Source organism: Pseudorasbora parva, chromosome 3 (genome assembly GCF_024679245.1).
Source record: "Pseudorasbora parva isolate DD20220531a chromosome 3, ASM2467924v1, whole genome shotgun sequence".
Classification (NCBI taxonomy): domain Eukaryota; kingdom Metazoa; phylum Chordata; class Actinopteri; order Cypriniformes; family Gobionidae; genus Pseudorasbora; species Pseudorasbora parva.
Window position 1 is genome coordinate 25534456 of NC_090174.1, and position 121896 is coordinate 25656351.

Sequence of the window (121896 nt, forward strand, 5' to 3'; positions counted from 1 at the left end):
AAGCTTTTCAATTTGAGTAGGCCAAATCCAGGCGGAAATCCCAAAAAATGGCAAGGAGTGTAAGAGGCTAATCAAAACATGTTCAGGTCAAAATGTATAAGGTCCCTTATTTTTATAAACTGTACTCTTAGTCCACTGTATGAATAATGTTTGGGTATAATATGTCACAGTTTTATACTATAGTGTTTTGCACTGGTTTCTACACATGTTGCATTCAGATAGAATTAATTCAACCTTGGCCGCAAGTTTTGTTCGACAAAGCAGTCAGGAGGGTAGATTGTGGACTTGAACTTGAAAAACGGTGTGTACTCACGTCTTTCCGCAGTTGAAACAACATGTTCATTCATGTTAATTGATGCTTTTCAATGAACTAGAATGAAGAGATGATAGGGTTACGGGCAGCTTTAACTGATGCGCTACTGCGATCACAACACATTAAAGTGCCACAAAACGCTATTTATTGTTTAAATTGCCTAAAAATTTTAAAATTTTGAAAGTTGAGACTTTGTTTCATATCAAAAGTAACTTGCTCTATCTTGTCTGTCGGCATGTTGTTAGTGTCTTCTTTGCTCCGCAATGTATTTTCTCAACCTGAGAACGTGCGTGGTGTGAGAGCACAATGGCTTGTCGGACATAGCAACAGTAACTAAAGGGGCGGGTCTTTGCGAACAGTCGATTGGTTATCTTACTAATTGTATCTTTAAATATCATCACGTTTTATATATAAAAGACCACTTTAAAAGTATTTGCATTTATTAGTTTATCCAAAAAGTTATTTGCTTTGGTTTGTCGGGCTTTAAAAGACTTGAATATTGTTCACAATTCATGTGAAGCATGTTTATGATATTTCTGCGTCCATTTTGAAGCTTGAAAGCCTAAGTCCTCATGCATTGCATGTGCATAAAAAATCTCTAAATTTCAAGTCTTCAAAACAGTTTCTCAGAAAAAAAAGTCAATTTTGGAGAAAAGTGAGAAATGCTAGATATTTATAGACATTTGTGGGTGAACTAACATGAAAAGTTTTGATTTCATTGACCTACATTTTAACAAGAAAAAACTAATTCAAATGGGAACTTTAATATAAGAAAATTAGTTATATTTACTAATCACCTAATGTCATGATTGTTCAGCGATACAGGAAAACGGAAAAAGGATTAAAGTCTATCTCCCTCAGCGTGGGCTACAGACTTCATCAGGTGCAACAACTGATCAAGAAAACTCACGTATCAGCCAGCCATGGAGCACAGTCCAAATGCTTCAACATTAATCAAACATAATTGGTGCTTAAAGACTTAAATTATTTATTATTGTGAGATCTGACAGTGCTGCTCAGAAGCAAATTGGGATCATCTTCCATGACCACTAAGGATTTGGAGATTAAGCCAGAACTAAGTTTATTTCCTCCATACGGCTTTTATCCCCGCAAACGAACCGTTTAAACGGATCACCCGCGACAGATAACCACGTTACTGTAAACGAGAAATGAGGCTGTTCCTCTTAAGATCCTCTTCTCTACCCCCACCCCCCTTCACCCTGGTCTAATTGTGCCGTGGATCCCCGTGGGTTTAGATGTTTGACACTGCGAAATGCTCTTAAATCCTCCTCGCTTCTCTCTTCCTTGCGCTGCGCTCCCTATCTAGAGCCAAAAGGATGTATGTCGAATTCGTAAATTTATCACTTTGCAAAACGGTGCATTAAATGAGTACGGACACGCTCTGATTTGAAATGCTGACTTAAGAAAAGAAGTTCTGATGTTTCAAAATGAGTTTGGATCATGGCGCCAACCCTCCCCCCCTCGGGCCTCCCCTCACACCCTCCTCTGCTTCTATTCGTCCTCTCTTTTCGTCTTCCGGCAGTCTCTCTCTCTCTCTCTCTCTCTCTCTCTCTCTCTCTCTCTCTCTCTCTCTCTCTCTCTCTCTCTCTCTCTCTCTCTCTAGTCAATCTAAAAAGTCCACTGCTTTCACAATCTCCGCCACTCCTATACATGCAAACGACATCCTATCTAATTCTTAGTGTTTATATGCAGCTGGATAAACTGAAAATTAAGTAGATTAATTAATTAATCTGATGCTTTGATGTTATTCTGATGTAAAGAATCCATCTTATTATTGTAGACTCAAATATGGTATTACAAAGACACCAATGTTCACAGTTTTACTTTGTATTTAGATCACTAACGTAAGACGTAATCCGTCTTAATCCATCAAAACTGCTATGATAACTAGTACAAAACATGCAGTGTTAGCTTTTTTTCATAGTGTAATCCTCTTGGTCTTATTCCGTTGAGACAAAATGAACCAAATGGCTTGTTTCGGTGTTCTCCAAAAAGTCCAGTGACCTGCGGACACAGATAAAAATTTTTAATGCCTATTGGTATTTTTTAACCAAATTTACTCTACACTGAACAACATTTTAAGCGCAACACTTTTTTGTTTTTGCCCGTATTTTTCATGAGCTGAACTCAAAGATCTAAGACTTTTTCTATGTACACAAAAGGCCTATTCAGTCTAAATCAGTTTAAATCAGTCTAAATCTGTGTTAGTGAGCACTTCTCTTTTAACAAGATAATTCATCCACTTCACAGGGGAAAGGGGGACTGGCAGGAACTGGAACATCCTGTCGTATACAACAATCCAGAGCATCCCAAACATGCTCAATGGGTCAGGTGAGTATGCAGGCCATGCAAGAACTGGGACATTTTCAGCTTCCAGGAAATTGTGTACAGATCCTTGCAACATTGGGGCCGTGCATTATCATGCTGCAACACGAGGTGATGTTTGTGAATGAATGGCACAACAATGGGCATCAGGATCTCATCATACTATCTCTGTGCATTCCAAATGCAGTCAATAAAATGCAACTGTATGCGCTGTCCATAACATACGCACACCCATGCCATAACCCCACAGCCACCATGGGCCACTTGATCCACAACATTGACATCAGCAACCTGCTCTTCCACACAATTCCATACACACTGTCTGCTATCTGCCCTGTACAGAGAAAGTCGGGATTCATTTATAAAGAGAACACCTCTCCAAAGTGCCAGATGCCATTGAATGTGAGCATTTGCCCACTCAAGTCGGTTACAATGATGAACTGCAGTCAGCTCAAACCCTGATGAGGATGACAAGCATGTAGATGAGCTTTCCTGAGATGGTTTCTGACAGTTTGTGCAGAAGTTATTTGGTTATGCAAACTGATTGTTGCAGCAGCTGTCCGGGTGGCTGGTCTCAGATCATGGAGGTGAAGATGCTGGATGTGAAGGTCCTGGGCTGGTGTGGTTACTCGTGGTCTGTGGTTGAGGCCGGTTGGATGTACTGCCAAATTCTCTGAAACACCTTTAGAGACGGCTTAAGGTAGAGAAATTAACATTAAATTCAGGCAACTCTGGTGGACATTCCTGCAGTCAGCATTCCCTTTACACGCGCCCTCAAAAAAGTGTTTTTTTTTTTTTTTAAACGACATCTGTGGCATTGTCATGTGTGAAAAATCTGCACATTTAAGAGTGACCTTTTATTGTGGTCAGCCTAATGCACACCTGTGCAATAATCATGCATAATCTAATCATCATCTTGATATGTCACACCTGTGAGGTGGATGGATTATCTTGGCAAAGGAGAAGTGCTCACTAACACAGATTTAGACTGAAAAAAAATTGTTCAGTGTACTTCACTTTTTTACTGTTTTACATAGTGTATGTTTTCACTTAAACAAATATGAATTTATTCCAGTTCTGTTAACTTAATGTGTCAATAAGGAACTCTTAGTCAATGCAAGGCCAACGGAGATCAGATGAAGCACATATCATTATATGTTATTTGTGAAAAAAATATATATATATTCATTCTGTTCGACTACTAATTGTTTTTTTTTCTTAGTGAATGTAAGCACAGACCAACTCTCAAGATTCCAAAATCATTTAAAAAAAATCCTAATTCATTACTTTCGGTTGAATATTGTAAAATTAGAACAGTTATGTAAGTTTTTATTTATTTTTTGTTCCCAATAATGGATGTAGCAGTGGCAGTAACGTCACAGTTAACACACTGAGCCAGTTCTGCAAAGCTCACATAAGAAAAGCTATTTGCTTTCTTTGGCGATATGTGCACTTTCCCTCTGATATGTTCTTTCTTGGATTGCAGATAAAGTTGCAGTATAAATCATGCTTTCTGAACCTCTCAAGTCCCAACCCAGTGAAAAGAAATCTGTATAAAGTGTGAGTGAACTTCTGCCATAGATTCAGCATCCCCAAGAGACATTCATACAAGACTGTGAAAGGCTTTGATGACAACCAAGACCAAAAGCCCCCTTTTCCTGGCCCGATTTACACTGAGCACTGTTTCTCTTTCTGAATCTTTGGTCAGCCCTGCATTCTTTTATCTCTCTGTTCCATCTATTTGTTTGGACAGTGTATGAGACCTGCTACAGGGCCTAGTCTAGACCCTTAGCCTTGATTGCTTTGTGTGCAAGGTCATGTTGGACACATAATATAGCTTGTCAAGCAAAGCAAGGTCAGAACCAATGGTCTGTATAATAACATAGTGTCTAATACACATCATAGTCCCATTAAATCCATACCCTAAACTGAAACACCCGCTTAGGACGTGTTGAAATGATGTGCTGAGATGCTGTGGCGGAGCATTTCCTCTTTCCACAAGTAAACAAGCCAAAATTAATTGTACAGTGTGTAAATTTAGCTCAGAGGCACGGAGGCCATCTAAACCATCACCACAAGGAAAGGTCTTGGCAAATAGCCACACAATATTTTTATTTTGACCTTTTCTTGTAGGGCCCATCAACTGGGTTTTCTGTGTAATGTCTATAAATCCAGACTTTTTTCTGTCATTTAAGGTAATGATGTTGCAGTGTCACCAATGTGTTGATTCAATATAAAGCATGAGTAACATAACAAGACTTTGAATCACATGATGGCCACGGCAGTGACACAAGTGAGAACGTTGTCATAGATAACTCTGGCAATGTTTACAGTATGCACTCTCAATATAGATGGTGTCAAAGGGTATTATGGGGGAGCTTTTTCAATCTACATGCCGAGACATGCTTATACATGCATTCATCCACTTTCTCTCTGCATGTCTGATTTTGAAGCTATCAGTGTTGAGAGTATCGCATTACAAGTAACGTAACGTAAGTTATATAATCAGATTACTTTTTTCAAGTAATGAGTAAAGTACATTACTTTTAAATTTACTACAAAATACACTATATTGACAAAAGTTTTGGGATGCTTGCCTTTACATGCATATGAACTTTAATGACACCCTATTCTTAATCCATAGGGTTTAATATGGAGTTGGCCCACTCTTTGCAGCTATAACAGCTTCAACTGTTCCGGGAAAGCTTTTCACAAGGTTTAGGAGTGTGTTTATGGGATTTTTTTAAACCAATTTTTTAGAAGCACATTTGTGAGGTCAGGCACTGATGTTGGACAAGAAGGCCTGGTTTGCTGTCTCCACTCTAATTCATCCTAAAGGTGTTCTATGGGGTTCTATCAGCAGGACAGTCAAGTTCCTCCACACCAAACTCGCTCATCCTTGCCTCTATGGACCTTGCTTTGTGCACTGGTGCGCAGTTTTGTTGGAATAGGAAGGGGCCATCTCCAAACTGTTGCCACAAAATTAGGAGCATGAAATTGTCCAAAATGTCTTGGTATGCTGAAGCATTCAGAGTTAATTTCACTAGAACTAAAGGGTCATGCCCAAGCCCTGAAAAAAAAACGCACACACCATAAACCCCACTCCACCAAAAGTTATACTTGGCACAGTGCAGTCAGGCAAGTAACAGTACTCCTAGCAACCACCAAACCCAGACTTGTCCATCAGATTGCCAGACATAAAAGTGTTATTTGTCACTCCAGAGAACACGACTCCACTTCTCTAGCGTCCAGTGTCAGCGTGCTTTACACCACTGCATCTGACACTTTGCATTGCACTTGGTGATGTAAGGCTTGGATGCAGCTGCTCAGCCTTGGAAACCCATTCCATGAGGCTCTCTACGCAATGTTCTTGAGCTAATCTGAAGGCCACACAAAGTTAGGAGGTCTGTAGCTATTCACTCTGCAGAAAGTTGGCGACCCACGAGCTGTGATTTTATGTGGCCTACCACTTCGTGACTGAGTTGCTTTTCCCCATTGTTTACACTTTAATACCACTTTCGCTTATCGCTTTGTTTTAATACCACTATTTAGTGGACTATTTAGTAGTGAGGAAATTTCACGAGTGGACTTATTGCACAGGTGGCAACCTATCACAGTATCATGCTTTAATTCACTGAGCTCCTGAGAGCGACATGTTCTTTCACAAATGTTTGTAGAAGTAGACTGCATGCCTAGGTGCTTGATTTTATGCACAGCAATACAATATTTTATGTATTGCGGCGGTGATTGGGACACCTGAATTCAATGATTTGGAGGGGTGTCCCAATATTTTTGGCTTGTTCCCATGTTGTGAGAAATTAGAAGAAAGGTGCAGAGTTGTGTGCTGTGGAAACATTCTTATTAATTTATGAATCATGCCTTTACATTTGGCAAAAACAGAACTCTTTTTTGTTTTGAAAACAAGCAAGCCGAGCCCAGACGAGAAAAACTAATGCAAATGTAACGTAACACATTACTTTCCATAAAACTTTGTAACGTGATTAGTTACTTTGTGGGAGTAACGCATTAATGTAATACAATGCATTACTTTTAAAAGTAACTTTCCATAGTGGTAGCCATGCACCAGTTAGAAAATACTTTAATCACGTATCAGCGTTAGTATTGATTGAATACATATAGGAAAATAATATTTCTCTTACACATGGACATATACATGACATAAAAAAGTTGTTTTTGATAACATGGCCTCCAAACATACATTTTTTGACAGAAACATTTCTTTTACAGAATTAGGAGAATCAAACGTTAATGTATTTAACAATACAATTATTTCTGCTATATCTTTGTGTCTTTTTTCTAGCAAAATAACAAGCTTTTGACATTGACAACATAAGACGTTGATTGTCTCTACTGAGGTGATGTCAGATGTTGTTCACAAGCTGTTTTGTGTAATTACATGACACATGATATATTTCATTAAATTGTACTGCATCTTTTAACATGTTGTTTTTGTGTGCTATAACAAGTAGGAAAGAGGAATGTATGACAGAATGAACAGTTCACACATACTTCTTCTGCTGTTTGAGCTATTGCGATATGTCCAGCTATATTAAAGAGACATTTTTATTGTGTTGAATTTCATAATAAATTCATGAAATTTAAAATATGAAACCATCAAAAAGAGCAAAACACAGAACAGTCAAAATTCAAACATATAATTGCTGTTTTTCACAGATGGCTAATTGTGACTTTTGACACAATATGATGAATTGCATTGTAGATTATGCATTGCACACGTGCAGTTTAAATAAACTCTTTGCTATGTACTTTCTCGTAGCTGCATGTCCTATATATTTCAAATTTAGCGAAAAGTAGTGCAGTGTAAAAGTAGTTAAAGCAAGCGAGACCATGTCCTCAAAAACTTGATCAGGTCATCCGGCCTCAGTTCGGCCCTAAATCAGTACAAATGAACTGATTATTTAAGCGTAAAATACAGTCTGTGCCAGGTGCGTGCTCTCAAAGGTGCGTTAGATGGAGCAAGTCAAGGCGTTAACATAAGGCCGAAGCGTGGATGTAGCAGCGGGGTCTTTGAACCCTCCAGGTGCAGCTGTATGTTGACTGATGGAAACAGGCTTCGGCCAGCGATCGCAATGCCTCGGATGCACCAAACAGGCTCCAAAAGGAAGAATCGTTACACTTTGACTTGTTTATCAAAGAATAAGTTACTGAACAATGCATTTTTTTCCAGGAGATAGCTGAGGTCGAGGGTTTGTGTTTCTGTGTGTCTGAGACACTCCAGTGGGGTCTTATTTGGCAGTGGGAGAACACAAATGCATCTTTTGTGAACATCCGCAGGCAAGTTCAGTGTTTTCCTCTGTGTGTAGTTGCAAAAACCCTATTTCTTTGAGCAAAGAGTGTGTGTCAGTAGGTTTACACACATGTGCGAATCCCACTGGGCCTATAGTCTACGTCAAGCTCCATTTTATCCCCTGTTGTTTTGCTATTCAAAAGCTGCTGTCCTTGTCTCCATCTATGTGCCCACATACTCATTAAAAACAAATATGTCCTCATTAGCAGCAAGGCATAGATTACACGTGTACACATCAGTCTGCCGAGCGCATTCGCGCAAACATAACAGCCCTCCTGTCATGGATCTCAAAGATGTTTTTCATTTTACTTGTTTTATATCTCATACGGCAGCGTGATGAACGCATAAGCAAGTAGTTATAGAAACGCTATATCTCTCATCATTTTCACCTTGTTTCCTTTCAGTGGCAGAAAATAAAATCAGTGCAGGCTGTAGAACTCAAGTGGAATCGTCGAAATGGCAGCATAGCTAGAGGGTTCTGCCGGGTCAGCCGGGATGGGGAAGAGTGTAAGGCAAAGGAGGTGAGTGAAAAACAGAAGTAAAGCGAGTCTCCTCAGCTTTCGCCCTCTCTTTACACTTTCCCTCCTCCAGATCCATCCGTACCCCGCAGCACTCCGCTTCTCTTTCTGGGGGGGAATTGAGGAGAGCAAGTGTTCCGTGCGCTCTGCACGCATTGCCTTGGGCCATGATGAGATTTCCTCCTCAACCTCTGTGAAGCTTCCAGCGTCTCTTCCTGCAGATGTCCAGGAACATCTAAGCTCAGAGCGCAATAAGCTTTCGAGTTCCTTGCGTGGCATGGGATACGATAGCGACGCATGAAGGTAAGCTCGACACAGAGATAAAATGAGGAGAGTGGTGGAAGAAGGAGCAGTTGATTGGAGGGTCACCACGCTGTGCAAAGGACACAGGTTGAGATCAAGGCATGGGCTGTAATTAGTGAGGCGAAGCTCTGAATACGAGCCCTACTGTGCAGTGTGGGGAAGCAACATGTTAATTGCTACCTTTATCAACGCACAGAAATACAGCAGGAAGTGTTCACTCAATGAACAGAGAAGGAAAAACTTTGACAGGAAGACAATACTGGACAAACTGTCTTTAGGTGATGTTGTTGTCAAGCTTTGAATGGATGGCAAGGGAGATTAAACAATTGCCACATTTCCAGATAAAATACTGTATAATGCATTTTGAGATAATTAATTAGCTCATTTGATCTGAACTCTTAAAGGTGGAGTGAAACACTCAGTTTCAGTCAATTTCATGTCAAACTTGAGTACCTATAGAGTAGTTTTGCATCCTTCATATCTCTGAAAAGTCTTTAGTTTTATTATATTTATAAAAGAAATATAGGCTGTACCGAGTCTTTCCGGAAAAAAACGAGCGTCTGGAGGCGTATCGTGTGGGCGGAGCTAAAGAATGACGAGCGCGCACAAAGCGGTGACGTCCTCAAGCGTGGAGAAATCCATGGCTATCGATCGGATTCAGCTAATACATATATGATCCAGAATCAGATCCGGAGGCTGAAATAAATTGAACAGGAGAAACAGCAACAGCAGGACGTCCGTCTCTGTGGTATGTACTGTATTTAGTGGCCTGTCAACATTTGTGTGGCTTTACTCGCAGTTTATGAGGACATGATTCGGTTTATGGACTATTGTATGTGACTAAACATTAGCAGTAGCAAGCAAAACGGTTTTGCATGTCAGACTAGTGTAACGTTATACATAGAACAACAATGGAGTAACCGTTAGCGCATTTGAATGACGAAGCACGCGATCGTGTCGTTTACTGATGTTTACTCACGTGACGGTAGCCAACAGCACAGACATTTGAAGCAGTTTTACTCACCGGCCAAAGCACGACCGAACCTTTATCGCTGGGACCGCTCCGTCAAAAACACACTTCTTTGGTATGATTTGGTGAAGTCCTGTGACAGCAGTGACGGTGGAGATCCGCGATGTTGTGAAGCTTCCCGTCATTTCTGCGTTCAAATCGGTTCAAATGCAGCGTTGCCTTCCCGAAATGCTGTGCAGAAGCGCTGAAGTCGCTTGATGTCACCCATAGGAATAAAGTGGAGCGCGGCACGGACTAACAACATAAGTGTTCACGGAAGACTGGATTTGCAGCTGAGAGCATTGTTGATGGGGCATGTATTTCCTCTCTCGTTCTAGTCACGCGCGCACCCTACCAGAAGAAGAGCCCGTACGGCCCATACAAGGACCTTCCACTCTATCGACGTCAAGCCGACCCATACTCGAAAAAAACTCTCCGAAACTTGTGAGAAACCAGAAGGAGTATTTTTAACAAAGAAGTACTCCATCAAACGTACAACATTAGTTTTTGAAACTTTGTCTATGTTTAGGATGGGAATCCAAGTCTTTAACAGTGTAAAAAGCTCAGTATGCATAAAACAGCATTTCACCCCCCCCTTAATAAACTTAATGAACCCATAAATATTAACTTTAGATGAAAATTGAAACTTTTGTATTGTAAATGTATTCCATTTGGAATCTATTAAATTTGTTTATTTTCCAGTGATATATATATATATATATATATATACAGCAAAATCTACAGTACACAAGTTTGGGGCCAGTGATAGATATATATATATATATCACTGGCCCCAAACTTGTGTACTGTGGATTTTGCTGTTTGAACAAATGTGCATGCCCTGAAAAGTATTATAAAGTATCAGCTGACTCCCCTTCATGTATTGTTGACTTCGGGCGTCCAATGTCCTGCTTTGCAAGCACAAGATATAAACTTGCTTGTGACTGTGTGACAAGCGTGACTGTGTCATACTGATGTACTCGTTTTGTCAGCGTTTCATTGGCATTTTAACAAAGGTCTCTCATGGGCCTTCCTGACTTGAAATACTTGGTCATGGCCAATGGCATGCCTTCGAGCGACATGCTACACTCACTCAACCCCAAGGCTGGTGAAACCCTCTGCAGAGATGTCAGTCATTGATCCTTCTAGCGTGGACATGGTCAGGGGACAGGAATATCATGTCTGGGCTGATTCTGACTTGCCCCTGGAGACTCCAGGCTGGTTGTTTTGTCTTGGGAAGCGGCACTCACTGCTATGATGGAAGCCAGTTGGTTTGTTGACATGGCGGTATGGAATGTTACACCTTGTCACGTTGCTCCAGTAGAAGAAATGTCTTTCAGTGACTGTGTAAAGAGATGCCTCAGGATTTTCTTTGTCAAAGATACATCAGAGAAGGTTGTACAAAAGACGTTTTTAGAGCTCTCTAGAGAAAGGTTTCCTAGGGTCTGTTCTGGTCGTCGCGTGCTTAATAAAGGCAGAGTACAGCATAGGCATGTAGCACTTGTCTAAACTGCTGCGGTTTTTAATTCAGCAAACTTTCCAAACATGATAACAAGCTGGCGAAAATGGTAAACAGCCCACTTAACATTAGGTAATTGAAAAGAAAAAAAAAATAGACTCAGTTTCCCTCTGTGCCACCCTCTCTCCCTTTTTTGACATTTATCTTTAGTTAGAAAAGGCGAGCATGTAAATTGCCAGAGACAAGTGTTTGCAGGATTATCTTTACATACTCTGAGATTAGTGGAGGATGTTACGCCATGGTTGTCGGAAGAAATTAAAATTAATAAAACAAAGGGCTAATGAGAGTATGGTGGGTATCTTAAATACCTTCTGCACCTAGGTTAACTGGGTTTGAAGTCCTTTTGAATTTTGTTTTGCTCTACTTAAGATCTCAGCCGGCTTTGAACTGGCTTAGAGGGACAACATCTGAACAACTTCAAATATAATATCATATCATATATAGTTATCAACCAGAACATATAATTACACAGGCAATTTTTATCACCATTTAATACCTACATTCCAATATATTGTAGATGAATAAAACAGCTTAATTTCTATCCTCCAGGAAAACACACAAAACAAAATTACTTGCTTGACTCAAGACAAATAAATTCTATGTAGTTTATTGAGCGCTAATACAATGTATGTTTTGAATAATAATAATAATACTTGTTTTTATACAGTTCCTCAATTGAATTATATATACATCATTAAAAGCAACACATTTGCAGTTTAATATTAGTGCTCTGTTTAATTCACTGTGGAGTCTTTTATAATTAATTTGAATCAATAACTACACTCCGGCTAATCTGTGGCAAATGACTGCCAAATGCTTTTTGTATTCATGTCAGTTGTTTTAGTATAATTGCACCTTGTGATGGTATTTATTTGTGTATGAGTAATGGACCCTCAACGGTTAGACAATATTTCATTTGTTAGTTTTTTTAAGAGCTATTATCTGATGCACATTTTAAAAACAATTCAGATACATTTCAATCAAATAAAAAGATCAATTAAAAACAGTGAATTTCAGCTATAGAGAACTACTACAGAATAGCTGCGCAAGAGCGTAAACTAGATTGATTTGGAAACTCTTAAAATAACTCTTGTGACCAGAATATCTCCCTCTGAGTCTTGCAGACACAGTGAGGAATCTGATGAGGTAGTGTTGCATTTTTGTTTGTGGCTCTGTCGCAAGTGCCGTTCTGGAAATCTCCCGGCACCAATATGCCTTAATATCCTGAAGGATTTTCTTCTTTAGTCTAAAATGAACTATTATTAATTTTACATGCAAAAATAACCTGTCAGTGTAAAGTATTTTGTTTGTATGCATATGGCCTTCTCCTCACAGCAACAGCCAATTGACTGATTTGTTGAAAGGTGTCCATGAGCACGACATACTCTGCCGTGCTTGATAATGCTGTTCATTATCAAGTGAGGAACACTTCATTATTGCGTCGTGCCGCTATGCGAGCCAACCGCAATAAACAAGTCAGGTTCTCCCGAATGATGCCATTAAATAATACTTTTTAACATGCATGCGGAGTTTTGAATGTGCATTTTTAATAAGAGCCTCAAGTTATTTGTCATTTGCAAATTTGTCTGACAACCTGCCATTGTTTAATGAATCTCAAGAGCAGATTCCAAACAGGTGGCGTAAAACATACCACACCGCTAATATTTTAAACCCAAAAAGTCGGGGACTGAGATGAACATCGGTACGGATCTCGGCACTATTTATTACCCCATTATAAGTGTGCCCTGGAAGAGTGACGTTAAGTATAACACAAAGTGTTGGCTTAAAGGATGTCTAACAGATGGCTTACAAAACCCAGGATGTTTTTGAAGGGAAAGACCTCAGCTTACATTATTAAGCTGTCACATCTGCACATAGCAAATATGCTGGCAGGGATAAAATCAAATGAACAGAGTGGTAGCAGGAAAGGAGAGGTACGGAATAAGGAAAAAAAAGACCCGGACAAATCTCTCTCCTGCTAAGTTAATACGGAGGTCAGCGCTGCGCTTGCCAGAAGCCAAACGATATGAACTTTGCATGCGTGGAGTTCATCCCTCGTTCCTTACCCATCAATGTAGCAGCTCATTTAAGCCTTCATTAGACCCGCGGAGAAGCGACCTCAGCCGATGTCATCAAACTCGGGTTCATCTCGCATGGCCCCGCAGCCTATCGTGCACAGAGCCGATGGCTTGGAACAGGTATTTGGGACGAAACCGAAAGCAGATGTTTCGCTTTAAGACCTCTCTTAGATGTCTAATGAATCCGAAAGTTAAGGCCCGTTGATCCAGAGCTGTTTGATTTGCCAGTGGAAATGGGGCATCACATTCATAACGAGCGGCATTACCTAATCACAGCAAGGCAGCGTGGGCTGTGGGGGAGTGGTGGACTGGGGGGGAGTTGGGCTAGGAAATGAGTGCTTCTAATGCCTCCTGAATGTTGGGAATGAATCATTGGTGCTGAGTACACGCTGCAGAGTCCAATTGATGTCTCATTTCCTTTATCCTACCGGGATGCGGAGAGCACTTCAACCTTGCAATCAGGGAGACCTTAGAGAAAATCACTGAGACCTACGCAGACCTTTAAACGGTCATGTAACTGAGTGTGCGTTATGCAAGATTTGTGCGACAGAAAAAATGCATACAATGTGTGTTTGTATGTACTGGGAGTCGGATACATTTTGACAATATTACATGTTTTCAAATTTGCATCTACGTAAATGGCATTACATTTCAGTTTTAGATACTTTACTGTGTGGCATAGTTATTTGCATTATTGAATTATTTATGCATGCCACAATGCATGATGGGAACTGGAGTTGTTAAATAAAACAAAATTAAAACTTGAATAAATAAATATTAGAAAAGTTCAACCAAAAAATGAAAGTTAAACAAAAAAAATAGATGTTTAAAAACAGATGTTTACTAAAAGTCTAAGATGAGATACTAAAATTACTAAAAGTATAAATAAACTACATTAACAAATAATAATAAAAAATTACAAATAATTAAAGCTAAATACACTGTAAAAAAATTATTTAGAAAAAAAGTTACCTGGTTGCCTTAATTTTGAGTTCATTGAAATTAAAATTTTGAGTTAATACAATGAACATTTTTGAGATACGACAACCTTTATTAAAATATTATTAAAATATTCAGTAACCATATTGGGTAATTGTGTGTGTTTTATTTCTGATGACGCAGTGAAACATGCCAAATAGTGCAATTTTCATGATTTATCAATTTTTTATGTGGTTCAGATACAATAATATTTTGAGTTTCTATTTATTAAAGAAATATCCTTCATTGTATCGACTCAAATTTTTAATTTCAATAAACTCACATTTTAAGGCAACCAGGTAGCTTACTTTTTTAAAACCTTTTAAACCAACAAAAAACAATTTTTACAGTGTAGAAATAAAACAAGCTAATAAAAAATTGAAAAAGGCATGTATATGTCATAATAATAATAATAATAATAATAATAATAATAATCATAATCATAATAATCATAATAATAATAATAATAATAATAATAATAATAATAATAATAATAATAATAATAATAATAATAATAATAAAATTACTAAAACTTTATTATTGATTTCATGTCCAATCATTTTATTGGATGGTCAATACATGCAGTCATAACAGCAAACACTGTGTGATGAGAAGAAAATTATTGCGGGCCATCTTTGGTCGCCGTCTTTGAACCTCTTGTTTAACCACCGTTTAGGAGTCAAGGTCACAGAAATTGCCATGATTGTTTCACAATGGCAGTCTTTTGTCTGGGACAGCCAAAAATTGTGCAGTGTGTCCTGGACTTTTTTTTTATTTTTATTATTAGTATGGTTGAATTAGATTATCGAAGGTCAGCAACAAAGACAGTGGTTAATAAAGTGAGATTAAATCCATTAAGTGTATATGTTTGTTTTTTTCTTAATTAATACTGGTTTGTGTAATATTCTAAGCTTAAATTCAAATATTTGTATTCATTTTGAGGAATAATGCATCTGTTTTTGTGTAAGTGAGATGAGTAAGTGCATGCTGGCATTTAGTCTAGAACTACAATAACCGTCATTACCAAGCACACACAAATCTGCACATCACTTCCGATTTCTCTCAACATGGAGACTAGAGAGCCATACAGTGAATTAAGTCATTTGCATTACTTATTTGAAAAAGTAACTATAGTAAAGTTATTTTAATGTAAACTTAAATGTAATGCATTACTTATACTTGTTAATTGAAAAAAGTAATCTGATTATCTAACTTGCATTACTTGTAATACGTTACTCCACCACTAACATTCACAAATTTGAGAATAGACACACTTTTTCAACTTTGCCCCCTCACTGTCTGGAAAATTCTATCCTTGTCAAATTTGAGTATATATGGCCTTTAGCGTCCTTCTTAGCATGCATGCCTCCCATGCCGGAGACCCCAGTCCGAATCCTGCTCAGAGCAGTGAGAGTAGAACTGGCGGGGTGAACATCTTTTTCCAACATTTTGTTCAGGTCAAAAGGTCTTTGTGGCAAGGGGGGCGTGGTTCAGCGAGGTCTGCAGCGGGAGAGAGGGCCACGGGACGAGCGGTAAGTGAGTGGGTTGGACGCAGATTAATAACACCTGTCTCTTGTTCTAGTAATGAGCGCGGAGACGGGATAAAACACCAGCGGAACCGGAGACCGAGGAGAGAGAGAGTCGGACTGTTGGTGCGAGACACTGAGTTTACCGGAAGCCGGAAGTGCGTGACCCGGAAGTGATACAGAGACTGAGCGATATATGAGAAAACAGACACACGAAGAAGTGTGCACGTTTGTGTTTGAGTTGAGAATAAAGAGCATCAACAGTCCTGCCGACCCCCGTGTCCTCTTCCTTCCTTACCTGATCGAACTTGTTACACTGGTGCCGAAACCCGGGAAGGAAGCAGGACAGAGCCGCCGCCATGACAACGCCCTCCGCCTCGCCATTTGCGGAGATCATCACCTCCCTCGCGGTCCTCCACCAGGAACATCATAAGGCGTTGCTGGACCTTCGGACTGAACAGGAGACCCGCTTCGCGGCCATAGTCCAAGGCCAGCAAGAGGACCGCGAGCAGTTCCGGAGCTGGATGGACCGGGAGGTTCGCGCCGAGGCCGCTGGGCGGGCCAGCGCACCGGTGCACGTGCCCCTACAGAAGATGGGGCCGGAAGACGACCCCGAGGCCTTCGTGGATCTCTTCCAAAAAGCCGCGGAGGCCTGCGGGTGGCCCCGGGCACAGTGGCCGGTGCGCCTCATCCCTCTTCTATCAGGCGAAGCCCAGGCGGCCGCGCAACATCTACCGGTTGCGAACCTCCTGGACTACGACGACCTGAAGCGGGCCATACTTCAGCGGGTCGGCCGGACCCCAGAACAACACCGCCAGCGTTTCCGCTCCCTGGAGTGGGGCGAGTCCGGTCGACCCTTCGCATTGGCCCAACAGCTCCGGGACGAGTGCCGCAGATGGCTGCTGGCCGGCGGCAGCGACGTGGACCATGTCGTCGATCTGGTGGTGCTGGAGCAGTTTATCACTCGGCTCCCCAGGAAGACCGCCGAGTGGGTCCAGTGCCACCGGCCCACGTCGCTGGAGACGGCCATCAATTTGGCGGAGGACCACCTGGTGGCGTGCCCGGGGGTCGGCGCACCCCCACTAACTTCTCCCTCTCTCTCTCCCCCTTCTCTCTCTCTCTCTCGACCTGTCCCTCTCCCCAGGTCCCGCCCTCCAGGCCCTCCTCGCGTTCCCCCCAGAGGCCGGGGTGGGATGGGCCTTGGACCGTCTGGGAGTTCGCGGGTCCCGCCCAGGGGGGCGGGGCCGCTGGGGACGGGTAGTGACTATGGATCCGGTTCCGCCCCCTATCCGCGCTCAGCCTCCAACCCACTCCCCGCCGCCGGGGCGGCGGGTAGGCCTGGGCTGGCCTGCTGGCGGTGCGGTGATCCGGATCATTTTGTGGACCGATGTCCGATGATGGACATCGGAACAATGATCCGGATCCCGGACGTCCAGCGGACCACCCCCGATCAAGCAGGAGAGTACCAAATTCCTGTAAGTATCAAGGGGGGTACATATCAGGCCTTGGTGGATTCAGGATGTAACCAAACCTCGATCCATCAAAGCCTGATTCAGCCTGGGGCGTTGGATACAAGCCGCGTGGTTAAGGTGCGGTGTGTGCACGGGGATGTGGTGGAATATCCGGTTGTCCCAGTCACGATACAGTTTAGGGGGAAAAAGCATAGTGTTGAGGTGGCGGTTAGTCCCCACCTCCGGCATCCGCTAATTCTGGGAACGAATTGGCCCGCCTTTTCGGCGTTATTGGGGTCGTTGTGCGCGGATGCCGCTTGGGGAAACAAGGCTAGGAACGGGGCGGTGCGAGTGCAGGTTGGCGAGGCTGATACGGGGCCCTTGAGAACGGCTTCAGAGGAACCGAGCGGGGTTGAGAGACTGATTCTCTCGGACCGCGATGACTTCCCTCTGGAGCAGTCTCAAGACGAGACGCTAAAACATGCGTTTCAACAGGTCCGCACTATCGACGGTCAGTCCCTCCAACCCGCATTGCCCGTCACGTATCCTTATTTTGCCATAATTAAAGATAGGTTGTATCGAGTGACCCAAGACGCTCAGACAAAAATGGATACAACCCAATTGTTAGTACCAAAGAGCCGCCGGGAAATGCTTTTCCAGGCGGCTCATTCTAACCCAATGGCGGGCCACCTGGGACAGGCGGCCACGCTGAATCGTTTAATGACCCGATTCTTTTGGCCAGGCATTCATGACAATGTGCGCAGGTGGTGCGCGTCTTGTCCTGAATGTCAGTTGGTGAACCCACTGGCCGCCCCAAAAGCGCCATTGCGCCCTCTTCCATTAATGCAGGTCCCCTTCGAGAGAATTGCGATGGACCTCATCGGACCATTAGAACGATCCGCACGCGGGCATCGTTTTGCGCTAGTTGTCGTGGACTACGCAACACGATACCCGGAAGCAGTGGCTCTCCGCAACATCTCGGCGAAGAGTGTTGCGGACGCACTGTTTCGTTTAATCTCCCGGGTGGGGATTCCGAAAGAAATCCTCACTGATCAAGGCACGGCGTTTATGTCGCGCACGTTAAGCGAATTGTACGGATTATTGGGCATTAAATCCATTCGAACCAGCGTCTATCACCCACAAACAGACGGTTTGGTCGAACGATTTAATCGCACTCTTAAATCCATGATCCGTAAATTCGTACAAGAAGACGCCAAAAATTGGGATCGGTGGTTAGAACCCCTCTTATTTGCTGTGCGCGAGGTCCCGCAAGCCTCCACGGGGTTTTCCCCCTTCGAGCTTCTCTACGGGCGTCAGCCACGGGGGGTGCTGGACGTCCTACGAGAAACTTGGGAGGAGGGGCCGTCGTTGGCCAAAAACGAAATTCAGTACGTCATGGACTTGCGAACAAAACTCCACACATTGGGGCGGCTATCTAGGGAGAATTTGTTGCAAGCCCAGGACCGCCAGAGCCGGTCATATAACAGGGGTACTAAACTGCGCAAATTCACACCGGGAGAGAAAGTGCTCGTTCTACTCCCAACCTCGAGCTCAAAATTAATGTCGAAGTGGCAGGGGCCGTTTGAGGTCGCACGACAGATAGGAGAGCTCGATTATGAAGTGATACGATCCGATAGGAACGGGGCACGTCAAATATACCACCTCAATCTGCTGAAAAAATGGAATGAGGTGGAATCGGTGTTGTTGGCAACGGTGATCGGGGGAGAGGATGATCTCGGGCCAGAGGCGAGCATTAAAGCGCAATCAGTCGCGCTGGCCCCTGGGGGAGACCACCTCTCACCGTTACAACTCGCTGATTTATCGAAGTTGCAAGCGGAGTTCGCTGACGTGTTCTCGCCCCTACCGGGACGTACCGACTTGATTCAGCACCATATCGAGACCGAGCCGGGCGTGGTAGTTCGCAGCCGGCCGTATCGCTTGCCTGAACACAAAAAAAAAGTAGTTCAGGACGAATTAGGCGCAATGCTCGACATGGGAGTAATCGAGGAGTCCAACAGTGACTGGGCGAGCCCGATAGTTTTGGTCCCCAAAACGGACGGCTCGGTCAGGTTCTGTGTGGACTACCGCAAGGTGAACGCTGTGTCGAAGTTCGACGCGTATCCAATGCCACGGGTTGACGAATTGCTTGATCGGTTAGGCTCGGCTCGATTTTATTCGACACTGGACTTAACAAAGGGCTATTGGCAGATCCCCTTGTCTCCATTGTCCAAAGAAAAAACAGCTTTCACCACGCCGTTCAGATTACACCAATTTGTCACGCTTCCTTTCGGCTTGTTCGGGGCGCCCGCAACCTTCCAGCGACTCATGGATAGGATTTTGCGTCCCCATGCTGCATATGCTGCTGCGTACCTAGATGACATAGTGATTTATAGTCACGACTGGCAGCGGCATATGCAGCATGTGAGGGCGGTCCTGAGGTCGCTGAGGAGAGCGGGGCTCACGGCCAATCCGAAGAAGTGTGCGATTGGGCGGGTGGAAGTAAGGTATCTGGGCTTCCACTTGGGTCATGGGCAGGAGGGGGGAGAGCGGCCGGTGCTGTACATTAGCCGTAAGCTCTCCAAGAGAGAAGCTAAGTACAGCACCATAGAAAAGGAGTGTTTGGCCATCAGATGGGCCGTTCTCACCCTCCGCTATTACCTCCTGGGGCGGGAGTTCACTCTCTGTTCGGACCACGCTCCTCTCCAATGGCTCCACCGCATGAAGGATACCAACGCGCGGATCACCCGTTGGTATCTGGCTCTTCAGCCGTTTAAGTTCAAGGTGGTCCACAGGCCGGGTGCTCAGATGGCTGTGGCCGATTTCCTCTCCAGAAATGGGGGGGGGGGGGGGCTGCAGGCCGGACGGCTCCCCGGCCTGAGTCGGGCGGTGGGGGTATGTGGCAAGGGGGGCGTGGTTCAGCGAGGTCTGCAGCGGGAGAGAGGGCCACGGGACGAGCGGTAAGTGAGTGGGTTGGACGCAGATTAATAACACCTGTCTCTTGTTCTAGTAATGAGCGCGGAGACGGGATAAAACACCAGCGGAACCGGAGACCGAGGAGAGAGAGAGTCGGACTGTTGGTGCGAGACACTGAGTTTACCGGAAGCCGGAAGTGCGTGACCCGGAAGTGATACAGAGACTGAGCGATATATGAGAAAACAGACACACGAAGAAGTGTGCACGTTTGTGTTTGAGTTGAGAATAAAGAGCATCAACAGTCCTGCCGACCCCCGTGTCCTCTTCCTTCCTTACCTGATCGAACTTGTTACAGTCTTCATTATTAATTTGCATTAGAAACGAACTGCTTAGCATTCACTATGCAAAAAGTCTTAAACAGCTGTATGGCACAATATAACTGGATATTGTTTGGGCTGTGTCTACACCGAAAAATAACTTTACCCATTTCCTAATTCTCTTTGCTGTATTGTCACTAAATAATATGTTTGCTGAAGCCTTTCAGGCAGAAAATATAATCTATCACTCTTTGGTGTTCAAAGTGTGTCATGAACTTCACTCGAAACATGTTCCCTAAGCCTTTCAGGTCATTGTCCCGTCATATTCTCAGAACAGTAGGCAACCCTCGAAACATGAGTTTGTAGCTATTTGTGCTCTTTTTGGTAGCGAAGAGGTGGACACTTTAACCTAATAGACCTTAATGCTTATGGCTCTCAGAGGCTATAATTGCACCCCATATCTGTCTGCCCTGACCTCTTTCACCACTGCTGTGCTTTGACAAGAGTGGCTCTTTCAGCTAAGCAAGCGGACTTATTGCTACCAGAATGGAGACGTGATAATGCCTTTTGCAGTGTTTTAACATTTTCCTTTATTTTTTTCAAATGTTCTATTTTATATGATTGATGTCTTGGAGAGGATTTTTAAAGTTAAAAAGGTGATTAAACATGTCTTTAACAAATTTCTTTTCAAACTTGAATTTAACAAATTGTGACAGTTTAACTTTTTAATTTGTTTTCTTGAGTCCAATGTCATTTTCTATTTGTCATTTTTTAATCTAAAGAAAACAGACTGGTATTTTCTTTTATAACCATGGCAACATGAAAGCATAACATTTATAAGAAAGAAACTGTAATTTCAACATGTGCATAGTTATAATAAACAGACACATAATCATCGTTATTATTCATCAGTTTAGGCGATTTAAAGGGGCAGCCACAAAGCCATGACCTCTGACATGCCTTACACCTCTGAGCTTTCATCCTGACGGCTTCATTTGTCACGCTGCACTACCACTAAAACAGCGTCACGCCGGCTATGGTGAGATTAGAAAATTACACAAATGGAAGGGTGGAAAGGTATAATTGAAAATGGCAAATGGTTGAATGGGGAAGACATTTAAAATGAGTGCTCTGTGCTGTTAGGCTGGCAGGATGTTTGGAAGCCTTGGAGGGGCATGCTAAAGAATCATTACACTTTGTGACAGGGCTCCAGGACAGCGCCCGTCGGAGAAAGCTGGCACGTCGCGCCCAGACAAACAAGGGTAGAGTTTAATCACGGAGATTACTGCGGTGCCGCTGCTGCCATGACAGGGACTAATTGAGGAAATACAAGACACCTTCTAATGAACATCTAATTAAAGCCACACAATGTTCCAAGAAGCATCTTGAGGAACGTACTAGGGAAAATAAGACATGGCATGGTGCCTTCCAGAGCGTAAGTGGTACTTAAGCCGCTTTGTCTTTGTGGCTTGTTTCCCGAAAGCATTGTTATGCTGTACTTAAATACATTTGAGGTTTGAGAAAGAGTGATGACTGTCAGCCAGCAGCACCTCCCATTTAAGTGCGCACATTATTATCATGAGCGGTAGCGATACAAAATATGAAGTTTAGCCCGATTTGTGTTTTTAGCCTTCAAGTCAAAAAAAATATCCGATGTCAGTATTCCATAATGAATTGTGTCATTTGTAAGGGCAATTACGTCTTATGTATGTATATAAAAGAATTAAATATACTGTATAATATAACCACATGTTGTTTTTGCAAAAGAGTGACCAGCATTCGATGCTTAAATCCCCTGATTACTAAGCCGGCCTCCTCTTTAACATTATCATTTGACATGCATTCAATTTAACCACTGTGACAAGTCGGATGCCTAGAATGTGACCTTAAATGGTACCATAATTTGGACCACTGCTGGTCCCATTATATTTAGATTCGCAGAAGTCTTGGAGTTGCATCAGAAAATGACCCTTAGCAACCAAGGCATGTAACAACATTATTATCTGCATTCTAACAAGCCCGAGACTTTTTGGAGTGCCTTATGACATTGCCATTCAATTCTGTCGTGTATAGGCGACATAACGAAGCCCACTCTGAGGACGTATGCCAAGGATGAGACACATTTTCGAGCTGTCACTTTGCTGGTCATTTCACCCTAATTGGGACATCACCGACCCGCTTTCCCTGAAAATATGTCATGGTTTGCCCTTGTAATTATGCTGTACCTGTCAAAGGCTGTAATATCACACCAAACAACTCAACTTTTCCTTATTTTACCAGCATAAAGCAGAATTTCTATGATATGTGACCTCGGAAATAGTGCTCATAACATAACACCATCTGAAACCATTTCTTTGTTTTATTGTTTCTTTGCAAACATTTAGTCCTTGGAACAGGAGTCTTCAAAGCCATTTAGTCTAAATCTTTCTAAACATTCCATTTTAAAGCATGAGTTGCTGCTCAAAATTGCGTAATTTTTATTCATGGCCACACAAATGGACTCAAGTTACTGAATACCACTAAATGTTGGGCTTTCCTTTTTACTTTCCTGAAATGCTGTCCAAGAAAGTTGGGGTTATTGGAATGTCTTTCATTTAGAAGTATCACCAGAGAAGGCAAAAATCAGTAATCTAATTCTATGTGACGGTAATTATACACCGTATGTCATTTTCTTGTTTGCGAATGTTCTTTATTGTGCCTATCTGATGTCTGGGAAAACATTATAGCATGGCAATCCTCTGGTTTTTGTTGTTGTATCATGTCTTGAATGCTATATAAGTTTATTCGCTCACTTGTACAGCTTTAATATGAAGAACGCCATTGAGGTTGTCTGAATTTGGAGCCAAATTGGCAAATTGCTTATCCAAACTTTAAAATATGCTAATTGTTTCGTCTACATGGTTAAACTAAATTTGTGCAATAGAAGAGATCTGGACTTATCTTTGTATAGGTTTTCCTTGGCTTTCACCCCAAACAATCTGCCACCAAGACTTAGTCAGGGACAGAGACACGGCAATTGAAACATCCCTCAGGTTAAAACACGAATGTTTTAAGTGGCAATCGTTGAAATTCAAAGCATGGCATTAATTGATGAACTCTTTAAAAAATTCAGCCCAATTTACCCACAGGAGCTTTAGCGAACGGGATTCATGTTATCAAACTGTTTGCCAATTTTACTCTTTACTTAGCTGCTAATATGTTTGACAAGTCCTTTAAATCAGTGATACTGAGAAGGCTGTTTGATTGGACTAGTTGTCACTTTAAAAAAGGATGCCTGAGGCTGGTGATTGACTCACTCTAGATGGAATGAGAGAGCTTTGTGAGGGATGCTGCTCTGGAAGTGTCCGTTGGATTAGGAGCTATTATGGGAACATCTATTATGACACCTAAATCATCAGCTGCAAGGCGCAGCCAAATGCACCATGAAACGGACCCGAGAAGACCTCGCTCCTCACACTCCATCTGTGCTGCTTGTCACATGCTTTTCAGCGAGTGGAGACGGAGCTGCTAAGAAACAGCGGGCTGGAGGGAAACAGAGGGATGTACATATGCAAGCGCTCAATCTGTATATCGCCATCCGACGTAGGGTAAATTAAAGGGTATCATTGAGCTGCTCGCCTTGGGTTATATGTGTTTGCTTCCTCTAAACACACTTGGGGTCTTTCCATCACCCTCCTGAAAAAAAGGTAGTCTATTCTTTGTTCTGTTTTGTCGCAGTTCATTTTGTTATGAAAATTGAGATGTTCTTCATTTGATTAGAACAAACTATGTCGAATAAAGTCCCATTATTGGAGCTGGCTAATTAAATTTAGTCTTTAGAATAAATCCTGGATTATGAAACAGATATACAGTACAGAGATAACTTGGATGAAAGGGCCGTGCAGGGTCTTGCCCCACTTGCTCTTACCTTGAGGTGAGTTCCTTCCATCTAATTAGAAGATAAAAGCTGCCACTTTCACAGTGCTCAGGGCATGCTCGGAGAAACTCGGAGAGTGAGTGAAGGAGACAGAGAATGAGTGGGGTTGAGTGCGCTCTCAGGTTGCCATGGACACCTGCCAGAGCGTTCAGGTTCGAGGTCTGTAAGCACTGAGGAAATTGAGATGTGAAGATCTATGGCATTTTCAAAGGAATGAATTGAAAACAGACTATATGTCCATGTGCTTCTTTAAAATCAGATAGTGAAAGTGTGTAGATGTTCATTTCATTCATTATAAAAAAATAAATCAAAATAATCAACATAAATGTCATAGTAAGTTGAATAAAAAGGCATAAACAATACATACAGCAATTGAAACAATAGAGTATGCTTTTGTATTGTAGACCCAATGTTATTTTGTTTTTGTTTTTTCATGGCACAGTTTTGATTAGTAAAAAAATCCCATGGCACACCACTATATAAAAATTGCACATTTCTCCAATTGACATATTAAAGCTAATTATATAAAAAGTAGTGTTCACATTTAATCTGAAACTTGAACTTAAGTCAGGAAGGAACACAATATGGTCATAGAATGATGTTTGTTGTTGGTGATGATAAAACAACACATTTACATATAATCGCTGTCAGACGGAAAAGTCATATTTAATTAAACACTCTTGTCGAAGTTGGGATTGTGGCTTTATATAGCCATGGTCAGACACTTGCATATGTCGAAAAAAAATGTGTTACAAGTTTTTTGACCATGAGGCAGTAAGTGCATTTTTGTTTTCATCAGTGTGCAGGATATGAAGTGTATCTATACTGGTGCTCAGTTTTCTTGTTGCTAAAATCTCATGATCAAAATCTCACGATACAAAAGATAAAGCATTATGCACAGGGTATTTAAAACAATATATTTTCTTCAACTATGGCAGACTATTCTCCACTCTTCAGATACAAAAAAAACACAAAAAAAACAATCAAACAAACAAAACACGTTAGCCATTTTGACATTTTAGTATTTCTTGAGTAAAGAGAATGTTGCACTTACTCAAACATCAGTTCTCTCGCAAGTTATTTGCATCGCAAACAATCGAAGATCTCCAAACTGTGCGTGGCACATTCTAAATGGAGGCGGGGTGGAGTTATGAGGTTTGACTGATGGATTGAGGAGCCAATGGAGTTACGAGGTTTAGTCGCAACCACTTTTAAATGTTTTTTTTGTTTTTTTACGGGTTAAACATTTGTAAACTCACATACAGACGTAAAAGATAACCAATAGCATTCATTTTTCAAAACAGAAATAAAAAAAAACTGACAGCGCAATGATATATTTTTATTTTTACTTATTTTTTGGAATGTGGAACTTAACTGCCAACCTGTCACCAGTGTGCGGCGGTGCCTACTGGTGTGGACGCTTATGTGGTCTAATGAGTTCAAGCAGCCACAAAAGACCGCCTACTCTCCATCTACTGACATAACATTAAACAGTATGAGAAGCGCGCTAGCCAGACGGGGTTAAAACCTTGTCGGCTGAAGACCTAAAATTTGGTTTGAAGATGGAAAAAAACGTAAGAAGGTCTTGGGGCTGTCAGAGCACAAATGAAAGCTGCTGTTCTCCGTGTGCTTTTCTGTCATCTTCGGTGCGTTCATATGTAAATTACGTGAGCCTATTAAATAAAACTTCATACATTTACCTGTCCATAGACCATCCCCTCGAGAAAAAAAAAATCACAACAGAAGTGGTCGAAAATGGACAAAAGAGACGGATTAAAACCCCAGTTGTAAAAAGGATGGTGTCTCCCTCGTCTACTTGTGATCCGATCAACCAAAACGCGTATTAATACCAGGTTTAAACCGGGCCTAAAACCAGTTTAACTGATAACAAAGAACCAGCAGCTGCCAAAACACATTTTACCTTCTATTGTTTTTAATGCATTTGCAATTGTTGTTTAACATATTTATAATGTGAAGCTGAAAAAGAACTATAATTGTCCAATTAATTCTAATTATTAAGAGCAACACATTCGAGCACCATTTCGTTGTTATATAAATGTAACCCATTGAAGTAAAATGGTTCTTGAATACTTTTCCATGTATCCAAAGTATTCTATTTGAAAGCATACTCAGATAACCCATTGTTCCCCTTGGTAGATTGGAGAGCTGTTAATGCAGCAGCAGGGTGGTTGTCATCATAGAGGGTCTCCATGCAAGCTAGTGGCTGTGTCTGTGGCAACCAGAGTGGTAATAGAGGAAAAATAAGTTGAGGCACCAGCCGTAATCCTGTGTTCAGAAGATCCAGATGGCTAACCTTTCAGTCAAAATATTGTTTTTGGAAAGAGGTGTGCAGACTCCTACCTCTCTCTCTCTCTCCCTCTCTCTGTCTAGAGCTCTCGCCTTCTACAACCCCCCCCTTTCTTTCTCTGTACTTCATCAGATCTATTCAGGCTCAGAGTTCATCAGAACGTTCTAGAATGGAACATGAAATCATGTGATGTTCTTAGCGTGCTTACCTTGCACGTGTGTGCGTGTGTGTGTTTAGACGAATGGATGGATATGCGTGTTAAACGCGGGCTCCCCTCAGTCTCCTGGGCAGGACACACACAGAGCGACCTTGTGTTAAGGAGAGGGCTGACTCGAACCTGCCCACGCCACTCAGTCCCGTTGATATAGGGACCACCGGTGGAATTTTCAACACAAAACGCAGTTGCTGTGAGTTAGCGGAGAAGTACGCAACATATGTTATGGCATATTTTGATTGGGATAATCAAAATATATAAATGGCCTAAAGTTTTTAAGTAGTTAGCCCAGAGAGCACAGAGCAAATCCAGCTGGAAACAGTTGGAAGTTACAAACTTTTTAAAGAATTAAATATTATTTTAAATTTGCATTGTTCTTAGTATTTGTATCAAAGACAAAAAAAAAAGCATAAAAAACATAAAAATCAACCTCATGTTTTTCTGAGGACTTTATATTTTCTGCAGAACACATTAGATATTTTGAATATTGTTGGTAATAAAACAGCTCTGGATAGAATGAATAGAAAGGAAAAAGAAAAACATTGTTCAAAATTTCATCTTCCAGAGAGTCATACAGAGTTAGAAAATCATGAGGATGCTGTCAGTGCTGAAATTATTATTCATATTTTATTATATCTTTTAAACATATAAAACATGTATTTTTTATAATTAACATTTTGAATATTGATTTTGAAATGTAATTTTTTTTTGTATAGTCATTTTTATTGCAGTTTTTTATATATATGTTGTTGCTATTTTGTTGCTCTGAAGTACTTTCGTTAACTGTCCTACTATAAAAACAAATCACATAAACATAAATCTTTCTGTAGATCCATCAAGATAATAATTCTTAATGTGCTGTCAATGACAACTAAAATTGTAAGCGCACTGAAGACGAAAAGAAAAACACGGCACGCTGCCTCAGGAAAGATGCCATTTTGGGCTTCCTGTTAGTCCACTGTCACCTTTAAGATAACTGAACACACGGTGCAAAGTATAGGCATACTTCCCACACTAAAATATACTTATAAAAAAGTTGAACAAATCCTACTCTTATTCTCTGTCTCTTTCTCCCTCACACACACACTTGGGTCCAGTCAGCGTGCCTCATGGGGGGAGCCGGGCTGGCTCCTGTGGTTGATGGTTGGGGCGTCTCTGCTGCTGTGCATTGCCACACTGGTCCTCTTTCCCTTAGAGCCGCGCAGACAACCAGACTCCTGCATGCTGCTGCTGCTGCTGTTGCTGCCACTGGAACACACAGCTTGTGTCCGGCACGGAGCGCTATAACATGGCCAGAAAAGACAGAGACATTCCAGCTTGTTAGACATTCCCATTAGTTTATTAAATATAGGGAATAACTGCCTGTGAGTCATTTAGTGGAGAGAAGAGAGACAGCAAAGAAGGAGAAAGCGAGAAAGGTGTGCTGACTCAGAAATGCGGTTTTCCAGGTTGTCGCTCTGGATGCTGAATGAAGCCTGGAATTGTAACTAAGTTAAGATAAGTGCGGAGGGCCAATAATAAATGCAATTACTAACAAATTATGCTTTTGTTACTGAGTGCTCTGTACAGTAAGGGATAATTATGTATGTTTCCCCCTTAACAGTTTCCTCCTCCCTTGTGACTGACCTCGTCTACATCCTGTTGCAGTGTTTTTACAGTAAGCAAACTCTTTAACTGCTTTTTGTCGTATTTTTGTGCCACATTCCAATGAAATCCCCATTATGCTGTTGTAACACTAGATATGTATGATGAACTCATTCCTTCTTACCAAAACCCATTCCCATTAAATGTCAGATATCCCCAGGATATTGTAAACAGGGTCAATACAAATGTGATGTCACTGAGAGAATGGAATACCGTGAACCCGAGGGAAAAGACTTTTGAAGCGGTAAATGCTCGTCTTCCCTTTACTTGCGCTATTCCAGGTTAAAATATCATTCATAATTGGATTGGTATAAATATGTCTTGAAAGTTCACATTGTGTCACTGTCAGTATAATGTGTTATCATGTGAATTTAAACAGCAAAGAAATAATGGCAATCAATGACAGTAATCACGGTTTGTATTTCACATTCTCATAATGTTTTTATTAGTGCTGGGCAATTGATTAATCACATCAAAAATAAAAGTTTGTTTACACATAATATATATGAATAATTATTACGTATACATAAATACACACTCCTTCAAGTATGTATCTAATACATATTTGCATGCAGATAATGTATATATATATATATATATATATATATATATATATATATATATATATATATATATATATATATATATATATATATATATATATATATATATATATATATATATATATATATATATATATATATATATATATATATATAACAATTTCTCAGTAATGCAATTATATAATCATCCAATCACATGGCAGTTGCTTCAATGCATTTGGGGGTGTGGTCCTAGTCAAGATAATCTCCTGAACTCCAAACATAATGTCAGAATGGGAAAGAAAGGTGATTTAAGCAGTTTTGAGCGTGGCATGGTTGTTGGTGCCAGACGGGCCGGTCTGAGTATTTCACAATCTGCTCAGTTACTGGGATTTTCATGCACAACCATTTCTAGGGTTTACAAAGAATGGTGTGAAAAGGGAAAAACATCCAGTATGCAGCAGTCCTGTGGGAAAAAATGCCTTGTTGATGCTAGAGGTCAGAGGAGAATGGGCCGACTGGTCTGATGGTCTGATGGTCTGAAAAATGTTGCCTGGTCTGATGAGTCTCAACTTCTGTTGAGATATTCAGATGGTAGAGTCAGAATTTGGCGTAAACAGAATGAGAACATGGATCCATCATGCCTTGTTACCACTATGCAGGCTGCTGGTGGTAGTGGTGTAATGGTGTGGGGGATATTTTCTTGGCACACTTTAAGCCCCTTAGTGCCAATTGGGCATCGTTTAAATGCCACGGCCTACCTGAGCATTGTTTCTGACCATGTCCATCCCTTTAAGACCACCATGTACCATCCTCTGATGGCTACTTCCAGCAGGATAATGCACCATGTCGCTAAGCTCAAATCAAACAAATTGGTTTCTTGAAGATGACAATGAGTTCACTGTAAATGGCCTAAAATGGCCTAAAAAATCTAAAATGGCCCCCACAGTCACCAGATCTCAACCCAATAGAGCATCTGTGGGATGCTTCGTGCCCTGGATTTGCACCCCACAAATCTCCATCAACTGTAAGATGTTATCCTATCAATATGGGTCAACATTTCTAAAGAATGCTTTCAGCACCTTGTTGAATCAATGCCACGTAGAATTAAGGCAGTTCTGAAGGCGAAAGGGGGTCAAACACAGTATTAGTATGGTGTTCCTAATAATCCTTTAGGTGAGTGTACATTATACTAATACACAGTACACACACATATATTATGTGTAAGCAAACTATAATTTTGGATGGGATTGATAGGATGGGATGGGTTGGGATAGGATAGGATAGGATAGGATAGGATAGGATAGGATAGGATAGGATAGGATAGGATAGGATAGGATAGGATAGGATAGGATAGGATAGGATAGGATAGGATAGGATAGGATAGGATAGGATAGGATAGAACGGACAGACAGACAGACAGACAGACAGACAGACAGACAGACAGACAGGCAGACAGACAATCAGACAAACAGACATACAAGGCATGTCCCATTTTGTTTGATTTTCTTGATGACAGTTGCGACAGAAATTCCAGCAATGACAAAGGTCTGAGTGTCACTGATATCTCAAGCCTAAATTTACCTCTGAGCCTGGAGAGACAGGAACAGGTGGAGATCAGGCACTGCCAAATACTTGTGCCACAAATCTTATGGGTCACTTTTTCATAGGGGCGTGTGTTTAGTGAACAAGTGTCTCATTTCTGTGTACATGCATAGCACCCTTTTCAGATCCAAGAGAGTTTGCGGCGCAACACAACCCACATCGGGTTTTCTTTTCAAAGCCAGCTGGTCTGGCTTTATTAATGCAGGGCATTTCTTTTGTGTTCAGTCCTTTTATTGTTATTAATATTTTTTATTTTTTTTACCGTTTGATTAACCTGGCCCACAGCTGGAGCTGCAGGGTGTGACTTCCTGGGGAAGCACAAGATCGGCACCGGTGAGTTTTCCCTCTCCAAGCTCTTCCCTTCCTCCTTCCCCTCGTGTGATGAGCTGAACCATTTTGTCTGTGGAAAAATCGAGAACTGCACAGTGGTCGCGCATATTATGTTGTAGGGAGGTTTTTCTATTTGTCCTTCTGTGAGGGGATTTCAGTTCAAACAGTGAGAGCTGTGATGTTTGAGGGTCTAAAACATCGCAGGTTAAACAAGTTACTAATAATCTACATAACAATTTGTATTTATTTCTATAATTAATCTACAACTGAAATTATCACAGACACGAGGACTCTCTAATCCCAAGATTATTTGGTGCTTTTATGTTGTTCTAATTCCTCAACGTCGGACTAAATTATTACTTCTGTTCAAAGTAATTGAATCCAACAACTATTTGCTTGGTTTGAATTGAAGCATGGGGGAAACCTCCTAGTCTCAGAACACTGTTGATTCTTGTCACTTGTGAGCTAGCTGCCACATAAGAATCAATATCAATTTGTATCACTCTGGCCTTAGTACAAGTTTGACATTGCTAGTTTAAGTTTTAAATAGCTGGGGAATTGGTAAGCTTACATTAGCAGAAGCGATCTGAACAGTTTGACAAGTTTCCTCATGAGAATCTTTGGGAAGTGCTTAAAATTTAAGAAAACAGATAAATATTTCATAATTCTGAGACATACATACAAATTAAAATTCAACCATAAGGTATAATAAAGATGAATGTCATTATTATTTTGAAAACTGCAGTATATGTTGCAAAGACGATAAGATGTAATGGATGTATTTGTTTTAAATAATATTATTTGTTAATATATACATTTACAGTTTTAGACAACAATATAAGTAGCCTGACGTGGTCATACTCAATTCTAGTCAGAATATGAGTCTGAAAGTACTCCATTGGGCTGTGATTATGGGGCGTGTTTCAACCGAACCAGGAAAGACATCAATTGGATAGACCTACAACCAATCAGAGCAACGATTGTCAACATAGTTCAAATGCACTGTGTTGCCAAGTCCGTGTTTTTTCCCCGCCGGTTGTTTTCTATGTCCGAAGTTGAAGCGACTATATTATGTGATATAGACCCATGAGTGCGAATTTTAGCAGGCAACCTTGACAAAATAACACACATTTTACCCCCCAAACACCATTTTTCCCCCGGAGAACCCCCCGAGAAGCTATTGTTTAGGGCTAGTAGTTGGCGGGTTTTGTTGTAAAAACTTGGCAACCCTGTCTGCACGCGCGCTGAAATCAGGCTGGAATACACGATCTTTCCCGGTGTTGTAAAAAAATTTAAAATGTTATGATATACAGAGTACTTACCCAACATGATCATCATTTCTGAGAGAAATTGTGAAGATGAATGCATATACAAATAAGCTCTGTTTAGGATTTCAACAAATATAATCCTTTTATAAGTCATTTTGATGACGCGCATGATTACCTTACTGTTGATCATCTGTCCATCATCGTCTGAAGCCTGCCCTGATGATTTCATTGGTCCGAACAGTTTCTGTTCGGGGATAATTACTCCTCTATGGAGCAGGGCCAGACCGAACTGCCCGACCTAAAAATGTTGTGGGCGGAGCTAAGTTCGGCTGGCATCCAGGCTACAATATAAGCTTAGTTTTGTTTTATTTATGACAGTACATATTTACACAAGCTACAATTTTATTTTTATTTTTTTAATGCAGAAGGTTTTCCAAGACGGATAGGTTTAGGGGTTAATGTACTGTAGGGGTATAGAATATACAATTTGTACAGTATAAAATGTCTATGGAGAGTCCCCACAACGATAGTAAATCAGACTATACACACATAAAATGTATGTTTATTGTTGAAAAAGCAGTATATGTTTACACTTTATGTATGTATATGCTATATATAAGACTCAACAATATATGCTTAGTTTTGACATCAGCTTGTTCCTTTGAGAATAAAATCGGTATTCAATCTGCCTCCTCCTCTATAGTTTATTTGCATTCTGAGAACAATATTTCTGAGGCAGCATATTTTTAAGAAAGCATCACTTACAAGCTTTCTGCCATCTAATCCCTCTCTTCCTGGGTGTTCAGGGTGTGACATTCTGCACCCCCCACCAGCCCACCCCATGGAGACACAGGCAAGGCAGCTCTGACCCAGTTTACCAAAGCTCCCATGTTTGTCATTTGAAAAACTTTCTCGCTACCAAAATAAATAAATAAATAAAAATCTTTGATCTGAATTGTGGTTGGAAAAGAGCGTTGTTTTCTCGCAGCAAAGGTGGTGCACTTTGTAGAGGAGGCACCCTTTTCTTTTTGAACCCTTCTCTGTCTATTCGCCAGTGGCTATGTCAGGATTCGGTTTGTCTGCCTGTTTGAGTGTGTGTGTGTGTGTGTGTGTGTGTGTGTGTGTGTGTGTGTGTGTGTGTGTGTGTGTGTGTGTGTGTGTGTGTGTGTGTGTGTGTGTGTGTGTGTGTGTGTGTGTGTGTGTGTGTGTGTGTGTTTCGTGCACTAGTCCTCTTCTCCCAGCTCCTGCAGGCTCCCGTGTTAAATCTATAATATCCCCAAATTAACCGGAAATTACACATAAATATGGCAATCAGCCTTGTTTGCTTTTTTCTCTTATTTATCAGAGCATTTAAAAGCATAAGTGATCTGACTTTAGCAAAGAAACGAAGCCACTCACCGTTAAGGGTGCGACAAAGATGGACCTGTTTGTGCATTAACTACGAAACATATACAGTGCTGAGAAATGAACCCCCCACAGTTATTTATATTAATCACAGTTGGCACGCAGGCGTCGCAGTAGTTACCATCCTTATGTTGCATATTGCAGATCCAGATGCCATGTTCTTAGGTTACATGCTTCCATATTACTGTCTATTGGATCTGTATTTCATATTTAAAATAAGCGGACAAATTAAACACATGGAAACAGTTTCATCGCATAGCGTTGAAAAAAAAATGGAGAATAATCTTTGTCCTACTATAAACGCTCGCAGTGATGGCTTACTTTTTCTTTCTTCTCTCTCTTTTTCATAATCTAATTCCAATATTTCACACTGGAGCTGTAGTCTTGGCCCTCTGACGTTGCTCCTTTCTTTATTCTCGTTCTCTCTCTTTGCTCATCCACTCCTCTGCCCCTTGGAGAGGGTGGCATCGGCGCAACGCTCCGCTCAGCTCCTCCGTGGGTCTTACATGTCGGATGGGGCCCGTCTGAATCTACAAAACACGAGTGCTTCACCGCCTTTTGATCTCAGGCTAATCTCTGTTGCCTGCCTCCAGTCTCATCTTGTTTGAATAAGAATGAGTCTGGGGTGCTATTGCAGGCACAAAGAGGTTTAGGCGGCATCCGTTCAGCAGAGCAACGCCGCGCCGGTATGTGTACAGCCAGAATCACTCCTCAAGACTCAGCGCTGCTTCTATATTCTCCAGGGTGAAGCTTCTGCGAGCGTGTGTGCGTGAGGCCGGTTTTCTGACTTGTTAAAAACCTCTGACATCTCATTTAGTCTGAGTAGTAAATTAGGGAATTTGAGATCCACATGACGCATCTAAAGTCTCACACTGATGAAACCATACTGTAACCATGTCTTGAACTTTGGGGGACCAAAGATTTTGTGTGCGTGTTGGAGGGGGGAGATGTTATTGGTCTTTCTATTTAAATGAAGTATATTAAAGGATTAGGGAGGGATTTAAGGTAATAAAGAATAGGACATTTTAGAAAGTACAAAGATATGTAGTTAACAAGTAAACAATTGACACTATTTGCAAATAATATTTGATTTTAAAATAGAGGATATGCATGTGACATCACCGTCGGATTCATTGCGGTTACACCCACCGAGTGGCAAAAAGATTGAGTGGCATCATTGTTTTTTCAGCGTGAATGCTGCAAAAAACACACGAAACACATCTAAAAAGGGAAAGAGCTTTGAGATTGATTGTACAAACGGATTTGACAAGAAATCGGAGGTATAATTTTACAGACTACCAAAAGAGAAAATAGAAGCAAATGGGTCGATGCAATTCACTGCAACAACTGGACTCCAGGCAGCGAAACATGGATTTGCAGTTATCATTTTGTGTCAATATGTTGAATTTTAGGGTAAAATCATACCTCTGACAACTCATCAATTAAATATTTACCATCTTATATACATAATTGGATGTTTTTCCCAGACAAAAGCTTTACACATTTTAGGGCTGGACGATATGAAACTAACATTGAAAAGAGCATTTATATAAAGTTTCACAGACAAATTTGCTTTACGTATTTTCCCCAGCATCGAACTCACGCTCACGTAAATGTAAGAAAACACAATTCCTGGCTGCATGTCAATATCAATGGATCTTTAGTAAGTTGTAAGGAACACTATATATTGAGTCCAACATTTTAAAACTGATAATCATTTGCTTTACTCTGGGGTGTGCAGTTCCCCTCTAAAGTCATAGTTCACCAAAAATATTTTTTTTTTTATCATTATTTGCAATATGTCGAAATTGAGCTATCCACAGAATTAGTTCATTAAGCCCTCGTCTAGCGATCCCAAATCTCAATTAAAGATTCCCTTTTCTCTGCTCGCTTCTCGATGCCTGGTGTTTCCCTTCAGCAAAAGTTTGATGTCTGAACCAATGAAATTTGATTTTCAAACGCCTCAGACAGCATGCGATCCAGATATACACATACACCGAATTACAGTATTTCAAAATGTCTGTCATTGAGAGTATTCACGGAAACATTATGGTATGTCTTATGTGAACATTTGGTTAACTTTTGGGGGAAACACATGATGTGTAACATTTTATTAGACCCATGTGATACAGTAGGTCAAAATAGGCTGTCTGTTTCATTAATGTTAATCCAAAAATTGTGGTATTATGGAAAAAAGTTGAATATAAATGTTTCCTATATGTTTTGACTTATCAAATGTGGTGATATTACCAGGGATTTTAAGGTAAAGTTGCTAGGTGATTTTGCTTTGAAACCTTTGGAATTTTCTCAAAATTGACTTTGCTGAATCTATCGACTTCAAACAGGTGTAGTCAAGATTTTGTCTTATCATACAAAATTTTGAAGGTTTAATACAGAATGTGAAAATGTATTTAAATTTTTCAGTAAATTTTTTTAACACTTTATTTTACAGTATATCTTTGTTTTTTGTTTATATATATATATATATATATATATATATATATATATATATATATATATATATATATATATATATATTTTTTTTTATATATATATTTTTATATATATATATATATATATATATATATATATATATATATATATATATATATATATATACCATTATATTACCTGTAGTAACTATAGTATAATTATAGTAAATTATGCATCATTTCATGCAACTAACCCTAAACATAACCCTAATTCTAACCCTATAGTAAGTACATAGTTGATTAATATTAAATAAATAATTAGTATTAATTAATATTAAACCGTTTCTTAAAGAAAGAAATGGTTATTTGGAATTGTAATAATATTATTATTATATATTATTTTACTCTATTTTTTGAATCACATATATGCAGCCTTGGTGAGCTTTTGGTAAACATTAAAAATTCTTATCAACCACAACATTCTAGTGAATGTAAATTTTTGTGTTCTGACATGAAATAATGAGTTTTCATTTGCAAATGAACGTATCCTTGTTGTAAATGCACTGTAAAAAAATATATATTGTTGGTTTAACTTAAAAAAGTAAGTAACCTGGTTGGAGTTTATTGAAATTAAAAATTTGAGTTGATACAATGAAGGAAAATGGTTTAATAAATAGAAACTCAAAATATAATGGTATCTGAACCACATTAAAAAATGATAAATCATCAAAACAGCACAATTTGGCATGTTTCACTGCGTCATCACAAATAAAACACACAAATACCCAATTTGCATACAAAATCCTTTAATAATATTTAAATAAAGGTTGTCGATTCTCAAAAATGTTCATTGTATTAACTCAATTTTTTTTATTTCAATGAACTCAAAATTTTAAGGCAACCAGGTAACTTATTTTTAAATCATTTTTTAAAAAAAATTATTCAGTGTGTGTAAGGCTATAATAACACAACCATTCCATTGTGGTGTAAACCTAGGTCCAGTTTATTCTGTAGTTTATGTGGCATATAGAGAGGGGCTTCTCAGTTCATGTCTTAGGTCAAGAGGACAGTGGTTCTGTTTTCTTCTTCTTCTTCTTCTTCTTCTTCTTCTTCTTCTTCTTCTTCTTCTTCTTCTTCTTCTTCTTCTTCTTCTTCTTCTTTATACTACAGTATGAGAAGAGAAAGCAAGAAAGTTAAAAAAGAGGGTTTGATTTCTTTACCACCTGAAGTGTGCACGAGTGCAACTGGGCTGCAGTTTCAAAAGTGCTGGAAAGAGAATAAATGAGAGAACAACACAGACAAAAAGTGAAGGGATGAAAGAGTAACAAAAAAAAGAAAAAAATCACACACATCAGACATACTTCTACTTGTGTGTAACCACCCCCTGCACAGATAATCTACAGTGTCTGGTATAGTAACTATTATATGACCAGTTTGGAATATACATAAGAAAATACAGGTAGAATTTCCATTGCCTGTCCATAATGCCCACCATCTGTTAGGACCCGACTTCTGCACAAGCTCAGGAAACACCGGTTGGCATTCTAAGTCTGGAGACAGAAAAATGTGATGCTGGCATCTTTTTTAGTGTCGCCGTTGTGGGGAGAGAGAGAAAAAAGCATGTGTAACAATGAAATAACTGTGCGAGTTTTGCAGAGAGTGAATTAGTTTCCACCATTCAAAGGAGGAAAAATCATTAGAGTATGAATTTTTGTATTTTTTTATTTTTTACATTAGATAAACAAAGGGAATTTTGAGCTAAAATGGTAAAATATACAAGGACGTAAAAGTGATCCAATCAACCGCGTAATTTAGGAAGCAGCAAAATTCAGAAATGTAATGTAAAATGAGACAGAGAGTATGCCAGTGCTTATATTGAGAGATTTACGCCCTCATTTTGATTTAATAGATGCATGTTACTGTGAGTCATGCTGCTTAGCATATGCTTGTTGCTGCATCCATTCGACTTACAGTTAAACTATTGTATTAGTTGTGATGGAGAGGGTTGGGAAGCCTTAGTGCGCCCCTGTTGGCAGAGGTATGTATTGCAGTTACACATTTCCCTCACAAGGCAAAGAGCTGTTCCAAGAAACTGCCCTTTATGTGCTTTAACATGTTTGGAGCTGAAGTAAATATAGTTTTCAACTTTTACTGTCATTTGACACTAACTCCTATTTAGGCCTCCATTAGCAAGTGGGACAGCGTACAGGTGTATTGACAGGGGAGATAAAGACTTCAGTAGAGTGCAGGGTAACTGGAACTGGGGTGGCTTTTTCCAGCACACAGCTTTAATACTGAAACCAGAGCAGCAGCATCCTGCACAAAGGCTTAACCGTGTTGTGCTGCTTGTGGTTCATTTATAATGAATCAAAGGTGTAGCGTTCACGCGCTGTTTGCCCAACAGAACATGCAAATTACCAAATTTGTCCCCACACGAGTCAACACTTCACTACCGGTTTTCTTCCAACCACAATATGTGTTAGCGTGCTCAGGTGCTATTGAAATGAAATGTGGAGAGGACTCAAACCGTGATGATTTCATCAGCTATGCGCTTTCAGAAGTTTCTATGCTTGGAAAGTTAAAGTTGCACTTTTTTTATTACTTTGAGATGAAGCTATATGGGAAACGGTTTGCTGTGGATGAAGACATTGAAGGGTCAGAGGAGCTAATGCGAGATGACATCTCAGCTTCCCTTTGAGAACTACTGCTGAACTCGATTGCTTAATATCTGCTTGCCACCAAATTGCAACAACAACAAAAAAAAAAACATGACAAAATGGTGCACTGATTTATAGAGAGCAGGATGTTTATGAATAAATGAATCTGTATGATTAAAGGTAACATGGATGTTCAGTGCATGTTAGTTTTGTATAATGTACATGTTTAAGTTTCAACAATTAAGATTATCTGACTGTTATACACACTCCTGAAGTATCAGTATTATTAGAATCAACAGACTGTCCCCATGAAGGCCTCCTTCCCTTCCCCTCTGTACAAATAAAAACACATATGTCTACACATCTATCTATCTATCTATCTATCTATCTATCTATCTATCTATCTATCTATCTATCTATCTATCTATCTATCTATCTATCTATCTGTCTGTCTGTCTGTCTGTCTGTCTGTCTGTCTGTCTGTCTGTCTGTCTGTCTGTCTGTCTGTCTGTCTGTCTGTCTGTCTGTCCGTCCGTCCGTCCGTCCGTCCGTCCGTCCGTCCGTCCATCCATCCATCCATCCATCCATCCATCCATCCATCCATCCATCCATCCATCCATCCATCCATCCATCCATCCATCCATCTATCTATCTATCTATCTATCTATCTATCTATCTATCTATCTATCTATCTATCTATCTGTCTGTCTGTCTGCCTGTCTAACTGTTGTCTATCTATCTGTCTGTCTGTCTGTCTGTCTGTCTGCCTGTCTGTCTGTCTATTTTTTGTCTGTCTATCTATCTATTATCGGTCTATCATCTGTCTGTCTGTTTGTCTATCTGTCTGTGTATCTATTGTCTGTCTGTCTGTCAGTCTGTCTGTCTGTCTGTCTGTCTGTCTGTCTGTCTATCTGTCTGTCTGTCTGTCTGTCTATTTTTTGTCTGTCTATCGTCTGTCTGTCTGTCTGTCTGCCTGTCTATCTGCCTTTCTATCTATTGTCTATCTGTCTGCCTGTCTGCCTGTCTGTCTATCTATATATCATCTATCTGTCTGTCTGTCTGTCTGTCTGTCTGTCTGTCTGTCTGTCTGTCTGTCTGTCTATCTATCTGGCTGACTGACTTGCTTGCCTACTTTTACTTATGTATCTGGGATCCCAAACGTAAAAAAAAAAAAAAAAACATATGAGGGTTGAAAAGAGAACACATTTAGATATAAATGCTTACTGAACTGAGGCAGAAACAAAAGTGCCTTTTCGTAGCCCTCTTAAGCCATTTCTAAACTTTTTTGGAGACTATTACATAACTTTGTGCTGCATAAATACCCCAATTAGTAAGTGTGTTTTTCCTCTCTATGTCTGTCTGCAAGTCTATCTGTCTGCCTATCTAAAACTTCAAAGTTAAGGAGAGAAACGAGGGCAAGACACGGGAAATGGGTGAAATTAAGGGTGGCAGAGAAAGGGAGCGGGAGAGGGAGAGGAGGAGAGAGAGAGAGGCAGAGGGGAGGAGTGAGATAAACTGAGAAAACGCAGAGGGAAAAGAAAAATCTATGATCTGGCCAGACCTGGGAGACCGGCTCATCCCCGGCGCTCTCCTGCACTGTGAATGCTCGGCGCTGGTGTTTGAGCACTTGACAGCGTTATCAGCACTGACAGCCAGATTGTGTTTTCACATGAGTGTGATCATCAACAGATTACACACGTATACTCACACACTCATACACTAACACAGCCTTGCTTGTTCCTGTTTGCCAAAGAAAATGTGTTGATGTTTTTTGGGCTCTTGAAATAAAGCGAAATAGAGGCCTTGTCCCTCTATCCTCCATGAACGCTACTTATGTCTGACTGAAGATAATAAGACACACGTGGGTAACTACAGGGCTCCCGAAAAGAAAACAATGTAGGCGGGATTATTGTCACCAACTAACATTGTGTATTTATCTTCCATCTCCTTACATCTGCTCGTTACAAACATGAACAGATGAGGCTGAAACCTCAAAATTACCTTTCTCTGAAAAGCCTCTTGTATGTGTATACGAAATGACATAACTACTACTGGACACTTTCCTTGTGGCTTTGAACTTACTGGAAATCGGATTGTTGATCCTGAGTGATGGCAAGCAGGTTCAGTTTGGACCGACAGTCTGGTAGCGATTGACAGCCAAGGAAAACAAGAGGGAGAATAATTCATTTGTGTATACACATGTATACAGTATGTGTCTGTCTGTTTGTAAATTAGGTCAGGAAATCTAACTTACAATGTTTTATGTTTCCATTGACATAAATACCCTTTTGAGATATTACAGTAAAGTGCTTTTGGGGAACATTTAACAGGCAAATTTAGAAATTGTAACAAACTCTTTAGTCAGCTCTACTGCACAATGTTTAGCAGACTGAACTATAGTGAAAATGACCAATCCAAATAAAACCAAATATTCAACATATCTAATATTTAAATATGTTTTTATATATTTATTTCATCGTTTTTTTTTTCTTAAGGTGTATTATAATATAATATAATATAATATAATATGATATAATATAATATAATATAATATAATATAATATAATATAATATAATATAATATAATATAATATAATATAATATAATATAATATAATATAATATAATATAATATAAGATAATTAGTGCTGTCAAACAATTAATCGCGATTAATCACATCCAAAAAAGTTTTCGATTTCAATATAGTAGCTACACACATACATATGTAAACAATGTTTTATTGTGGATGTGATTGTTTCATTAATAATAATAATAATAATAATAATAATAATAATAATAATAATAATAATAATAATTGCGATTATTTTTAGTGTTTTGATATTTGACAACATTTTCTGGGGAGACCTATTTAAAAGAGAGAGAAAAAAATCATCCATTAAACAGCTTTCTGTATAAAACTCCACTTAGTAATAGTTAAACTGTGTAAATAATAGGCTGAACTGTAAAATAGGGAGTAAGAAAAAGAATGGCAGGAAATGACAGGAACAAAACGTAAATATTTACTCGCAAATGTGTAATAATAGCTTTGTGCATATCAGAAAAGAAAAGTGATTTCTAAGATAAATGATTATTCTCATACAGATCAACATCAATGGTATACGGTATAGTCGCTGTAGTTACTGTTGTTTCTGTTCCTCTTCCTGTTCTTTATCTAGTTTACCTACCACATGAATATGCAAGAGGCAACTCAATAACGGTGTTTATATATTTATTTATTCCTTTTGTAGTTCCCCCAGCCATGCAGTGTATCTTGAACGCTGTGCCTAAGATATAGCTATTAACACAGAAAGAATTTCTCTCTCCCTTTGTGTCTCTTCACCAGGTGCCAACTAAACAAACAAAACCACACACTGAAACCTTAGAGGGTCTTCCTGCTAAGACTGTGCGCTGGAGCTGGAAGGGCTGAAGGAATTGTGTTGAAACACGGTGGGTATAACATGATATAAATGCTTTTCCAATGGACATAACAATTAATACAAATCTGATCTTGATGCTAAAGATATTTCCACTGATATAGTGTGAGGAACTGTCCATGTAAATATATGGTGAATCAGAGAATCTGATGAAACTCGCTATCATATAGCTGGTGGAACCGAAGCGGTATTGATCTAGATATTGAAATTACCAATAAAAATGCAATTCAAGATTACAGTGTCTTGTGACCCAGAAGTGGGATCCCACGGAAGCTGATACCCCTGGGTCCTGTTACAGTCTGTCAGGCAGATTAGCAGGTTTTATTAATTCATTAACTGATTTCATGTTTTACCTCTACCTCTGGTTTGTCTGTCGGTGACTCAAGTGGGGCTTAAGGTTAATTCTAATGCAATCGTTTCGTGGAACAATGAACTACTGGCATGAAGCAATTCGGATGACCGCTTTAAGATGGAAGAGGAACTGAAAACCCCCCGATATATGATAGTTTCTATTCTTTTATAAAAACCCTTAAACGTGGATTCAACTATAACAGTATTTCTGAACTTTCACATTATGGCATGCATGGAGAGCTTTGGTGATAGTAACCAAGGTTTTGCTAATTTTGATTCCTCTTTAGATGTGTAAAGCCTGTCATGTTGGTACAGATCTGTCTGTGATTTATTCATGTTTAGCATGTGTTAAAGTACTTATATCCAGTGATAAGGAACCTCATTTGAATATATGGTGGGAAGATTGTATTGCTGGGCTGTGAGAGGGCACTAATCTATGCAGGCTTATATGAATATGAGGCATTTTCACTCTATAGGTTTCTCGGGTTAGCTCAAGTCCTTTATGTTATTTTGTAGATTCTTCAGATCTGGGTTCATTAGCACACTGCTTCATAGATGGTTTTCTAAAGAACTTGAGAATAAAATGTTCTGTGTCACGAGTTTGTTTGCCCATGTATTCTTAGCGCAAGTGGTAAACAGGTTTGACTTTAAAGGGGCGAGGTTGTCCGCAAGCTCCCATTGCCCCCCTATAACATAGGAAGAAAAATACAAATTAATAAATAATAAAATATACAAAAGGAGGAGGAGAGGGGGAGGGATGCCAAAAGACCTAACAACAAGAAGTGCAAAGGTTGTTTTTTATACCTTGGTATCAAATAGAAGATTAGATGGGCGTACTCCTCCAAAAATTATTTTTAATAACTTCACATATCGAGGTCGCCTACACTATAAAAATGTTTTTTATCATATTTTCAGATAATAATAAAAATGCACTGCATCAATGTAGCTCATTTCTGTCAATTCTCAATTTTTCTAAATTACATTTTAACCTGATTGTCACTCATTTAATTTAAAGTGGCTGAAAACAAGTAATGAACGTACATTATAAGGTTGTCACTTTGATTATTCTCAAAAAAAAAAAAAAAAAAAAAAAAAAACGTTTTAGAAGAGGCTATAAAACTTTGGATCTAATTAAAACACACACACACACACACACACACACACACACACACACACACACACACACACACACACACACACACACACACACACACACACACACACACACACACACATACACACACACTTGGATTTTCATGTTTTATGGGCACATTTATAGCCTAGGTGTAATGGTTTTATATAGTCCCATTCTATCCACTAATATATACTATAGTAAAATATACAGTTCAAGAAAAAATTATTAAAAATCTACTTATCTGCTAAAATCACACTGTTGAAAAATAATCTCTAGGTACAAATGAAATTAAAAGTCACAAAGCTAAAAGTGCCATTGTGTCTATGCGCACTATGATTAGCTATACACGGTGTGATTTGACTTGATCGGGTAGGAGATAAAAACGCATTAGTGTTGCGCTTCTTTCATTAAAACACTGGAGTGATGTAAGCCCGTCCCCCTTCAAGAATAAACCCGATTATTTGCCCTGCGTAGAGAGAGAGAGAGAGAGAGAGAGAGAGAGAGAGAGAGAGAGAGAGAGAGAGAGAGAGAGAGGCTGAGGCGCGGAGCTCAACATCATCAGTCGCAATAACGGCTTAATCATTCCTCAGCGTGGACGACGGACACCAACCTCAGCATCTGAAACGCTTTATTAGACACGAGAAAACAAACACGCATTTAGAAAACGACACTTTTTCCCGGTGGTGTTGGTGATTTTTGCTGGATTTTAAGTGTGAAGCGGTGAAGTCCACCCGGCGGCTCAACACCTTCCGTCACACCGCAGGACAAACTTCACCGGACACACTTCAGACGCGCCATGAAGTAAGTGACACCGATACCGGACACCGGTGCGTGTTTGTTCGTTGATACATTGTGTGACATTGCTGTTAAGTAAACAATGATGCGATGAGTAAATATCTCCGTTATTTCGTCAGATCACAAGAGAGAGTTAAAGTAGCTCCGTTAAGAAAGTTGACATGAGAGCACACGTTATCGCTGACTTCTGACAGGAGAATCACAAGTGTTCCTTTATGTAGACTTTTATTAGCATTTTAAACAGGCGCGTGCTTTTGTTTGGGTCTTCTTAAGTGCTTCACCAGCTCGCAGAATAAACCAACACACTTTACAGGGGTCATGCATGCGTTTACTCTTACTGCCGTTGTGAATATAGTCAAAGAGGTGTGCGGGGTTGTGTGAAGGTCCGAGGGTCATGAGACGATAAATGCAGAATTGAATTAACAGGCGTTCAAATATGATCAACTTTCATTCGTGTGGCACTTTTCATTTCTGCTGTCTATTATATGGAGGTAGGTCTTGCGCTTCAAATTCACACAAATAAACTAAAAGCTCACCAGGAGAGAAAAAAAAAAAAAAATCACAGCATCCTGATTCTGATGAAGAATAGCAATATTTGTAAGTCACTAAATATACGCCTAACTCAATCTGAGAGACCATCCGTTTATTATACTTCCAAAAGTCCACAAGTGTTGTTTTATAAGGGTTCATTTGTTATTTTCCTAAGTAGTCTTAAATTAAGAGTGTATTTGCTTAAAGAAGATTATATACAAATGTTTATATATATATATATATATATATATATATATATATATATATATATATATATATATATATATATATATATATATATATATATATATATATACACACACAATTAAATCTAGAGCACATTTAGGTTCATTTCAAGCTACCATAATACATTAAAGTGTTTTTCAAGGCAAAGAAGTGCAAATTAGTTTTTATGTGTGTGTGCATGCGTGTGCGAGCAACATTTTTTATATCAGATTTTTAGAAGTTATTGTAAGAAGCTGTTATAATCTAATTACATTTAAAGTAACTAATTAAACTGCTAGCTGCTAAAATATGACAATCTGCACACTTTTACAAGTAAAGGTGAAGACAGATAAAGATGTAAATGAATGAATGTGATTGTTTAATTAACAATCTTTTTGCCACTTTTTTTGTCCTAACAGATTTTTTTTGTGTGGCATTCCTGTGCCTAACCATGAAAAAAATATAATATGTAGTTAATTTAATAGTATATTTTTTTAAACAATTTTTACTAGAGGTACAATTTCTCTAAAAGGGCGTTGCGTATTGTATTTCTGTCACTTCTACCACAAGTGCACTCTTTTTTCGGACTATACTGCCGGACAGGCGAACATAATCAATGAAGCTCCTATGTGTGTGTATGTACGTGTGTGTGAGTGTCTCACCTGTTGCTCTCCTGGGATTTAGTGTTTGCTTAATCTGCCCAAGAGGAAAATGAACACACTCGCATGTGGACTCATATGATTACACTCAGAGGGTCCTCTCATAGCCGTGCACATATACGCACAGGCACGCGCACACAAACACGAGCGGTTCTCCTCAGACCTGTCGTCTCTAGGAAATCACCGGGGATTAGGCTTCTGTCGATTCACAAAACCAACAGTGACAACATGGCCTTACACTTCTCTCAAAGAGGGATCAGCTCTCCACGTGTCTCTCTGATTGGCTGAGCTACTTGAGCCGATTGTCAGGGGCATTTACAGGCACACTTTGTGCCCCTCCGAAGCACACATGTATTGTCTTAGGTTTGACCTGATAGACACATGGAAAATGTTTTTATTTGTGGTTTTAAGGTCAGTTTTGCTCTCAGTTAAATAAAGCATGCGCAGTCAGTGATTATTGATATTTTAAGCGAAGGCTGAAAATTCTGTAGCAATTAATTGTAAGTAATAGTCATTCATTTAAAAGTGTTCTATGCCCCCCCCCCCCCCCCAAAAAAATGTCATTATGTGTGTTTAAACTATCTCCAATAAGTTTCATGTGCTCAAAAAGACAGACAGAGTCTTTATTTTTTATTGTAACTCTTCAGAAATAATAATAAAAAGTAATATCAGCCAGGTTTATTACATAGCAGCGTGTTAATTTTGAGTCAATGAAGTCAAACATTTTCTCATTTCGTTTTTTTTTTCCATACTCTCTTCCAGCTTCATTTACTAGGCTAAAAATTTGTTTAATAAAGCAAATAAACCAGCTTCAGATAAGTCATTTTTACCCTCAAAGAGGTTATGATATTTGGCATTAGATGAACGCACCCCAGCGCGTACGAGTCTGTCCTGGTTTGTGCATAATGAATTTAACTTTGCTTCTGTCTTTATTTTGTAATTAGCAGTGACGCTTGGCAACTTTCTTTCTCGCTGTAAAGTGGAAGGTGGTGTATGGAGTTGATTCACCAGAGTGCTGCTCAATCACAGAGGAATAGTCCTGCCTTTGATGTTTAATTATATTGTGAAAAGAATATTTCTGCATAAAATTGAATTTTTCAGTTGAACGTTCTCTGTTCTAAAGATCTGCTGTGGGCTTACGTGGTATGTACCGAACACACAGTAATTATTATGTATGCCGGAGAAGTCTGCGTGTATGTGGCTGGAAATAGTTCTGAGAGTTGTGTATGTGCATTTGCATGATGTGAGAAAAAACGATATTTTACTGTGTATTTGTACACGAGCAGATGATAGAAAGCTGTGAAGGATGGTAGAGGCTGCCACGAGGAGGCTGCGATGACAGACAAGTCAGTGTGTGTGTGTGTACACCGAATGAATGTGTGCAGCATATCACGCTGTGAACATGAAAGAGCCCCCCCCCCCCCCCCCCCCCCCAAAAAAAAAAAAAAAAATCGGATGGGTAAAGGTGACTCCTGTTTCATAAACTCCTCTTCAGATTTGGGTGGTCTAGCAGTGAACCTTTTCTATCCTTCCTCTTATTAAGCATCGAAACGCTTCCACTTTGGTCAGTATCTTTTGGAAATAGAGCCCATATTATACTAGATAAGAGTGCACAGAACAGTAGAAACAGTTTAGGAAAGAGTCCATCCCTTCATTTTATCTAGTCACGCATATTTGATGCAATCCAGCATGTTATATACAGAACGTTGATCTGTTTTATTGGCTGTTCCACTTGTGTTAGAGTTGGCGATATGTGGTTTAAAACTGGTTCAGATATTTCCCACATTCTCCGAACGCACAAAATAGTATATGTCGATGAAAATCACAGGGTCGTGACACTTTGAAAGTGTCAAAAAGACCTTGGAGTAAATTGCTAAAAATATACCCCTTGCAGAAAAAAAAAATCCTCATGCATTTGGTTTACTTGCAATCCAGTAAAACTTTTCTTTAACCATCCCGATCTGTGCTTAAAGACTGGGGAAGGAGGGTGCGCTCCGTGATAAAGCACAGTGTGTGCGCCTTGCTTCACGGCAGAGGGACCCATGGCACACTGGTGGACGAGGGCCAAAAAAGCGACGAAAAACTTCAAGAAAATAAAAAATGGGAGACGAGTCGAGAGGTTAGGGGAGGGGAAAAAATGCTGAAATATTTTCCAGCAAATGTAATTTATCTTTGTCAGTGGGGCAGCATAGCCCAGTCATTCTGTAAGGCTCTCCGGTGAGAGGGGGGACAGAGGGGCCTCTATGCCCCAGCTTCACATAGCATTCATAACCCCGACGTCTCTGTCGCCGAAGCTGCCCGTAGCACAGTGCCGTATATTTTTAGCAATTTACTCGAAGGTCTTCTTGACACTCTCAAAGTGTCACGATCCTGCGATTCTCATCATCATATACAGTTTGGCGTGTTATTTTTTGAGCTCGTTCTGTAGTAAACACTGGCCACTCCACCTGACAGCTGACAGACGTGATTTAGATGCGTCTGAACATAAAACGTTGGGAGGAAATAAGAGTTTCTTTTCATTAGTGTGAGGTTGAGGTGTTTCATTCAGCCGAGCATGCAAAGACAGCCTCTCAGGCTTTTGCAAGAGCAGCTCTCACGAGCGGTGTCCTGCCAAGCTGCACACGTGTGTCTTTCTGCAGTCATCTGTGCCGTTCCCAACAGCGGCCTGTCAGCATCGGAGGCTGAAACTTCGGAAAAAGCATGCCGCGCTGGACACTCGAGATTCGAGGAAGAGAAAGAAAAAGAAAAGTCGTGAAAACAGAAGGGGAGATGTGTCTGTGAGCCTGGCATTGTGACACTTAATGCCTTTATGTTTGTGGTGGCGTTTACGCAGGGTCCTTCAGCAGGCTGTCACCCGCCTCCAAAATAACCAATCAGACGAGCCAGTTTCAGCCAATGGCTGTCTTCTCTGTCTTAAGTTGGTTTTATATTCCACCATAAATGTCGGGTGCAATTAATTTTATACTGTGACTGTATATATATATATATATATATATATATATATATATATATATATATATATATATATATATATATATATATATATATATTATTCTTCACAATCTAAAATTAATTGCACCCGACATTTTATATATATATATATATATATATATATGCGTGTGTGTGTGTGTGGGTGTGTGTGTGTGTGTGTGTGTGTGTGTGCGTGGGCTGGTAATCCCTACGTTATTGGGACAAGATGTCCCCACAAAGATGGCAATATCCGAAATCCTTTTTTGGTCCCCATGAGGAAAACATCTTATAAATCATACAGAAGGAAAAAGTAAAAATGCAGAATGTTTCCTGTGATGGGTAGGTTTAGGGGCAGGGGCAGTGTAAGGGGATAGAAAATACGGTTTGTACAGTATAAAAACCATTACGCCTATGTGTGATTGTGGTTGTGTGTGTGTGTGCGTGTTTGTGTGTGATTGTGTGTGACACTGGACCACAAAACCAGTCAGGGTTGTTTTTTTTTTGTTTTTTTTATTTTATTGAGAATTATACATAATTCTGAAAGCTGAATATATAAGCTTTCCATTGATATGGTTTGTTTGGATAGGGCAATTTTTGGCTACTCTTTTTAGGACAATATTATATTTGAAAATCTGGAATCTGAGGGTATATATATGATATATATGATATATATATATTAGGCATACCAAAAATATAAGTTTGACCCATACAATATATTTTGTGGTTCAGGGTCACCCATTCTTCACAGTCTAAACATTTGTCTGTGTAGTATCTTGTAAATGATTAGAAACGACTTCAAATAAAAATGAAAATATACATAAAAAATGCATTTTCAAATGCAAGTGGTTTTTATCATCACTGCACAGACAAATTTGATATATTTTCATTATCTTTCTTTGTTTAACATCTAACAGGCTAGGAAAGATATCCGTTTTTTTATAATACTTATTTTCCCCCTTTCTCTACAGTACACTGTTTACTTTGATGTATGACTTTTCTTCCAGTAGTTACTCCGAAGTACAGCCAATGATGTCATTAATTTTATTACAGATGCTCCATCTGGAAAAGAAGAGAATAAAAGAGAGAGATGGAGAGAAAAAGAGTGAGAGAGAAAGAAGGGAAGGAAATGTGCGGCACTGACTTGTATGCATAATTAATAAGACCAGCACTTCATTTGAAACTTCAGGGTTTGCTGGCCAGTGCAGGACGGGACATGGAGTGCTCAGTTTTGTATGGTGAAGTGTGGAGGTGGCTCCTTTCACCTGCAGCTGCTCTGTTACAGCCCCTCTGGAAAAACAAATAACCCTGTGTGCGTGTGTGCGTACGTGCGTGTGTGTATGTGTGTGTGTGTGTGAGAGAGCCTGTTTATGTGGTTTATACTAAATGTATACTTGTATACTAAATTTGTACTGGTATTACACTATAAATGTGGTTTATGAGAACATTTCAAATGTCCTACTATTTCAAATAGCTTTAAAAACATACTAAATGATGTTTTTTTGAGAAAGTAAAAATGCAGAATGTTTCCTGTGATGGGTAGGTTTAGGGGCAGGGGCAAGTGTAAGGGGATAGAAAATATGGTTTGTACGGTATAAAAAACCATTACGCCTATGGAGAGTCCCTGTAAACCACATAGACCAACATGTGTGTGTGTGTGCCCGCGTTCAACCCCTGACAATGGCGGGAGCTCCTGTGACATGAGACCATGTGACGCAGGCGTGTCATTAAACTGCTTGCTGGCCCGTGGCCCACACTTCCTAAATGTTGCTGTCCCGCCAGAAATAGCTCAGCCATGAGATTGACTTTTTTTTCCGCCTGTGTTTGTCTGCCTGTGTGTGCATATATGTGCGCCAGGGACTACGATTGTGAGCCTGCAGTATTGTTCAGGTTAAAATTGGTCACTGTCTTATTTTTGGATCAGAGCGGCTCACAGGTTATAAATAGACAGGGAAAGGAAGGGAGATACCTGCCGAGACTCTGGCGAGCTCTGTTGTCCCCCCACCGCCTAATGTTCGCGTCGTATCCTTTCTATATCAACTTTCCTTAAAACAGACTTTGATATGTGGGGATTTTAACAGGAACTTATTAATTGGAAAATAGTCATATGACTATACGTTGCGACAGAGCTCTTAGACTGGTTTATGGTCTTCACGGTTGGCAAAGAGAAGGTAGTGTGCAAAGAGAATAGAGAAGAAAATGTGCGTAGGCATGGAGTGTAATCTAATAGGGCGATGTCCACATCTTAGAATATTTTTAGATGTGAAGTGCTAATTTTATTTCTTCATTACAAACTTGAGCTGTTTATGAACATTAAAGTATTTTCCCACCTCCAGGAGAAGTACCACATACAATGTAACGCCGCTAAGTGAAAATATTTTCACTAAATAGATAATTGGGCCACACTTTAAATTAGGTGTCCCTTAACTACTATATACTTACATTAAGTACAATGTATTTATTGTGTGTATGTTATATTGCAAAACTCTTTTGCTGGTATTGGGAAATGGGTAAGGTTAGGGACAGGTTTGGTGATATAGTTAGGTTTAAGGCTGGGTTAAGGGGTAAGGGAAGGGTCAACAGTTTTTATATAGATTAATTACAGATGTAATTCAGGTATTATAAGTTCAATGTAAAAACATGTATGTAGTAGTTTAAGGCACCTAATATAAAGTGGGGACCAATAATTGAGAAAAAAAATTAAGTTTGTCATGAATTTAAAAAGTGTTTCATAATAATGTGCTTCTAAATTAACTGTATGTAACTGTATATATATATATATATATATATATATATATATATATATATATATATATTATATATATATATATATATATATATATATATATAATTCTTAAAAATATATTATTTATTATGACTGAGAATCTGAGAACATTAGATTACACAAAATAGTATTTTAATGGTTTTTTTCCACTATGCATAGTTCCTTAAATTTACATTCATTTAAATAATTTTGCTGACAATAAATTGCATAATTCCAGTGTAATGTTTTACTTTCAGTCTGTGTGTAAAAAAATCCGTGAATGAAAATTTCAAGGAACTTAGCTAAGAAAACCAATAAAGTATAGTTTACATAATATTTCATTTGTTTTTAAATATCTGCAGTAGGCTACTGTTTAAAAAGTTTGAAGTGAGAAATTCATACTTTTCTTTCAGCAAGGATGCATAAAATTCATCAAAAGACACAGTAAATACATTTATAATGTTGCAAAATATTTCTGGCATAATGTCTGCTGAAAAAAAAAAACAGCCTTGGATATATTACAGGAATAAATTACATTTTAAAATATATTAGCATATAAAACATTAATTTTAAAATTAAAACATTTAATTAAGAAATGATTAATTAAACATTTTAATTATACAATGATAACATTTAATTGGCACAATATTACTTTTTACTATATTTTTGATCAAATAAATGCTGCCCTGCTGAGTAAGATCATTTTAAAAGAGAAACATTTAGAAATCTTAAAGATCCTAAACTTTTGAGCACTAGTGTATATTTGATTTAAACAAACCTCAGTGTGAACAGCTCTGCACTTAGCACATTACAACGTCCCCAGCCCTGTTGCTAACTGTTAAGATTGTGAATTAATGATGTGGCATGATTGAATTTGACTCGGCAAACATTCCTGCTAGCTCGCCCCAGTTTCCCGCTGGTGTTTCTCTAGAGGGGTTGTGTATTGGACCTCTGGACTCTACGTTAGCACCTGTAGACCGCAGAGAGGCCTGAACATAGGCCTGACACCTTGGATAGATTAGAACTACTTTAGAGTCTGAAAAGTTTGACAAGAGAGGAAAAGAGGCGTATTACTTACATCTGCGTTATAAATGACATGAATGATCTCGAAAACACGCACTCAACCAATTATTCTCATTCCCAACCCCCCATTGCAATTTACTCTTTCAACGATATTGGATTGGTCCCACCAGAGTAGAGGACACACAATGGACATAATTTCATTATATTGACATGGTGGCTTTTATCCTCAGGTTATTGTTTCCCAGGTCAGATTAAAAGCGCTGTGCTCTGCAGGCCTGTTAACGTAGGAGGTGTAATCTTATTAGATTCATCATCATCTTTCGTGAGAAAGAGGAACTGCTCTTGTCAAGCTTCAGTGCGCAGGTGGAGAAACCTCATGTTAATAAAGCCGCAGTTAGCCTCTTTCCTTCTCTCCCCGAATGGGCATGTGCCGTTATATTAATGTGTTTATGACAGCTTAATTGGATAAGCAGGCCGCTCGTAAAAAGTCTACAACTGTTTTCGCCAAGGAAAGCGCAGACCTTTTTTTCCCCCCCAATTTCTTCAAAATGCTGCTAGGCAGCCCGTCCATGACCCACTTCTGAGATGGTCGAGAAAACAAGGAAGAGCCGAGCTCAATTTGTGGAGAATGACGGAGAGAGGGCACAAAAAAAGGTTAATTTTGTTAGGAAGTCGATTTGAAATCCTTTTTCACTTTTTCCTCCCTCTCTTCCTTATCCTGAACGCAGCCCCCTTTTTTCTCCATGCTTCCCTCCAGCAGAATCGGAAAAGACAGGGACTGGGAATGCTGGTGTGGATTAGCTTCCGATGCTTGGCTAGCCCCCTCGGTTAATTACATGTGTAATGAGTTGTTTATTTGGGATAATGCGCAGCAGGAACGTCTGCCTAACGCCGGAGCTGGGAGCAGACCCAGGGAGAGTCAAGGATAGGACAGGAGGATGGAGGAAAGAGGAGACAGGAGAAAGACAGTCCCCACTGCCGGCGCCAGAACGAGGAAAGGGAGGCTCGGTGGAGGAGGGGGTGGGCATTCACATCCCATCTCGGGGTCAAACAGCAATAGGATTTTTCTCATGGGTGGGGGGAAAAGAAACCTGCAAAAAAACATACAATGCTGAAAAAGAAAAACAAGGGGGGTTAGGGCGATGTGTGCCCAGCAGTGCAGAAGGGAGTGGAAAAGTCCATGGGTGCGAGCGCAAAGGAGGGAGGGAGAGACAAGTCGTGCTATCATAAGCCGAGGGGGACAGCTGGGGTTATGTGAACGCTGCAGCTGGATCGGGAGCCGAGGGAGATCGCTTGGCCGATCCCTGTGCTGCCGAGTGGCTGGAGCCTTGAGAAAAAGCTTCCCTCCCTTCGCAACCTTCTGCAGGCTGCACTTTCCCAAACCCCCCCCTAAAATCAAGATGGTGTAGATAAGCCTCTGGAAAACACACACACACAGACCTGATTTATACAACACCGGCTGTAAGCACTTGCTTTCACTTGTTTTCTTTTCCGCTCTTATCGAGTCGAATCGAGAAGCGGTCATTATTTAGCTAGAGTGAGCGATTACCATCAGAATAACAGCAATTAGAAGAGTGATTATTTTTTTATATAAATGCCTGAAAAAACAACACGCGATACGCATCTCTCATTTTTTTATTCTTCCTCTGAGCAGAGATTTTTCTTCTCCTTTTTTTTTGGGGGGGGGGGGGGGGTTATTTGACTAGCGCTTTTTTTTTTCCTCCTCCGTCGAGATGACTGAAAAGTGTGAAGCAGAAAAGTGAAGCCGTTTAATCCGGCGTGCGGCATCGGAAAACTTTCGCTGTCACTGTTTTCTGATCACATATAAAAAAACAGGCCCGTCACAGCTGCAAGACACAAGAAACGCACGGTAAAGGAAGCTATGCAAATGCGTGCAACACTGACACGCTACTGAACAACAAGGTAAAGCCTGAACAAATAAATAAATAAATAGTGCAATACACGCGCACACATCACACGCTACACATGGATACTCCTGTATGGAGGATTTGTTAGGAGAATAAAAAAAAAAAAGGTACAAGTTGTGGAACAATTTTTTTCATGCTCACAGGGGAGAGACTGAGATTAATTGCAGTGATGCATGGCAGGACATCTTGAATGTCACTATGAGGCATGGAAAAAATGAAATAATTACCCTTAAAAGGAAACTTAGCGCTATATATATATATATATATATATATATATATATATATATATATATATATATATATATATTACAACTAAAATACATATCTTAGTCAACTAAAAATAGCTGACACAACAAAGTGGGAGGAGCTTGGCATGAAGGGTCACCTTTGTGTAATCCGGAAGCTTGTTGCTAAGTCTGTCCATTTCGCACGTGTGTGCGTACTACCAGTAAAAGTCATGAAAATCTAATATTAACTCCCTTTCTCGTTCCTTCTTCCTCCTCGAGGGTTAACCAGCAGCGCTTTATCTGATCACACTAGCTCTGCGCTCTAAACCTCCCGTCCATGTTTGAGGTTTTTCTTTGAAAGTCCGGACCGTTTTGATTCACCGCAGCTGCGCTGACTCTTTAATCAAATGCTATCTTTTCACTGCTTTGCCCCATCTACCCTTCCCTCTCCCCTCCCCTCCCCTCCCTCATCCCTTAACGCATCTTAATTGGTTGCTTTCTGTGACAAATTACGAGCGCGTGCTTTGATGAGGTCAGGCCGAGCCGGTACTGGAGTAACTTGTGCCAGCCCCTGGTGGTTCCCCTCACCACTACAAACGGGGGGGTGGGGGGTATGCGTCGGCTTGCTGAAACCGTAATGAAAGACTGGGCCCGGGGCTGCCTGGTCCCCCACTACAAGCTGTGAAGTGTGAAGACTAAAGGGGGGTTTGCAGGTATCTTACATTTTTAGCGGTTATACTTTTATTAGCATGCTTAGAGCGTGCTATAGTCTCATGGTTACACAATTTGCATGGTAAAAAGTTATCTAAAAGGAATTTCCTTTAAAGCATCGTTACGTGCTTTAACATGTTCAGATGGGCATACTATTAGGTTTAAACACATTTCGAGATGTTTTTGAGCTTCCCGCCATGAGGTTTTTTTTTTTTTTAAGATGACCGAGTTAAAAATAACTCTACTTTTAAATATGTGTCTCTAAACCCCGGTGTGCGTCAAGCTGTTTTTGAACACATCTTATGTAAAGGCCCCCTAAGAAATATGTCTGGTTTGGTGCACCTGAAAACAACCTAATTAAACAAGACTCCTTAAACCGACAAGTCTTTCAAGCAACCCTCCAACTAGTTGTAGCCCACTAGTCCTGCATAAAAAGAAGTTAGACCAAGAAATAGAAGGAATGAGTCAAGAAGGAACCGTTAGATGAGGAAAGAGAGATAGGCCTCACCCAGTCATATTGGCACTCATGTTTAGACAAACGCTAACTGCAACAATCACAGTTTAATGATCCACAATGTCAACAGCGCAGCAATGCTTCCAACAATCAAGCGGATCGGCTTAAACCAAACTGTTACATGCTTTGGGAAACCAGGGAGGGGGAGGACGGAATAATGGCATAACATTTTGCAGCAGGAGATTTGAGATATTGTCTAGGCTCGCGTAATCTTCATCTCCTCTTCCGCGGCTCTCTTCCTCCCGATCTGGGTTACTCGGTTTCCTCGCAGAGCTTTGGGACCGGTGAGAGAGAAATGTGGGGGGAAAAAAAAAGAGAGAGTCAGGTCAGCATTTTGAAGGACATCCTTGTTGAATGGCTTCACATGATGTTTTCCCTGAAAGGTATTAATGTGTTTTCTGATCAGTTTAGATGTCTTCAGGTCACCTCAAGGGGTTGTCAGAAATGCCACGTGCGATGTTGCGGTGGGAGCTGATTCATTTCTCTGGACTGTGTAGGTACGCGAAACAGACATTTGGACATATTGCTTTGTCAGTTTGAAACCGTGGCCCTGTGGTTTTCAGCGTTATATCATTTGCTTGCAAGAGCAGGTCACAGATCAGTCAGAAGTATGTATTTGCATTTCTGAGTTTCCAACCATAAAAGCCAATTCACACCACACCGACAGAAACCGACCAATGGCAACAATCACTAGATTACAGTATGTCACTTCTCAGACATTCCAAGACCTGACAAAAAAATGTTCAATGACGACAAAACCGTTGGTCAGCGTCTGTCAGAGCAGTGTGAATTGGCCTTAATGGAGAAACTGAAAGTGATATATTGCAAAATATTACATTGATGCTACACATATAAAAATGACACTTGAGATGACACATTTTGCCATATAGGTCTGACCTTTTTTGCTTGCTTTTGAGTACGGTGAAAGTGAAAGTAACATCTGGCCGCTGACGGTTTCACCATCATTACTGAAAAATCACTCATAAAAAGAACTTTCGTGCAATCACTGGCGATTGATCAGAGAGGAGAGGTTGCTCAACTTCCCTTTTCCACCTTATCCCCTTTACCACAGCCCCCCCCCCCCCCCCCCCCACAGCATATTGTAAGGCCGCTGCAAGAAGGAACCAAAAAAATCACATAAACAATCTTTAAATCATTGCTGCGAGATTTTGTACATGAATTAAAGAAGGATCCAAAGAAAAGGAGAGAGAGCGATGATAAAGTGGCAAAGGAAGTATCTTGGCCTTCGCTCTTGCCTGGTGAGCCACGTTAGCCTCTGGGCTTAATTGAAGCCAGGAGGGAGCGTTTAATAATTGCTGTCAGAAGATCAAATTTAATTCTCTTTTCACAGGACCGCTGTAGGGTAGAGTGAAACAAATTGTCATCGGAGATTTCCAAATGAACAAAGCTTTTAATTAGTCTGATTAGAATGCCGTGGTACAGAGGGAGGAGAGGGGATGAAAAAAAACGTGCGATGAAATAATCAGAGGATCATCCGAGCATGCTGTCTGGTGTTGCGGTCACATGACTTTGTCTTCCTTCCTAACTACCCCCCCCCCCCCCCCCACACACACACACACACACACACACACACACACACAAAACATGGTTAACATTACAGGACGTTGTCGTTCTCTGCTCACAATATTTTGGGGTGAAGATGTCAGACCCTGTCTGTTTGCATTGACAAATTTTTTCCCATTTTATTTCATTTTCTGTGGAATTATCAAGTTTTGAGAATAAATACCTAATTGTACAGAGTAGTTGCTGTGTCTGGGCTAGTTTCGTAGTGCGATAAACTGTACAACTCTTCATAGCTGATGAATACTCCTGTGATTTCATTTTCAGCATGCCTGTTCACACACAATTCAGTTTTGAACGAGAGTGGCACTGCTTTCTATAAATGATCTGGCTTTTACATGACATACAAGAACTAGATAATAAAATGTGAAACCCACATTTGTAACTTCATGGTGTTGATAAGACACCATGCTTGCCATTTAGTTTAGTCACTGTCAGTACTCTTACAGACATATTCCCGATTGAAAGGGACTTGACTTGAGTTATTAATTTCTACAGACTTTAATCACTCCACTTCTGTAAGATATGAAGAGAACCATTTGAAATTCACTCCTGCTAGTTAATACGGCTGTATGAACTTAGTCTCAGAGTTTTACTGACATCGATTTTTTTCTTCTCTTTGACATGCTAGCATAGTTGAACATTATCTCAGTTCTCCTTTCTTTAACTCTGTTCCACAGTACTAAGAACTCCCCCAGAAGTCTGAGAGATTCTTTGAGGTAATGTCTTCGGCATACTGACCGATGAAATCACCCATAGCAACCCACGCAACCTCTGTTTTGTGCCCACTACAGGGCCGTCGCCCATTTCGCGAGAAGACTGAGCCACAGTAAGAGCTGTTATTTTTGCCATATTTCTTTACTAACAGCTGGCCAACCAGAACAGTACGGTGATCAGACACCATTCACTCAGTATGTGTCTGTCAGCTGAGCAGCTGGTTTCAGCGTACCTCTTTCAGTTGAGTTGACATAGTATGTTGAGCCATGCTTTCCTTGGGCCTGTAACCAGTCGCTAATTGAAAGACAGCTCTCACCTTCCCTGGGTCTGGCTTTAGTGGGCCACACTTCTCTGTTTACTGACTTCATGAAGGATGCAACTGCTGTTAACACCCTTTCATTCTATTTTCCACTGTTGCACTTGGTCATGTGCCGCCATATGAAACACTATGGCGCTTTTTCATCAGGGCTTGCACCCAATAACCATAATTCCTTGTCACAAAATATTAAAAAAGCGAATTAGTATAAGACAAAAACGATAGAACAAAGATAGAAAATTGTGATAAAAGAAAATTTAGCTATATTTAATATACATATTTGAATGTAGTACTACATCCGCCATGTTGTTCCTGTCACATGACCTGCCAGCATCAGTTGCGTCTCCTCACTGCCATTCATAAATCTTCTCCCGTGGCCTCATGGGATAGTAAAGTGTCCAATGAATGTGCATTTCAATATCTCCCCGGAAGCAGTAGGTCATCCGGGGACCTTTTGCCTACTGTTTTTTTTTTTTTTTTCGAATAGTAAACAATGAGCGCCGCCATGATGGATTCTAACTTTAGCTTTTTTATGCTGTCCTGTTCTGGTCTAGCCTAGAAATCTAGACGCATCCTAGTGGCAGCAAATCAAATTCGCCTTGAGTATAGTCTGGCAACTCTCCATAGACTTCTGAGCTGGAAAAAAACTAACTTTGGTCAGTCAGGTCAATCACATTGTTTATAGAGTCAGTGGGCAGGCCTAACATAATGACGGCAGAGTTGCGTGCTACTTGTAAACAAAGAAGCTGGCGAAAGGCGGTCTTTCGAATCGGCTTTGGCCACGACTCTGGAAGACTTGGAGTTAAGCTTTTCTTTGAGATCATTCTTAAAAAGGGAAGATGTGTTTGGAGTTTTGCCGACTGGATACAGCGAATGTTTAATCTGTCAGCTAGCTCTGCTTCACGTTGCTGTGGTTGGTTGTAGCGCTTTCCTATCGCGTGCAGAGGGAGTCTGAAAGACAACCGTTTACCCCGCCGTTCGGATTGAGCCCTGTCAATGGTGAGTTCCCAGACCAAACATCTTGATGTGGGTCTGGCTTGTCATGCTAGTTCTGGTCTACGGGAACCAATTGTTAAAATGGGGTAAAAAGGGCAACAAAATTAATTCAAGAGATTTTTTTTGAATATTACTAAAAATGTAACCCTGAGTGCAGGGTTAAGCTGTGCTGTTGTTGGCTGCCACAACAACATAAGCTCAGAAAATACTCTAATTTGACTAGAAACACTGTTTCTAATTCAAAACAAAACATTTTAAAAGATAGTTCGATTTTTTATATCTCACAATTGTGAGTTTACATTTCGCAATTCTGACTTCAGAATTGCGCAACATAAAGTCGCAATTGAGAGCTATTAAGTTAGAATTGTATGATATGAAGTCAGAAGATATAAACTCGTAATTCTGACTCTTTTTTTCTTTTATATCTTCCAATGCTGAATTCATATCATGCCATTCTGACTTTATAATTCTCAGTTGTGACTTTATGCCACGCAATTCTGAGGCAAAAAAGCCAGAACTGTGAAATTTACATGTTACTGGAAATTGGTAAACTGTAGAGAACTCAATGACTTTACGTAGTAGAAAATGGTAATGATGATTTAAATCAGGATTCAAACCAAATAATTCTGCATGCAATGTAAACCCACAAATCTGACAAGAGCATGTCATATTTATGTCTTATATGATTCCACGCCAAGGTTTTTAGCTGTTTTGACAAAGAGGTGAACTTTGGGGAAGTCAGAGGGGCCGGTGTGTTATTTTAAGGTACATGTAGAACTATTTAAGTAATTAGCTGTTGATTCCTGTAGAGACAGAAGGAAGGTATTGCAGCAGAGCGCCCTGAAAGAGCGCCCTGTATCACATAAATAAATCCCTCCACCCAATGCCCTAATCTAGCAAAGGACCTGAAAAGAGCTATTCACTAATCACTGCAAAAACAGAAAGCAGTTCATCTATAATTTTACACGTTTGCTAATAAAACCTCACATTTTAAAATGTCTCTCTTCATCTCTGCTCTTTTTCCTTTGGGTTGAAATGAGTTTATGAAGAAAAACAAATAACTTGCATGGTTTGGAAAATAAGAATGGCTGTTCAAATCAGTTTTACCATCACAGAACGAGCTTGTTGTGTGTGACGAAATCTAATAATGTGGACGCAGAGATTTTTCAACCATATCTGCTGTGAGTATGTTTGTTAAGCCTCGTCATTAAAATTTTAGACCATCACTAAGTGCTTAAAAAGTACAAACCACAAGCCTTTTTTTTTTTTTTTTGTCTGATGTTGCGTCAGTGGAGGCCGTTTGTTTACAGTCAGCTGTGGCTCAAGCCCTCAACTCTTTTTCTCTCTATTCTTCTCTTCTTTTTTTTCTTCTCTGGCCTGGAGAAGGAAGCACAGGAGTTTTGGTTCCCATTTTGTGTACACTGGAACAGTTTAGGAAAGGAAGCACCTTTACACCTTTGATTGTCTGTGGCTGCTGATGTCATATCCTTCCACCATTATGTGTGTGTGCTTGTATGTTTCCTGTCTCTATCAAGTCATACAGTATAGGGGTCTTGGGTGTGTAGATGACCATAGAAGAACCCAGTTAGACACTGATGCTCCCTTACAATAATGAGAACGTGTGTCTTACAGTAGATTTAGGGTGTTTTAATAGCGTACAGTCAGTGGAAATTAGGGGGATTCCAAATCAGATGTGTTGCGTAACTACTTTTCTGCACTAAATGTTAATATTGCCTGTAAACGTTTTAAGCACTTTACCATCTGAATTGCGTCCAACAATGCGAGTTGAACAATTTGATTGGTCAGAAAACAAAGTGAGTGTAAGATTTTTAGTGGCAACGCAAGTCTGTCAACTTGCCTAGACACAGCCCTGTAATTCAATTCCTGCCCACTTTATTTCAAATTTTAATATCCACATTGTACATCATTTTTTACAGTGTATGTGGACTTACCAGAACTCATTAAGATCTGCACTGCCAGGTTCCCTCCCACACTGATCCCGATCTCAGGTTCAGGTCACCCATCCTGTGTCTTTTCCACTGCCGAGATTTATGTGCACTCATCAGCTTTGTCCCTCAGGCAGACTCTGCCACACTTAAGAAGCACCGGCCATAATGACTTTATACAGACAATAGGCCGTTAACTTTCTCGCTATGGGATCCCTGCCACGTTTTAAGTGCAAACCAAACAGCTGCACCTAAATATGTTCACATAAATGTGTGTGTAATAGAAAGAAGAAAAAAAAACCTTGTGCGTAAATAAATATTTACTTAGTTTCAATGATTACAGCATGAAAAGTTCTTAAGATTAAGACGTGGTAAAAATGTGTCGCATCCAAGACGGTTCAAAAGCGTGTCTTTGTATTCAAATTGTTCATAAGACATATTAAAAATTGTTGACCTCTTCAAGGAAACGGCAGTTTATTTTAAAAGAGTGAGGGTTTATTTAATGTATCATGCACCTCCTAAAAGGTTTACTTTCTGTCCGTAATGTGTTATTTCAAATCTTCGCGACCACATTTCCCCACGAGGATAGAGGATACTGCCCTTTTTTCAAACACACACTAGTACCAAATGTCTTGCAGATGTGCTGCGAAGAAAAGAAAAGAAAAAATGAGGGAAAGTGGAAGCGAGAGAGTTTACAAAGGGTGGCAACATAGTGCTGAGGTCGATTTCTCATAAGATCAGCTCCTGTCTGATTGTAATAATAACATACAGATGACTTTAATGTGGTGGGAGTCGAGCAGTAACCCTGCACTGTAACCCCCCTTTACCTCACAGGCCGTGCCAGATCTCAATAAAAGCGAAACCTGCCAGAGTTGTATATCTCATCAAAACAAGTGTTTCATTATCACATGGAATCTCTGTACTTTTTTTTTTTTTTTTTTACAAATATAATTCATGGTATTTGCATCTTAATCATTTTTCATTCTTGCACGAGACCCCTTAGAGAAATAAAAAATTGCTTTGTTTCTTTTTCTCCTTACAAAATTATATCGCTGAGCACGGAGAAGTAGTCATATTCACTTTATTAGGACTTTGACAATACAATCGTGTGCAATATATATATTTCTTTTTTTTCCTTTTTTTTTCTTCGATGGAACACTAGAGCCGACCCAGAATTGTGCCTGTTTATGAACGTACTCATTGCCCTCAACAGTTCCATTTCATAGAAGGAGAGAGAGAGAGACAGAGAGAAAGAGAGAAAAACACACAGCACCTCATTACATCCCAGTGCCGGCACCCCCACCTTCCTCTCCTTTTCCCCCACGATTTCTCCTCGTTCCCCCACCGCCCTTGTGCTCTGTGGCAGAGAAAGAGAGGCATGGTTAACAGATGGGAGGGTGGACGGCAACCTCTCCTCCCTTTCCTCATGAGAGACCTGCTCACATATCTCTGGTTTTCCTTTGGCTTTCTCCGTTCGCTCTTATTTGCTCTTTGTGCTGTTGCTTTGAGCCCGATATATCAAATGAGAAAGGTTGTGGGTTAACTTGTCTTATCTTTCCCTCTCTGTCCTGTAGCATTCCTCCATGACCCTTCAGCCCTTGGTGGTGACCCCTCTTCCAGGCTTTTTTCTGCCTATCACACTATGCCAAACCTGTCCTGAGGTTCAATTGTGGGGGGATGGATCTTTCTGACCCTCTCTCTCTCTCTCTCTCTCTCTCTCTCTCTCTCTCTCTCTCTCTCTCTCTCTCTCTCTCTCTCTCTCTCTCTCTCTCTCTCTCTCTCTCTCTCTCTCTCTCTCTCTCTCTCTCTCTCTCTCTCTCTCTCTCTCTCGCTCTCTCTCTCTCTCTCTCACCCTTCCTTCCCATATGCTTTGGCTGTGGATTAGTGAATTGGCTTAGCATGGCAGAGAAAGCCTGTTAGTAGTCCCTCTCCGCCTCACTCTTTCTCTCTCAGGCATAATTGCATAAACTAAACTTTAAAAGCCTCTCACACACACATTTGATCTTCAACACACATAGTATTTGTTCATGTGCTTTTGCCGCACTTGGTTAGCCACACTTGTGCATCAAGAACAGACATATTTGATCAGATATTGCATACGGGTGCGCGCGTGGTGGCGAAGGGCCCTTATTTACATCTAAAGCGCCTCTGGCTGCTGATCAACCACAGCTTGTCTGCACTGTAGTTCGGCTTTACTGGTGCAAATTGGATTGTGCTCATCTGTGGTAATCTGAAAGCAGATGAGTGTGAGCATGTGTACATGTGAATGAGGGGATGACAGAGAGAGAGAGAGACAGAGAGAGAGAGTGAGAGAGAGAGAGAGATGTGGGAGGTGGGGTGGCCAAAGTGTACTGGGTGAAGGGAGAATGAGAGATTGTGCTTAGGTCGACTCTGGTTGCCCCAGTGCTTATACGGGTAAGGGAAGGTGAGAATAAGAATTGAAATCACTCCACGTTCAGTGGCACCAAAAAGTATAAAGGTTATATTGGCGCTACATATTTGGAACCCTTAAAATGTTATATATAGAAGTATAATTGAGTATACTTCAAAGACCCTTTTATGCTAAAAGGGTTCTATAATGACAAGAAAGAACCCGTTTTGGCACTTAAAAAGGATTCTATATAGAACACTGCAAAAAAAATGCATTTCTTATCAAAGAAATATCTTAGCAAAAACTCTCTTAATTTTGAGTTAATTTTTCCCAAAATAAGACAATTACTTTTGTCTAGTAAATACTTCTTGTTTTAATAATGTTTAGATGTTTGGACTAGAAAAAAAGACAAAAATACTAAGTAAGAAAAGCATTTTTTGCAGTGAACCTTTTAGGGGTTCCAACTACGTAGCGCCGATAGAAACTTTTAAGGTTCTATATAGACCCTTTTCTTCTAAGAGTGTATTTGGACACTTAATTCACACACATAATTGAATGAAAATGCTTTGGATAATATATCAAACCAAGTCACAATCATTTTACTTTCTGACAATAAATAAATTGTTTATGTGGATTTATCTGGATGTATAATAATAATAAAAATATAGTTATTTTTATTTCATTATTACTTTTAATTTTCTCTTTTTGAGATAACATTTTATTTTTGATTTTTTAATGATTTTTTTAATGCTTTACAAATAATAATAACACAAATGTATACTTTATTATTATTATTATTATTTAAAAAATATGTTAAATTATTTTGACATTATTAATATGTTTAATTATTTGTTTGTTTAAACTAGTGCTAGTGCACAAATCGTGATTAATCGCATCGAAAATAAAAGTTTGGGATTACATAATGTGTGTGTACTCTGTGTATAATAGTTATGTATAAATACATACTCAATCGTGTATATTTTGAAGAAATATTTGAATGTGTATAGTGTATATATATTTATTTTTCCTGTTAACACTGTGAAGCTGCTTTGAAACAATTGGCATTGTAAAAAGCGCTATATAAAGGAAGGTGACATATAATTTATAGTATTTGTATATAAATATAATACATTTTTCTTAAATATGTGTGTATTTGTTTATATTTAAATAATAATTATACACATACACATATATTAATTAAACCCAAACTTTTATTTTGAATGCCATCAATTCCGAATTATCGATCTGATGTCCAAAGTTATGTGGGGTCATTGCAAAAATAAGTAAATACATAAATAAAATGAAGGAAAGACGAAAGTAAGGTTTTAAAAAGTTCTATCAAGGTCTATCATCATACAGATATTGACATGTTGTTAAATCTAATGCGATAAAGTTGATACTTGGGTAATTTTTGGTGCCACTGTAAACAGGAATCAGTGCTCAGATGAAGCCCATTAAAGGACATTTAAAGTTATGTAAGGTACGGCGGGTCCATGTTGAGACATTGGCATGATTGAATGAGGGATTAAGGACCTGTCGTTATCAATGAGAAAGCTCTTCTTGGAGTCGCAGCCAAAGACCCTGTTTTGATTGAGTTAACTACTTAATCAGCTTTCAAATGTGAGCGGCGAAACCGCACTCGGTGACGCCAGGTCCTGCTGGCTGCACGGTGGGTAAATATTTACACAGGCGTCCAGTCATTATCACCAGCTTGTAGTTGAGTTGTTTTGCTCCTTGTTTTATGTCTTTTACAGTGGTCCTCTAAACAATCATCAAGCCTCTTCGGATTTCGCCACTTACACGTTAAGACGTGCTCGCTAACAGCTCTTGGTGAAGTGCGGCGCGCTTTTGTTTGTATGCTAATAGAGTTTAATCTTATTCACAGTTATTATTAGAGACAATGGAAAATGCATTATATCAATATCAGCACAAGGCTGTAGTCGGAGCGAAGGAACTATGTATTTAACAACTCGATTTCAACAACACAGAAGGAATCCAACAATTCTGTGTGGAATTTCGTAGATTAGCAGCATCCTATGAAATGAAGATGGATCTCAGCCAATGAAATTAGAGTTTGCTTGCGGTTTAACGCACATGACATGGAAAAGTCTCTCGAACACTTTCAAACCCCTCATCCACCCATAAACACTTGATTATTAATAAATGAGAGAGGCATGGCAGTGCGGATAGACGTGAGAAGCGCAGCATATCCTTTAGGTGTATCTACATCAATGTTCCGTGCTTGCTCTGGCAGGTGAAATCTGGTTCAGAAAGAAGAAAAAGAGCCGGAGAATAAAGAGAAAGCAATGGAGGGCTTTTAACGTGACACCACTGACAGCTTTACTGCATTACAGAAAGCTTAAATAATGGGACGCTCATTTGCATAACGAGGGACGTTATCACCTCTACTGTCAGAATAAAACACAACAACACTTCTGCCGCTCCTCCCAGAGATGAATCGGGTTGGCCTACTTTACGGCACCAAAGAGGTGCGCACATGCACACAAACACCGGCGCGCGCACATGTGTGTTCTGTGATCGCGAGCTCTCGCGCTGCGTGGATCTGAGCTGTGAGCACTTTATAGAAAGCCTGGGTTAGCTTCTCGGGTGAGGGCAGCCTTTCAAAAGGCTCAGCGGGAGGGCCCAATAAAGGCCCCGCGCACCTCTTTCCCAGAGATACGGAGAGCGGAGAAAAGCCGTGACGTGACAATAGGATCATATTCCAGAGCGGGTTTGACGAGGGCTAATTCAGGATGGCCTAGGTTTCCATTCAGGCTCATCTTCAGATCGTATGATACGTAAATAGTAAAGCCTCGTCTTTCGGGGCACCGTAGCACAGCCACAGTTTTGTTTTAGAAAATCTCAGCTAAAAGGGGAATACCATATCATGCTAGTGACAATTCTATGCAATGTTACACCGGCGTTGTTTAGGAAAGTGCCGCTGTTTGTCGTTCAGGCGACAGTAAACGTTACACTGCAAATGATTAGAGCTGTTAAGTTAGTGGCACTTCCAAAACACTGTCAAATTCTCTGTGACTGTAGAGAGAGCATGACAGTGCTGTCTACCCTCGTAGTCGCAAACCGAAGCGCGAGAATCTGATTTGCATGATATTGATGGCAGAAAACAGCGCTGCCTCGAAACGTCTACGGATTCTTTTGTCTTTATTTGCTGTCCCATGTGGCTCAGACTCTGCCTTTCCCTGTTTTTTAACGTTGCGGTTTTGCCATTTTTCATCTGACTTAATGCTTCACTTTCTCTCTCTCTGCCTTTCACAGGTACAGCTACTGGAATCTTTGAATTGAGCGGAGGAAGTCAAGAGAAGAAAGCCTGGTTTGAAGAAAACGCAAGCAAAAACAGAGGGACAAAAGAATAAAGTTCATTGGTGGAAGAGAGAGACGAAAAGACGGGGACAATGGGGAGGAAAAAGATTCAGATCACAAGGATTATGGATGAACGCAACAGACAGGTGAGTCACGCTGACCAGAAGGAGCCAAAAACGACCTCTAGACAACTTCCCTCACAGAAAGTGATGGGTTATTTCAAACTAAAATAGACCAAGTAGGTGGTGTGTGCACGCTAATTGTCGGCATCTTCGCACGCTGCCACTTCTTGCTTACGGCAGTGGAATATTACTTTAGCTGGGGCAGGGTGGGTGGAGAACACAAACACGCAGAGATGGCAATGGTGGAATGATGCCACATGCTTCAGGGCTTTAGGTGGAGTCAACACAGAGGTAGAAGATGGCCCTCGAGGGGCCTTCCTGCCTTAGCTAGTAGTTTTCCTTTTCAACTTGGCTCTCAGATCACTGAGATCCTGTTCTTCATGTGTAGCTTTAGTTGCGTTCATAATAATATACATTGTAATTGTTGTTATCCCTGCTAAAAAAAAAAAAAAAATCTGCTTATATTAGGTAAACTTAGCTGTTTTAAGTGTCAGACCAGTAGGTCTACAATTCTGGTCAAGCTGGTTTTCAGCTGATTTAGCTGATAGGTAAGCAGAAAAGTGCCCAAAACCTCTGTAATACCAGCAAACCAGATCAAACCAGCTTGGACTAGTTTGTGATATTTTCTTCTACATGGATGGTGCCAAAATGTGACTTTGTGTGTGTTCTTCAAACAATGGGTTAGTTCACCTAAAAATGAAAACTCTGTTATTAATTACTCACCCTTGTTTCATTTTTAAACCCATAAGACCTTTGTTCATCTTCAGAGCACAAATTAAGATATGTTTGATGAAATCCGAGAGCTTTCTGACCCTTCCATAGACAGCCATTTAATAATCAGTGTCAAGGAAAGGTAGTAAAGACATTGTTAAAATAGTCCACGTGACTACAGTAGTTCAAGCTTAATTTTTTGAAGCGACGAGTATACTTTTTTGCACACACAAAAAAAACACAAAAAAAACATAATGGCGGTTTTGCCATTGGCTGGCTCTTGCATCAGCATCACACACATGCGTTGTGGAGTTCACATGAACAGCGTCGGCCAATGGTAAGCCGCTGTTTACGTAGAACTCAGAAGTGTGCGCTGTTTACGCTACATCAACAGCGTAAGAGTCTGACACAAATGAGAAGAAATTGTTGAATGAAGTTGATATTTTTGTTTGTTTTTTGCATACACAAAAGTATTTTCGTCGCTTCATAAAATTAAGGTTGAACCACTGTAGTCACATGGACTATTTTAATGATGTCTTACTACCTTTCTGGGCCTTGAAAGTGTTCATTAAATTGCTGTCTATAGAGGGTTTCAGAGAGCTCTCGGATTTCATCAAACATATCTTCATTCATGTTCTGAAGATGAACAACGGTCTTGCAGCGTTGGAACCACACAAGGATGAGTAATTAATGACAGAATTTTCATTTTTACACGAACTAACCCTTTAAGGCCAATTTGAACTATTAGAAAAACATTCTGTTTTGTGTCTCCGTTTCTCTGGCCATGAAACAGAATCAAGTCAGGAACACACAAAAACAGGCAGATATTATGCGTAGCAGATACTGTAGTGGTATTGATCGTATTGGTGCCAGTTACATAGATGCTTGTTTTACTGCAAGATCAATAAATGTTCTTTAGGCTTGACATTTACATTTGTCCCGTTATTGAAGGAGAAAAAAAATGCAGGAAAGCCTGGAAAGCAGTTTGCAGTTTGACAGAAAGTAACCTTGACTAGTTTGAGATTGTTCTCTTTGTCTTCTTGATTCTCTGAACAACTCTCTGAACAGTCAACCAGAGTCCTCACATCCTTTCACAGGATGACACTTTGTCACAGAAACAGACATTTGTAGTTCCTCAGTCTGGTCTGAAGAAGAAGGAAAAAAAAGATGTGATTTTGGGAAAAGGACTTGGCTAACAGTTGATATGACTGAGTGAGACCATACTGCTGCTGTTAATGGCTGCTGTCTGGACCTTGGGTGGGTTGATCAATTATTGAAGATAGTGCGAGGGCCTGAGGAGAAGTGGAGGAGAAAGTGAGAAAAAAAAGCGGGCGAGGAAAGTAATGGGCGTGTCAGCCGGAGCAGACGGAGGGGGCACAGTGACATTAGTCATTCAGTACTTGTGGGTTGAGTAAGTTCTCCCCCTTGAGGAAATCAGAGGCTCACATGCATGTGGGCTTTCATGCCAAACGCTGAAAGAATGAGTCAAGGTACTTCTCAAACCAGAAACTTCTCTGTTCTCTGTTTCTGTTTATTTTGAAAAACCAACAAGTTTTGATGTTAACAAGGCATCATATTGAATTTGCTACTGAGTTTAAAATAACATAAATGTGTATATATATATATATATATATATATATATATATATATATATATATATATATATATATATATATATATATATATTAGTTTGCACTTCAAAGATTTGTGTTTATGAAAAATAAGTCGTATTGGTGAGTGAACAAAGAAGTAGTTCACCCAGAAATTACCTTTTTATACTAATTTTAGTAGAACTTAACACACGTTTTTCAAGAGTCTTAATACAGCTCTTTTCCCTACAATGATCATTCATATCAATCACGCTCCGAAAACAAAGCATAAGAAAAGTACTACAAAAGTCTAACTGGTGATATTTTATGTCATTGTCTCTAAAATGTGTTATGACTGAGGGGAAGATTATAGTAAACCTTACATTTCAGTCTGTTTCCCATACAGTGAGAAAATATAGCGAGTCCATAGTGACAGAATTTTCCTTTCCAGGTAAACGTTTAGGTTTTACACAAACTTCCAATGCTCATGGATGAATCATAAGCACAGATGAAAAGGAAAGGAGGAAAGAAACGGAGAGAAGGAGGAGGGGGGGCTGAGGTCAGGATGTTTTTGGCGACGCTATCGGATTGCACAGAGAGCATCCTGTCTTGGTGTTATCGCTGTTCTCCTCTCCTTCTCTCTCTCTCTGTTTCTCTCACTCCCCCTTAACCAGACTTCAAGATCAGAGATTGATACAGGAAGGACACCTGATGAGAGTCAATGCCACAGATTTCCAGGTCTTGGGATAGAAAAGAAGAAAGGGAGGACAGACAATGACATTTATTTCCTTTTGGCCAGTGTCCTTAAGTATGGTTAAAAATTAAGGCTTTGATACTAATTAAGTGCTTTTTTTCTGCGAATGTTCAGACGCGTCACACTGTGTGGGATTGACCTCTTGGCACACTACAAAAATAAACTTCTAAGCTGCATGAGGGATAACGGAGCAGATAACATTTTACATTTGTATAATTATTTGTAATGCGTTACTTATTAAACACAGAAGGCTTAGAACATGACATTTATCATTTTGCCAAAATCCGTCATACTTTTGTATGCTTAATGTCTAGTAAGACCACATCGTTATCCATATGTCAACAACTTTAATAAAAAGCAATGCCAAAACATACTGTGGCCTTGCGAAGTGATACAAATAGGCTCATAAATTCTCTAGAGAGGCTTTGGTCAGAAGATGCTTTGCTGAAAACATGCATCATAAATCGGTGCGTATTTATAGAGTATACGCCATGTTCGACAGCTGGCACAAGGGTTATCATTGACTCTTGTCCTCTTGCTGCCATTCATCTGGGGATGCAGCAAACAACCCGTTTCATTGTATTACAAGAGAACCATGAAGACAGACATCACAAGACAAGAATGGGGGACCTTCGACTTACAAAGGGTTTTTTCGTTTCAATTTAGCCTTTTCTCTCCCCTCTAGCTCTTAATGTTTTGAAGACGTGGCTGGGGCTGTGCATATTTTCACTTCCTCTTTAAGGAAATCTTTCCATACCGAAGCCAAATAAACAACAGACTGCTTCAATGGTGTTACCTTAAGCACGACATTCTTGAGATGTTTGCTCTTTTTTCATGCAAATGCATCTAAATTCTGGAGAAGAGTTTCATCTTTATATTTAAAAAAAAAGATATTTCTGTGGTAGCAAACTTGTTTTTTTCAGCAGCCATTACTCCAGTTTTCAGTGTCATGTGATTTCCTTCAGAAATCATTTTAATATGCTTATTTTATAAACTGATTTTGGAAACATTTGTGCTGCTTATGTACACTTAAAGGAATAGTTCACCCTTTATGCAGCTCTTTTGCATATAATGACAATTCATATCTATCTATCTATCTATCTATCTATCTATCTATCTATCTATCTATCTATCTATCTATCTATCTATCTATCTATCTATCTATCTATCTATCTATCTATCTATCTATCTATCTATCTATCTATCTATCTATCTATCTATCTATCTATCTGTCTGTCTGTCTGTCTGTCTGTCGGTCTATTTACTTATTTATCTATGTGTTTATTTATTAATTTGAGCTGCTTAATCGTTTTGTGGAAACCATACATAATTTATTATACATACTATATTATTTTTTAGTCTTATCGACCCCAAACTTTTGAACAGTTTGAACAAATAGTTTTTTGTTATCTAATATGTAATTGCCCTGTACTTAATATTATTGCATATACTTTAATCACATATACTGTGCTTTAATTTAATGTATTAGTACATTAGTCAAATTTCTTAAAATAATGCATTTGTTGTTAAAATAAGATTAAATAAGGCAGAAAGTGAAAATAAAATGGCAAAAAGTGTACTATATAAGGTCTAAAAGCTTCAAAAAGATGACATACTATAAAAACCTACTCAGTCCAAAAGAATCATCATTTTAATTTAATGTCTGAATTCTCAAAAAACAAAAAACAAAAATTGGCCCAGCTGTCATCTTCCATCATTTCCTTGCTGATATCACCTCTTCCAGATTGGCAGCTTCCCTACGGCCCACCCTGTCTCTGGCGCCATGCTTATGGGCACAAGGCCTCAGTCGCCCTGGGCGGCCACTTTGGCTCCTTAGCCCACCTCCTGAAAACACTTGCGAAGAGCAAGGCACCTCCAGCAGGCCTCCCTGGCGTTGACTGGCTGCCCAGAAGCTTAGACAGAGGGCATCAGTGTGAGGAGCCTGGCTTTCTTCCCCTCAGCCACTCAAACACTTTCCTGGGCACGTCACATGAAAGGACCCCCTGTGTCATAAAAGTGTTAGCCACATCGCTAACAAGAGCATGCTTACTGACTCATTTTCACACTGCTGAAAACACAGCATACACTTACAGGCACATTTGAGAGAGATTAATCTAGCTAATAATTATTTAAAATAAAATTAGATTTAGTCAGATACAGTTGGGAACCAATGTCAGCGATGATTTATCTGCCATGATGGCAGGATAGGCCGGGACATAGTATCTGAAAGTGATAAGAGCGAAAAGGCTGATGAGAGATTTGCTTATTTGAAAAACAAACATTGTTGCTGTAGACTTTTCTTGGAAAATAAAATGGTATTTCATGCCTTATCTTTTAATTGTGCAGCATTCCAAAAATATGTTATATAATATAAATATTAAGTGATTATAAAGAGACAGTTTTACAAAAGTTTTCTGTCAAATAAATACTTTTTTAAACTTTCAATTAATCAAAGAATCATATTAAGTATCTATTAAGTGAAATATTAAGTAACATGTTTTTAACAGTGATAATAATATGAAATATTTCTTGAGCAGATATTCAGCATATGATTTCTGAAGGATCGTGTGACACTGAATATTCAACTTTGCCATCAGAGAAATAAATTGCACTTTAAATCATATTAAAATAAAAGACTGACTAGTATATATACCATGGTTGTATGTGCCAGATGGGCCGGTCTGAGTATTTCCCAATCTGCTCAGTTACTGGGATTTTCACGCACAACCATTTCTAGGGTTTACAAAGAATGGTGTGAAAAGGGAAAAACATCCAGTATGCAGCAGTCCTGTGGGCAAAAATGCCTTGTTGATGCTAGGGGTGAGAGAAGAATGGGCCAACTGATTCAAGCTGATAGAAGAGCAACATTGACTGAAATAACCACTCGTTACAATCAAGGTGATGGGCTACAACAGCAGAAGACCCCATCTGGTACCACTCATCTCCACTACAAATAGGAAAAAGAGGCTACAATTTGCCTGGTCTAATGAGTCTCGGTTTCTGTTGAAACATTCAGATGGTAGAATCAAATTTTGGCATAAACAGAATGATAACATGGATCCATTATGCCTTGTTACCACTGTGCAGGCTGGTGGTGGTGGTGTAATGGTGTGGGGGATGTTTTATTGGCACACTTTAAGCCCCTTAGTGCCAATTGGGCATCGTTTAAATGCCACGGCCTACCTGAACATTGTTTCTGAACATGTTCCTCCCTTTATGACCACCATGTTCCCATCCTCTGATGGCTACTTCCAGCAGGATAATGCACCATGTCACAAAGCTCGAATCATTGCAAATTGGTTTCTTGAACATGACAATGAGTTCACTGTACTAAAATGGCCCCCACAGTCATCAGATCTCAACCCAATAGAGCATCTTTGGGATGTGGTGCAACGGAAGCTTCGTGCCCTGGATGTGCATCCCACAAATCTCCATCAACTGTAAGATGCTATCCTATCAATATGGGCCAACATTTCTAAAGAATGCTTTCAGCACTAGAATTAAGGCAGTTCTGAAGGCGAAAGGGTCAAACACAGCATTAGTATGGTGTTCCTAATAATCCTTTAGGTGAGTGTATATATATCATTTTTTATTTTATTAAATTTTTTTAATCAAATAAATGAAATCTTATTGAGCATACCTTACCACATTTTAATAGTAGTATATTTCATTGTAATTTTTTATTCCATTTCAGTTTTATTTGAATAGGACAATAACGGAATTAGGACAACCACTTTGCTATAAGCTGTGGTTTTAACCTTCAAAGAGCAAAAAGAACAACGACAAAGATGACATTTGGGGATTTTCTTGAGCAGAAAAGCTCAATAAAAAGGGTCAAGTAGTCACTTCCGTGTTAGAAATCCAGTTTCTGGAAGCCTCTGTGTGATGTACTTTCATTCAGAAGTACGTACTTTAATTGGCACTCAACATGCATGTGGTTTTCACCCCTCTAACTGACTTAGCAAATGCAGGCACCACACGTTCCGTAGGCTTCTGTTACCTTTCTTTTCATCTCTGCCTCATGATGGTGTGATGGCATGGAGACGGTGCTTGATTCAGCCACCCATGACAACAGAGGCGTCTCTCCAATCAACAACGGAAAGGTGTAAAACAGTTTGAGTAAAATTAACAGCAAGAAAATAATGAGGCCCTCTGGGTATCCCATCACCCCTTGCTCTCCCCTCCACGATTCCCACCTTTCTCTTGTGATCGTTACCTCTGCGCCTGTCTCCTCACGAAACATGCTGTGCGTGTTTTTTCACTTTTTCATCTGTTTCCCTCTCGCTCTCTTCTTTTTCTGCTTCTTCACCAACATCATCTCAAAAATTCCTTTGCTTCCGCGAAGTGTAACTTCTCCAAATTTCTCGTCTTAGAATTTGTCTTCTTAAAATTCTTTTGTTCCTCTTACGCTAATTGTTATTCCATTTTTCTTCTCATTATTCAAGAGCTTTTCTCATTTTCATTTTCCACGCAGGTTTTGCTTCTTATTATGTTTCTGCTGATGACCTTCAAAACATTCTCCTTGTTACAGCGATACTCATTGAGGGTTGAAAGCTGTGCTCAAACATCGCAAGACTTTAAAACATATGTTGTTACTGTCAGTGTAGTTTAGCAGAAACTGGAAGTTTGTTAAACACAAAAACACCCTCTTTCATACTTTGACATTTCGATATAAGATGTTTAGAAAGGGAACGGGGCAGAATTAGCTGGGTCGCGCATGATGTATATTGTCAATGCAACCCCTACTGTGAGACTTTACCATAATGATTCATACAGTATAACACAGAGCGTGAGCGGGGAGATTTTGGGGTGCGTGGGTCGCGCGGATCACGGTTCATGGGCAGATGGTGACAAATGGACATTCATCCTCCCTGTCTCTGTCCTCTAGAGGAACTCCCCAGGGGAAAAAATGCACTGGAGGCGGGAAGCAGAAGCGAAGCCATTGTGAAGGGGAAGCTGTCAGGCACTTCCTGTTATGAGAGGAAATGCATACAAATGTGCTTCCTGACCTCCCCCCTCCGACTCCCCCTCACACACGTGCACACACACACACACACACACACACACACACACACACCAAACTCAGTCTGGGAATCAGACCTTTTTTCTCCTTTCTCCTTTTCGTTCTTTTTGTTTGGCAGTAGAAAGTGATTCTCAGTCCTTTGAACAGCAGTTCAAACTCACCTTACGTGCGCAACGGCGCATTTATGTCTACACGCTCGGCAGTTTGTTTGTCACGCATGATAAGAGTGCGCTCACATGATAAGGGCTTCACACTCCTGCGGTCTACAGGTTCAGGGCTCCAAAAACTAAATCACGATCGTTATGAACCGTGGTCCTTCATTCTTTGCAGCTCTCACCACATCGGGGAGGTGTTGCAACTGGCATTTTCTGCAATTAACACGCTGGATCGCTGAAGGCTCATGAGCTTCACAGATTGTGGAGGCAGGTAGTGAGCAGGAGAAGTGGAAGAACATCACACTCAAGGCCCTTGTGATCACATTAAACCAGCATGTTACATATCTATGGTGAACCTAATAATGGTTTTGGAGACGAAGAGTGACAGAAAGCTATTAGAATATTTTTCTTTATCAGATGAGATAACATACTTAATGTTTGTCTAGTATTCAGTTATGTGATCCCAAAATGGCTGTTAAACAGCTATTAGGCTACTGGTAGGATTGTAGTCTTCATCTCATGTTGAGTGGACATGCCAATGTAAAATGTGATCAGTTGACTTAATTTAAAAAAATAAAAATAAAAGGTGAGGAAACCTTTAGAATTAATAAGTAGATAGGTAAATATTCCATCATGTTTTTCAATTAAGCATGAAGTTCTTCACTTTTTTTAAGGGTCAGGGTTAGAGGGTGATTTTATTTTTTCAGAGGTAGCCTACTTACTAGGGTAGTTCACAACAACAACAACAACAACAAAAAAGACCTTTATCAACATCTACTCACGCTTTCTTTCTTCTGCAGAACAAAAAAGAAGATATTTTGAACTATGTTGGTTAACCAAACATGTGGTTTCGATGTCCACATTCATCGTATATACGATAAATCAGACATTTCTCAAAATATCATCTTTTATGCTCCGCAGAAGAAACAAAGTATTGGAATGGCATGAGGATGAGCAAATGATGACTGAATTTTTCATCGTTAGGTGAACTATCCCTTTAAAAAAACGAAATATGAAGTGCACCGTTCACTTAAACTGGAATGTATGCGACCCTGCAGTTATAGAAAAAAAGACAGATGAAAGATAAGTGAAGTATCTTTAGTGTGTATTTTGTGACTGTGGGTGTTGATGTTGATGTCACTAGCCACAGTTATGAGCTTGACCACAGTGATTATTTAAAGTTATTATATCTCCATATCTAAGTATGTGTGATACTGCTTCCTCTTTCATAGAACTGCCCAGTGCGAATTGCTACATTTATTTTGGATCTGTGAATTGATGACGGACTCTGTTATTTGCTATTCAAATAATCCAAAATTCAAAGTCTGTTCATCAAACACATTGTTAAGCTTTTTCTTTTCTCAACCTGCTGTCATACTGGAGTTTTTTTGGCTTGTTCTTTTTGCATCTTGTCACACTTGCCAAATCTCAAGAAGCCTCAATAAGAAACCTCTCAGAACTGCTAAGCCACAATGTGGAAGCTCGAAACTCTCACTTTGGCTTTATCTTGCCGAAAAGGGAGCTGTCAAAACATCAGTTGTGTTCTTTAAGTGGCTGTTTGACTTGTCAAAATGTTGAAGTTGAAGTTATCAAAATGATACATAATCAATACATTATTACTTTGCTCATAAATTATTAGAAATATGATGATAGAAGTTGACCAGCAGGATGAGATTCACCAAGGCATCTTTTGATAGATACGGTATTAACACACATGTGTGGGGCACACACAAATGTTCTAAAATGTCTTACTTATCAGTGTTATTTGTGACACTGGACCACAAAACCAGTCATAAGTCACACGGGTATATTTGTGGCAATAGGCAACCATATAGAGTAGCCTTTAGTGTCATTGCACTGTGGCAGTACAAGAAAATAATCCTATTATCATCCTATTATGTATCGGTCAAAATTATAGATTTTTCTTTTATGCCAAAAATCATTAGGATATTAAGTATAGATATTTTGTAAATGTCCTACTGTAAATCTATATATATAAAAAAAGTATTAGTAATAGTAAAATGTATTGCTAAGAACTTCATTTGGACGTCATATTAATAGATTTTTTGCACCCTTAGATTCCAAATTTTTGTATTTTCTGTCAAATACTGTCCTATCCTAACAAACCATACATGGACAGCTTATTTTAGTTCAGATCACATATAAATCTCATTTTAAAAAATGTAACCCTTATGACTGGTTTTGTGGTTCAGGGTCCCATTTTGGACCACAATTAATATATCATCTGAACTAAATAAGATGATTTTAATCATCTGAACTAATTAATGAGTTCATTGAAATAAAAAAAGGGTTTAATACAATGAACATTTTTGAGAATCGACAACCTTTATTCAAGTATTATTACATTTTTTATATTTTTTAAGAAGAATATTGGGTAATTGTGTGTTTTATTTGTGATGACACAATTGAGATGTCAAATTGTGCTATTTTCATGATTTATCCATTTTTTATGTAGTTCAGATAAAATAATATTTTGAGTTTCTGTTCATTTAACCAATTTCCTTCATTGTATCAACTCAAAATTTTAATTTCAATAAACTCAACATTTTAAGGCATCCGGGTTACTTACTTTTTTTAAGTTAAACCAAAAATATTTTTTTTATAGTGTACTTTTTTCTTGGCTGATTCAGTCCTATTAAATAAAAATTTGACTTATAAAAATCTGTTCAAGTTTTGTTTCGACCATATCCACATGTTTAAATGAAAACTCTCTGAACAAAAAATAATCTACTCTTTCATAACTAGGGCTCAATCTTTATTTTATTTTATTTTCATTTAAAAAAAACATCATATTATGGTAAAGAGTTTCACCATGACAACACCAGAAACAAATTGACATGCAAAGAAATGTAATACCTTATGCTAATACATGCTAATTGTCTTCCTTATGAAATTGCTTTGGTGATTATCACATGCACAATATATGTTGTAATTCACTTGCCTTCTGCAATAAATAATGCCTAGATTTGCCACGGACATGCATCACATTAACAGGTGCGTGGGGACATTTAGGTTACACGTGAAGAGTTTAGTGGTTAGGCCTCAAGGTTCTTCATCAGTGTCGTTCTTCTCATGAGCTGGTCTGAGCGCGTGCGGTTTCTCCAGCGCTGCATCTAAGTGCTCAAGAGATATGAAACCTATGAGGTCAGAAAGAGATGCTTCTTATTTTTAATGCTGTTAATTTAGATGAGAGCATGCACTGAGAAGTCATTAACAGCCTCTCAAACACTCCGTGGCAGCGATGATCTCCGTGCGTGAGTGTTTGTATGTCTGTGCCTCTGCTGAACAGTGCATTTGCAGACTGATGCACATGAGCAGAATTTGCCTTCCGTGCAATGCAGACTATCTTAATTATTTCCCCAATTTGCTTGAGGTGAATATGGTTAACCTTAATCGTGAAATAAAATCCTAATTATACAGTTGAACTATTGTATTAGAGGGGCCAGACGCACTTAGTGTTACTTTATTAATCTTAAATGAAAGGTTATTGCATTGTTTTGGAGCACGCAGGTGATATTTCAATTAGTAAGCTCCTTTCTTCTTATGAATGTAGGAATAAAAGCAAAAGTGAAATAAGTCTTTTACTTTGGGTTAAAGAATGGCATTTTTAAAAAGATCTTCAGTTGATTTATGAGAGGAAGGAGCTATTACGCTATTGTCTATTTCTCCAGATCATTTGGAAGAGCACAAAGGAAAATAAAGGAAAGTAGACAGAAGGAAAGAAAAGTAGCATTGATTTTCCGAAGAAACGCTGTATTTAGGACAACTCGGGAGTCAGGAATATTTAAGAGCATCAACGCGCTGAGCAAACACACGCAGAGTCATCCATCTCAGTTTTTATACGCCGCCAGTGCAGCCCGTGACTCGTCTAACCTTGTTTCCCCTCTTCTGTCTCTGTCTAGGTGACGTTTACGAAGAGAAAGTTTGGCCTGATGAAGAAAGCCTATGAGCTGAGCGTGTTGTGTGACTGTGAGATTGCCCTCATCATCTTCAACAGTACCAACAAGCTGTTCCAGTATGCCAGCACAGATATGGACAAAGTGCTGCTCAAATACACCGAGTACAACGAGCCGCACGAGAGCAGGACCAACTCTGACATTGTGGAGGTGGGATGATCTAAACACATTCACACACTTAGCAGGTCATTGTTATGATTGTTAAAATTATTTTTTTTCTCTCTCGTAATAATCATTTTAAAAACACTACTGCTCAGATGTTTGGGGTTCGTAAATGTTTTGTTTGTTTTTCAAAGGAAAAATCTTATGCTCACCAAGGCTGCAATTATTTGATCAAAGATACAGTAAACAGCAAATCTGTGACATGTTATTACAATTTAATAATACTTGTTTTGAATGCATTTTAAAATGTAATACATTCATGAGACATATGTAGCATCATTATTCCAGTCGTCTGTGTTATATGATCCTTCAGAAATCTTTCTATGATGATTTTGTGCTCAATAAACATTTCTCATTATAGTCAATGTTGAAAACAATTGTGCTGCTTAATATTTCAAATAAATGATCATGACGAAACCATGATACTTTTTTATGAATAGAAAGCTCATATAGCACATTTATTATTTAAATAGATATTTTGTGACATTATAAATGTCAAATTTGATCAGTTTAATGCATCCTTGCTAAATGAAACTATCACTGTTATTTCTTTTTATCTTACTGACACCAAACGTTTGAACGGTAGTGTAACTTTAAAACTTTTTTTTATGATATTTCTGAAAAAGTTAATGATCATAAGCTAATGATCTGATGTACTTTAGTTGCTGTTCAAAATGCAACTTATGACAAAATGTTACATAGGAAATGTTAGTTTGAATGAAGTCTGGGTGAGGGTCTTTAAAGGTTGAAATCCCCTGCAATAGTGAGTGTGTTTACAGAAAGATGTACATACATGAGTGTTTGATGTGTGATATTTCAGTAGACGAAATGTATCGCTGACATGTGACTATGACTTCCTTGTGTATAGTGCCATCGCGCCCTTATTTTCAGCTCAACCCTTGCCCATGGTGAGACACTATAGACACAAAGCCAACAAGATTTTAGCAGTCTAATGGACTAGTAAATAGACTACGTAAAAAGTGCACTAAATACATCCATGCTGTATTTCATTGCACTCTGTTCTTTTTGAATGCCTGCTGCTTTGATGTCTGCATTTTCTCAATCAGCTTAATGCTCCTAAAGGCTCTCAGGTCTTAGAGGCACGTTGTCTGCTGGTCCCTGCCTTTAACCGTACCTGAGGTCAGGCCATGCTAAGCGATTGGCGGCAAACATCCAAAAGCATGTTGCAGCGTGAGCTGGTTACATAATCTGCTTTTCTGAGATGTCACAACACATCTTGACAAGCAAAGGTGACGTCGGTTGACAAGGTGGTCCTTTGTAGGGCTAAAGGGCTTTAAGGTATCCTCTTGCCATGCCAACAGCGCAACAACTCACGGACGAGTCCACATCCACAAGCGTTTCTTAATAGATCTATGGGTGAGTTTATGAAGTGGGATGTTCTCAATCTAAGTGCAATCCAATTGCTTTGCACTTAGAGTCCAACAGAAAAGAAAAAAAAACATGTTTTTCTGTCTACTTCCTTTTTTATCTGCTCACTCTGTCCCAAACTTTATTTCAGCTGCGCGTACACTCGCTTAATAATTCTGCGGCTCGATCATTTTTTGTTTTGTTTCATTTACATATATCTATATCTTATAGATATATTTATATCTTATAAAGCCAGTGTGGCATCTCTTTTCTAATTTATGGATTTTTATTTAGTTTTTATGTGCATCTTAAACGCAAATGTGGGTTTTTGGAAGTTCAGTGTTATAGTCTGCAATCTGTGGCCAGTTAGTTTAGAAATGTAAGGAAGAAATGAATCCCATTTACAAAAATGTGCCATTCAAGTAAACATTTTTACGTGCAATATTGTTAAAATTTTCAAGGGAGACTAAAAAGGAATGTAAAGTCAGATTCAGGGTTCAGCATTAAAGGGCTAGTTCACCCAAAAATTTAATTTAGGTCATGAATGACGACCCTAATGCCGTTCCGCACCCGTAAGACCAGCGGATTAGCGGATTAATTCATGATTCGGATCGCCTGTCAAACTGCCAAACTGCTGAAATCACGTGACCTTGGTCGATCCGAATCATGAATCGATACACTGATTTACAACTGTTCGAATCTTTATTTGAGGATTGAAAACAAACCAGCAAGAGAAGACAATGCTGAATAAAGTCGTAGTTTTTGTTATTTTTGCACCAAAATGTATTTTCAATGCTTCAAGAGATTCTAATTAATCAACTGATGTCACATATGGACTACTTTGAAGATGTTTTTATTCCCTTTCTGGATATGGACAGTAAAGTGTGCATACACTCTCGGATTAAATATAAAATATCTTAAACTGTGTTCCGAAGATGAACAGAGGTCTTACGAGTGTGAAACGACATTTGGGTGATTGATGACATAAATTTCATTTTTGGGTGAACTAACACTTTAATGAATAAAGATGCACTTAATTATATATATAATTATATAATTTTCAAAATTATATTTCATTAAAAGTTTTTAAATAAATGTACTTTACAATAAACATTAATTACCAAAACATTTGTTTTTATGAATATATATTAAACAGATTATTTTAAAATTAAAAATTAATATTAATAAAATATCGAAAAAACGCCGCTATATAACTCTGATAGTTTGAATCTAAAGGAATTTTAAATGTTTTTAAAGTATTGCATTGCATTACCGGTACAATTCAAACTATTTTGAGTCATTCCCACAATTTTAACAAACCCTCTTTGCGTTTAGTTAGACCTGATACTGTCTTTTTTATTGAGCTCTGAGATTGTATACACTTATTAGGCATAACATTATGACCTATCCTAATATATGCTATACAGCCCACACGCTACAAACTGTGATGCACTGTGTAGTCTGAAACCTTTATATCAGAACCAGCATTAACTTGAGCAATTTGAACTACAGTAGCTCGTCTGTCTGATCGGTCCACACGAGCCAGCTTTTGCTCCCAGCGTGCATCAATGAGCCTTACCCACCCATGACTCTGTTGTCAGTTCACCACTGTTCCTTTCTTGGACCAGTTTTGATAGATACTGACCACTGCAGACAGGGAACATCCCACAAGAAGAGCTGCAGCTTTGGAGATGCTCTGACCCAGTCATCTAGCTATAGCTATCACAGTTTGGCCTGTGTCAAACTCGATCAAATACTTACACTTGCCCATTTTTCTTGCTTTTAACAGATCAACTTTGAGAACAAAATGTTCACTTACTGCCTAATATATCCCACCCAATAACTGGTGCCTTGATGAAGAAATAATCAGTGTTATTCACTTCACCTGGTCATAATGGTATGCCAGATCGGTGTATACTGGCTACGAAAATATACTGGCATTGTTTACTTTTTAAAATCTTGTAGAAAAAGGGATAGTTCCTCACCGCCCCAAAGGAAAATTATGTCTTAATTTACTTACCCACATGTTATTCCAAACCTGTATGAATTTCTTTCTTCTGCTGAAAACAAAATAAGATATTTCATAGAATGGCTATAACCAAACATTTGGCAGTAGCCAGTGACTTCCATAATATTTTTTTCCTACCAAGGAAGTCAATGGCTATGTCAACTGTTTGATTACCAATATTCTTCACTCTATCTTCTTTTGTGTTCAACAGAAGAAATAAACTCATAAAGGTTTGGAACAACTTGAGGGTGAGTAAGTGATGATACAATTTTCATTTTGGGTGAACTGTCTTATTTAAAAAGCAGGTCATAAACATCCCGGTTTGCCATGTGAAGACAGAACTATAAAGCACACTAATGAATCAGCACACGCAAACATTGAATTGGAAAGAAAGTTAAAAAAAAAAGAGCATAGCGAGTCAAACTGCTCCTATCACCAAGCAACAGCTTTAGTGGAGTTTCTTTCCAATTTGCCAGATTTCGTGTTAGAGAAATCGATTTGAAGGTGGCTAAAATGCCGCCCTAACTGGATTTGTCGACGCTAAAGTGTTGAGCTCCTGCAGGGCCCCGTTTTTCTGCTGCTAGGTTACATCACGGCCAGGGGATGTGGGCGGTAGGAGGTAAAGAGGAACAAAGCAGACTTCCTGTTGTGATGGCAGGATGGGGACGAGGCCTTGGGGTGGGCCGGAGGGGGAACTCGGCATAGGGGTATCGGTGCCATAGTTCAGCTTTGAGCTGTAGAGTGTGTGAGGGTTTGTATGTGTGAGACACGCATCGACTCCGGACGGTCTCAAACGTGTGCTGTACATACATAGATTTGCCATTGTTTGAGCGGGCAAAAAACACACACACTCATATAAAACACACAAATCCGAGCAATCTTTCCTGTCTTTGCCTGGAGTGCCTGTGGGGTGCAGTGGGAGGATAAGGAGAGGCAGGGGAGCCGGGCGCAGCGTGTGGGCGTCTTGAAGAGCAGCCCGCTACATTAGCAATAAAGCTCCATGTAATTAGCATGTCTTTGGTTGATAATTAGCGTTGTTGGGAGAGAGGCAGTGAGAGGCTTGCCCAGCCTCTTTAGCTCTATTTATGAGAGGCTAGAGGCTCTTCTACCCTACTCTACTATCCCTGGCTGTTTCTTTCCGCTTATGTCTTCCGTTTTCACCCCATTTTTATCTCTGTTTTCGAAGGTCAGGCCATTATTTCATTCAGCAGAAATGTATGCGGACGTGCCTTTCTCCATCTGACATTGGCTTAACAACATAAACATGAGAATTGAGAATATAATTTGCAATAGAGGAACATTTTCTCAGATAGATTAAAAAAAAAATTCAAAAGGATCTTTCCACTATCTGATTGTATTTATTGTATCACAAGAGAGAACGGTGATTGATTTATCATACACATGAACCTTAATTAAATCAAACAAATGAATAACATTGTTATGTAAGCCAAGTAATGTTGATAGAACATATTTTTCAATTCATTCCTCTTCATACCTCAGTTCAAGCACCTTTCCAACCGTGTTTAGCTTTCACACAAAAAACTCATTAGAGGTCTCCTACGTCTTAACATCTGAGGCTAGGCGAAAGGTGGGAAGGTCCAGATAATTACACCTTAAGTCTTGAAGAAAGAACAAATTACGAGTGCTTGGGTAAGGTAAAATTATCTAGTTTTAGATTAGCAGGGGGGAAACAACAAAAACACAACAACATGCTTCGGTTGTCAAAATGCTCTCTTCAGTTGGCACGAGAGCAATGCAGCGTTTATTTGGCAGGTGATTAAAAACTTAAACAGGCATAGATTTCCCAGTATGCACTGTGCCAGACATTATCCCTCCCTCACGTGCTATCAGAAATATCCTACTTCCCACTTCTGAAGTCGTGATTACGAGCTCGCCGCATTCAAGTGCTTTGGTGTCATAAAGAACAGGAATCATGGATGTAAATATGCTTAACTTTAATGAAAAGAGGCGATATCGCTGTTGTGGAAGACACTAATAAAGAATACCTGTCACAGCACCAAACGTGTTTAAAGTTTATGGCACATCTAACCCAGGACTTGGGTATCAAAATTATCCCTGAACTTCCCAGTGGTACATATGAAACTCATATTTCCGAACATTTGACTTGATGGCGGCATTAGAGCTGGTTTCATGCAACTGATGAAAGATCAGTTGTATTGATTTTCACCAAACTTAAAAAAAAAATATCAGCTATTACTTGAAATCAGCAAATGAATGAATAATGTAAAATATATCAATATGATCAAAATAAACAATTGTATGTTATATTATTAAATTATATTATGTACATATTATATTAAAACATTTTTACTATCATTTTACATTATTCATAACTTTTATATAATTTGTATACAAATTTTATTTAAATTAAAATATTATTAATATTTTTGTTCAGATTATATATATATAATATTAAATATATAAATATTAATAATATTTTAATTTAAATAAAATTTGTATACAAATTATATAAAAGTTATGAATAATGTAAAATGATAGTAAAAATGTTGTAATATAATATGTACATAATATAATTTTAACAACATTTCATTATAAGAAATAGTATACAAATGTGTATAATTATATATAAACATCTAAATAAAAATAGAAATAATGTTTGAATTTAAATAACATTTATATTATAAATTATATACAAATTATGATTAATGTAAAATGATAATAAAATGTTTGTTATATAAAATATACATAATATATATAATTTTATGCAACATTTTAGTATAAGAAATATTATTCAAAATTAGTTATTTGGTCATATTATTGAAGAATTGAATAATATATATATATATATATATATATATATATATATATATATATATATATATATATATATATATATATATATATATATATATATATATATATATATATATATATAATGGGAAGAAAACAAAATAATATATAATTCTATACAACTTTTTTATAACTTAAATATATAAACACAGGCAAATGAATAAGTATTGTGCTGTATGTCGCTGTATGTAAACAACATTCAAATTGTTTTGTTGCTGTTGTTGTTTGTTAATTCAGAACGGTTTTAACAGTATTAAAAACTAAGCGAAAGCGAGAGAAACGAACATGACTATGATAGAAGGGAAGCACGTTGTGGCTGCATGTCTCACTCATCACGCGGAGCGGTCGTGTGAACAGGACACAAACACTTGAGAGAGAGTTTGCCAAGCCCATCCCATCGTAGATTAGCTTTATCTGAAAATCAACCTTTTAATCTTCTCTCTTCTCTCACCTCCATAACTTACAAATGAATCGGCAATAGAAAGGAGCGCGTTTAGCCGTAAGCTGCGGGAGACAAACTGAGAGAGAGCGACAAGGAGGGAGGCTGGTGATTATTTCCAAAGGTCACACTGTTAATGACTACCTGCTTGGTTAATGAGATTCCACAAAGCTCCCTCACGATGTTTCACCCTCATATGTGTTGCCGTGTGCTGAGATGTGTAAGAGGGGTTGCGGGCGTCAGGCTTCTCTCCGCTTGCATCTGTTTAAAGTAGAAGGAGAAGTGCGGGGAGGAGGGGATGAAGATAAACACAGGTTCATTAAACGTCTTGGAGAATGCTTAATGTGGACAAGGTACACTAATTAACTGTATTTCATTTCTTTTGAAAGTGGCAGTAAAGAGTTAATTAAAAGATATTTTCTCGTAAGGACTTTGCACATTAGCGGGCTCCTCCAGTAGAACATTCCCTCAGCTGTCTTTTGAAAAGACTTCCTTTCTTACTAGTTTGAGTAATCAGAGATCAGAGAGAACATTAGCCTACAGCGGTTTTCTCTCAGCGCCGAGGCTCAATGACCATCTATTTAACTTACAAAGGACCGCTATGACATAACACACTCACATAACTGTGTCCTCTTACAGACAAACATACATCTGATAGAGGGAAATATTTGTGTACCACCATAATCTTCTACCACGCACACACATACTATTAATGTCTCACGCGAAGAGTCAATAAGTTTATGGTAATTTAACCGTATGATGTTCAAGCTCAATGTTTTTTGGCAGAATTTTTGATTTGAAAACTCAGAAGAGGATTTAGTTAAGCAAATAAACCTTGTGACATAGATAAGTCAACAGAGGAGGAGTGTAGATGAACAATAAACACCACAAACAGGATGTATAGTATAAAGTGCAGCTTTATTATTCTTAGAGTATGTGATTGCTCTAATGCACTTGATTTGCTTGAACAGTTATAATACACCTTACAATTGGTTGAATGTATGTATGATTTTTCATCATTTAAATATTAAAGGTTGGTTGAGCAATTTTCAAAGAGGCTAGCAAAACATAAATAGCTAGCTTTGAAAACATGGATCCCATCCTGTCTTCAGAGCATCTCCGAAGCCATGCCTCCTTCAAAACAAATGAACACATGCAGCACATAACATTACAATAATATGAAAACACATACTTTGACATGAAGCGCATTTGACATTATTAAACGTCTTGGAGAATGTTTAATGTGGACAAGGTACACTAATTAACTGTATTTCATTTCTTTTAAAAGTGGCAGGAAAGAGTTAATTAAAAGATATTTTCCTCGTAAGGACTTTGCACATTAGCGGGCTCCTCCAGTAGAACATTCCCTCAGCTGTCTTTTGAATGGCATATTAGAATGATTTCTGAAGGAACATGAGGCACTGAAGACTGGGGTAATGATGCATATTAACATACATATTTAAATCAACCAGATTTTTTTTTTTAATTATATAATTTACAATACTGTTTTTATTGTTTTTTCATCAAATAAACGCATTGGTATATATATATATATATATATATATATATATATATATATATATATATATATATATACTCACCTAAAGGATTATTAGGAACACCATACTAATACTGTGTCTGACACTTTCACCTTCAGAACTGCCTTAATTCTACGTGGCATTGATTCAACAAGGTGCTAAGCATTCTTTAGAAATGTTGGCCCATATTGATAGGATAACATCTTACAGTTGATGGAGATTTGTGGGATGCACATCCAGGGCACGAAGCTCCTGTTCCACCACATCCCAAAGATGTTCTATTGGGTTGAGATCTGGTGACTGTGGGGGCCATTTTAAGTACCGTGAACTCATTGTCATGTTCAAGAAACCAGTTTGAAATGATTCGAGCTTTGTGACATGGTGCATTATCCTGCTGGATGTAACCATCAGAGGATGTGTACAAGGTGGTCATAAAGGGATGGACATGGTCAGAAACAATGTTCAGGTATGCCATGGCATTTAAATGATGCCCAATTGGCACTAAGGGGCCTAAAGTGTGCCAAGAAAACATCCCCCACACCATTACACCTCCACCACCAGCCTGCACAGTGGTAACAAGGCATGATGGATGGATCAATGTTTTAATTCTTTTTACCCCAATTTCTGAATCTACCATCTGAATATCTCAACAGAAATCGAGACTCATCAGACCAGGCAACATTTTTCCAGTCTTCAACTGTCTAATTTTGGTGAGCTTGTGCAAATTGTAGCCTCTTTTTGCTATTTGTAGTGGAGATGAGTGGACCCGGTGGGGTCTTCTGCTGTTGTAGCCCATCCGTCTCAAAGTCCTTTTTCACACCATTCTTTGTATACCCTAGAAATGGTTGTGCGTGAAAATCCCAGTAACTGAGCAGATTGTGAAATATTCAGACCGGCCCGTCTGGCACCAACAACCATGCCACGCTCAAAACTGCTTAAATCACCTTTCTTTCCCATTCTGACATTCAGTTTGGAGTTCAGGAGATTGTATTGACCAGGACCACACCCCTAAATGCATTAAAGCAACTGCCATGTGATTGGTTGATTAGATAATTGCATTAATGAGAAATTGAAGAGGTGTTCCTAATAATAATCCTTTAGGTGAGTGTGTATACATATATATATAGTATATTACTGAATTATATGGCTTCTTCTAGACTGTGAGAGACTCAGAAGTCTTCATATAATAACAAACCAGAATATATTTTCTATGGATCCCTGACATGATGAAAAATAACTGTAAAATGTGACATGCGTGTGAGACATCTGCCCAGTCTTCAAAGCAGATCTCGTCGCTCATTCAGTGAGGAGCAGCACCAGTCCAAAGCGGGTTGACCCCGCAGCCTTTGAACAACTTTTGAACGTTGAACTTTTGCCACATGGCAGCAGGATGCCGACGAAAAGAACCGAGGAGAGCGTTTGTTCTGCCTCTTTTTCTCTCTTTTAATCCGTCTAAATCTCTCGTGTTTTCTCTACACTTCCCTCTGATTGGAAACAGCTGCAAAGCATCTACGGCAACACTTTTAAAATGAGTGTATTTCAGATGTGTCCAAATTAGGAGCCCCCTCCCTCTCCCCCTTCCTCCCTCTGTTTGTGTGTGTGTGATGTGGGTCTGTGTGTGTGCGTGCATGAGTTTTTTTTAGCATCCTTCCCCTAATAAATGTCTCAAAAAATGGTAGTGGTCTAAAAATAGTGTACTGTGTTGCTAAATTTAGCACTTGGCTTATTGCACTGGCGAAGCAAATGGAGAAGAATAGGCGTGGAGAGGCAGGGTGAGTAAGCAAGAGTCTATTCATTCAACAGCTTGTGTGGAGGCCTCTAGTGAACCGCTGCCCTTGGACTGAGTTCCCCCCTCCACCGCCAGACCTGGGGGTGCCACTAAACATTTGATCCAGGGGATAAAAGCTGTTATTATTTATTTATTTATAAAGACTCTTTAGTGCCTTTTTATGGCTAGTTTGACGGATCTGAATGGCTTCTCCGGTCATTCCAATGTTACAGACACAGAATAGTGCATGCATTGCACACAATATATTGAAATTTACAGAAAAAAACTCTGATTGTAGATTCAAATTTGAAATGTATAAGATTATAAAAAAAAGAGAATAATGATGTATAAGTAAAATGGCTCGGTCACATTAAGGACAATAGTAATAGCAATATCTATGAATTTTTAATAATCGTTCACATAAATAGCCCACACTACAACGGTAACAACAGAGGATCGGAATCATTGGAATCTCATTCAAAATATAACTTTTCCTGCTTATGAACAATGTTGACTTCCAATCGGAATCCACCCTGCAATAAAGGTCTTTAGCATTTAAAGTGGCAGACGGTAGAATTGGTGTGTGCGAGTGTAATAAACGAAACAGTATTGCGTGTTGGTGTGGACGCTAACATAGTTATATCGTTATAGTTATCTGTTACACTTTAGTTTGACCGTCCCCTTTAGGCATTGTTTTGACTCCCTAAGTAATGTTGCACTTATATGTCAACTAACTCTTATTAGAGTGTTAGGTGAGTATTGGTAGGGATAGTGTTCAGGTCAGTATAATAAGTTGCATTTGCAAAGTTACTTATAGTCAGTTCAATGTCTTTTTGGGAGCACAAAATTGGACAGATTTACCAACTGCTTCCGCCAGCACAAACCCTGTTTTGTAAAAAATAAATAAAAACAATAATTTATAAATACTGTCCTGATTGCATATGCATTTGTAAGAGTTTATTGTCTGGCAAGGTCAATCTTTTAAGATTGAACATTGGTCTGGAGAGTCTGCTCTGTACTTTTTACTCCACAATAGGCGTGATCAGTGGGCATAGTACAAATGAAAACACAATTGGATAGTCCTTCAACCAATCATATCACAAGTAGGGATGGGTTTTTTCTCCTGACTATATCCATAATAACTACATCCATTTTAGACACAAACTGTGTTGTGTTTAAGAGACTCTCCAAGCAGGTCATTTTGACATAGATGTTTGTGTACATTTGATCGTTAAGACACGAGTGTGAAACCGAAAGTGTAATTTGCTCGTCTCGTTGTGGGCTGTTTCGGAGCGCGCGGCCGACTTGGGAACAATTTCTTGTGCATATTTTTGTGCTTTTAATCGCTCTTTTTATTATTAAAGGCGTCCCATAATTTACCAACAGTAGCTAGGCTGTATTTTACAACAATCACTGATCGTGCTGATTCTGTCATTACGTTTGAGTTTTATGGAGAAATGACGGCGTAGGCTACTGCTGCAAAGGGAATTAAGTTGCGCTAAACATAAATATTATTATTATAATCTTTGGAAGCCAAAATCTAAAATAAAATCAGACTATTACAGATCTAAAGTGTTAGACCAGGCTATGTTTGAATGTTTAGTTCTGTCCTCGGCTGTCGTTTGTGCCGCTCTCTCTCTCTCTCTCTCTCTCTCTCTCTCTCTCTCTCTCTCTCTCTCTCTCTCTCTCTCTCTCTCTCTCTCTCTCTCTCTCTCTCTCTCTCTCTCTCTCTCTTACGTCACGTGTATTTTTAAAAGTACCGACAGCAGAACCGATAGCGTCCAAGCTTATCGATACAACGGTCTTTCAAAATTCACCCCGGGGCCCGTTTAATACCGGTTTTCGATACCCATCCCTAATCACAAGAGGCTTGATCAACGGGCATAGTTCAAATGACTCTGTACGCAATCGGATAGACCTTCAACCAATCAGACCACAAGAGGCGTGATCAACTGGCATAGTTCAAATGACTCTGTACGCAATCAGATAGACCTTCAACCAATCAGACCAACCATCCATTGCTTCTCTATCGGTCATTCTGTTAAACCCATCAATAGCGTGCCAGATGGTTAAGCAAATTACCGGCAGATCGAGCTGGGTTTAACCAGTCTAAGGGGTTTCCCTTTCAGATGCAAAATTTATGGGAGGGTAGTATTTAAATGAATCATGCAATGCAATTTATCAAGGTTTGCAAGTCAATACTGGTATTTGCGCCTTTGATTACCACCCAAAAAAAGCATGTCTTACACCAGATGCTAATTTTCGCAGCTCTTGGTAGATTGCGTTGGTAGATCATGAGCAGAACTTTCCACTCCCATTGGCGCTTTTATGGGATTGCGCTGTCACGCTAATTTGCCCTGTTTGGTAAATCTGGCCTAAAGTCTTAGCAGATGTTGAGACGACATTCTACTAATACTCTACTAACACTGGAATGATAGTTAGTTGACAGGTGCAAGGTCAAAATAAACGGTCAAAAAAAAAGCATTACCTAGTTATCTTTATACTTATAATTCTGGGTGTGAACGGACCTTAAGATTGTATAAGTGAGTTTTGCATGTTCCCTTCCCATTTAAGACAAGTTTTTCTGCATTCGTTTATATTTTGAATGGTACTATAGACTGACAGATGCATTTTCAAAAATTTCATGTAGATTTAGTTATTATGAGTTCATAATAATAATGCATGATGCTACATTACAAAACAATTTAAAAACGTTACAAATTATTATAGGTGGAATATAACTGCACTGCAGTGATTAAGTAAAACCTAATTGATACTTAATTGAAAGATGGGCTCTATTTCATCAGCATGAATCTCATCGCCTGATCTTAAATGAGCACAGCACATGGCATCAGCACTTAAGATACAAGAAACAAGGCTGTCCTTTCTGGCTGTCCCTCGTACTGTCAGTGGAAAATGAGCGATCTATTTCTGTATGTGGGTGTATATGGCAGTGTCCCCTCGCACAGGGCCTGAAGGGTGTGGAAACACAAGGTCATGCCAGAGAGGTCAGGTGCCTGTGCATTGTTCCTCAAAAACCCTCTGCCCCTTCCTGTAATGCAGCTGCATGATAAGAACCCCTACAGACACGGGCTGATAACTGATGTCTGAGTGTGTGTGTGTGTGTGTGTGTGTGTGTGTGTGTGTGTGTGTGTGTGTGTGTGTGTGTGTGTGTGTGTGTGTGTGTGTGTGTGTGTGTGTGTGTGTGTGCGTGTGCGTGTGTGTGTGGGCATGTTTTTGTGACATAAGAGGACTCAAATGTGTATAATGACATGGGTATGATATAAGTATTACAAGGAGAGGGTGAAATATGAGGACATTGGCCATGTCCCCACTTTTCAAAATGCTTATAAATCATATAGGATGATTTTTTTTTAGAAAGTAAAAATGCAGAATGTTTCCTGTGATGGGTAGGTTTAGGGGTAGGGGCAGTGTAAGGGGATAGAAAATACGGTTTGTACAGTATAAAAACCATTACACCTATGGAATGTCCCCATATGTCACAAAAACAAACGTGTGTGTGTGTGTGTGTGTGTGTGTGTGTGTGTGTGTGTGTGTGTGTGTGTGTGTGTGTGTGTGTGTGTGTGTGTGTGTGTGTGTGTGTGTGTGTGTGTGTGTGTGTGTGTGTGTGTGTGCGTGCGTGCGTGCGTGCGTGCGTGCGTGCGTGCGTGCGTGCGTGCGTGTGTGTGCTTATGATAGGTGTCCTTCTGTCTCTCTAGAAATAAAATAAGACATAAAGACATAACCAGCGTGTTTCAAATGGAAAGATGGCCATGGTATAAGCACCCCTTTATTTAGCTTGACTGAGTGTCATTGTGTGCATGTATGGGATGCTCCATTAGGTCATATGAATGACTTGTTTGTCTGTAACAGCCATGGAGAGAGAATATGAGATGACACGCTTTACGGTCATGTACCAGAATCTAAAAAAAAAATGCACAAATGTTCACCAGAGTATCACATTATTAAAAAAAGGTTGTAAATAAAAACACAAGCACAGATTTTTTTCTTACAATAGTTTATCATTGTTAAGAATGTGCTCTTGAAAATAGCTAGATAGTTAGTCTTTCTCTCTTGTGTACTACTCAACTTTATGTCTGTGTATTGGGAATAGCTTTAATTTTGAAATGCCCAAATATAGAATATTTTAAGTGGATTTGGATTTTCCCTATGTTCATCCATTCCAGGATGTAATTAGATGCTCAAGGTATGATATTACTTATCCATTACCTACTGTAATCATGAGAAATCAAATTTTCCTTGATCGGCTGAGATAAAAGAGTTCATTGTGTCAAGAAACACTGTAACTTTTAGAACTGAAAACTTTTCAATGAAGAAAAAGACCAGTTATTGAAACTGAGCTGCAGAAACCAGGACCTGGACCACAAAATCAGTCATAAGTCACATGGTATATTTGTGGCAATAGCCAACAATACATTGTATGGGTCAAAATTATTGATTTTTCTTATCAATATATTGATATAATATCAATATATTATTGATCAAGTTCCATGAACGTATTTTGTGCATTTCCTACCGTAAATATATTTTAAAAATGTATTAGTAGTAGTAATATGCATTGCTAAGGACTTCATTTTGACAACTTTAAAGGCGATTTTCTAAATATTCAGATTTTTGCCACTCTTAGACTTTACACCCTCCAGTCAAATATTGTCCGATATTAATAAACCATACATCAATGGAAAGGATTTTTGTTCAGTCGTTATTACTCCAATCTCCAGTGTCACATGATCCTTCAGAAATCAGTTAATGTTTTTGTGAAACCATTTGTGAGTGCTCAAGTTTGTTTAGCAATGTTCAGAATAACAGCATTTATTTGAAGTAGAAATCTTTTGTAACATTACAAATGTCACTTTAAAGGGGTGGTTCCATGCGATTTTACTTTTTTAACTTTAGTTAGTGTGTAATGTTGCTGCTTGAGCATAAACAGTATCTGCAAAGTTACAGCGCTGAAAGTTCAATGCAAACGGAGATATTGTCTTTTAAAGTTACGGCAGTTTATCGCCTACAAAAATGGCCGGTTTGGACTACAACGAGCTTCTTCCCGGGTTGGTGACATCATAAACCCTTGCTAGTCACCTCGGATGTGACGTCTGCCCGTAATGGTTAGGGGAATGGTGTTTCCGGACAACCTGTGCTTGGCACTCTACTTGACATCTAACCAATCTAAGACCATTGCGTCCATTGCATAGAAGCAGGAAGCAAATGAGCCGTTCAAAGGACAGTGACGGCGATGTGGAATAAAGGTAAAATAGAAGAAAAATATGGTGTTTTTTTTTTAAAAAAAAGAAGTATTAAGACATGTTATACTGCGCCCCATAAACACAACCATGCCTAGAAAAAAAACACGGAACCACCCCTTTAAATCAATTGTATCCGTCCCCACTAAATATATGTATACATTTTATTTATTTGAATAGTGGTAGTTGATAGTATTTTTGGTACAAAGGTTTTGTGGTAACCTCATGGGGACAAAAATAAAGTCTAATATGACCATTATTTATATTAACTATTGTATGGAGGGCCTATAGTTTGTCTCTTTGATGCGCTATTACATTGTAGATGGGAAAGGGCTCAAAGCAAGAAAATTACAGTGCAGTAGCTTGTTTTTAGGAGTTAAGAGGTGCCCACTTCCAAAGGCTGAAGAGCATGATGGATTAGTTCAAAGAAGGACGGTCTTCTGTGATTCACACATACACACAGACACAGGCACATATGGAGGCCACATCCTTTGTCATCTGCATCCGTGTCTCACTACACTGTTGTAGCATGTTCAAACCACACTTAATTAAACAGTGGCTTCCCTGCTTTCCCTCCAGCCATATGCTTCCAATAAGGTCAAGACAGACTGGCTCTCTTCCTAAAGTTCGGCACTCTTGTGTTCAACGGGAGCTGAAGACTCTGCGGTCCCCCTAAAAGTACCATTTCAAAGCGCAGAGTTTTTAGTGAGGCCATCTGCAGAGCGCTTTTGGATCGAGCGTGTGTCTGTCACAGAGCTTTGCCTGACCTCCATCCACTCTATCGAAGCAAGAAGCGTGTTTGACTGTACGCAATAATTAACTCCGACTCACTCAGAGCACACACATGGTGGAGGCGTGACTGTTGAGGTGCATGATGTCATCTCTGTCGGCCTAATGGGACCACCTTGGAGTTAGTGGCTCAAAGTGGATTTGTATAGCAGAGAAAGAAGTGGAAAAAAACACTAGTACATGTGCTGAGCAAGGAAAGTCACTGAACTGCAAAAATAGAGATCTGTGTGAAATTAAGTCCTTTTTTTGTAAACCGCTAACGTGAGCTAATGAAAACGAATGGTTTCGCTGTAGGACCTCAAAGTAACAGTGCAAAATTTAGCAAAGTTTGATTATCAGTGCAAGTCCTTTGGATCTGTCTGACCAGGACACAGCATAGATTTAAAAGTGGAGAGAAAGCATCCATGATAATGGTTTAACTAATTATTTTGCTCCACAGTTAGAATTTGTATTAGTCAGTTATTAGTTATTAGTCAGTCAGGATTGTTCTCATTTTAGAAATTTCGGTTGACATTTCATCCAAATTATTGCACATCCACGCAAGGACAAATCTAGAAAATGTCAACTCGAACTCATGTATTCCTGAGTTAGCAATTGTGAAAACTAGTAAAAACCTTAAGAAGCTTCTGTCAAAAACTAAAACAGTAATTTCATATAATGGTAATGTTTTTGTATTAAAACGAAAAAAGTACTTGTGCTGTAACACATGTGTAAGTGCATTTATTTAGCAACTACAATCGCAAACAGTGTAGTCGAGATTCATGTTTCATTGTAAACATCCAAGTTGATTGTACTTAAACATTTAAGTTGCTTAAACTTAAATTACATTAAATGAACAAAAAAATAGCTTAAAACAAAAAAAAAAAGATATTGTACTGTAACGCATGCTTAAACTGACAAAAAAAATGTGTAAATGTGTAAAAACACATGTTGTCATAACTTATTGATCATATCATTTTTACAGTGTTGGATTTAATACCGTTTTTTCACTGAGAAGGTTTGCTCACAGATTTATTTGCGAAAAATAGCACAAGCAACCTTGTGAAGGTGCACAGACCAGCTGTATTACAATTTAATTTGAGCAGAATATCACAGCTGAGTTCGGTAAAATCCAACAGACATGACTGTTTTCAGATAATTCGCATTTGTTTTTGTTTTTTTGTTTTTTTGAGTGTGTGAGAGCGAGTGTATGTATGTATGGTTACCAGGTTGGAAACATTAGTAAAACACTGGGGAGAAACTGTGTCCATTTAAGAGGACATATATGATCTTGCAACAAGATACATAAAAACCAATGCAAAAATGTCAACAACAACAAAATATATAAATTCAGGATAGATAACCAGTAGACCAATATTGCTTAAAGAATCCATTTTTTTTTTTCAGATCATATAAATTAAGCCTGTCTTATCTTCTGGACTCCAGCAGATTATTGAAAGCTGGACTTGCAAACCTGTCCGCTCCATTCCACTATGTAGAAACCAATGAAAATAAACCATGAGGTCTGCCTGGGGCAGAATCCCTCATCAATCTGGCCTGGTTTTAACTAGATGTCTAAATGAGCACTGGACACTGTTCAGATTTTAAAAAGAGGCCAGGGTAAAATGATCAGTAGTGAAGACAGTAGGGAATCATCTTTGGCTACTCGAGCTAGAGTTTCTCTGGCTTGATTACAGCTGGAATTGCAATACGATAGTTGATATCAGTCCATTATTTAGGCTTCAGCCCAGAGAGGAGGTCTGACAGAATGAGCCAGGAGAGAAGAGAAGTATGAAGGAGTTTAATTGGGAGCATACCATTGAAGGAGACATTCCTTCCCACTCTTTTCCCTTCCTTGTCTTCACTGATTCTTGATTCTCAGAAACCTCCAGCCGCTCATCCCTCCGCAGCTCTATATTGACTATCTTTGCGCATTTTAGCTTTTTATCACCCCCCCACCACCACCCCCGCCTGGCTATTTTCCACTTTGTTAGATTGATTACTTCTCATCGATGTTTAAGAAGGACAATCATGCAGCTTTCATCTTGCCGAGCTATTAAGACGTCAGACTCTTCTCACTGCTTGGTCCGAGTAAAGGGTGTTTGTTGTCTACTGTATCTTATTTTTAGACCGGCAAACCAGAAGCATTAATGTTGCGACTGCTTCTTGGGAAATCAATTGCATTGGCTGTCTGTTTTGCCTTCTTTCAGAAATGAAGAGCATGGGAGTGATTATGAGTGAATTCTTATTTAAACCCATGGGAAAGAAAAAATTACTAATGGGATCTTTTTAAAGTCTCATTTGTTTACCTAGGCAGCAATGACTTGGAGTTCAAATATAGACTTTTGCTTAAGTGGGAAAGAGACCCCAGCAATGTAATGTGTCTTCTCGGTCAACATGTCTCAATCTGTGCTCAGAAACTAAATGGATCTGTTGTCACTGAGCGCCTTTACATGCACTATCTTAACCCGATTATGGTTAATAAGCCGACAATGCAGGGGGTTATCAGCAGCCATATCACCCTGTAGCCCGAGACTGGTTTCCCACTGAAGCTAAGCAGGGCTGAGCCTGGTCAGTACCTGGATGGGAGACCAACTGGGAATACTAGGTTGCTGCTGGTAGAGGTGTTAGTGAGGCCAGCAGGGGGCGCTCACCCTGTGGTCTGTGTGGGTCCTAACACCCCAGTATATAGTGATGGGGACACTATACTGACAAAGGGCACCGTTCTTCGGATGAGATGTTAAACAAAGGTCCTTACTCTCTGTGGTCATTAATAATCCCATGGCACTTCTCGTAAAAGAGTAGGGGTGTATGCCCGGTGTCCTGGCCAAATTTCCTTGACTGGCCCTTACCAATCATGGCCTCCTAATAATCCCCATCCACTGAATTGGCTTTATCACCCTCTCTCCTCTCCACCTTTCGCTGGTGTGTGGTGAGCGCACTGGCGCTGTTGTACTGTGGCTGCCGTCACATCATCCAAGTGGATGCTGCACACTGGTGGTGGTTGAGGAGAGACGCCTGACATGAGTGTGAAGCGCTTTGGGTGTACAGTAGTACATGTGAAAGCACTATATACATGCCTCATTCATTCATTCATTCATTCATGTAAGCATGTTAACCTGTTTTCCTTTATCAGAGTATGGTCTTAAACAGCTTAAGTTGTTAGTCACTGGCTTGATTTTTGACCCATGCACTGTTTTCGTATCTAGACGAAAGCATGTAAGTGTAACGGTAGTCACTGTGCAAGTAAACCTCACTCCTCTGTCTTCAAGAGACGCTCTAGCAACTGCCGTTAGAGGTTGCAGTCTTTAGCCTCCTTGTTAGAGCTCTAGACTCTCAGGCCGGCGGACCAGGGTTCGAGTCCCGCTTGGAGCGGGTGGTTTGAACAGGAGGGGTTACATAAACACGTCGGATTTCTGTCGGCTTATCATAGTGCGCATTTGCGATACTTGACAGGAACGCATCCTTACCGTGAATTTAAACGCATCCAGACAGAGCATTATTGGTTTGCGTGTTATCAGCACACTGGTGTACATGTAAATGGGCTCACTGGTTGTCCCCAAAAAAATCCAGTTTATACAGATGAATTGTTTGAAAAATGGTTTCATTTAATTCAATTAAATTTAGTTTATTATTAATACATTAATTATGACTTTATTTGTTTATAAAAAAAATGTATGTAATGCATTTTATTCAATCTTTGCTTATTTATTATTTTGGAATGACATTTTTTAATATATAAATATCATTTATATAACAAGTATTGTTTATATGATTTATAGTGATTTTGCTTAAATCTCCTGCTTTTATACTGTGAAAAAAAGACCCTGATAAATATGCTCAGGTTTGGAAAAGTCTGCAATCAAAAGTCACTTCTTCTTTTTTTTCACTAAATATTTATAAGATCAAATGATCTGAGCTGTGATAATAAATGCTATAGCTCTGTACTCTTACTGTATGTCAAGAACTGTCTCATTTGTCTACTTTTCTTTTTCTTTTTTGGAAACTAAGAAAAGATTTTTAGAAAAGATTAGAAGTGGAGTTTAGACCTCCACTAAGCCTCTTGAGCAATGAAAGAGATAGATCTGAGCCTTTTTTTCCTCAGGGGAATGAGTGTTTGTTTAGCCATTTATGGCCATCTTCAGCATACACACTGTGATTGGCTAACTCTGCCACACTACAGCAGAATATATGTGTGTGTGTGACAGGTGTGGGCACTCTGACAGGTGCACATATCTGGAATGAGTGGCATAGCGGCGGACCGTCAGGGGGTTCAGAGCGACTGCATGCTGGGTCTTAAACTGCCGATCCCTGCTTGAGCGCTCACTCAGCCAGCATGCCCTCCCATCTGCACACTATAGTCTACTCTGCCTCTTCGCACTCCGCTGCCACACCGCAATCTTTCCCCACCCAGTTGCCGAGGCAAAACCTGAGAGAGTTCTGCTAGTTAGGGGGTAACCTGTCATTTAAGGCAAAAAACATTTTTTTAAAGGATTGGACTACCACACTTAGGACACAGAACATCTAGAGCAGCACTTTACGTATATATAGCATTTTAAGGTTGTTTAGTTTGTCTTTTTAACGACTGAGACTCGAAATCCGTCATTTTCTATTTCAGTCGCTCAAAACAACCAGCCTGGTACTCATCATCAAAGCATTTGATAAGCTCAATGTGTATAAAGGGAAAAAAAGCTCTCATCACACAGCGCCGCTCTCCACACAATCCCTCAACACCTAATAGAAGCATGTCATAGCAAAGAAAAGAGGATGAGAAACCCGTCTTCATCAAGCCCTCACGTCAGCAGAGTAAATTAATTCTTGCTTGATTGATGCAGACAGGCAGATGAAGGCAGAGAAGGACTATGTGCGAGAGCGCAGGCTGCACATATGTTAGCTGGTGGCTAATATCCCGCCACGCCACACTTAAAGCCAGTTGATCCAGTGGAACGCGTCTCCCTTTGATGAGACGTCAGGCTCCTCCAGAACCCCGCGCGGATAATGTCACGAGACAGTTGAAGGGGGTTGGGTCTGGTTTAGCATGTGGCAGCGTGTCTCAAGTTTTTATTTCTTCTTATTTTCACACACACATACACACAAAGCGTCATGCTTCTCCCCAAATTTCTGATAACTGTTGATTTTGCATCACTCAGGATGCCGGAGTCTCTTTGAATGAGCACAATAGCTAATAGTAAATTAGTAGTGAAAAGATTTGTTTAGTGTTAATATAAACCTTTCCCATTTGGCAGATACTCTCTCATAGGTTAACTTTACTGCGACAGGAAGATCTCATTCCTTCTAGAAGGTGGCCATCAGGTGGCAGAGAGAGAAACTGCTGCTTTAATATATCAGGAGAGTCCGCAGTTTTGTATTTTACTGTTACACTAGCTGTCTTGCATAAGCACAGCACAACTTTTAAGCTTTAGCACACATTTTTTTCTGTTTCTGTACTTAATGGTTATATCAAAAAAAATCCCTGTATCATTTTATTTGTTCCTTAAGTGTCTCTGTTTTATCTGTTTCGACCAGATCTATATTATAAAGATCTCACTGATGTGGTCAGTAGCAGTAGGGCTGTTCCTTGCTGCTGAAATCACATTTAGACATTTTTCTCTCTTTTTTTTCCTACCTGACCTGGTTAAATATTAACATTTATATTTTAGGTTTGCCCTTCCTGTGTGTGCGTATCGTCTTGTCTCTCGACTTCCTTTACACAGACTTACAAGGAATATGTATGATTATTTTATAATCCATAAATATAAATAACATGACCTTTTGCAAATAGTCTAAAGCAAACAAGCTTGAATTTCTTGGTTAGTAAACCTTTTAAAGTTTCTTCACTAGTGGTTCGTCAGCTGTGGTCCGCAAGTGACTTATTAAAAAAGATTGCCTAATAAAAGTTATTAAATTAAGTTATTAAATACATTATTATTAAATTCAATAGCCTATATACATTACTGTTTAAAAATTTGGGAGTCTTTTTGTATATGTTTTTTTTAAAAGAAGTCTCTTATGCTCACCAACATATTGAAGCATGATTACAATTTTAAGTACTGTTTTCTAAAATATTTTAAAATGTAACTTTTTCCTGTGATGGTAAAGCTGAATTTTCAGCAACATTACTTCACTCTTCAGTGTCACAGATGATCCTTCAAAAATCATTTTCCTCAAGAAACATTTATTTCTTGTTAAAACCAGTTAATATTTTGTGTGATACATAATATCATTTGATGAATAGAAAGTTTAAAAGAGCAGCATTTCTTTGTCTTTACTGTCACTTTTGCTTAATTGAATGCATATTTGCTTAATCTATCAATTTCTTTAAAAATAAATAAAAATAATAATCTTACAGACCCTATTCTTTCGAATGATACTGTACATAACTATACATGATAGATTTGATGCAGTCTTTCCCAATTACTGAAGTGGGCTTTATAGTACATGGTTTTTGACTTCTATAAAGTATTCAGTTTAATCCTGTCTAAATATAGCTTGTCTGACCCACCTGAGGTCTACATTGTGCTTGGTGTTTGAACTGTGTGCAAATTTGTATTTACAGACCCTGAGAAAGAAGGGTCTAAATGGCTGTGACAGCCCTGACCCCGACGCAGACGACTCGGTGGGCCACAGCCCCGAGTCAGACGAGAAGTTGCATAAGTTCAACAACGACATTGATCTGCACATGATCAGCAGACAGAGGATATGTGTAAGTACCTGCGTTTCAGACTAGACCTCTCACACTTCCTTCTCTTTCTCTATTTTTTTCTATCACTCCCTTGTGCTCTGGCTCACTGATCGCTCTGCGCGGGCCGTCAGGCATTGAGCAAGAAGGAGAACAAAGGCGGCGAGAGCCTGGAGCTTGAGTCTGCTCTCGCTCTCACTCCACACACGGAGGAGAAATACAAACAGATTAATGAAGAGTTTGATCTAATGATCAAGACTCAGAAGATACCTGTAAGTACAGTGAAGAGAGGAGAGGCAAAAAAACTAACAGCTTTGTAGGAAAGCTAGCAAAGCTAACAAACATATTTGGAGAAGCAAAGTAGTTCATTCTAATTTTGATTTAACCTTATATGTACTGCCTATCGAACTAGTATAAGTATAATGCAGATCTAGTAGTGTATACACTTACCTTGGATGCATGGGAAATAATTGCATTTCTGAGTTATGACTGAAACAAGTAGCACCACAAAGACAATTAATGTAAGAAATACAGTCATTTTAACCTTAAAAGTATATTTTGAGCGCTGGAAGGCCTTCCACTGATTGGTGTTCAGAAATAGATACTCTTCATTACATGTCTGAATTAATAACAAATAAAAAAGCAGATCTTGCATGCGCTTTCTTATGTGTCAAAGAATTAAGAGATATTAATACAGCATGCTCGGCCAAAGACACTATGCTAAATGTTTTTTTTTAAAAGCTTGTGAGTCATATTGTTCATATTTCTCAAATCTGTATTATCTATCTATCTATCTATCTATCTATCTATCTATCTATCTATCTATCTATCTATCTATCTATCTATCTATCTATCTATCTATCTATCTATCTATCTATCTATCTATCTATCTATCTATCTATCTATCTATCTATCTGTCTGTCTGTCTGTCTGTCTGTCTGTCTGTCTCCTATCTAAATCTATCTGTCTGTCTAGTCTAGTATCTTAGTACCTTCCATGATTTTGATAAGTTAATGATAATTTTATTAGAAATGGATTTATTTATTTGTTTTTCTTTATTTTGGATTAAATATATGTCCAGTAACCTACAGTATTTTATTGGTTAGGGGAATTTGGTTGGGTTGGGTTGGGTTGAGTGGTAAATACAGTAATAGAGGTGAAGATAGTGGCAGCTCACTCTGTGGTCACAGTGACTGAGTTATATTTTTCCAGTTAGAGAGTAGCACAAAGAAGAGGAAGAAAGGCACCATGCTGAAGATGTCCAGCCTCACGTACACAAACAAAGATGTGGAAATCTCTTGCATTTAAGAATAAACGAGAAGAGATGCAGTTCATGAAACTTAGACAAATGTGCTTAAGATTTCCTTGTCTTCTGTTAAGATTGACGTTTATTATTGCTTAGGGTGATCCGAATCATCTACCTATTCATTTTTATTTAAAAAAATGTATGTCAGTTGGATATTAACCTCTTTCTTTCTTTTCGCTTTTAATACAATTAGTTTTATCTAATTAAATTAGGCTCATAATACTGAATCAGAAATTAGACATGCACTTTTAAGAAATATGATCTAGTAACATATTTGACTATTACCCCAGGAAAAAAATGCAATAACTGATTGGTGTTATATGGTTAGAATTTTGTTTATAAATGAGTTCTCCTATAACTTCAAAAAAAAAAAGGCAATGAGCATCAAACTAATATTTTCCAAGCTATTAAAAGGCCTTAGGGTCTCTGAGACTCCAAACAGAACATGAAGGTAAAGATGGAAAAACGAACACCTAACAAAAGTGAAGCTGTGCCCACCAAGACCTTCACTGCGGAGAGAAAATATTTGGCTGCCTCAAGCCATGATTGCTGTGGCCTTGTGAGTTAATGAAGAATGAAAGAGTGAGAAAGAGCGAGCGGCTCCTCTTCAGTTCCTGTCAGTTGATGCTCTCCCAGATGAGCACTTACAGACCCTCAGGACACATGGCTACAATTAGGGGCTATTTTGTCCTTAAAAAAACATAATATGAAGGAGGAAGGACTCTCTTCAAGGTTAAGCCTGTGTCTTTTGGAGTGACGGGAACAAGAGGATTTACAGAGATTTAGAGAGTTTAGAGTCATCTCAGCCTGTTCATTTAGGGTAGATAACAGAGAAAATGGACAGAAATACCCAGGAGTTCTAAAGAATTGTTGCCATTGCTATGGAAGCTTTTTCCGCCACAGAGTAAAACAATTTAAAAGATAATTGCGACTTTTTATCTCACACTTTTTTTCCTCACGATTGAGTTTACATCTCGCAATTCTGACAGTTGCTCACCGTTCTCACAGTTGCGAGTTAGTCAGAATCACGAGATATGAACTTACAATTGCGGGGCAAGTCTGACTTTTTTTTGTTGCAGTTGTAAGTTTATAGCATGCAATTCTCACTTTTTATCTCGCAATTATGATTTTACTCAGAATTGTGAGATATAAACTCACAATTACAAGTTAAAGTCCAATTCTGAGGGAAAAAAATACAGATTCTAACTCGCAATTGCGAGACAAAAAGTAAAAAAATTGAAAGTCATTGTGAGATAAAAGTTTCTATATATATATATATATATATATATATAAATTTATTCTTTGACAGAAGCAAGCTTCTATACATTGCATGAAGTATATTGGTAAAAAATAAATACATTTTTCACTGTGCAAAAAGTTGAGTATTTATGTTGAAATTTAAGCCGTTTTATTCAGTGTGTTTAACTTGTTGTTTTCACTGTTATTATTATAGTTTATGTTAATCATATTTTTTTTAAGGTATATATTGCTTCTGTCTCCAACCAGGCGGTGCCCTCTTCTACCTACGAGATGCCCATCCCCGTGAATAACCAGATCTACCCAGGCAATCATAACCTGCTTCCACTGGCCCACCACGGCCTGCAGAGAAACAGCATGTCACCCGGGGTCACACACAGACCACCTAGTGCAGGTAAAAAACACATATACATATACACATATACAAATATTGTGCATAGTGTGACTGTAAAATAATATATAGTATTATATATTTACTCTCTTTGCCTCTGAACAACTTTTTTATTCTGCTGATGTCCTTCAAAAAATACTATTAAAAGAATAATTATTAAAATAATATTAAAGTATTACACTGTGAAAAAAAATGTTGTTTTTTGTTGATTTAACTTTAAAAAAAATAAGTAACCTGGTTGCCTTAAAATTTAGAGTTTATTGAAATTAAAATAGCACTATTTGGCATGTTTCACTGCGTCATCAGAAATTAAACACACACACAATATGCTTACAAAATCTTTTAATAATATTTTAATAAAGGTTGTCGAATCTCAAAAAATTTTCATTGTATTAACTCAATATTTTAATTTCAATTAACTCAAAATTTTAAGGCAACCAGGTAACTTTCTAAATATTTTTTACAGTGTAAATATGTGTATTAAATACAATTTCTCTGTGATGCATTCCCCTATATTTCTATGCATCTGTCATTTTGTTTGTATTTCACTATGGCCAATAATCATACATTCTTAGAGGGAAAAAAAAGGTTTAGTGAGGCTCTAGCTTTAATAAGAAGAAATTTCTTAAATGAGTGCATAATATTTTCATGTTTAATGGGGTATTTGTGTTGTTTCTCGTGATAAAGTGTGTTTTTGAGCTGTTTAAATCATCAAACCTGAATAGATTCTATATATAATTCAAACTTTCATAGATTCTACATATGAAGTGCCTGGCCGAGCACTTTAAGGTTCTACACAGAACCTTTTGTTCTTAGAGTCTACAGCACCATCCTGTTGGCGCTCTGTTATTGTCGTGTTGTCTTGCTTCATTAGACAGAGTCTCTCACCCACAGCTCTGTCATTAAAACGGCTTTCTCCTGATGCAATCAGCTCTGTATTTCAGGAGCGCTTAGCTAAATATGAGTTTTGGCCCAGCCTGCGCTCCTCTGACCACACTTGCTCCCCTGCATGCTTAAAAATAAAAATGTGTAATTTTTCTTGGACACCGCGGACGAGCCCCGTCGGCCACATCGCTTCCTCCTCAGAAAAGTGTGTTGAGGTGGAAAAGGACAGTGTTTTGTTCTTCTCAGACAAACACACACATACACACACGTCTCTGTCACCTTATATTTGTCTTTCGGTCTCCCTCGCTCTTAAAAATGCTGGGAGGGAGGAAGATCTCTGTGGCTTGAGGGAGTTGAATAAATGACCTGACAGTTTTAAGAAGGAAGATTTTGTGGTGGGATGTGGATGTCAGCTGCAATGAAGTGACTGAAATCTCTCTGTCTCTCTCTCTCTCTGTCTTTCTCTTCCCATGCTAGGTGGTCTGATGGGCACTGATCTCTCCACTGGCGCGGGCACCAGTGCTGGTAAGGACGGCATCCCCACATACTACAGTATGTTCCCTCTCCATCATGACTTTTACTCAGCCAATAACTGCACTAATTCTCTTCCAGCTTTAACCAGCCTCGCAAATTTTCAGCAGAATGTTCTGTTTGTTTAAGCTGGGCTTGTATTCACAGTAATTTCTTCGCAGACTTCAGTCATTAAGTGAACTGGAGTGAACTGGATTGGTTCAAACCCAACAGCCACAGTAATTGAAAATATTTGGTTTAGTTTTTCACTTCAATTCTTGCGACGTAATTACTACTATACAATAGTTGTTTTGTGTTAGCGTGTGTACCAGTATTAGCGTATACACTTAGCATAATATCATATACAAAAGTTTAGGAGTCTGTATGATTTTTTAAAATGTTTTTAAAAGAAGTCTAATTGAAGTCTTATGCTCGCCAAGGATGCAGTTATTTGATCAAAAATAAAGTAAAAACAGTATTATGGTGGATTTTCAGCTGCCTATACGCCAGTATTCAGTCACATGATCCTTCAGAAATAATTTTAATATATGCTCATTTGTTGCTAAAGATTTTTTTTTTTTTATTTTAATCAATGTTTAAAACAGGTGTGCTACTTATGTTTTTGTGGAATATAGATATTTTAAAACATAATTTATTTGAAATGTGAATCTTTTGTAACATCATAAATGTCTTTACGGTCATTTTTGATCAATTTAATGCATCTTTGCTGAATAAAATAATTCATTTCTTTCAAAAAATGAAATAAAAATAAAATCTTAGTTAGCCCAAACCTTTTAGTGTATATTAGTATTAAACCATTTCCTCTCTCTTGTTGTGTGCTCTTCAAGCATATAGAGATTGTTAGTCCCTATAAGCTTTTTAAATATCAGCTTTTTTTTAGTAAAAAGGTAAACAAGCATATTGGCATGTTTGTGCCATGTCCTTTGCTTCTGCTCTTGTCTGAAAATGATAGCGCAAACAGCTCCCTCTTAGCCTGTGCTTCTGCTTTATGTCTTTTTTTTTTCTTCAGGATAAGGCCTATCGTATGTTTGAAATGAAACATGCTTGGAATGTTTTTCCATCTAGTAGCCCAGTCCTTTCGGAGAATTTGTATATGAGTTTCTGTATACCAGAACAATCCACTTGAAAGGAAAAGTTATACAGTCGGATTGGTGCTTTGGCTTGTGGTTGCCTCAGAGTCTCTGAGTATATGTGGACGTCTGTGTATGCGTGTCTGTGCATCTGTTTGCGTCTGTGTGTATGTGAGTCTGCCGGTCTTAACCACTAACCAGTGGTCACTGCAGAAGCATGGCTTGGATATTTAAAGCGGGACAGTAGATGTTTTGAACTTGGCTTCCGGGTTGCTGAGACACAGCTGGGTAACCTTGTCTGGCCCCGGGTCCATTGTGTGAGGGTGAGGGTAAGGTCTGTCAACTGACCCCCTCTTCTCACTGTCTCGAATGCACAAAAGTACCACTTGTTGGTGTGGCCCTGCTGTTCACATTCAAGGTCTACAGCCATCAAATATAGCCATTGTGCAGACGACAGGCTAACACAGGGCACAGTGTGGAGTTGATGTAGGCCTCAACTCTGAAAACAAGAGTTGAAGAGAGTCAAATGACACAAGTGGCCTTTTAATGGTCTAATAGAGAATATTACATGAATATTCATGACTCTCTCTCTCTCTCTCTCTCTCTCTCTCTCTCTCAAGATGTTTAGTTTCCTTATTTTAAAAAAATACTGATTTCTGTATTATTATTATTATTATTATTATTATTATTATTATTATTATTATTATTATTATTATTATTATTATTATTATTATTAATAATAATAATAATAATAATAGTAGTAGTAGTATGTAGGCTTTAATTTAAGAATGAAACCATAGAAATAAATATATAAATACATCTAATTATACTATTAATAAAATAAAATATATATATTTATGTTTGCAATAGTGCTGTCTTTCCATGGAATGCGAAAAACCTCTAGTTCTTCTTGTTTTCTTTCCTTCTTAAGAAGTCTCTTCTGCTCACAAAAGCTGAATTTATTCAATCCAAAATGAAATATTATTACATCTAGCAAGGATGCATTAAATAATTGATCAAGGATCACGTGACACCAAAGACTGAAGTAATGATGCTGAAAATTCCGCTTTGCCACCGCAGCAATAAATAGCATTTTACATTTAAACAAAATTTCACAAAATTTAATCAAATGAACACGTCCTTGCTAAGCATAAAAGACATAACAGTAAAAAAAATATATATTTCTCAGACCAAACCTTTGAACAGTAATTTATAGTTTATTTATTTGAATATATTGTTTTCAAATGAAGTTATGGAATTGTTTTTGCCAACGAAGTGTCTCATGGTGTGATGTTCGCCGTTAGTTAGCTTTAGACAGTTATTTGTTTGGCTGGCATCCTGGCATTCTCAGACAACCGCAAATCCTCTGCTACATGTATTTATGCATCTGTGACACACAGGTTGTGCTATGAGATATGGAGAGGTCAGCCAACACATGAAAAAGTCTATTTTAATCTCTAAGGTGGAGTCTCATAGCAAGTATGTTGAGTTTTTTCCTTCTGTCTTAAAAAAAAAAAAAAAGTTAATTTACTGCTTACAGGCATTTGCTCCTACCACACCTATGCAGTTTACGGGTCATTGAAGTAACAGTGCATGTGGCTTTTGCTAGAACCGAAGCAAGGCCTGAAACCTCAACACCGAATCAACAAACACGGACAACAGGATTAAGCGCGACCGTTACACCACAATAAGAAATCATAGACGATCCAACTTGCAGGGAAAGTGAGCGTGTGCTTAACCACACTAGCTGGTCAGCTTGCTTTGACACTGAGTGGAAACTTAGACCAAGCCCATTTACAGTTAAGCCTCCTCTGCCGAGCCCCAGAAATAGAATCGGCTCCTTTATCATGTGTACACATCAGGCGATTTGTGTGTGAGGAGGGGACCACTCATTTCTGGGCAGCTGTAATTTTAGTACTTCCCCATTGTGAGGGCGATAGCTGGGCCACAAGTGCTCAGGGAAGAGACTTGCGTGGCTTTTGCAAGGGAAACAGCATGAATCAGACGATGGACACTGTTGTTGCCTATAGCGCACTGGTTTTGAATCTGAGATGCCGTTTTCAATGACTTACAGAACAAGAAACTGTAAAACTCAGGTGAATAGCATTAGATAAATGAGTTGTGTGCTACTTATTGGCCACCTGAATCCCAGCTGTGCTGCTTCTGATCCATAAATCAAGTCGCCGTGGCTCATTCATCACCGGTGTCTGGCACACGTCCTCAGTTGAACTCGTCGTAACCGTCTGTCTGCTCTCCACGGGTCACTTTAACTCTTGTGCGGTATTGCTAATCACCAATTGCCGCGCTCTGGTTATTAAACACATCTCAGCCTGTGTGATCTGAGCAGTCCATGTTTTTTATGACTGGCTCAGGGTGTACTGTACTGTACGGGCCCCTTTAATTAACCTGCACACATCATGAAATCACAGGTTTCTATGGTTACCAGAACAGAACAAAGGGAAGTCTCTATAAACGGTTCTATCTATCAGTCCTCATGTGGTAATAATTACAGGAAGTGTTTGAATTTTATCATTGTGTATTGGTCAAATAGCTTGAACCTAAAAACAAGTTTAAAAAGCACATATATTAGGTATATAAACATGTGGCCCTAGTTTATTTGTTAAAATACTTTAATTGAATAGTTTGGCTTCAAAACAAGATACAAGTTAAGTTCAATCAACAGCATATCCCTTACGATAATTAAGTTTATTCATGTGGGCTATAGTATGCTTCCAGTCTACTTTTTGCATACTTCTCAGAAATACTCTTAAAATTGTACTTAAGTAAACTTGACTAATACTGACAAAAAAGTATAATAGTCCTTATTTTATAAGTCTATATGTGGACTATACATGTACTCAATCCTTTGACCAAAATATACTTAAAAGTAGAATTAAGTATTCTGAGTATACTTGGCTTGCAGTTGTGTTTACTCTTTTGATTGAGTGGCCTATTAAAAAAAATCACATAGTTTACATACATTGTTTGAAAATATAGATTTATAAAGAAAACAGATATGTCCCTAATTCTGAGTATTTTAATTGTTGTGTAGACTATACTATAAGTATATATAAATAATAAACCATAAGTATGATGCTATGTTCACTTCAAGAAAACTATGTTATGTGTTAATACTTGCTGTATAAAACTACTTCACTATTCGTTTGCTGAGAGTATACTTTTCATAAACTAAAATGTGCTAAAAGTATTTGACTAGTAAACTATTAGTATAAGTTCTCTTGTAGTAAAGTTGCCATACAAACTAAAAACATAGCTGTGGATTATGTGTGTACTCAAAGTGTACTACTGTTACACATAAAGTATACTTAAAAGCATAATTGTATACATTAAAAAGTGGCCCAGTTTAGTCCCAAGTAGTATTGAAGCACAATTTTAGTACATTGATATTAGTATACTTACTAAATAAAGTATGCTTAAAAAATATACTTAAACTTTACTTTAATATACTTATAAAAATGAATTGGAAGTATACATATTTTTGTAAGGGATGTGACATAATGCTAATTACCTGCATATATGCTGGAAGTGAATGGGGCCAAAAAAAATGTATTTAAAAGATTTAAGATTTTAAAAGATTTAAAAAAAAACTGAAATGTGCAGCTTTAACTTTATAAAAGCAGGTATACTAAATGAATAATTAAGTTAAATGGTATGTATTATGTGAGCAGTGAAAGCTGCTTAAATCTAGTTTATTGCATTGCGTCAAAGTTATAGCTTTACATGGAAACTTTAAATATTTGTTTTATTCTTAGTAAAATAAATTAAAGTGTGTTACCATGCAAATTGTTTGACATGTCTATCGAAACAGCATGTATGTAATGTGGATGAATTGTCCCTGTTCACTTCCATTGTAAGTTTAGCAGTTTCCATTAGCTTTTTGAGAGAGAGAGAGAGAGAGAGAGAGAGAGAGAGAGAGAGAGAGAGAGAGAGAGAGAGAGAGAGAGGATGAGTATAAAAAAATTAAAAATCTGCAATCAGCATTATGCCACGAGGACTGTCGATTGAGCTCAACTTGTGCTGAGATCATTGTATTCCTTTAAGTGTGGAAATGTATTTTTAGGGCATCAAATGCAGTTTTATTTCCTCCTCTCCACTACAAACAATAAAGTGTGGCTGTTTGAGTGTTTAGAGAAGAGCTCCAGCCAGCTGTTTTTCGAGCCCTGTACTTCACTATGTATGAGAAGACAGGAAATGCATCAGTGCACATGGCACATACGTATATCCACCCGCTCACACTTGTACGAACACAATCTCTCACAATCACAATCTCTTCCTGGTTCCCGGCTCATGTCCTCCTTATTTCCCTTGAATCGTGCAAATTGCGCTTTCAAGACGTCTCATTTGAAAACAACAAAAACCATCGCCTTCAAATTAAAGAAAGATCACCAGGGCGAAATTGCCGAGGACGACATCTGCGTCTAGTTTTCCTCTCGAGTGTATGATTGGGAAATTCATTTATGTCTACCGTATAATTCCTAACCCTCTTTTAAGTGGCAAAAGCCATGCAGCACTCCACATTTTCCCCCTCGAAAGCAAAAAAAAAAGAGGGATTTGGACTGAAACAAAGACTCTCTACTACTTTCCTCAATCCTTCCTATTTTTTCCAGTATAATGTACCCCTTTGGTTCTTTGGAGATGATGAAGTTGGGTTAGCAATTGTGGATGAGGAATAAAGATTGCTTGTGGATCCACTTCTGGTAGTCATAAGAGAAAGCCACATGTGCACACATGTATTTATCATTGATTGCCAAATGACGACCTTCACTGTCAGTAGTTAAGGGCCATGCATTTTATGTCATTCATAGAGACTGCTGCCTTGGGAAATGAGATGTGATAGTGGCAACCTTCCCATTGTGCTCCAGATGGGACTTGGAGTGATTCTTTAGTTGAAATAAAGGGTCTTTAAATGACTGGAATATCATTCAAAATCCATTTTCTCCCTCATATCGTACATTCTAATATTTCATATTTAATTTGTACATTAACCCCTGGTTTCACAGACAAGGCTTAAATCTAGTCCCAGATTAAATGTTTGAGCCGTTGTAACTGAAAGCAACTTGCACTGACATATCTTAAAATATGTCACCGCCATTGTTTTTTTCTCAAGATGCACACACGTAATGTTTCTTCTAAGGCACATTTATACAAGTGACTTAAACGCCTTTATTGAACTAATGCCTAATCCTGGCTTAATCTAAGACCTGTCTGTAAAACCAGGCTTAAATTAAGTGGATGTCCCGTTTTAACCCAGGAAATTAATTCAATTAATATAAAGTGTTGGAACAAAAGCAGTGGTTTTCTGCTCAAAAATAACAATACAAAAGATATTTCGAAATGTTTTACCTAAAGACGTTTTTTTTACTGTTTTGACATCAGCTCTTAAAGCACCAAGAGTTACCAATGCCACCTGTCTCTATTCATCAAACACCTGCCTCCTTACCGCAAAACCATGAGAGGAACAAATGAGCCTCATCTCTCTCCTCTCTCTCTCTCTCTTTCTCTTTATCTACCCACTTCTCCACATTTTCATATCTCAACTTCTTTAAAGAGACATGATGCTGCAAGAGTTTTCTCTGAAACATCCCTAGCTGAAGACCAAACACCTCACGCATTTTAGGTTTAGCTCCACATGTGACCCTTCCTCGACCTCTTGAAAGAGACGAGATGATCAGTGACTTGCATCGTAGTTTTCACCATAATGCATGTTATTACAAAAAATTACCAAATCACTATTAATTAAAAAATTATAATAATTAAACTATCAATCCTACTCACTTTTATTGTTCTTCACTTAATTTTTTCCTAAATATCATATGGTGTTGACAAAAAAAGTGACAAAATTGTGAAACCTTATGAACCTTATGAAAAACCTTATTCAGCCTTATAAAAAGTTATATTGTAATTGGCCTTATCCTTCTATCTGGCAGTAGTTTAGTTTAGTTTAGTTTAGTTTAGTTTAGTTTAGTTTAGTTTAGTTTAGTTTAGTTTAGTTTAGTTTAGTTTAGTTTAGTTTAGTTTAGTTTAGTCTAGTTTAGTTTAGTCTAGTTTAGTTTAGTTTAGTCTAGATTTGTTTATATAGATAGATTATATATTTGTATATTTGCTTATTTATTTACTTTATATAAATACAGGTTTATGTCTTTAACGCAGAAGCTCTCTCTCTCTCTCTCTCTCTCTCTCTCTCTCTCTCTCTCTCTCTATATATATATATATATATATATATATATATATATATATATATATATATATATAAAGTATTTTAGTATGTTTATTTATTATTTCTTTTATTTTTATATTTTACATTTTTAAATATTAAATTTTTTTAGGGATTTGATGGGTAATGGGGGATTATGGATTGTTATCATTTTGATAAATAAAACAAATAAAATTGTATTTCATCTTTGCTAAATTTTAAAATGAAAATTGTATTGTTTTTAATAAATAAATATAAATAAAAAAAAATTATTGTCTTGTGTATCAACAATGCCAAATAATGTAGTTTATCCGTGATAATCAGTTGAACTGAGAGCTTGGATATTTTTTCTCATGTAGATGCCAAAAAATATATATTTGAATCATAATTACAATTAATGATTCATGAGTGAAAATCCTCTGAGCGTGACGGGGTGATTTGGGGGAGCTGAATTAGTCTGGCTTGGTTTGATGGCGGGTGAAGGAGAGGGTGTGTTTACCAAGTGCTTGGTACAAATGAGTGAGTGGTGGCGGAGGTGAAAGTTGTGTGAAATGGTGTGGAAACATTGAATTGAAAGAGCACATTCTTGGTGAAAGATGGCTGCAATATTCCAGAACGGATAAAACGGTGTTTAATGGCGGCATGTGGTGAAGGCTCACTGGAACCGTGTGGAGAGCTGCAGACGGGGTTGAATGGAAGCTTCACAGTAGATGACGCTGGAAATGGTGCATTCCGGTGCAGGCGAGAGAGTGAAATGAAGCTTGCTTAAATTGTGTGGCACGGTGAAAGTTTGATGTACTCAATTTGGCTCTGTTGTGTCTAACGCCTTTCCGCCTCCCTCTCTCATTAGGAAATGGCTATGGAAACCACCGTAACTCTCCAGGACTTCTGGTGTCCTCTGGAGGAATGAACAAGAGCATGCAGGCCAAGTCCCCTCCGCCGGTGAACCTGGGGATGAACAGCCGTAAGCCTGACCTACGAGTGCTCATCCCACCCGGGGCCAAGAACAACATGCCCTCCATTGTAAGTTTACCATAGGGTGTTGTGTGGTACCACATCCATAAAACCACCCGCCTCGGTTCCTTCGTAATCCTCTGTGGTTCTCCTCTCCTTTCCTCTCATTTCCTCTCCAGTAGTTTCATATCTAAGAAGCACAGGTTAGAGTTAGAAACATCCTAATTAGTCTCCTCGGCAGCTCCGGTCTTGTTTGGTGAAGTACGTGTCTGTAGATTCACATAGTGTCATAGGCGTCCATCAGGTTCACTCACTGCCACTGTCAGTCAATGACACTAATTCTGGATTTATCACCCTCCCTTTTCTGCCGTCAGTCTGAGGATGTTGACCTTCTATTGGTAAGTGACACTGTCACTCAAACCGCTGACATGGGCTAATAGATCTGAAGGCCATTTGTCATCCTCATACACACATAATGATCAGACCAGTAGTGTGTGGTCAGATATTGTTTATGGTACGCACATGCTGACCTATAAAATTGTAGTTAGCGAATAAGTCGTATAAGTGAAAAAGGAACATCTTCACAACCAAGCTCCAGAGTGACATCTAGTGGTTATAAGAGCCATCTCGTTCTCAGGTCTTATTGGGCCTTCCATGTCCATCTCTGCTTTTCTTAATCTGTGTCGCATCATTCAGTCATCATGCCAGCACGACAAACGAGGAAAAAACACTTCCAACCCCTGTTTTACTGGTTCTGTTGCCTTGGAGACCTCGTGTTTCTATAGCGACCAAGTGCCCAATGAGGGATTGTAAATCATAGGTTGAGAAGGTTCAGTGGCGCTTCATGTCAAATGACTATTTTTTTCCCTTCATTATTTTTGTGGGCACTGCTTTCTCATTTGTTTTGATGAAGATACAGTTCGAGCCTCTTGATGTGACAAGTCATCTATACGTGTCTTTCTTCTCTCTTCCTCTTCTTATAGAACCAGAGAATAAACAACTCTCAGTCTGCACAATCACTGGCTACCCCCGTGGTTTCTGTAGCGACGCCCACTCTGCCGGGGCAGGGAATGGGCGGTTACCCATCAGCCATTTCCACCTCATATGGTACTGGTACGTACCTCAACTACACCAGTACTGAGAACACTGCCTTTTACACACATTTTAAAATGTTTTACTATAGAGGAATATATTTTTAATTTTGTTTTACATATACCATTACATTTAGTATAGTGTGTGTGTGTGTGTGTGTGTGTGTGTGTGTGTGTGTGTGTGTGTGTGTGTGTGTGTGTGTGTGTGTGTGTGTGTGTGTGTGTGTGTGTGTGTGTGTGTGTGTGTGTGTGTGTGTGTGTGTGTGTGTGTGTGTGTGTTATTTAAACAAACTTTTTTATGTTAGATGATAATTAATATATAATATAATATAATTAATGCATCAGACTAAAACACAATTCAGGGATCTATTACTACTGTAATTAACATAAGCAGATGTAAGAATTAACAATAATTGTTTTATTCGAATTTCATATTGCTTTTTTTATGTTTACATATATATATATATATATATATATATATATATATATATATATATATATATATATATATATATATATATATACTTTAACTTTATTAAACCCAGACTAAATTAATGCAGAATCTCACTGATTTATCTATTCCGTGTGTAATAGCTCTGTCTCTCCAGCAGGCGGAGCCATTGTTATCCAGATAAGCAGCCCCATTTTTTTTAGGATGCAAACATTAACCCTGGTCATGTGTTTTCTTCCAGAATATTCTCTGAGCAGTGCAGACCTGTCCTCTATATCTGGCTTCAACAGTGCCAACACTCTGCATCTGGGCTCAATGAGCGGATGGCAGCAACATCAGATACAGAACATGCAGCACTCTGCTCTCAGTCAGCTGGGGTGAGTCCCACACACACACACACTTTTGATTACCAATACACACATCAATCCTTATGCACTTAAAGGTACACTATGTAACTTTTGGAACTCTAGTAAAAAAAAAAAAAAAAAAAACTTTTGCATTTTGTAGAAGATCATTGTTTTGGTTGCGCTTCGCCTCTGCGTGACTGTGTGGATGGATATAATAAATGCTATTTCTCATAAAATATTCACTACTATGCTTAAGAGATATAACCAGTTTAGATGACGAGCTGAAGACGTCAACATAGCCATACCCATTAATACCATAATGAAATTACATTTCACAACAGATAGTGCTTTACAGTTAACTACATAGAGATACATGGCTATTTATCTGTTCAATAACATATCTTACTCGCCTGTTAAGTAATAACTCACTTTTAGGAAATGTCAGTAACACTTTACAATAAGGTTTCATTAGTTAATATTAGTTAACTACTTTAGTTAACACAAACTAAGAATTAACAGCAGTTATTAATCTTAATCAATGTTAATTTCAACATTTAGTAATTAATTATTACAATCTATTTGTATTTGTTAACATTAGTTAATGCACCGTGACCTAACAAGAACAATCAATGAACAGCTGGATTTTTATTAACTAATTTATTGTTAGTTCATCTTGAAATGTTAAGAAATGAGACCTTATATTGTGAAGTGTTACCAACATTTCAAATCCCTCAGTTCTCGCCTTCTCCGATAAGCGAATGTTAATTCTCATTTTATTACGAGCTATATCGCATTCAAGTAATAAAGAATTCTCGTAAGTTTATAATATGCCATTGAAAATACTACATACGGCTGAGGGGTTTGAATGCTGGTCGCCATGTTGCCCCTCCATCTTGAAAGTACATTAGCCAAAGAGGGACTTAGCCATAAATTCAAGCTTCGCCTTACGCGTTTTAACACTCGATGCAACCGTGTCGAATATGAAGAGGGGTATTGCCAGGTTAATCTTGGACTAAATCGGCCACCGTAGGAGTTAAAACGAAATCGAAATTGAGAGGCACTGAAACTAATATTCACTGGATGGTCATATACCTTTACACCGCTAGATGGGGGGAAATATCACACAGTGTAGCTTTAAGATGAGGTAGGCACTCACTATTTAAATGTTATATTGTGTACCTTTAATATGTGCACATTTCTCTCATTTTCTTTTACTGTCCTTTGTCAACTAAGTAAACTTCTCTTTTATTTTCCAAACTCACGCAGTGTTTTCATTCTGCAATAACCATGTTTGAGTATTGCTAGACAAATGCCACTGATTTGATTGTGTCTTTGCCACCTGTGTACAAGAGCGCACGAGCCCTCATTCCGATCCGTAACCCCCTTCATTTCCTTTCCTTCCTACAGAAATTGCTCTAGCACTCACTTATGTCAGGGTTCAAATCTCTCCCTGCCCTCTACTCAAAGCCTGCACATCAAGTCCGAACCTGTTTCTCCTCCTAGAGATCGATCCAGCAGCACCACGCCCGGCGGCTACGGCCAACTACCGTCTCACCAGCAGCACCAGGGCCCGCCCCCACAGGGGCGACAGGACTCGGGCCGCTCCCCGGCCGACAGCCTCAGTAGCTGCGGCAGCTCGCACGACGGCAGCGACCGCGACGATCACCGTCCCGACTTCCATTCGCCCTTAGGATTGGGTCGGCCCGGCCTGGACGAGCAAGACAGCCCATCCATCAAGCGCGTCCGCCTTTCGGAGGGGTGGGCCACATGATAAGCGATGCCCCCTTGGACAGCCCCATCCTCGATCTTGACCTCCCCACGCGATGCGACGTGGCTCCACGGCGCCTCGCGCGTTCTCGCTTTCTCTCTGCCGATTTATGACTTGTCACAATCATTGCTCTCCCTTATTCTCTGATTTGCTGTGGAGAGGGGAGGAAGTGCTCTCGAAATTACCTGTAATGTTTTTTTTTTATTATTATTATTATTTTATCAGAGTGTGTCAGATATACATATTGTTGGGGTTGACGGGTTTTCAGGGAGGGAAACAGGAAGGGGGATTAGTACACCCGGCTCGGGGAGGGTTTAGAGGGCGGGCTACTATGCATAACTTGTGCAGTGTGTGGAATACAATGTAAAGAATTACCATATATGCATATATATTTACACGTTGTGTAGGTGTACATGTATGCAGAGCAACAAACCAACAAAAAGTGTCAGGTACTCTTGGATCTTTTTCTCTTTATTTTGTAAAGTACTTGCCTCAGTGATGTTCATCCACAAGAGGAGCACAGCAGAGAGGTGACAGCTTAGCACTTGAGTTGTTGTACCAGTACAATATGTACAGATTCCTTTTTTTGTTTTGTGCCACTCTTTTCAGAGGGCCACTTCGCTAAATGTATGTTATGGGTGACAATGTCATGTTGCAGGTTCAACGTATTGTACATAGAGACAAGGCTGGGACACAGGGGAAGGGTCAAGGTTGGTTAATATTGCTGATTTCACACAAACAAAACTGTTATGCAAGAATTTCGAAGGACTGTACAGATATGTGTGCAGGTTCCTTGGTTAAGTTATGGGGGAGTGGGTATTTCAGGAAAAAAAACTCTCCTGCTGAAGGAAAGAAAACAGCAGGACAGAGTGGCATCGCAAAGATGAAGGACTTTAAATTAAGAGCCATGTTACTTCAGTCTGATGACATTTAAACCTAGGACTTGCAGTTGTTGTTCAGTATTAAAAGAAGAAAAAGAGAAAAAAAATGTATGATACACTTGCTTCTATTTTCATATCAAAAAGGAATACAATGCAAAGCATTTTTGTGGCTTTTTGTAGTTTATAAGAGCCAGAATGTGTTTTGATAGCTTTGCTTATAAGAGAAATGATAGTAAAAGAACGAGAAACCTTGGGCTTTTCAACCATAAGCCATGAAATCTGAGACAGTGAATTCTTGCTTTGCTCAATGTTTTTTCCCTCTCTCTCTCTCTCTCTTTCTCTTTGTAGAAGTTTTGTTTTTAAACGTGTATTTCTAAGTATATTGAATAATAATATTAAGAATCTTTTTAAAGAATCTGTGAAATTAACATGCTTGTGTATAGCTTTCTAATATATGAATATATATGATAAAAAATTATGGTCATAACCTCCCTCCCCCCGCCCCTTCTTTTTTCCTTCGCCGGACTGAGTCTTTCAGGGGCAAATACACTCAGAATGACATTTTGAAATTTAAGTCAGACTCATAAATATGCCCCCTCATTTTTTTTAAAGCACAAGATATTTGTCCAGATCTCCACTTTGGTCTGGAACATTCACAACCTCTTAAAGTTTCCAGTGTCACATTAATCGACATTGCACTGAAGATTTTATAATAAAAGACAGCACAGTCATAGATACCTCATGACTGCTTGTGTAAGCTTGTATCATCATTTAGTGGATTGTGACTAGTTTTGTTCAACTGTTATACATATCTATCATTGTGCATTCTGTGATTTTGACAGGACATACGTTAGTCTGTTTTTTCTACCAAAGACAAAAAGTGATGTTATGTTTGCCGATCCATTACCCTTCCTGGGTTTGAGACCATTGTGTTTCTTCACAAGTTGTTCATGCTAGTGGCTGGTACCTCTGACTCACCCTCCCAGTGCCTCAGATTACCTTTCAATGAGTTGGTCTTGTTGAGAATCTGGAAGATTCTCCTCTAATTAACGAGTGTACAGTATTGTGAAACAATGCCATTGTTTGTTATATAGATTTCAACTGTCCATATATGACTCTCCGGTTATTTTTCTGTTTTTTTTTTCTGAGTTTTTTTTTTTTTTTTTCAATTTTTGATTGATTTTTTGGTTGACCTTTTCTGTTTCTCTCTCTATCTCTCTCTTTATCTATCTATCTCTCTCTCTTGAGTGTTGTTTCCATTAAGTATATAAATAACTAAATAAAAAAATGAAAGAAAAAAAAATGCTGAAAAATTCTGTAGTAACAAATGTAGCTTGTATAAACCTACAATGGGTAAGGTTGAAAGAAAGTGTCTTTTTGTTTTCTAACCAGGAGAAAGAGGCTTTCAGCGGCACAAGCTGGACTTTGTCGCCACTTGAAGACAAGATGTCATTAAATTAAAACCACATCTCTGTATCTCAAGGGACTTGATTCAGCTGTATGTAGTAAAAATTAATGTATGGAATAAAAAAAAAATGTTTCTCCTGCTGGGACTTAAAAAAGGTATTTGTATTTTGCAGAGAATTCAGTAAAGTTACTGGCTTTCTTAGTTACGCAGACGTCCTGGTGTGATTTTTATTGTGTTCTGTCCCTCGCCTTGATTGCAAGCTATAGCTTTGTGAAAATGTAGGTCAGTATCTCTAAATCAAACATTTGTCCTACTCAAAGTGATTAATCACAGAAGCATCCATTCAGACTAATAACGCTATTAAACTGTGGTAAGTCATTATGTGTGGTATCTTCATATACACAAGGCTTACCACTTTGGATTTCAACAATTAGCCTACTTGACTTTTCTAAATAAAATATTAGATTACATTAATCCTTCACACCTCCATTAAACCACTCAGAACCTTTTATTACATTTTTATTTTTTTATTTTAATATTATTTTATTGTTTTATTATTCTTATTATTCTTCTTATTATTATTACAATAATTGTAATTAATTATTAATATGGAAAAATCTATTTGACCTAAACCTCACCCTGTAGGCCTAGGCCTATGTGGATTTTAGCTACTTTATTTTTTGTTAACGTTTTTTGTTTGTTTGTTTTTGGATTGTAGCCTACCTAATGATCTTTAAATACACTTTGATTCTTAAAA

The 121896-nt window shown here is 38.8% G+C and overlaps 1 protein-coding gene across 6 annotated transcripts; it reads left to right on the forward strand.

Annotated features, from left to right (window-relative positions):
* The first annotated feature begins 28680 nt into the window (after positions 1 to 28680).
* On the forward strand, positions 28681 to 121344 carry mef2cb (myocyte enhancer factor 2cb). Of its 6 annotated transcripts, none has more exons than XM_067438233.1 (11): positions 28681 to 28695; positions 42263 to 42366; positions 67387 to 67577; positions 79709 to 79912; positions 102463 to 102609; positions 105398 to 105542; positions 106902 to 106976; positions 115090 to 115262; positions 116177 to 116306; positions 116977 to 117112; positions 118490 to 121344. In XM_067438233.1, exons 3-11 carry the CDS (start codon positions 67524 to 67526, stop codon positions 118851 to 118853), a joined length of 1428 nt encoding a protein of 475 aa, XP_067294334.1. In that variant the 5' UTR covers positions 28681 to 28695; positions 42263 to 42366; positions 67387 to 67523; the 3' UTR covers positions 118854 to 121344. The 6 variants fall into 6 exon arrangements, with proteins under 6 accessions (XP_067294334.1, XP_067294333.1, XP_067294337.1 ...); XM_067438232.1 differs by lacking the exon at positions 28681 to 28695 and adding an exon at positions 31114 to 31162; XM_067438236.1 differs by lacking the exons at positions 28681 to 28695; positions 42263 to 42366 and adding exons at positions 44355 to 44640; positions 102720 to 102857 and having other exon boundaries at positions 106902 to 106949.
* The last annotated feature ends 552 nt before the right edge of the window (positions 121345 to 121896 follow it).

Coding starts and splice junctions, on each gene's coding strand:
- mef2cb (XM_067438236.1), top strand. CDS start 67,524: ATGGGGAGGAAAAAGATTCAGATCACAAGGATTATGGATGAACGCAAC. Junction 115,263..116,176: donor AGAACAACATGCCCTCCATT/GTAAGTTTACCA, acceptor CTCTTCTTATAG/AACCAGAGAATAAACAACTC. Junction 117,113..118,489: donor TCTGCTCTCAGTCAGCTGGG/GTGAGTCCCACA, acceptor TCCTTCCTACAG/AAATTGCTCTAGCACTCACT.